This window comes from Tachysurus vachellii, chromosome 1 (genome assembly GCF_030014155.1).
Source record: "Tachysurus vachellii isolate PV-2020 chromosome 1, HZAU_Pvac_v1, whole genome shotgun sequence".
Lineage (NCBI taxonomy): Eukaryota > Metazoa > Chordata > Actinopteri > Siluriformes > Bagridae > Tachysurus > Tachysurus vachellii.
This window is the reverse complement of record NC_083460.1, coordinates 8437342-8581520: the sequence shown is the minus strand read 5'-3', so window position 1 is coordinate 8581520 and position 144179 is coordinate 8437342. Positions and strand designations below refer to the sequence as shown.

The 144179-nt window shown below is 38.3% G+C and overlaps 7 protein-coding genes across 15 annotated transcripts in view; 3 read left to right on the top strand and 4 right to left on the bottom strand.

Annotated features, from left to right (window-relative positions):
• The window catches only part of svilb (supervillin b), a 43163-nt gene extending 24568 nt beyond the window's left edge, over positions 1–18595 (bottom strand). For 2 of the 7 annotated variants that reach the window (XM_060871198.1, XM_060871238.1), the window contains exons 1-7: positions 11024–11148; positions 9041–9101; positions 6890–6975; positions 6751–6805; positions 6213–6367; positions 5234–5945; positions 1–2107 (exon numbers count right to left, since the gene is read on the bottom strand). The exon at positions 1–2107 is cut by the window's left edge and continues 161 nt beyond it. In XM_060871198.1, the coding sequence (XP_060727181.1) occupies positions 1–2107; positions 5234–5945; positions 6213–6367; positions 6751–6805; positions 6890–6975; positions 9041–9101; positions 11024–11081 (3234 nt within the window). In that variant the 5' untranslated portion in view covers positions 11082–11148. Of the gene's footprint in view, positions 2108–5233; positions 5946–6212; positions 6368–6750; positions 6806–6889; positions 6976–9040; positions 9102–11023; positions 11149–18221 lie in introns of those variants that run through there. The other 5 variants (XM_060871209.1, XM_060871229.1, XM_060871249.1 and 2 more) reach the window with 4 other exon arrangements.
• A 7179-nt stretch (positions 18596–25774) lies between these two features.
• LOC132843227 (uncharacterized) lies at positions 25775–38755 on the bottom strand. Its single transcript, XM_060866410.1, has 3 exons — positions 38397–38755; positions 32477–37944; positions 25775–28060 (listed from the first exon to the last, which is right to left on the bottom strand). Exons 1-3 carry the CDS (start codon positions 38753–38755, stop codon positions 28026–28028), a joined length of 5862 nt encoding a protein of 1953 aa, XP_060722393.1. The 3' UTR covers positions 25775–28025.
• Positions 38756–50434: 11679 nt separating this feature from the next.
• On the bottom strand, positions 50435–75046 carry kcnj9 (potassium inwardly rectifying channel subfamily J member 9). Of its 2 annotated transcripts, XM_060871170.1 has the most exons (9): positions 74725–75046; positions 68158–68590; positions 67461–67674; positions 61440–61641; positions 58794–58986; positions 57398–57595; positions 56223–56353; positions 55543–55834; positions 50435–50572 (listed from the first exon to the last, which is right to left on the bottom strand). In XM_060871170.1, exons 2-8 carry the CDS (start codon positions 68450–68452, stop codon positions 55553–55555), a joined length of 1515 nt encoding a protein of 504 aa, XP_060727153.1. In that variant the 5' UTR covers positions 68453–68590; positions 74725–75046; the 3' UTR covers positions 50435–50572; positions 55543–55552. The 2 variants fall into 2 exon arrangements, with proteins under 2 accessions (XP_060727153.1, XP_060727145.1); XM_060871162.1 differs by lacking the exon at positions 50435–50572 and having other exon boundaries at positions 50796–55834; positions 74725–75045.
• A 2024-nt stretch (positions 75047–77070) lies between these two features.
• Positions 77071–87544, top strand: LOC132846445 (mitochondrial adenyl nucleotide antiporter SLC25A24-like). Its single transcript, XM_060871184.1, has 10 exons — positions 77071–77254; positions 78386–78512; positions 78876–78963; positions 80004–80115; positions 81103–81261; positions 81535–81687; positions 84324–84431; positions 84679–84846; positions 85425–85575; positions 85956–87544. The coding sequence occupies exons 1-10, from the start codon at positions 77072–77074 to the stop codon at positions 86135–86137; spliced, it is 1431 nt and encodes a 476-aa protein (XP_060727167.1). The 5' UTR covers position 77071; the 3' UTR covers positions 86138–87544.
• Positions 87545–96259: 8715 nt separating this feature from the next.
• On the bottom strand, positions 96260–106988 carry cdc34b (cell division cycle 34 homolog (S. cerevisiae) b). 2 transcript variants are annotated; one of them, XM_060871149.1, is made up of 6 exons: positions 106838–106988; positions 106133–106320; positions 100691–100777; positions 99747–99844; positions 99341–99475; positions 96260–98018 (listed from the first exon to the last, which is right to left on the bottom strand). In XM_060871149.1, exons 2-6 carry the CDS (start codon positions 106316–106318, stop codon positions 97805–97807), a joined length of 720 nt encoding a protein of 239 aa, XP_060727132.1. In that variant the 5' UTR covers positions 106319–106320; positions 106838–106988; the 3' UTR covers positions 96260–97804. The 2 variants fall into 2 exon arrangements, with proteins under 2 accessions (XP_060727132.1, XP_060727123.1); XM_060871140.1 differs by having other exon boundaries at positions 106133–106890.
• A 2449-nt stretch (positions 106989–109437) lies between these two features.
• On the top strand, positions 109438–118615 carry abhd17aa (abhydrolase domain containing 17A, depalmitoylase a). The gene is made up of 5 exons (XM_060871131.1): positions 109438–109630; positions 112548–112942; positions 113543–113737; positions 114894–115073; positions 116520–118615. The coding sequence occupies exons 2-5, from the start codon at positions 112584–112586 to the stop codon at positions 116743–116745; spliced, it is 960 nt and encodes a 319-aa protein (XP_060727114.1). The 5' UTR covers positions 109438–109630; positions 112548–112583; the 3' UTR covers positions 116746–118615.
• Positions 118616–129811: 11196 nt separating this feature from the next.
• sema6ba (sema domain, transmembrane domain (TM), and cytoplasmic domain, (semaphorin) 6Ba) overlaps positions 129812–144179 on the top strand; it is a 132845-nt gene continuing 118477 nt past the window's right edge. Inside the window, exon 1 of the mRNA XM_060871121.1 lies at positions 129812–130488. The gene's annotated coding sequence lies outside the window, so the exon portion shown is untranslated. The remainder of the gene's footprint in view (positions 130489–144179) is intronic.

Genomic DNA, 144179 nt, shown 5'->3' with positions numbered 1-144179 from the left:
ATCAATACACCGAATTGCTGCAGACCGTTGAGCCACTCCAATATCAGACATTGAGCGAGTCCGGGATTTTGGCTTAAGATCATCTTTGCTTCTTCTGTGGCGGGCCTGAGGGATGGAGGAACCGCTTTGCAAGTAACAACCTTCAGCCAGTCTATGATGCAAAGATGGGTCAGTGCCCACTTGTTGTGTGTGTATGGTGTCCATAATTTCTGGCATGCCCCGATTTATCTTCTCATGTTTATCTTCCTCCATATGACCACCTGGTTGGCCAATGTGATCTTGGCTTTCCCAGTTACCTGACTGGCTGATCCTACGCACTCGACGTCCTTTCCCATCATCTTCGGTTTGGCTTATCCTTCTGTGTCTGAGATTTACTTCACCATCCTCTGGCTGGCAGACCCTTCTTCGTCTGCCCTGAACTTCTAACATCTCTTTCTGGACCATCTTTTGACCAACATTTTCTGCATCATAAGCCTTCATGTTGCACAATTCTTTCAACTCCAACTTATCTAATGTTGCAATTCTCCCTTCACTTTGTCCATCTTTTACCTCAAATTGAGTAAGCCGTTTATCAAGGCATTGTGCTACATCGGATTTGCTAGCCCAGCTTTCAACCTGCCTGGATGGATCTTCAACATGTTTAAAGATATATAACTGTTCCTCTGATTTCCTATTAATACAATCAGACTGTCCTTTACCATGATGCTGAACTTGACCTAACTTGCTAATTTTTCTATCATCCCACCTCTCTTTCCCTTCCATCTTTTCACATCCAACCTGCATTTCTCCCTGTATTCTCTTTTTGCTGCCCAGTCCAGCTTTTTCTTGAGACTCACTAATTTTCCCATCACCTTGGCCTGATCTGTTCTGCATGTGGCTGGTCCTGTATTCTCCTTTACTTCCTTCCTCCCCTAATGGGCTGACTCTCCTTTCATCTTGCCCTTCTCTCATCTCAAAGTTGCCATCCCTGATTCTTCCTGTATCTACTCTCTCATCTAATTGGCCAACACTCACTCTACCGCTTCGTTCAATCTCTTCTGACTGGCTGATTCTCCTGCTTCTCCTACCCTCCAAAACCTCCTCAGCATGTCTGTTCATGGTGTCATCTACACTTCTCTCCCTTCTGCGAATTTCAGAAGGCAATACAGCTTTTCTGCTCCTCAGCAATCTCTCTGATGGTGGATCAGTCCTTAAAGCTGATCTGCCTTCCCTTTGGTAAAGCGGAATATGATCAGCACTGGCCCTTCGCTTGGTTTCCACGCCTTCTCTACCAATTGGGGTCAACCTAGGTATGTCTGCATGGCCCTGAGAATCTGGCTCATGAACTGCAGAAGCACTGGGTGAGGAGCTTGCAATATTCCCATTCAATGGAGCAGATTGTTTGACAGGCCAGTAGGAAGAACCATGGTGAGGAGAATGGCCATAGATAGGATGCAGATCTACATTGGGACCATAAGGAAGAGGCTGACCAGGATTATATCCAGAAACAATTGGCTGAGTCTGTCCAAATGATTGAGACACATGTCCAACCTTATACAGAGGTTGGTGTTGAGAGGCATTGCCCACAAGCATTTGTTGATGGGTGTCTACATATTTAAGTTCAGGTTGTGGGGCATTTCTATTCTCAGGAAATAATTGTTGAAAGTCTCTGTCTCTAGAATGAATCTGTGGGGGAATTCTAGATATTTGAGTTGGCTGGATGTCTCTATAATAGGGTGAAAGTTGTGTATAGTCCGGCTGGCAACCCATAGCGTTTGGATGCCCCTGAAGCCTCTGATTATAGTTTATATGTTCTACATTTGGTGCACACTGAGGTTCACCTGAGAGTAAACGCTGATGTTGAGTCGATTCTGTACTCTGTGCACGTTGATATCTTGGTGGTTCGGCACTGTGTGCTCGAAAGTAATGGGAAGGTTCTGTATTCGAATTCTGTTGTTGGCCAAGGGGCTCTGCAGTCCATGTTTGTAGGTGAATTGTAGATTCAGAGTGAGGGGCTAAATGTGAAGGAGTATCAACAGGGAGACGTCGAACTGATAATGCATCTGATCCTGGATCAGATGTCCGTCCTAAGCTGCCATCCCTTGCCCGTCTCTCTCTCCCTCGTATTCTTCATAAGGGGATAAAAACAATATTAGCGCTGACCAAGAAAAGATGACTATCTAGAAAGACCTTCATGATAAAGTCAACACTAAATAATAAATACTAGATTCAATATTTTGCTTGTTTTTGATGTGTAATGTGACAATTGAACTTAAAGCCACTTTCCTATGAATACAACCTTTAACCAAGGGTAGTGTGTGTTTAACCAAATCACAGGAGCATATAGATACATTATCCACGTATTTTAGTAAAACAATGACTAGACTGTTAATGTTTTAATTAGAAGTTATTTGAAATTGCATGGGATATGGTTTATACATATTTAATCATTATTAACATCCCCACTTTAAGAAAATAAGGTTGGTAATTCTTTTGACACGCACGACAAAAAAAGCTGTACAAAACCGGTATAAATTAAAGCTCAGTCCAAAGCATTAGGCATCATAATCAACTGGTATATGTATTTTATTTAGTAATATTAAATATTATCTATTTTATTTATAACCAATCATGCGATATTGAATGGCAGGCCCCCAAAGGCCAAAGTAAGTGGAAAACCAAATAACATTTTCTATTATGCTATGTCCATAAGGTGCACCGCAAGATGAGAACTACTGGTAAGCCTAAAGAACCAAAGAAAGAAAGGAAGTGGGGAAAAGAAACAAGTAGTAAACTCCGACAACTCTAAAAATTGTAAGTTAGAAATATCCAGGCATTTTTTATCAACAGTTAAAATATGCTTTTACACTTCTGTCCCCATTTTCTAGACAAGTACAGAGCTTTTTCTGATTTGATAATCAAGGGTCAACAACCCTGATTAATCAAAATTCTATAGAAATACTCTCCCAAATATTCAACCCAGCTTTCCTAATTTACATAATTACTTGCAAAAAGCATGCACAAATTTACCAAATAAGAACATAAACTGGGATTTTTCCATCTAAATTAAGATGCATATCATTTAAAATAAAACTGCCATTAATATGTGTGGCAATAACCTCTGAGCCAATAAAATGGAATGTTTTAAATAATAGAACAAGAACAGAGCCACTGGTGCAAAATAACATTCTTACATAGCAACTGTGATGTGCTATTTTTCCCCCTCATTCTAGCTAGAAGTACATAAAACTATGAAAAAGAGCATATTCTAATTAATACTGTGATGCTGCATTGTGTGTACAGTAAATTTGGGTGAGAAACTGTCCTGTTCATTTATTTTAAATAATACGTTTGGTAAATCTTTCCTGTCACTATAACACAAGTATTATGTCAGGTTTTTGATAAAATTACACTAAATGCTGAATATTGCATGCGATACATTATATTTGACCTATTTAATAAATAAGAGCTCATAAAGATATTTTTAACTCCAACAGAATGAAAACATAATACCAATTGCTCCAAAGGGTAAAATGTTTTTTTTTTGTGGGATTTTTTTTGAAAATGTTAAAACAAGAAATAATACAGGCTTGGTGTTCCTGACAGGTGGGACAAACAAAATATTTTAAATAAATGGACAAACTGAATGACCATTGGGTTGCCTGCCTTGGAAGGTCAGTAAATGAGACTCAAAACAGATGAAACTAGAGAAATCCACAAGTTAGCAGGGAAGAATTTAGGTGGTTTCTCTCACCGTACACTATAGATAATGGAAAAGAATATTGAACTTAAACGAATATTGCATGCCCAGAAGGAATATTTTAAAAGGGCACAAGCAATCGTATACCTGGACAGCCAGTTGATATGCGAGTACGTTTCATCATCCAAGTCTTTGTGGAGAGACCACTCACTTTAAGACAAAGACACCATGCTAGAACATCGGCCAGGACATGGCAACTTATAATGATAATAAATAAACCAGAAAATGGTAAAAGGGTTTCGCTATGGCAATTTAACAACAGTGCACTTAACCTTAATTGTGAAGTTTAGAAGCATGGACAAGTACAATTCAACTATAACTTGAGCTGATCAATACAATAGCAGAACATTTTCTAAAGTTAGTTTGTCCTTTTAGCGTGTGATCGGTCTTTTATCGTGATGTTTTAGGATTACAAGATCGCTACAACAGAACCTCAAAAACAAAGAATGAGTAAGGTTGTTTAAAATCAGCACCCGGTTTGTTGTACGTCTTTAGACCTCTGCCTTTAGCACTTAATACAAATCATATTATATAATATTTACTATTTAAATTATATAATTTAAAGCATATACAGTACAATAGTTACATGGCTAGCTATTATACAAATACAACCCGTCTGTGCTTATTATAATGGTAACAATGTTTACTTTTACCTATTTAACAATATTTACTTGTCCTCTTGGACTTGGTTATAGCAAATTAAATGTCTTCCAAGAAGGTCAATGCTGGTCCTACCTTTATGGCTCTGGACTATTGACCAGAATTTGAAAGAAGCCCATTTTATCAAGTCAATTTGGATAAAAGCACCTACCAAATGTGTAAATGCAAATGCAAAGCCCCTAATGGTGAAATGTAATGCGGCTTTCTTGCATAAAAGCAAAAATGGCTGAAGAAGCAAGCATACAGCAGCATATCACTGTTGTCAAGACCAAAGCAGGTGAGAAAAGCTCCAGATAACCACATTGTTTTAAAAATAAATAAGTAAATAACTTTAAGTATTATAATTCCATAATCTAACTTTGTAGTTTGCTATTGTGTATTATTGGATATTGAGAAGTAATGCACCAAATTCTGAACCCCAATATTAATCTTGAACCAACTAAGCAACAAGAGGATTAAAATCTATGTTCTCCTATAGAGTTCCTCGGAATCATTCAAAAAAAAATAAAAGGGTGTATAATTACAACTATAGGAGGTGACTGGCCAAACACACTGCATAGGTTTTTGGGGTTAACAACAGAAACATAAATGATTCTCAGAAAACATTCCGCATTAGGCTGTCCACTTATCCATACTCAGAATAAAAGGTCAACATTCTTTCATCATAATGATCAATGTATATTAAGAAAGTTAGAAGCTGGGTGGCTTGCTGACATCCAGGGTTTTAATAAGCTTGTGTTTTAATCATGAAAGATAGATTAATCTTCAAAAAAATAATCATGAAAAACTACACTAATTAAAGGACATACAAAAAGCAGAAGCTCACAGACTCACCCCTGTCGGCTGAGAATGTTTTGTGCCTGCTGCTCAATGAACAGGTCTCCTGGTGAGATTCCCTGGCGTGTGGAGGGCAATGAGGCACGGCGTGCTGCCTGAGGGGATCTAGGCACTGCAGTAACACCTCTGGCCTGTTGGGCTGGCCCCTTTTCCACAGTGGTAGAAGCTTCTTGTAGATTTGACCGGCGGTTGCTGTCTGGTGTTCTCCGGTATTTCTCCAGGTTGACCCTTTCACTCTCTTGCTCTGCTTCCAATTTCTTGTCTCGAGAACTGAAAGTATTTCTTCTTTCCCGGTGTGCGAGAGAAGCAGAATCATTAGCGGGCATGGAAACCCGGCCAACACCTGAGCTGCTGTATCTTGGCCTGTTGGTGCTACGGTCACGGCCTTTCTCCTTGTCCTCCCTCCACTGTTCCTGTTTCTGACCTTGTCCCCCATCAGGCAAAGCTTGTTTGTCCAAGGACTCTCTGCGGGATCGTGTGTGTTGAGGTGTGTAATCTATATCCGGTTCTTGGTCAAGAAGGATCCCGTAACGTTCTGATAACTGGCGCCGACGCTCAGCTTTGTAGCGAGCTATTCGTTCTGCTTTAGAGCTCATGCTTTCAGGAATGGAATCCTGAACAGGATGGGCAGTAATTTGTAGACTGGGCTGTGCTTGAGCCCTGGATTGCATTTCTGTGTTGTCCTGCTCATCACAACTGTATCGCTTCACTTTGGGAAAACAAGTATGAACAAGGTGTAGAAATGAATCACAATACATTGTAAATTCTATAATTATATATCTTGTAAAGAGATTAATAACTTATTTTGCAAAGATCTAACAAACTATACACATTATTTACTTGCTTCAAGATTATTATAGGAAGTGGTGTTTTACTTTAATTTGGACATTTTCCTAATTGACTGTAATCTCTGTAGTCATGTGACAAATATTAAAGCAGTCTAGTTAACGTGAAATATTTTTCACAAGCACAATACCTGGCTCATTAGAGTCTGAAGCACGTGTATACCGTGGCGTGTCTTCCTCCAGGAGCCGATTGGTCACCATGCCAGGTGTGTATTGCATACTTGTAGCCAAGGCAGATGGCACATCTGTTTCTATTCCCTCCAACCTTCGTGCAATTCTTTCTTTTCTAGAGTGAAGGCCATCTTTTCATATTTTTCAGTTTCTTTATAATTGTGAAGTCAGTAAGTTTACTCTAGAACAAGGTTCTTAACCTTTTCCCCAGTGCAACCCCTTTAATCACCTAATGGGATGGCTGGGCCTGCACTGACGCACAGACAAATACAGATGCCTGATTCACAGAGAAACACTGATGTGAATTTTTTTTTTAACAAAAATTCATCTTTGATGGTGCCATCAGGCAAACCTTACAATCTATCTAAATGAATTACTTTTTCCTTTCTTAGTGTCACTCTCAGGACACCATCAGAACCTTCAGGAAGTCACAACCCTAGGTTAAGAACCTCTGCACTAGAATTGTAATATTTAATATATATATTTATACACACTCACCTTTTCATTTTATCACTTGTGATACCAGTTTCAAAATGCTTTCGTAACTCTGAAACTATAAACAGTGTGTGTGAGGGTCCCAAAAACCTTTTCAAACTTCTCTACAGTAGGTGAAGGTCAATGAGTTAGGAACACTTACCACGGGGCAGCACAGCAAGGACTTTGTCATCGATATCTGTAACAGTGTGTGAGTTTTTATATTCACTGGAAAAGTGTCTTGTACAGCTGTAAAGCACAGAAAAAGTAAAGATTTAAAGATTCTTATTTCAGGAAACAAATAATCAAAACATGACCTAGCCTTACCTACTGTAAATGTCTGAAAAACTGCAGGCTCAGCAAAATGTAAATACTGCAGTCAGACATTTCTTGAACAAAAACTGAATGCATTTTAAACACCACACTAAGTTTCCACTTTAAGAGTACTTTAACACCACTCAGTTTCTTAGTGCTAAAACGGCTCGACACTTTTAATATTCAACGGAAGCCTTTGTCGGTCCCATGCTCTTGTGACATTTTAAAATTAATTAGTAAACTCCTCATGGTTTGCCTACAGAAATAGATTAGAAGCTAAGCTATTAATATGTGGTTTCTACTTTAACAAGCCACCATGCTTGCCCAGTCTAAACAGGGTACTCCAATTACGTCTGCATTGAAGACATTCTGATACCCAACACTCGCCCACTTTTTCGTGACTAATGACAAATCCTGCTGCTATATTGAGATATATAAAAGGCAAAACGTGTACAATTAATGGGTTGAATCATAACTAATAGAAGAGTGGATTCAATCATAATAAACCTTCAATAATACTTTGATGAATGGTTCTCAGTGATAAGTGTCTGTAACAAAGCAAAGCTTTTTAATTATTTAAAGATTTTAAGTGTTAATATTTTCTATAGCATGTAATATTTATATTCCAAAATCATTGTGATAATAATAGACTATCCTAAAGAATATTTAAATAAAATGACAAAACAGGGTTTAATTGCATTGCTTTTTAAAAAATATCAAATTTAAAAAATATATATATATTCCTTGTCCCCATTCATTGCAGTTGTTTTATAGTATGGATTATTTTCATGAACGGTCGATAATTGTATTTGATTTTAAAGAAGATTAAGCAAAACTCTAGACAAGTTAAGACCCAGTTAAAAAAAAAGCCAGGAAGCTTAGCAGATGGACAGCTTTGTCCTGAAATCTCTACAAACCCAGATTCAAGAGTTAGAGAATTGAACACACAGATTCGCAACATAAGGTTCAACCAGATAAGGCAACAAAGGGAGCTGCTCTATTCAAAGGCTCTATCACTTTGATCACCCCATTCAGTAAACAATTCAAACAGCAATACACCTTCATCCCACTACCTAGAGGCTTGTGCACATGGATTTTTACATTACTGTCTCCTTAAATCTGCTCCAAGTTTTAAGTAGGTTTTTATGATTTTAAACATCTAAGCATGTTTTTTATGGGTTTATCCATTTATGGTTTTGAGCATCTGTGGGGGAAGTTGTATCTCTGTGCTTAAGATGTTGGACTACTGATTGGAAGGTTGTGAGCTCAAATCCCAACCAAGCTGCTCAGTCTTAATTTCACTGTTCTTTTTTTTGTCTTTGCTACTATACACTGAAGACATTTTGGACTGAGATCAAAAGAACAAGATGGTACATTAGAATTGCATCTTCCTGACATTTATAGCTAGATGATGTATAAATTCCTTGATATTTACAGCTAGATGTTTTAAACAGCTTATAAGGTGGCCTTTTACTTTGAAACCATACATTTTTAAGTGAGCAAAACATATTGTCTCTGAATAATCTTGACTTCTTCTGAATTAATTCTGATACCAGTATGAGTTACATCATCAATAAAGATTAGTAAGCCTGTTCCACAAAAAGCAATGCAAGCCAAAGCCAAAATACTACCCCAACATGGACATCCCATCCTTATTTGGGTGACACTGGACAGTAAATAATGTAAATGTACAACAGTTTATAATAGTGCAACCGAGAGCTCCTGAGGAACTAATGGGTCAGCGCAAAGAGTTCAGCACAGACCTGATTGCTGATAAAGACCAGACCATAAAATTGACTGACACAACATTGGTTCAAAGAAGGCATGACAGTCTCCAACAAGACTAGTAATTCTTGTTACTAATTTGTATGTGAAAAATACCTTTAAAATATATTAAAAACAGGAAGGAAATCAAGGAAGAAAAATATTAGACCTTGTTGGGTCACAGGGGGTTAAAACAAAACAGTGAATCTCGTAGTGGAGTGAAATAAAAGCACACCTGTGTGTTTCTTTCTGTAGTGTAGTGTTGCAGAGTTTAGCTGCTGATTCACCACCAAGTCCTGTAATAAAGAGACAAAATTTTTACTTGGATTAGAATTCCTCACACCAGAGAAGAAAATACAATGCCTTTATTAGGCTGTCTGCAAGGTCTAGGCACATACATCACCTTCAGATGAGGTGGGTTCAGACTAAAATGGCAGCAACTAAAATTCACTATCTTAAACAAAGCCATAAAGGTATTCCAGTAAATACTAGTGCAGCACTTACTTTATTGTCTTTATGAAGTTTTATCAGATATATGCCTCCTTAAAAACCTTAAAATAACCAACCTGGTCTGGGACCAAAATACTCTCTAAGCACTTTTCACACTTAAATGTGCAGTGTGTCATTTTTAAAGTCCTCTGCTGCCTGCAAAGCAAACTGCTATAACAAAAAAGGACTTTACTCACAACCCACTGCACTGCCTCTGGTAAAACTACATATGGTGCCTTTTTAGGAAAAAGTGCAGAGCTGAGTAGCGAATGATGCTTCTTTCTGGGACTGAAAAAAATGTAAACAGGCTCTTAAAAAAAGAAAAAGAAGAAACTAAGAAACCTATTTTACTGCAGGTAACAATTACAAAGCACAGGGTTGTTTTTTTTTTTTAGGTATTTCTTGAATTAATATTATCATAATAGTCTTACCTTTAAAAATAAATTTAAACTGCACTCATTTTGTGATTTTACCATATTTGTAATCATACAAATTAATCATACATCACATCAACCATTTTAACCCTTAAAATTTCTGGAGATCAAAGTAATATACAGTGGGGTTCGAAAGTTTAGGCACCCCAGGTAAAAATTAGGTATTGCAATTACAAATTATTTGTTAGTTACAAATTACTAACAATTAGGTTAGTACAAGGTATAACTCTGCAGGATGCCCAAACTTATGCAGACAGCATTTTTGTGTTTTCTATTATTTTGAAAGTGCAAATGATGGAAATAAAATCTAACTCTTTTTTTTGACAAATTATAAGAATGTTTAATCTGTAATTTGATGCCTTTTGGAGATTTTTCCATCTTTTCTTGGCTTCTTTATGCACATTAATACAAATTTTTACCTGAGGTGCCCAAACTTTCAAACCCCACTGTAATTATATATATATATATATATATATATATATATATATATATATATATATATATATATATATATACACATATACACACACACAGTGTAGCTTTAAGATAAAAGCGTAGGGGTTTGTGCTCTGTACAAATGCCAGAATGAAGCTTAAGGATGCTGACTGGCACAACCAACCTAAAGAGGGGAGGAATGGGGGATTTACTAAAAATACAGAAAGGGGAGGACAAAGTGAAAAATAGATCTCTCTCTAAAAAATGCCACCCCCTTCTTCATAACCACATACAGCCCTCGGAAGAGAGACTGTGATGGGAAAAAGTCATATATTGTATAACATGCCACAAGATATAAACAAGTAATTCTGCAGGAGTAATATTTGTTAGAAAGTCTTTGATTTTTTTTTGTGATCTCTGACTACACTGACTTGGTGTCAAAAAAAAAAAAAAAAACACAACTCCAGCATTATAAATAAGAGATAAAACTAAGGAGTAAACTCAAAGGAGTGAATACCTTTTATATCATAAAGTATCAAGTTTGTCAAAAACGAGAATAGAAAAATAAGTACTATATTACATAGCCATTTGGCACAAACAAAACACTGTATTGTTCCCTGGCCTCTACTTCCTAATTAGCTAGGTTGTCAGTGATTGATCAGACATGACAAACAAAATTTGACTTTTATGGTTACATTTAAAAGTAATTAAGATAAGGGAGCATCATGTACAAACTCAATTCCACAATTCATCACTGCTTCAAGTAGATATCTAGTAGATCTTACATCACAACAATCCTATACTTCACCCTATCCTGCTGCCAGGTAACAATATCCAGGTGAAAGGAACCGGAATCTTACCTTGGCTGTAGTGTGAGACATGGCCGAGGTAGTTAGTAATCCACGGGTTTTGAAACATTATGAAATGGAACAAGTACAAAAAAAATGGAGATTGGAGCAGACAGCAACAGGGAAAGGGAGAGACAGAGACAGGGCAAGACCTCAAAATAGTGATGGAAATGCAGACCCATGCACAGTCCTGGGGAGGGTATAAAAAAGATCATGTACACATCGAGAGAGAGAGAGAGAGAGAGAGAGAGAGGTTTAAAGTCAGCTCACAGGCTGTAATCTGACTGCAGGCAGAAATTAGTCTGGATGATATAAGTGGATTGTAAACACATGGCAGATTTCCAGACTTCTGGCACATCCACCAACACACATGCTAAGGTTTAAAGGTATTAATGTTTAAAGGTATTCCTCTAAAGATGTTAAACAAAATGTGAGTGAGTGAGTGAGTGAGTGATTGCTGTAAAGTGTATAGTCCAGGATTTGTGACTCCCACTTAGTCAAAAACACAGAAAGACAGGAAACATTTTCAGTAGTATACAATTGTATACACATATGTATAAATATACAATTATACACACATCACAATTCTCTCTCTCTCTCTGTGCCTCTCTCTCTCTCTTCCAAACCCCGCCCACCCAGTGCCTACCCCACATCCTCCCCCAACAATCACATACATGTGTACACACATGCACATCAGGTTTTGTTTATAGCAAGAAATATTTCTGTGAGTGACAGAGTTCTCTAGAGGGCACAAGAGTGTCAATTTTGTCCTGCAACGATTCATCAATGATATGTTTTGTTTTTTTCATTTGCCTTCTCATCACAACGAACAAGAAAAAGACCAGGACTGCAAAACAAAGACGCAGCAATGTTTATTTCATATTAGAAAAACAACCAATTTGTAAGTACCTCTTCCAGACCATGCAAGACGAAAGAATAAACTACTTTTCTGTAACTCAAATCCTCCATTATGTGATCTTTGCAACTTGAAAATAAATTAACGATATCAATAGACAGAGAGAACCTTCTTATTCCTATAAAAAAAAGGCTAAGCACATGTTTACATAAATGAAAATCATATGCATGCATGTTTGTACATGTACTCTGTCCTTGTCCCTGGCCTTTCATTGCCCTGCAAATCCACTTAATAAGGTAATGTGTGCTGTGATTGGTCAGGAGGCCAGTAAGTGGGGGGGCAAGCTTGTTTATCCTGCTGCTCTGTCCATGTGCTCTGGTGTGTCATGCTCTTAAGGATCATTTATTTGTATCATTTTTTGCACATTTGTCTTTTGGAAACCTTGTGTCGTTTTCTTGATATTGAAGCACATGCCCTTATTTGTCTTCAGCATTACAACTTTTCTCTCCCTTTTACAACCACACTCTCCCAAGTCAGTAGATGCAAATAAACAAACTTCTGTGTAATCCTGACACGCTCTTCGCTCACATGCACACTATTTATAAGCTGAGCTTAAGTGGTGTCCATTAAATCACATAAACCACAGAAACAGGTAGAAGCTGCTAGTTATACAGTTCCTTTATTACTGCAATAACCTGGAGCCAGAGATTGTGAATATGTTGTCTTTTATTCAAGGGTTTTCTTAAAGAACTATTGCAAACAGCAGTTTGACACACTAGCATAGCTATTTTCAAGGTAATCTGAAGATTTGGAAAGGAGATTTTGAGAATTTATAAGAATAAATTTACAAAAAAGTTTGAAAACAAAACACACTCAATATACGTACACCTGTGGCCACACCACAACAACTGAATTATGCATTAACGTGCAGGGATTTAAACCAATAAACCCGCTACCTTTAATCTGTCTGTTTCAATTGTTTGCTGATGTAGTGCCTGTATTTTTGTTATTTTGCTTGGTCACTAAATCTTACTGTTAAAATGCTAAACTCATGGCAGAAGATTTGATTTCAGCAAGTATTATTAATTATTTAAATAAAGACATTTATGGATTTTATATTGTTTTGCTGCTGTTTTATACAAGTCAAGATTTTATCATGAGTAAGGAGATTTTAGGTACTCTGCATTGTATCCTTCCTAAGAACAATGTTACCTGTGATAAAATCACTTTAACTCACAGCCACAGGTGGATTAGTGTTTGAATATAAAATGGTATATGGATATGAACACATGTGCTTTGCATACTTATTTTAAATTTCTTTTTAGATAACGTTTTATTAGAAGGGCTATAGATCCTACACTAGATCAAGCCCATTCAGGCCAAGCAGATTTTCAACTGTAAGAACAACAAATAGGGCTAATAACTTTCCATAAATTAATACAGTTAACACAAATTCAAAGTAGTCAATAATATTTGTACTGTAAAAAATAGACATACACATAGAGTCCCATTCTATCTCTGCTTCACTAACCCTACTTTGAGAGCCATGCTTATGAATAACATCTCTAAGACTGGGGAGAGTTACAAGAAGAGGCACATAGTCCCACAAATGGACTGCATTTCCTTTCAAACAGATCTGTTAATCAATGTAGCTATATGCATATGATCTAATATGGTAATCTTCAGATACATTCAATATTTGTACATGAAAAATTGCCATTGAGGTTTCTAAGCAGCAAACCTTTCATTAACAAAAACCAGAAGGCCCTATGAAAGCATTATGGCAAGTTTCTTTGTGAGGAAAGCAGAGTGTAAAGTTCAGCTTGCATCCTCAAACCACACATTAGGACCATACACACATGCATGTACACACACACACACCTGCTAATTTTTCATCATATAAGCATTTGGAATTACAGGAATCAGTAATGCCTAGTGATGGCAAGGGCTAAAATTCTATCAATAGCTCAGCAATGAAACTATTAGGGTTAAACAATGCAATAATATCACAAAATCTCACCAATTTATTTTTTTTTGACAATGTGTACACATCTATCTACTGATCGACTGAGATCTTTTGAGTTCATGATTTACTCCTGCTTTAGGGCATGTATTAAAAGCATATAACTTTGGCTGCAACAATGTAGATTCAGAACATTATCAAGAGCTTTTCCTAGGTCCTAACCACTGCATACTGCGAGCATCCAATAAGACCTGCCCAGTTGTTTAGCCATCAAATGTTGGCACAGTCACTTAGATCTTTAAGCTATTATAGTATTCTTTGTGCAGGGATATAAATATGAAGTTAGTAATATTTAAAAATGGAGAAAATCAGTTCATCTTTTATATTACATAGGCCAAAATAGAAGGTTGTGGCTTCATGACAAAGATATGTTTAAAAAAGAAAGATTGATAATTATTTATAGGTTTATTACATCTAAAAATACAACTGTTCTTACTCTCGTGCTAAATGGCATGGTATATTGTATATGCATATTGTTCCAGTAGGACATTCTGTAAAAAATTCTGTCCAAATTGCATGTGGTAACAGTTTGGGGAAGACACACATATTGGGCTGATGATCAGGTGTACTGTACACAAATGTTTGTCCATATATTGTACCTTTGGCCATAATGCTGACCAATTTTATAGTCATCAATTCACAGCATATTGTTTAACATAGATAAAAAGCTCCAATGTTGTGATGGACTCACAGATAACATTTCTCTCTCGTACACACATGCAGTTTTCTCGTTCTTTCAGATCATGCCTCGACCACTGCAGTTATGCAGTTATCCTTAACTTCCATTACTATGTGACATTTAAAAGTGGAAATTGTGAGCTTGAAGTACTCTATCTTTTTATCACCATCTGATTAGACTAGTCAGAGAATTTATTAGACTTTGGACCTTATACCTAATGACATTTCTTGTGGAGTCCAAATGAGTCAAATATGACCAAATAAGCTTATTCAGTTCTGAGGCTTTATACACACAAGTTTGACCGAACTATTTGTGTTTCCTCAAAATAAATAAGCTGGATAAATATTCACAGCTAAATGTTTTTAATAGTTTACTGCAGATGTTTACTTCTTTGCATTATTCCCTGCAAAAATAAATAAAATGGGTGCCAAAATGTGTGCATACAGTTATAACTAGTTAAGTTTTTTTTTTTTACTAAGATATTTAAGCCATTTTTGTGCCTTGAACCCACCATGAAATCACCTCAAGAACACTTTCTATTATTCAACCACTGCTGAAGGCCACTTCTAAATTCCTACTAAACAGATGGGGTAGTGATGAAAGACTCCCTTGCTCTTCTCTGCTCTCACTCATCTGCCTTTATTAGGAGAGCAAACGGCATGTTACAGTCTGTTTATGTAGTCACTGGACTGCAAATGACTGTGAAACAAACCAGTCATTTAGCACTTCTTTTTAGTCCAAACCCAGCACCAGAAGCGTTAAGCCCCTGCCTGAGGAACAAGGCTTGTTCACCGACGTCCATTCGATTTTTAATGTGTTTCAATATTGCAGAAGTAGAGAACATTTTGGGGATGAAAAAAATTACATCAACGAATGGCAACTTATCCCAAATCCCTGCTAAATATACTGAGAAGCTTTAAAGCTCCTATAATCAATTTACACCTGACTATGTAAGCTATTCATCATAGTAAGCTATCTTTTTTGTTTTGCTTGAAATTACAACTGCTGATTTAGCCGCACCTTCAGTTCACATGGTTTGATTTATCCTTCTAGTAAACAGCATAATTGGGATTGTAACCAACTCCAAGAAAGCACCTGGTTCATACTGTGCACCACTTCTGCGTCATTATTCTCCGATTCTCTAGATACAGGAGCAGGAACTTTACCTGGTCTGTGTTCATATACTGTATGGCTGAGCAAATGTGAAATCATTTACAGCAGCTGAGGCACTGGTTCTTAGTTGGTCTGGGGATATGCTTCTTGAGAAATATTCACCTAAAAATAAAAGAATGAAGCTATAAAAGCCTGCATCCCAAACCCAGTGCTCACCACAAAACAGGTGCATTAAAACTACAAAAACCTTTATCCATGTCCTTCTGTGTCCCTACAGACTTAAATCTGTGTAATTCACATATACACGGAATAAAACATGGCAGGTCATGCCGGTCCATGTAATCAGCCTTTTGCTAAGACTGTAGAGCTTTATTCCTCTTATAGCATAACAACTATTACTATTAATCATTTTCATTATCATATGTCCCTTGTAGATCCTGTGTACAGACCAACAGCCAAAAATATCTACACTATATATCAAAAGGTATACCAAGCAGCGAAAGAATTGCACTCAGAGCAAATGACTTCTCAAACCAGCCACATCAGTTCCCATATATTTTCACACAGATAACATTTTTATTTTAAAGATCCATATAAAGTGAGTATGACTGTTTAAAACACATCATGTGACATATTTCCCTATATATCTCTCATATCAAATAGGTAGATATGCAATCGGTAATGAAAGGAAAGGACTGAACCCAAAGGTTAACTATGGGCCATATGTATATATGTATACAGTATGTCTGTGTGTGTGAAAGAGAGTTTATTTTGACAAAGCGGGCAGGTGCATCTAAATGAACAGCTGCAATATTAGTGCTTGGCCAAAGGCCACCACACCAAAAAATAAAAAAAACATGGGGATAGTGTTTGTGCATAAGTGAGTTACTCTTATACACTCACGATAAACCGGCACTACTAAACTAAATAGTTATTTGTACAGATGGTAAAGGGACTCAGCTAAAAGTCACATAATATAAATTTAAGTGTTCAAAATCTATCCCAATAAGGAAACCAGGGATGAGGAAACTGAAAAACTTTGTGAGACAACATTAGAAAGAAACCTTGAAAGGAACCAGATTCAAAAGGGAATCCAACATCTTTAAACTCTACAGGTTCTATTTACATTTCTCAGCAGCTTCTTTTTTTAATTTAACATTCCATACTTGGTGGCATTTTAGCTAATCCAGGCATCAAAGGATTTGAGTCAGGGTTAGTGATTCAGTCTGACGTTTCAGAGCACTGTCTTATTCAGTAAATTACAGAATGAGCTGAATTATTTAACAAAATCCAACTTGTCTTGAAAAGGCATTATGTCTAGCTCAAGCAAAGCAATATCATACATCAGAGCTGGAGTTTTTCATACTCCATACCCAAGGAGAAAGCAAGAATGATTCTAGTTTTTCCTGTCAAGACCACCCAATAGTACAACAGTCAGTACAAATATCCTGTACAAATGATCATAGAATTTTTACTTTTTCATGAGCTAATTAGTCAAGGGAAGAGACATTTGGTGAAAATTAATACAGGTTGATTCATTTGACATCTTCGAAATTTTAATTCAACTTCAATTAAAATTATAATTTTAGACATATTAATCTCAATATATGCCTTTGAATCCACCATGTATGTAGGTCCTTTGGCCAAATTGGTCAAAAAGTCTGTATTTTAATCAGATACAAGCATTTATTGGTCTGATGACTTGCAATAGCTCTCTAAATTGTAAGGTATGCCAAACATAAACACACTGAGGATGCCAAGCATGGACATGCCAACAAAACTGAAGCTCTCTCCAGCTAGATCCAGTTACACTGCTGCCCATAACAGCTGATTTCAGAGAAGATCAGAGGTTTAAAGGGAACACAAAGTTCTAACCTCTGTATTTGTGAAACAGAAACTAGAGCTGAGTAAACAGGACATTGAGACACCATCATCTCACAAATTCAGTGCTAACCATTTAACATGTCCAGACTATGAAACATCCACCACAGCTTTTGCTCTTCGGGTTTAAAGAGCAAACATCTAGTCTGTATGGACTAACTGTACCAGTGCCACACTAAAAAAAATCTTATTTTTAAATGCTTTAAATTGTTAAAAGAGGTACAGTAGAACTGTGTGAGCTTTTTTATGGGAATGGACATGTTGAACATGTAACAGACACTGCGTGCATAAAATGACAATAGAATAATTTAAATAGGAGTCTGTTGCCCATTGGTCTGGATAAAATTAAGTCTGCTTAGCTGCAATTAATTGGGTATTGATGCTAGTATATGATGAGTGTATATATTTTGATTAAAAGAATGCTTCAATGACTTAGCTCCTCTCACAAATTTGTATCCAATTCTGTTAACAAAGATCATAAAGGCTAAAGGATTTGACATATGTATGGTATGTTATATATGTGACACGTTATGATGTATATATTTCCCATTCCTAGACATCTAACATAGTAAATAAATCCACCCATTGCTTTTAAATGCATACACACATCCATTAGCCACAAGTCCATTAAGCATGCCTAGATTAATAAAATGGATACCTGTGTTTCACCTATGGGCTCTGGTGTAATAATCCGAGATGACCACTTTTCCTGTCTGTCCAGCACACAGTAACTCTGGCAAATTTACATCATTACACAGAGAGTAGAGTGATCGATAATTAGGAATGTTAAGAAGACTGTAACAAAAAAAAGTCTGTACAAGAAAATATTCCAGTTGGATCTTCAGAAATATTACGCAATAAAATTCTTCAGATTGTCACAACGCAGGTGAAAAGTTCCTGTCGAGGTGGGAAAAACTGCAGGCGGAAAGTTGCTGAATTTCTCTCTCAGCTAACAGAACCGGAGATCCAGAATGACAGATCAAACTACACCGAAGAGACAGAGACGCTAACAGGGAAGAGTGAGAGGCAGGAGAGATAACCTAACACAGTAGGCTCCATGTATGGGCCTAAGAGAGGAGCACAGTGAGAAGGGAATCTGCCATAAATAGCCAAAGCAGTAGAGAGGGAGAGATAGAATCAGCTGTCTGCCATGCAGAATCACAAGGAGCATGCTTTCAATTCACTCTCTAAAACGAAGTCCATCACAATTAAAAATACATTTTTGGATCTGCAGGTTTAGATGTATTTTGATAGATTACAAGTGATTCTTAGGGGTGTTGGCCTTGGATTTTACAGCACATGGCTTCCTAGAGGATCTGTCACAGTCATGCTGGCTGGGCTGAGCAGCAGCCATGTTGAACATGACTCTGGGATTTCGTGGCAGCTGTTGATCGCTCGCCAGCATATGACCAGACCAGTGTGGTCTCTGTTACATTCTGTCACGGTCACAGATATGTGCACATTAACCTCCAGGATAAACATTTATAATATCCAAATGTTTTCCCTTAACCAAACACAGGCAAGAAGACGCACGAAAGACACTTATTTAGCATACATCCAAGCAGAGCACACAATAAACACCATGAATAAAATTCACTAGAATAAAATTTTACAGAAATCCTAGTATCACTAAAACTAGCAAGCAGGACACAGACTCCATATTAAAGGTATCTTGCATCCATTATTTTAACCACAGAGACACGTGTTTACATGAGCATATGTACTACCTTTAAAAGTTTCTGGGACCTTTCATCTATTGTGCTGTTTCAGAACATAAGATGATATCAATGCATGTGAAATAACACAGAATTCTGCAGTAAACAAGAAAACTTTTCCTGATGAAGCTTCACCACCTGCTTCACAAGGAAACCACCTATGGAAGCTTTTCTTACATTTCCCAAATGAACTAAGCACATCCTGGGTGTTTCTGCATATAAATAAAAATATATATTCTTTGACTTAATTTCTACATTTACGTTTGGCTTAGAGACACTTTATTCACTAGAATCAAATTGACTTATTTTGTAGTATATAGTTAAACATATACTGTATTTGGTCCACATTCATTTTGTTGCCTATCCAGAGCTTTATGCTTTACTTATTTTAGAGATAAGTATAAAACAAAATACAAAATTTAGAGACACTCGTTTCTTAGGAAGGCCTAATTAAGGACAGTTTAAAAAACAAAAAACAAAAAACAATCCCTATATGTTTGGAGAAACACATTTACCTTAGTGTTTACACGCCACCCTACTGCCCTGTTAAGCCCAGTTTGGGCCAGTAACAATGAATCAGAATTTATAAGGCTTAGCTTATTTGTAATCGTGCACTGAGCATTACAGAGTGGTTTATTTCCCACGTGATTGAACTACACATCATGGCTTTTAAAAACTTCTAACCTGACTTGTGACCAATCTCAACCAATCACAGCACAGCACGAGCCAACCCCCTATTCCCCCCCCCCACACACACACACACGCACGTCGCTGAGTATTTGCGGGCTTATTTGCATAAATATGGACACAGATAAATAGCGGATACTATTTTGTAATTACACCTTGATTTGTCAGACAAAGAGAAATGGAAAATGTAAATTCGATTTTTTTTTTTTTTACAATGAACTCAATACATTTTTTTTTCTTTTATTTCCTTTCAGAAACGGTAGCTCGTGCCTTACTGGGTTAAACAAAACGAAATCACTGCTCCTGCTGTCTGGATCAACTCCAAACGCATGTCAGAAAACCCGTACTGTGTATGTGTGTACTGTGTATATGTACTGTATGTATGTATGTATGTATGTATGTATTTAGTATTTTAAGAAAAAACGTTCAATTTTAGTATTTTTTTGAAGGTATCTGCTACATTTTGTATGTACATGCACATACAAAATGTAGCAGATACCTTCAAAAAATACTAAAATTGAACGTTTTTTCTTAAAATACTAAATACATACATACATACATACATACATACATACATACATACATACATACATACATACAGTACATATACACAGTACATACATACAGTACATACATACATACATACATACATACATACATACATACATACATACATACATACATACATACACACAGTACATACATAACAGTACATACACACAGTACATACATACATACAGTACAGTACATACACACAGTACATACATACATACAGTACATACACAGTACATACATACACACATACATACATACAGTACAATACATACAGTACATACATACAGTACAGTACATACATACATACATACATACAGTACAGTACATACACACAGTACATACATACATACATACATACAGTACATACACACAGTACATACATACAGTACAGTACATACATACATACACACATACATACATACAGTACATACATACATACAGTACAGTACATACACACAGTACATACATACAGTACAGTACATACACACAGTACATACACACAGTACATACATACATACATACAGTACAGTACATACACACAGTACATACATACATACATACATACATACAGTACATACATACAGTACAGTACATACACACAGTACATACATACATACATACATACACACATACATACATACAGTACATACATACATACAGTACAGTACATACATACAGTACAGTACATACATACATACATACATACATACATACATACATACATACATACATACATACAGTACAGTACATACACACAGTACATACATACATACATACATACATACATACATACATACATACAGTACATACATACAGTACAGTACATACACACAGTACATACATACATACAGTACAGTACATACACACAGTACATACATACATACATACATACATACATACATACATACAGTACATTACATACACACAGTACATACATACATACATACAGTACAGTACATACATACATACATACATACATACATACATACATACATACATACATACAGTACATTACATACACACAGTACATACATACATACATACATACATACATACATACATACATACATACAGTACATTACATACACACAGTACATACATACAGTACACATACATACATGCATACGTGTGTCTGAAAAGTGGTCTTTTATGTAATATGTTTCTTTCATTACTGATGTAAACACATTTTTAACATGTTTGACAAGTGATAAAATAACATCTAACAAGTTAATAAATAAATAAATAAATAAATACATTTTAGATTTAATTGAATAATGGAGCTTCTAGTTTACAGCTTGCAGAATTTATTGTCAAACTTCTTAGCGCAATGCAATATGATATATTCCAGGTTTTAACATAGTTTGCAACCAGAGACCTTCTTAACTGTTGGTAAAGATTTTTTTTTTGTACATAATCTAACCCTAACCCTATTATTGTGTACAATTTAGAAGCTGATTAAAACTATGATTATATTCAAGATGACATTATTTCTAGTTTTTCACTTATTCAGGTCAACCCAGTAAACTTCAATTCAACATACATACATACATACAGTACAGTACATACACACAGTACATACATACAGTACAGTACATACACACAGTACATACACACAGTACATACATACATACATACAGTACAGTACATACACACAGTACATACATACATACATACATACAGTACATACATACAGTACAGTACATACATACATACATACATACACACATACATACATACAGTACATACATACATACAGTACAGTACATACATACAGTACAGTACATACATACATACATACATACATACATACAGTACAGTACATACACACAGTACATACATACATACATACATACATACATACATACATACATACATACATACATACATACTACAGTACAGTACATACACACAGTACATACATACATACAGTACAGTACATACACACAGTACATACATACATACATACAGTACATTACATACACACAGTACATACATACATACATACAGTACAGTACATACATACATACATACATACATACATACATACATACATACATACAGTACATTACATACACACAGTACATACATACATACATACATACATACATACATACATACATACATACATACAGTACATTACATACACACAGTACATACATACAGTACACATACATACATGCATACGTGTGTCTGAAAAGTGGTCTTTTATGTAATATGTTTCTTTCATTACTGATGTAAACACATTTTTAACATGTTTGACAAGTGATAAAATAACATCTAACAAGTTAATAAATAAATAAATAAATAAATACATTTTAGATTTAATTGAATAATGGAGCTTCTAGTTTACAGCTTGCAGAATTTATTGTCAAACTTCTTAGCGCAATGCAATATGATATATTCCAGGTTTTAACATAGTTTGCAACCAGAGACCTTCTTAACTGTTGGTAAAGATTTTTTTTTTGTACATAATCTAACCCTAACCCTATTATTGTGTACAATTTAGAAGCTGATTAAAACTATGATTATATTCAAGATGACATTATTTCTAGTTTTTCACTTATTCAGGTCAACCCAGTAAACTTCAATTCAAGTAAGCAGTCATACAAAATATTAATTATAAGAACTCAATAACTAATATAATACATTCATAATAGGTGGTTTTAATTTCCACCACTGAACCAAAATAATAATAGTAATAATAAATAGTACAGAGCCTACAGGCTATGTTTTATTGACCACTGTGGAGCTCCACTATAAGTACTCTTCGTAGAAAATCACATCATCTGATGAAATTTGCACATTTAGCTTTTAACTCTTCATGTTATGTTATGTAGCGATTGTGTTGTTATTTCTCACAATTAATTTGTTTGTATACGTGATCACTTTATTCACATGAGGTCACGTGTTTACTTGAATTCACGTGTGGGCATAATTCAATGACAGGCACAAGTTTTTTGTGTATTGTTCACATGAGTGTATGTAAAATGTATGATCAGGTGAAATGTGTGTTAAGTTCTTTAAACATTATTTGGGCTTTTATTTCATCATCAATGATGAATAATGTAATTTTCTTTCAGTAAATATAAACTGATAGATCTTAGTATAAGACCATTTCTCCAGTCACACAACACCTTAGTCTCACCTTCCAGACAATCTCATTTCCAGAAGCGTTTGGGTCTTGAACATATCTGTGTTACTGTGTGTGAAACAGAAAAGGAGATCTGCCACTGATTTTGACACTTTTCCCTTGCCAGACTGAAATACTTATTTAGCCAGCAGGACCCAACTGTTGGCAAAACTCTTTTTTAATCGCTCATAGCTTTGGCACAGGATTTTATGAATTAATCAGAGCTGTGATGCACTTTGTGAATGAAGGCTAACATCATCTCAGCATGCTCTATGATATCTGGAGTACATCCACCCATCCAACCTGCTAAAACACTCTATGCCAAGTTCTCCCACTCATGCAATAATACACACAGAGACTAGTTCCAAACAGGGCTGTTTAAAAATAATGCTAGGATTTAGCACAAAAGGAAATGATGAATGGAATGGGGCAAAGATACACCATGTCTGTGCCCAAAAGAAAAATGTAGATGTGACATTATTGTTACACATTCCAAGAGTATTCAGATGTTTATATATTTAAGAAACATATCATAGCAGTGTCTACTATAAATTTCAGCATCTTTATTGTGTGTGTGTGTGTGTGTGTATAGATATACAGATAGATAGATAGATAGATAGATAGATAGATAGATAGATAGATAGATAGAGAGAGAGAGAGAGAGAGAGAGAGAGAGAGAGAGAGAATTAGATAAGTGAGCATGTGCTTTCATAAAATTGGGGAAAATATCATTTATCACAAGGCCTAAATATAAAAAAGATATTAGGTATACAATGTGTTGTATGGACCACTAAATAAATGGACCGCTAATAAAAAAAAACTTTGAAAAAAAATATTGAATTAAAATTCATTATACAGTGTTTATAAAGATGCAAAATAATTTAATTAATGTAATAAATTTCCCTTTAAATGACTCATCACATTTACTGCAAATATCAGCATATCACAGTTTCAGCATTTGTAATTCAAACATTTAACAACAGAGTTAAATTGTAGAAAATGTTTATTAAATTTCACTTTTTTAGCTTATTTAACATATGTACATTTCAATGCCTAACCGTTTACAAACATGGAACCAATAGTCTGTTGTGTTTTGTGACATGAATAATGATCCAGAGACCTCAAATATTATGGAAAAAAATTTGCATCAAAATGTTAAATCATGTCACTCTTTGCACCCCATAGCATGTAGCAAAATGTAAAGAGCAGTTTATGCTTTAAAGGTATACACTGCATTACGTTTGAGTTTCATCAAGTCACAACTTCCAAAAAAGAATGATGAATTTCATCTACTTTTCCCACAATGCGCATTCTCCAAGTGCTACAATGGCAATAATGCTACATCGTTCATGAAAATGCCATGAAATAATAACAGTTATGGGCCTGTGGAATGAGGGGTAGAACAGTTCCAGTCGATGTGCTACACATTTTCCTTTCAGCTTGACTTTAGCTTATAATACTTGCAAAGAAATAAAAAATATTTGGCTATATGACTGAAAGGTTCCTTTCGTTCTAGAAAAAAATTAGACATGACATGACGTGACACTGAATCAAAGACATACAAATGCTCAAATAAAATAAGGCCACATTTAGCTTAGAAACATAGGTACATAACATTTTCATTTACACTGTAGGCTACTGTATGAACTTTGGGCCAAGTTTTTTTATGTTAAAACTAGCTTTGGACAAGAAGAATATTTGAATTGGTAGAGAGGGTATTGAGGGTATTCATAACTATATTCAGTATGCACCTGGAAAGCTGGTCCTCTGTAAGTATCTAGGCTGTTGACTGGATTTTGCTAAACAACCACTTGAGTAAATGTTAACATAATACTGACTCTACAGAGTTCCAGGTATGGACAGAAGTTCTTACACATTTAACTACAGCAGTGTGATACATATTCCAAGCACAAGCTGAAATCCACATCGTTATCAATGTATACAATGACAACTCTTCTCATTCACAAATTTCTGAGCAAGAACAAGGCATACTGCAGGTGTTTTAACAGAGATATTTTTAGCTCAGCTAAATTTACCCTATTTTCTGTTGGTTTTTTTTTTTTAAAGCACTAGAAAATTATATATTTTCTTCCTGCACTATACAGCAATATGATACTGCCAACTGGATCGAAGAGCAAAGAAATAAACTATCATGGTAAATACAAAATATTTCAGAAAATATTTAAAATATACCTTTTTATTTTTTACATTATCCGGCCTGGTTAACAATTTTAATGATAACAAAAATAAATATTCAGTGAAATGCAATTCTTCTTTTCAAATACATGGATGGCACATGTAGAGAATGATGGGGGAGCAAGCGAAATTTCATGCACGCACACATGCACACACGCAGTCTGAAATGTTTCTTGTTGTACAACAGTTAGACAAATGACATTTTTATACATCCTGGCTTGCACATATTCTACAGCCACTGAGCTTTATGTTGGACAATACTGCTCTAGCTATCAAACACATATATCCTGTCATACCGTACACTATCTTTCCACCTTAAAACCCTGCTTTTCTTTTTTACCACTATTATCAAAATGGTATATGTCATTATGCTATATTATGTTTTTTATTGTATCTTCTCAAATCATGGCCTAACAACTCGTTCCCTACTAAATTCCTAAAATCTGTACACGTTTATATGCTTAATCACAAATAATTGTTAGCATTTATTGCTTCCTGCTGCACTTGGTGACATAGAGACACCGCAAAAAAAATTAGAGAATTAATTGTGTTCATATCTGGACCCTGTTTTTAAAAATTTACAGTGCGTGAAAAAAAACGTATCCCAAACCTGGGTTATTCAATGGAATTTTCAATATTACAAATATTTATAGTGATTTAGATATTGGACATATCGTATTTGTGTCTCTTGTGTAGGTGTATCATTAATAATGTCTTTGAAAAAGGCTATTCAAGAGCTTTTATTCTCTTAGTTTTAAGCAAAATAAAAAAAAAATTCTAACCTTCCATTCACAAGGTGCAATGTTGGTTCATCAAATACTAAAATGTTCATTCTATCCACACTTCTATTTCGTATAAAATACATCTATGGTTTCAGTCAATACAACATGAACTGTAGCGCTCTGTATTTCGGGACATTATGTTACAAAGTGTTGAAAAGTTTTTAAATGGGGATTATGGATCAAAATCAAATGCTTCGGATGTTTTTGAACAGTCTCTGCTTGACTGCTAAAGTAAAACAGTTCTTGAGCCACTAATCTTCAACTTGCTACAGCTGCCCATCTTAGATGGAGCTCTTAGTTTTTGAATAGCTCAGGTGACACTTTAACAACAAATGCAAACAAATGTATCCTCCACAATACTTGGTTAAAACATAAAATTGAACATAAAATGTAGAAATACAGACAACATCATGTCTGGACAAATGAATTACACTGGACTACAAGTAGACCACAGGTTCTGACAATTGACACAAGTTCCACAAGGTCATCAGAAGAGAAGCACTGGGTGGAGAGGAGGAGAAGGAACAGACTCTGCTACGATTTAACCCCATCTTAATTTGAAACAGGGTTTAACGGTGGGCAAGGAGGAAGGGTATGTTGTGGGGCACATAATAAAAATAAGGAAATTCTGATTTTAATCAAAGTATTTAAACACAAGATTTTGTTAGGGATCAGGGTTAGGTAAAGGTATAGATTTGTAGAGTTGCTTAAAGGGATACTTCAACCAAATAATGTTAATGCAGCTAATAATGAATGAAAGCTAATTCAGCAACCAGTATTTAGTTAGCCTATCTATTTAAAATGTTTGACCCATATTAAAATGGGATTATTTAGCTATTGGTTGTTAATATATATTATAAAATCCCCTAGGTATTGTAATATACTTCCAATACCTTACATTTTCTATAGGGAAAATTTGGAAAATTGGGCCATAGCAGTGCACAGACTCCCATGAGTAAATTGATTAAGGTTGGATGGGGAACAGGAGCGGTTGGTTGGGTCTTGCCTCCTTCTGGCAGTGGAGCAGCAACATTAAGAAACCCAGCAGGTAGGGTGGAGTTGATACACAATGCTCTTGTCGGAGAAGGCCATTTTTGATTTGTGTATGTGTGTGCATTTATTTTTGAATGCATGTCAGAATTCATGATGATGAACTGAGGTGCATGTGAGATCGTTTATATGTTCTATGTCTGCATATGCATTATGTAATTACGTAGTGCATAAATGCATGTCAGTGTGTGTATTTGTGTATATGTATATGTGTCTGAGTATACTTGTGCGAGTGCCATATGAAAATGAAGGCATTTAGCAGACAGCCAGGTCACAGTGTTGGAAGCTGGCTCTAAGTGGCAATGGATGTCCCTTCACCCCCTGATTTATGACTTCCCGGGGTTCAACTATGACTTCTCCACCTGGCTGGCCTCGTCCGACTCTGAAACACAAGTGGAGGGATTTAAGTACTATTTAAAGGGGAAGACGTTGCCATCCTAAAGTCACAGTGACTGGCAAAATCAGTAAGTGAACATTTTCTGTATAAGCCAAGACAGGGAAATATACATACACTTTAAACCACACAAACACACAATATAATGATTACCCAATTACAGTATACCATTGTGTTACATTACTGAATATCCAAACAAAACAAATCAGTTTGAAAACAAAGCAGTAAAGTTCACTACTTCAAAGGAAGTAGTGAACTTTACTGAAAAGCAACCTGAAAGCACTCTTTAAATTCATTAAATGTGATTGTATTAATTCACAATTGAAGGAGTGCTACTCCATCTAGTGGTTATTATGCATTATCTTAGAAGGAGCATTTAAGTTGTTTCAAAAGTCTTTATGTCTGAAACTGAAACTTCATAGATCCATATACAGTCGCTTATCTATTCTTATCTATTATCGCTAATCTGCTATTAACCTGACTTTTAATTAATCAATTGGTGTTAGAAATAGCTCATATGAAAAGCTAAAACCCTCCCAAATGATGTTTAATGCACTGAAATAAATTAGTTTCACTGAAAAAAGATTAATCATTTAATCAAGACATAAAGGTCAAATTTTGGCAAGACAAAAGTTTTGTCGCCTACACAGAAATTGAACAAATTTACTGCAAATACAAAAATATGTCAGCAAATTAAGTAGTGGTGCTGTGAGATCCAAATTTAATATCTTGTATGACTTCCATGAGCTTGAAGGACTGCATCCATGCGGTTTGGCAAGGCTTCATACAATTTATTGATGAAGTCATCAGGAATAGCAAAGAAAGGAGTCTTGCATGAATCCCAGAGTTCATCATTAAACTTTTTGTTTCGTCTTCCATGCTCGCTCTTTCATCCTACCCCACATATGCTCAATAATGTTCATGTCTGGTGACTGGGCTGGCCAATCCTGGAGCATCTTGATCTTCTTCACCTTGAGGAACTTTGATGTGGAGATGGAAGTATGCGATGGAGCACCATCCTGCTGCAGAATTTGGCCTCTTTTATGGTTGGGAATATAAAAGGTAGCTAAGATTTCTTGGTATTTTAGACAATTGATGTTACCTTCCACCCTGCAGATCTCTCGCACACCCCCATAGTGGATGTAACCCCAGACCATGATTTTTCCACCACCAAACTTCACTGTTTTCTGGGTGAATCTCGGATCCATGCGGGCTCCAGTAGGTCTCCTGCGATATTTGCGGCGACTGTGGTGTAATTCAACAGAAGATTCATCTGAAAAATCCACCTTCTGCCACTTTTCCACCGTCCATCCATTTAGCAGGCTGTGGGCCTTGGCAAATGCCACACGGTTTTTCAATTGTCTTTTGTTTAGTGCTGGCTTCTGGGCACTGATTTGACCATGGAGGCCATTTCGAGACAGAATCCGACAAACTGTTCTGGTTGACACAGGGACTTCAGGTGACCAGGTCTCGTGGAGCTCTGCTACAGTGGAAAATGGGCTGGCCTTGGATTTTTGAGCCAACAAACGGTCCTCTCGAGCAGTTGTCTCTTCAAATCTTTTTTTATCCTCTGTACTTGACGCTGAGACACATTGAAGGTCTCTGCCACATCAGCAGTGGATCTGGTCTTCAGCCTCTTGATAATCAAAACTTTAGTCTCAGGGTGAATCTTAGGCATGTTTGCAGAGGTCTAGTTGCAGTTGATGTGAAGGTCTAGTGTACTGGGGTTCTTTGTATACACACCTGAGACCTAATTGATCCATTATTAGTCACTGGTGAAGCTCATATGACAAGGCGACAACACTTATGTCTTTGCAAAAATTGACTCAATGGGCTTTACCAAGCTGTGAATATTAGAATACTTTTTGACAGTTTTGTTTTGCACTGAAACATTATTACAAAAGCTGTTGGGATTAAAATGAGCCATTTCTTGTAAAAAATCTTGACTAGAAATATATTTCAGCGGCACTTCAGGTCACTTTGTACACAAGCAACAAGACTTTTGTCAGGGACTGTACTATTATATCATACCATATATTATCACATATGATATTTTTTCATATAATATATGATTATAATCATATATTTTTTAATAACTTTTTTTCAACAGAGTCTCTGTATGCACATCAATACACTGAATGGCAAATGAAGGAGAGTTATTACCAGTTATTACATTTTGCATTTGTTGTATTTCTTCTCAGTACAAGGAACAGTTGTAAAACACATTTCACTTATGTCATTCTGTGTATGTGTATGTGACAAATAAAATTTAATTTGATTTACCAGATGTCTGAAGAAAGACATGATTTCAACATTTCATCACCTGGCATATACTGCCTATTAAAATGACATGCATATTGTTCACACCCAGTACTTATAAATAACTTAAAGGTATAGTCAGTGATTTTGATGAAATGTACAAATAGATGATAAAGTGTTGTGCATACTGACATGCCATTCTGCCTACCATGGGTGTAAAGAGGTTTTTTATTTGTCTGCTTGTTTGCTTTGCACCATTTGAAATAATCAAACCATTCCATTTGGCACCACCAACCACAACAAAGTAAGAAACATGGAGTTTATGTTTCTCACATACTGTTGTTTGATATGAACATTATCTAAGCTCTTAGATAGCTCTGGGCCATCTTTGGGCTTACTGAGTATCTGAAGCATCAGCATTTTTTGGGTTTGATAATTGAGTCAAAAGGGCCAGAAAAAAAGAATTTCTTGCTTAAACTTTTTAGCTTATTTCTTTTTCTAAGAAAGAACGGCTATTCAATGTGACAAACTGAAGATTTTATACAACATTGTGCAATATTCTCTTCAATACACAAAACAAACTGGCTCTAAGATAGAAAGAGAAGTGGGAGGCCCCAGTGCAAGAGAACAGCAGAGTCTCTAGAAGAGAACATCTCCTCAACTAACAACTTTATTGAATGGTACCCACAAAACACCAGCTTCAATGTCATCAGACAAGAGGTAACTCCAGGATGCTGGCCTAAGACTGCCCAAAAAAAAAACTGACTAAAATGGGCCAAAGAAGACAGTGGATTCGAAAAAGTGTTATTGTGTTATGGACAGGTGAATCTAAGTTTGGGATGTTTGGAACACAAAAGAACATTCGTGAAATTTACTACTTGAGAGAAGATGCAGTCAGTATTCTATATGTAACTAAAAGTCTTACACAATCATCAGATATCCTATTTACTGTTATACGAGCAGTCTGACTGCATGGCTTATAAAAAGTTCCCATCAAGCCAATCCAATGTGTGGGAGGTGATTCACGAATCATAGGGTAAAAGTTCCTAAGATTACTTCAACAAATTGACATCTAGAATGCCAAAGGTCTTTGACAATAGTAAAAATCATTATTAGATCCTTTAGGTCCGATAAGGTGTGAGGTTGGGCCTCCATGTATCAGAATTTTTTGTCTAGCACCTCCAAGAAATGCCTGATCAGACTGAGAACTGAGAAATTTGGAAGCAACATCAAGAACTCTATTTCATGTTCCAGATTGCATTATTCTGCTGAAAGAGCCCACTGTCATTAATTGTAATGTTACAATAAAGGGCTTGGCCTGCAATGACAATGTTTCAGTATGTGATGCATGTAAAGAAATATCCATATGAGTGCTAGAACCAAGGCTTCCCAGCAGAACATTGCCCAGAACATCACACTGCCTGTGTCAGATTTCCTTCTTCCCTTGGTGCATCCAGGTGCCATATTCTCCCCAGGTCAATGACACACATGCACACAGCCTTCTACATTATGTAAAAAAGAAACTGAATTCATCAGAGAAAGCCACCTTCTTCCATTGCTCCATGGTCCGGTTCTGATGCTCGCTTAACCATTATGAATGCTGTTGGTGGTAGACATGGTAGGAGCTTTTTGGTAGTGGTATGGGCACTCTGACTGTTCTGAAGCTCTGAAGCCCTGTACACAGGAAGCTGCAATGTACTGTGTCCTGATTTTTTCTATTATTACCAGCATTTACCTTTTCAGCAATCTGTGCTATAGTATCACTTGGTCTGAGGGATCAGAACGGATGGGATAGCCTTCACCCCAGGACACTGGTGTCCTTCCTTGAGCCGCTTTTTGTTGGTCCTTACCACTTCATACTGGAACCCCCCACAAGACCTGCTGTTCTGAAGAGGCTCTCAACCAGTCATAAACAATCACAATTTGGCTCTTTTTTGTCAGAATTACTCAAATCAACATTGAGAACTGACTCTTCACTGCCTAATATATCCCAACCTGCGACAGGTGCCACTTTAATTAGATACAGTATTCATCTGATTTGTGGAAATCTGGTTAATTCATTCCTGTTTTACCCATTTAATTAGCGTACCATTTCAAAACAAAGACTGATAAACAATTTTAAATAATGAAATAATAGCAAAGTACCTGCTGAAATTGGATGATCATCTTGTGTCTCACAAGGCTCGTTGCTGTCTGAGCAAGGCTCTCGGATTTCACTGTCCTCCTTCTCTGCTGCATTTGGAAGTTCCTGGGATGAAGGAAGGGACTGTCTATCATCCCTCACTAGCTCTTCAGCACTAGATACAAAGGCTACCCCATATAGTCCATCCCATGAGTCTGTGCTACGAAGGCTAAGGCGTCTCATGCGGGAAACAGTGTCCACCTCCCTCATACGGGCAAGTCTCTCTTCAGAACCATGACCAGGTGGGGCTATAAAACGATCATGCAGGGCCTCAATTCGTTGAGAAACTACTCTGCCCCGTTTTCCCGAACCTTGCAGCTCCTTGACCCTTGGACTCCCTTCAGCACCTTGTATCTGTTCATCTGCCAATTTATGTTTGTCCACCACTAAGTCTTTATTTGACATATTACTGCTTTGGTCTTCACTTTGTTCCAGCCCCTGCTTAGGATTCCATTTTTTTACATCTAAAACCCTTCCGTTATCCCTTATGTTGTGAGTATCAGAATCTAAATCCCAAACTGAATCATCTGAACCATGTCTATCTATCCCACATCCTCGCCAGCCACCTAGACCACGCTTTTCACCACTGGATTGTTGTCTATCACTTTCTAAGCCCCACCTATCCTCACCTAAGTCCTCCCTCTCCGCATCAAGGGACCGCCTTTCTCTTGCCCAACCCCCTCCAAGAATCCTGGCCCCTTCCCAGCCACTTCTCTCCCAGTCAAGCTCTAAAGATAATCTACGATTTGGATAAGCTAAAACAGACAGGGGAAGGTGATCTGGGGGAAACTCTGGCAGAAGCCCTGGGTCTACGCCTGAATGAGTCCACATTATAGCCTTGTTTGGCCTTAAAATCACACTTGGTTCCTTGTTGGGTTCATGCATTTGCCTTTCCTCTTTTGCTTGTTCCTCTGTATTTTTACACATGTCTTCCAGTTGGAAATTTTCTGGCTCCACCTTTGTCTCCTCTTCTTCTGTCCTACTGTAATCACCATCAGTTCTTATTTCTAGTATTAACTGACTTTCAGCCACTTGTGCTAGTTCAGTCTCTTGTTTCTCTACTTGGGTATCAATTTGTTCACATGTTTCAACATTGTCCCCTTCCATTACTTTGCTTGTTTCATCTTCTAAATTACTGGCATAGATGCCTTCATTCCTCTTAATGTCATTTATTTCATCTACAGCCTCATCTGACCCAAGCTTGCACCCTTCCCCAGTGATAAGTGTGGCAATATGTTTCTCAGCCAGTGACAGCTGCACTTGCCAGTCAGGTGGTACTTCTGGGTTCACCTCTAAAGCTGCTTTTTCTCCTATTGGCTTGACACATAATACATTTCTGTTACCAAGGAGTTTGTTACTCTGATTTGTTACCCTTCTAAAGCCAGAGGTTCTTTCTTCACTTAATAAAGTGAGCGGCTCCTGTCTCAAATTATTTTCATTATCTAATGCTAACGAGCAGCATGGCTGCTCTAAATCAACTGTAGATCCACTAGGCATGGCCGCATGCTGTTGATTATCAATGCTCATGGCACTACCTGGTTTGGATTTTACACAAGCCCCTCGGCTGATTGCCCCAGAATCACGGGCCATCTGGAGTGTCTGACAGATGTGCTCATAGTCTGGGGGGCTGGTTAGGGTTGAAGCATCCTGCATGGGCTGCCTGTCTCCCCATGGGATCTCAGCTGACATGGATGAAGTGGAGGAGGTATGTGCAGTCAAACTCTCATCTTTGATTAAGGTGTCCTTTGTAGTTGAGACATCCAGCTTCACTGATCTGCAGGCTTTTCGCTGTGTTATCTGAGCCATTACTGTTTTGTAATCTCTGAAACCTGTTTCTGGAGGAGGAGCTGCTGGACAAATCTCCTCCCTTAGCTGTTTGCTAAAGCTGACACTTTTCCCTGTTGATGGTCGGGAAAAGGCACTCTTAACTTCCCTGTATTCTGGGTCACTTCCTGGTACTAGGCTGGACCTAAGTGTGGTTGCAGGCATTCCCAATGGCTCAGAGGACAGTCTTGCTTTTATACGGTCAGGGATTTGCATGGAGGAACGGTTGGGAAGGTTATTACTGGCAGTAGTAAGCTCCAGGATATCTTTGTAGGCCTCATTAAGATCTTCAATGCACTGGTCCACACTAGGACGCTTACCTGCTTGCTCTTGCAATTCCTTATTAATGGACTCTAGCTCCTCAATGGCATCCCAAGACCTTCTTCTCACTGGTTTCAACAAGTATTGACTAAAATCCTCTGCGTTTGGGCCAGCAATTAAGTTAGCATCTTCAGCTTGATCCAAAGGGGGTGATTTGTGTGGAGGCTGTGTTGGAGGCGGTGGCGGTGGTTGGGAGGGTGGTTGGGTTGGAGGTGGTGGTGGTGGATGTGGAGGAGGATGTAAAGGAGCTCTGTGTGAACCTGTGCTCTTGAAGGTGCCTGTTCTTGAAAAGGCACTGTTGCTGGATGGTTTCAGACTTTTCTGACCCTTCATAGGATACCCATAGGGAGTACTTGGGTCTGAAGCCCCAGGGGCTCCTGCAGCCCCTGAAGTTCCTGTAGGCCCTGGATTTCCTGTAGCCCCTGTAGTTCCTAAAGGCCCTGGATTAGCTGTAGCCCCTGTGCCTCCTGTAGGCCCAGATGTACTTGGAACTACAGACCCACTTTCAGCAGTGGCTTCTGCTTCTGGGACAGCAGGCAGTGTTTGTGCTTCCATTTTATCAGGGCCTGGATGTTGAGCACTCTTTGCAAGTTCAGGACTAGTTTGGGTTTCCTGATCACGGTACTGGTCCCCTGGCCAAGCCCCAGAATATCGTCTCAGCTCATCATGAGGGTTTGGCTTAATTATTTTAGTGCGAGAGTTTCTCCTGCGATGAGCTCTTCTAGTGATTATGCTACTGGAAGCACTGCCAAGTGTAAGTGCCTGTAGTTCCAAATCAGTGGAGGTGGTGGATGTGCTTTTGAGGCTTTGGTTTGGCAGAGAACCAAGGGTGTTGCTGTTTTCACTTGAGGAGCTTGGTGGTGGAGGTGGAGGAATACGAGGGGATTCGGGGTCTTTTTCTTCATTGTTGTTTTGATCTCTTGACTTTCCACTTGATTGTGAAAGAGGGACAGACACCAGGCAGAAAATAGTCTCACTTAATTTCTTTTTCACACTCTTTTTCTCAGGTTCATGTGCCATTTCTGTCTTTGCTGTGGAAACACTTTCTGAGGAACCCTTTTCAATAGATTTGTCTGCCTTTGTCTGTTTGTCTGTGATTTTCTCTGCTTTTAACTGTTCAACGCTTATGTCTGCTTTTGTCTGTTTCTCAGACTTAACGAGCTTGTCTGTTAATTTATCTGATTTAATTTGCTTTTCTGACATTTTGTCTCCCTTAAACTTTTCTGTAATTTTGTCAGCTTTGACTTGCTTGTCCGGAACTCGCTCTGATTTTATGGGCTTTTCTAGAATTCTCTCAGTTTTAATTGTCTTTTCTGGAATCCTCTCTGCCAGTTTATCAAGTTTAGTTTGTTTTTCACAGTATCTATCTGTTTTACCCTGGTCTGGATTTTTATCTTGTTTTGTTTGGTCTGGCATTCTATCTGTTTTAATCTGTTTGTCAGTAAATCGGTCTGGCTTAACTTCTGCAACTTTTACTTGATCTGCACCTCGGTCTGGCTTGACTTGGTCTGTGATTTTCTCTACTTTGATCTGCTCTGCGGGTCTGTCAACTTTAACCTGTTCTGTTCTCTCTACCTTGGCTTGACCTTGGTCTGTAATTCTATCTACCTTAATCTGCTGCTCTGCACTCCGGTCAACTTTTAGAACTGTTTGTGAGGGTCTTGTCTGAAATGTTGTGGAGTATTTTGAAAAGCTCTGGTCTAGTGCTACACTTTCACTGCCTTTGTTCAACCCTCTATTCCATCTGGTAGCAGTCTCCTGTTCACTAGGAGCTGATTTATGAGTGTCCGTGCTCGGCCCCTGTGGAGGGAGGAAGGCACTATCATGTGTGGATTGTCCTAAAGCTGCAGTACAGGGAAGCTCTTTGTTGACATGTCGGATCTTGTCTGCATCCGTGAGTGAGTTTCCACTGGGCCCCCCTGAGATATGCCTAACACGTTGATCTTCAAATGGAACATAATGAACAGGTCGATTTGGTATGACTGGGCCTGGATGCACTGGCCGCCTGGGAACAACTGCCATACTCCTGTCTTCCTGACGTTCTGACCATGACATTCCTGCTGTTCTTGAAAACCACTCACCCATCTCAGCACTTACTGGTTCTCGTTTCCATCGGACAAGGGCTGAGTCAGCACGGTAAATCTGTCCACTCCTGGGAGGCAGAAATCTCCTGTAAGAAGGGGGTGGGATGTAACCAGGGGGCTCCATACCAGTCAATTCCTGATAAAACAGATCTGCTCTATATGCTTCTGGTCTCAAAAATTCTGCACTCTGTGAGTAACACATAGACCTGTCTCGAAGTAGTTCTGAGCTATAACAAAGTGATCTGTCCCTTAAAAGGTCAGCACTGTGAGAGTGGCTTAAAAAGCGGTCTCTTAACAGGTCTGCACTTTGTGAATGACTAACAAATCGTAGTGGTTCGGCACTTTGGGAATGGCTCACCATTCGATCTCTTAGTGGTTCTGCGCTCTGTGAAAAGCACAAGGACCGATCCCGTAATGGCTCTGCACTCTGAGAATAGCATCCAGATCTGTCTCTTAATGGTTCAAAGCTCTGTGAATAGCAAATTGACCGGTCTCTGGGTTTAGAAACTGGTTCAGAGGAAAGAGTTTCCCAACTACCCCTATTCTGCTGGTGAGTCTCATAAGATGGGGGCTTTATGGGACGACTGAAACGAGGCTTTGGCACAAGTGCAGTGGGACCTTGGCTCTGACCACTCCACCGTTCTCCTAATGGCCATTCATTATGGTAACGACTGTATGGCACAGAGTTGTTTCTTTGTGTAGGGGCCTGGCTTGAGGCACCCGTTTGGGGATGTTCTCCATACTGTGGATCTTCAGGAGAGAGAACTCTGGGCAGTGACTGAGACTTCATCCTGACTGTGGCAGACACACTGCCCTCTATGGGCCGCAAACGATTCTGCTGTTCCTGAGACCAGCGTTCAGCTTCTCCATCAGATAACTGCCGACCCAGACCTACTGCAGGACGCCACTCCTCTGTTCCCAGGCTTTGGCACTTCCTTTCTCCAGTAACTCGTAGTGTCTCTGGACCTGAGTCTATGGGCTCTCGCATCCACTGCACTTCTTCCCATCTCGTCAAAGGCCTTTCTGTCCTTAGCTCCTCAGGAGCCAGCACTGGCCCTCTCCAAGGTCCTCCAGACACACGCAACTCCCTAGGGTCAGCAAAGTCCAATAGGGCACTAAAGTCTTGCCCTCTCCTTCTCCAATAGGCGATATCTCGTTCGTCTGTGTGTTCAGAGAATGTCAAGCTTGGGGCATCATAAAACCTGAAAACAAAAATAATGCAAATTATGAAAGAACTTTTGAGCAGACAATACCTATTCTACATGCTAGCATGTATGATAAAAACATTGTGCTAAAAGAAAATGTAAACATCATTAAAATTGTGAGATCCAAGAGTGAATTATGCAGGCTCTTCATACCCAAGGTATATATATATATATATATATATATATATATATATATATATATATATATATATATATATATATATATATATATATATATATATATATATATATATATATATATATATATACGTGTGTGTGTGTGTGTGCATGTGTATATATATATATATATATATATATATATATATATATATATATATATATATATATATATATATATATATATATATCTTTATTAATATAAATATAAATATATTTGACAGTAAATAACCTCAAGAATATAATAGTTTCACTCTACATGACCCACTCACCCACTATCAGTAGCAAGTGAATCTCCTAGAGGCTGCAGATCACCAAGAAAACCAACAGGAACTTCCAGCCTCCTCTGGATTCTGTCAGGTCCTTCACTGATATTGTTGTTGTTTTCAGGATATGCTTTTACAGACTGCGTTGGTCTGTAGGCCCCTGTCCCTGTTTCTGTCCGGTTGTCTGCTCCACCTTCTGCTGTCCCAAACCCGTTTAAGGCCCCGCCACCACCAGAGGGACGGTTCTCCACATTGTCACGCCGACAGTCGGTGTTCCGATTCTCATAAGGTGCAGAGGATGAGGCAGGGCCACTCCGGGGCAGTTTGTATCCATGTGAGATCAGCAAGTCTTCCACACTGTACATGATGTCTGCTTGTGTCCGTGTGTATGGAGGTGAACCTGATACCAGGTGTGTGCCTGTATGTTTGGGTGTGTGTGTGTGTGTTTGTGTGTGTGTGTGTGTGTGTGTGTGTGTGTGTGTGTGTGTGTGTGTTTGGCCTAGGAGCAGTGCTGGAGAAAGCAGGAGCACAGCTGCTCAGCAGAGGCCATCACTGAAAAGAAGGGGGAGAAAGAACCATTTTATTGTTTAATATTGTGGTAATCAAAGTATTTTAAACTAGGACGTGGCCAAGAAATGCACCAAATAGTGTTTATTAAAAAGCTAATCATAAGAGGAAAGCACTAAAAAGATAAAACAAAAAAGTCCTTAAAAAGATGTTATATGCGCAATGCATAATTATCATGCAAGTACAGGTATAAGATGTAATCACATTAAAGATCAAAATGGATAAAAATCTTAACTAAATGACAGTGGCATGGTTGCTGGTATTAGTCTGTCTGGTTTGAATATTTCGAGAACTGATTTCTTCTGATTTCCGTGCATGACTGTCAAACCTGTGGTTTTACATCAATGGTGAGCAGAAAAGCATCTCAGAATGAAAGACATGACACTTTGAGTCAGATTAGCTAAAATGGCAGAATACCACATCGCTCCTGTGTGTGAAAATCCCACAAGATCTGCACTTTCTGAAATTTCTCAAATCTGCCTGCCTGCAACCAACAACCATGTCATGATCAAAGACATTCAGATCACAATTCTCTATTTTTTCAGGTGTTTGATGTAAACAATAAATAGAAATTTTGATACCTGCATGATACCATGGCATACTACCACAAAAATGGCTGATTAAATAATTTCATAAAATAAGTTCCTATTAAATTGTCCTGTGTGGGTGAGTGGGTGGGGGTGTCTAAGATTACTGTATTGTGTATTAAATGTACTTTGAGCTTTTTTTTTTTAAGAATAGAAAGATATACGTAAGTAGAAGCTATTTTATAATAAGCTATTTTAATAATGTGTTTATTTTCTTGAAAAAAAAAATAAACTACAGTAATTTTCCAATGTATGCTTATTTCACTAGCATTTTCACCTGGATTCCATCATCAAACTCTTGAAACCTCTTGAAGACACAGCTTCTTGCTATACCAGGAAGTCCTGCAATCCATCACAACATCACCTTCAGGATTGGATCCTCATCAATATAATTTGCAAGGTCTGCTAGGAACCTTTGAGTATTGACAACTTGCAGGCTTTCACAGACCACAATGCTGCAAGCTCCTTCTTATGCACGCTCACTTGGTATAACAGCAAAATCAGGCCTTATCTGTCAAAGTATGCTGTTCCATGCCTGATCAAATATGTTTTATTTGTGAGTGTTAAAATTTAGAGACACTAGATTGATTACTGATTGACTGCCTAGATATATTTTTGTATATCTTATGGACATTTTTATAAAGTCTTATTGATGAAATATGTTTCTAATTTTATGTACACACTAGTAAGCGTACAGTTTTTGACAGTGACATTTGAATTGAGATTTTCTCATAATAGAAGGTAGACTGGACCAATCCTATGCATACATATAGTCCAACATTAAATCAGCCCACCAATCACAACTTTAGTTCTGGTCTAATTTACTATTTCAGAGAGAATATTACGAAAATCATACAAACGTAATTTCATCTATTCTTGCCATGTACGATCTCATTAAATGGGTTTAGTGACATTATAAAGAAAAATAAAGCTTGGAAGGAAGTAGAAGAGGTCTGGTGAATGTACATATGCTTAATATTATATACTATTACAAACTATTATATAATAATCTAGTTTTTATAGTAGTATAGTTTGTTAAATTAACTAAACAAAATGCTGTAGAGTGCAAGTGATAACAGTAGTGGTTTCTGACAAGGTTAACAAGAGACAAACTACAAGCAACACAAGCCATGTGTTGTGTGCTAGTATAAATACAGGTTAAGAAAAATATAAATAGTGAAATTAATTTTCATGTATAAATATACCAATAAAGACATTACTTGAGTAATCGAACTTCAAAATAAACTGTTTCCTCAAAACAACAGTTTTCATATAGAACTTTGAAAAGTGCTCTCATAAAGATAGTAAAGTAGAAGTCACAAGTATGCAAAGCTTCTTCAGGAATAGTGCTATAAATTTTAAATCTTCATATTATCCTGCACACTGTTGTGGTGAATCTAAAACCAATTCCACGAATACTCTGAGTGAAGAAGAAGCCCACTCTGGATGATATGCCAGACCATCAAAGGACACCATGCACACAAATTCATACACATTCACACCTAGGTACAATTTACTTTTGTCAATCCATTTAACGACATGAGAAAACTGAACAACCTGGAGGAAACTTGTGCAGACACAGTGACAACATGCACAGAAACTCCACACAGACAGTAACCTGAACCTCAGCACTGAACCATGGACCCTGGAGGCTTGAGGTGCCAACACTTTCCACTACACCCAGTTTAAAATATAAAACAAAATAAGTCCACATTTGTTATTCCATATAGTTATTGCATTCATTAACAATCTAGAATAGTTTAATAAATATTCTCAATATTTCACATATTTATCAGTATACTCTGTTCCAGAAAAATACTAAAAACATACTAATACTATTTCATCATTCTGATTTTGTGAAGTTTATAGATGCACCTGTTTTTTTTTACCTGGGTTAGTCTTAACACACCGTGCATACTTTGAATGTTTGTTGTCAACTGGAATTTAAAGCAAGATGTCCTCTGACTCTTAGCCATATTTTCTCAACTGAACCTGGTATTTCAAACATCATGGACAAATAATCTCAACTGACTGCTCAGCAGCACATATTACTAATTGTATTTAGCTACCTCTGTATTTATAGTATGTACATGCTGCTAAAGTATGACCAGTGTTACATTTGGCTGCTTTTGTAAAAACTTTAGCAAATAGTTTAGACGGATTGTGATATAGACTGTGAAGTGTATCTTATTCAAGTTAAAATCTACTTACCTTAATTCCTGCTTTTATTTAAAAACTGAATATCAAATTCCTGCTTTACAGTTGTCATCTTGTTGCTTTCGGCACTATACTGGAGTTCAGCTAGTTCCCTTGCACTATTCTTGAAATGTCAAAAGCTTTTCCATCAAAGTTGTCATATCTGTATATTTGGATTGAATGTAATTATAGCAGCAATATTACAGAAATGATCACGGTATTATACAATTTGCACCCAGTATATGCAACAAATCTCCAAAATTCTCAGTTCTTTTTTTTTCTTTTGACACCAAACCTTGTAAGGTATGGTATAAAATGTGAATTTTGAAATATAGCAAACACAAGCTTGTCCTAAGGATGATTAAAAAGCATTCCTCTTATTAAAAAAAATGTGCTCTTTTGTTTCTGTATGCGATTATAAAAATAATCAAGGTGAAAAAAAGGATCGATGTATTAGCAATATTGCACACGCAGCCAACAAAATGAAGCAGTCAGCAGAAAGTGATTAAACACAAACAAACCCGGACAGTTAGTTCTATCTGATTCCACGGTTTCCATCAATAGTAAAGCCCTTCCACAATGTTGTTTGTCCAGGTGTTAACCTTTGACCCCAGCAGTGACCTTAATATGACCTTGAAGACAGTGTTAATTGCAATGACCTTGCTTCACACCCTACAGATACTCTCCCTGTACATGAATGTTTATAAGTGTCCATTTTGAACTACATATTGCCTTTTTTTCCCTAAGCTATTCTCCAAGATGATTTGATGACTGGTGTGCAGCGAGGCTGAAATTGCAGTGTAGAGTGAAATACTGGAAGCTATGCTGAAAGCTTCAGCTAGGACTTGCACTATCTGAGCAAAATCCAGCATAATGTCTGCACATTGCAGTCTTTAAGCAAATACACCAAAGCCTACACATATGACCTCTGTATGACCTTTGCATATCCCCATGCTGTCTTTGTGCACATCTGAGAAAAATGTGCAGTTTCAATCCATAGCACCAAATGTTTGGAAAAGATTGTTATGGAAATTTCATTGTACACTGCTAATAAAAACTAACTAACAGCAGCTACAATTAGACTAGTGGTAAAACTCAGCTAAATCTAGTTCCATCTAAATGTACACAAGCAAACATTATCTAAAAAAGTTTGCCTAATCTTAAATGTTATACCAGCATATAGTCCCTATAAAGTAAATAGGTAATTAATAGTGGTACCTAATAGTGATCTATATAAATTTTATCTTGCAGTATACTGTAACTTGCAACTATCTTATCTACAACTAGGCCAAAGTCTCAGAGATGCAGGCAATCAAAATAAATAAAAAAACAAATTTATGCACCCTTTCCTTACAGAAGCACATTAAATTGTCATGAGTGTGTGTAGGGAAATGATCATATACACAGAATGCATGTAAATAAAATTTAAAAAAAAAGATAATTAAATGTCTCAACTGCCATGACACTGCCCAAATCCAACTGCTTGTACAGCAACGCTTGAACATTTCCACTGAGAACTAGATGAGGCTCTACGGCATGCGGCTGGACCCCAACCTCTCTGTGGTGTTACCTTTTTAATGCTAACAGTCAGAGGGGAGAGACAGCCATAGTCCAAGTGTGATATGACCATGACAGCTGCTGTCAATTATATCACATCGGTGTTGCTAGGTAGAAAAAAGGGGTGCTGCTGCCTCATTTTGATGGGAGTATGAGAGTGCAACAGCATCGCCACTGAAATAAAATCTTGCGATTTCTCCTGAGTGAATGCAGCCCAGGGGGCTACTGAAGAAACATCTACTTCTCTGAATGACTTGGTTGCACAGGCTGTCAAATGCATATAATTATATTATTACATAACCAGCCAGTCATCTGTCCCTAAGTGGAACATTCAGTACATATTTGTGTATTTGTTTTTCGCTGTAAAAACTTTTAATCAAGGCTATGTAATAATCCAATTAACTGCATGTCAGGGTAACTTTAAAGGTGTGGCAATAGGACAAAATGTGTCATATGAATATGGAAAACTTTAACCACATGCAAACCCGTACCACAATAATCACCTTTGGTAGTTTTACAGACCAAATAGGTTTAACATGTAAAACTGTATAGCCTGTGCCCACTTGGCAACATGGCAACAGCTGCCCAGGCAGGCATTTTGAAACAAGCAGAGACACACACACACACACACACACACACACACACACACACACGAACGCCGGCTGAATACACAACCTCCTCTCAGCAGTTCTGGACAGGTACCTTGAAAAAAACTCGAGCAGGTGAGAAAACGGCGTCACTCCGGACCGACGAACAGCCGCGCGCAAAAAAAACGGGCTGCCGCGTGTCGCCATGGCAGCATCAGCGTGCAAGTTTGCAGCGCGAGAAACACCCAAAACCGATACGCCGCTCCCGCCTATGGAGTGTGGAGCTCTGTTATTAAAGAGCATGAAGCACGTGCTTCGCTGTTATTGACTCCCACAAGGTATCGCCTTAAAATCCGCAAAATCCCACCTCCCGCTCCATCCTGCCCAAAAGCCGATCAGCAGCGCCACAAAAACACGCGGCGCCTTTTCCGGCAAAAGCGCGCTGCAAAGATGCGCATGTGACCTACAGTAGCACGAAGAAGCGCGCTGAGCTGCCAGCCGTACCGCAGTATGCTGTGGTGTACATAAAATAGGCCGCTCCTGACGAGCTAGAAAGGAGGGAAAAAAGTCGCACGTACCAAATAGCGCTATACGCCACGCTGCAGGTGCAAGCAAATCCGCATGCTCGCGCAAAATCCGGCAAACGGTCGCTCGATCTGTCCGCCGGTCAGTCCAGATTCCCCGCTGCATTCTCGCATATTGCTCCTCTTCCAGGGGAACATAAACACGCGCTCGGCCTAAGTGCGCGTCTCGGACGCACGCCGCACGGCACCGAACCGAATCTTTCCTCCCTCTTTTCCTCACCGGTGGCCGCGAGTTAAAGGAGCCGTTCAGACATTTTTTTTTTTTTTTTTTTGCAGATGCGCCTCTCGCTGCTGCCGGAGGTACGTGAGCGCGGCGTGCGTGCGTGCGTGTGCGTGTGCCTGTGCGTGTGTGTTTATCGAAAAGAGCTGAAAATGCACTACCGCTCCCTATGCAAAAAAGAAGACGCGCGCACAGCAGCAGGCCGGCTGCGGAATCGGTGTAGTTCGTTTGCGCTTTCTGCAACAGCGGCCTGGTAGCATTATGTTATCATTTTTTTTATTATTTATTTAGGAATTTGTTAAAACGCCTACCTGGTTGTTCCGTCGCCCATCTTCAGAGGCGGAATTCAGTCCGCATTTCTAACAAACCGGCCGGGGAGCGGCGCGCCCGACAAGCGGGGCTCTCCGTACTGCGCTCCACACAGTAAAAAACACACACACACGCGCGCGCACGCACAGGGAGAGAGAGAAAGATAGAGAGAAACGAGGAAATTACAAAATGGTTTCTTCCGAAGTGCGCGGAGAAAAAAAAGTTGATATACTCACTTTGGCATCAGCTATCACTCAGGCTCTCTCATTCCTCTCATGCACATCATGCCAAGTCTAAAGTTTGTCCTTTAGTGACAATTAGTGCAGTTGAAGTAAGCATGGCTAACATGGGACTGAGCTAATCAGAATCGCTGACACCACTGAATCTACTGTGGGTGATTCTCTGCTAATGATTCCTGCTAGGGTGTAACTGGAAAAAAAAAAAAAACAGAGGAAAGTCAGTGCACTATGTTACATAATTTATACTATATAGGTGTTGCCTCCGCAGTTAAAATCACCGCAAAGTGATGCATCTAAATGTACATCCATTTTTACCTAGAATTTAAAAGGTAATATGTGTAGAATGCAGGTTTACATTAGTGAACTGTACAGAATGCTTGTGATCAGACTAAACAATGCTGCATGATGTGTATCACAGTGCTGAAACAAACTACAGTATATCACAGTGCTGAAATTCTATTCCAGCCATATGAATAAGATAGATACCAGCATCAGGAACTTTAGACAGTAACAGCTAAATAATTCTGCATAGGACAAAGTTGCATCTGCAGAATAATAAATGTTTTTTGGTGAGAAATGAAAGAGCATGTGACGTTAACGTATTGCTGACATGTAAAGCCTTAATAACCAGTGGGATTCATCAGGAGAACCATAATGCTACAATAAAATGATTAAGATACGATGATCTTAAACCCGCTTTGAGATGTGATTTGAGGTCAGATTTGGGTGGCCAGGTTTATTTCAAGGATGGCCACACCCCTCGATTTAGAGTGTTTGGAGTGTGAAAGCTTTATTTGAAGAAAGATTGTGATTAGTTCTCAGGAAACATGTATACAATGACATATGCACATCACAAAATAACATCCCATACATACACACATAAAGGGTACATGCAAAACAAAACATGTGCACGCAAACACACACAGAATTCATGGTACTACCAAGTGGACCACAATTGCACAAGACTGATCTACTGTGGCATCCTTTAGAGATGCACCAGGGAGAGGGAGAGAGAGGAAGGAAGAGAGAGAGAGAGAGAGAGAGAGAGAGAGAGAGACTTAAAACAATAAGAGCTCTTCTTGTACACCTAACATCAAAAAATACATACAGAAATACCAGTCTGTTCAATGGTGCAATGCATGAATCCATGCGTCACTGTAGTATTTCTGTCCACTAAGTGCACTTGACTTGATCACTCTTATTGAGCAAACACAGAGAATGTCAAAGCTTGGAAAAGACAAGCTGTGTTTTTCTGAGCTATGCACCTTCATTTTTCTTCAACAGTCCACAATCCTTGCTTCTACATAATGCTGTCTTTCTGTACATTTCACCAGGATTTGAAATGCAAGAGATCTTGTTCCTTTAAGTTGAGAGATACTCTGCTGATGAGTGGACCTGCAGAGCCCTATGACCTGTATCTGTTACTAGGTAAAACAGGCAAGCAGTGACTAAGCCAGAAAACACTGCCCTCTAGTGGCTGATAACAGTATTATTATATTAGTGCTGTATCAGTGATATAGAAGTATAGCATCCAGGAGGCATACGGTTTATCCATTTTGCACACAAAATAAAAAAGAGGTCATCTATGTAGGCACTTGAAGAAAAAAAAAAAACGTTCATATTGCTGACATGGAAAAAGCAACACCACAGTTTAAATATAAAATAGAAGACTATAAATATTGCATTCATTTATATCCTATGATGTACACGATACATTTTCTGTTACAGCGTAATTGTTTGCTGTCATACTTTGCCTTACACTCAACATGATTCTGTTGTGTGTTTTTCAGGATGTAACGTAAAATTTAATGAAAGGTTGAAGAATAATTAAAAAATGTTCAATGACAAAAGAGATAGATAGGATAATATAATGAAATAAGATACAATTAACATCTACTAAGCAGCACTTTTTTGGGAGGTAGCTTAAGCGTACTGCTAGTGCGACAGGCTCCAGATACTCAGGATAAAAACTTTAATGAATATAAAAGGATTAGAGCCTTATACATTAAATTAAAGCCCTTTTAATTAAATAATTGACTTATTTGAAGAAAAGATGGCAAGGGGGAACAAAGGATGATGTATTAAGGTCCTTTGAAAGAGAACCTTTTAACATACTATAAACCAAGCAAGGGATTGTATGAATAAATTGATAACTAAGTATCATGTTGTTCTTCATTATTACATATTATTATTATTATTACCTAATTATAATTATAAAATCTGCACCATCATTTCATGTTGGTAATTCTAATTATTTTGCTTATTACTATTGTTTTCATGGTAAAAAGGCAGGTGGGTTATTGTTTGCATCAGTGTGCAGCATGAGAGCCACTATGTACACAGAGATACTTAGAATTTCCAATTAATTGGTTGTTAAACCTTTATACCTTCTTGCATTCCAGGAGAAGGTAACATGCTGATTGTTCTGCTAGACCCAGATGGAGTTGCATGATTGACAATAATCAATGGCCAACTTCTTTGGAACCAGCACATCTTGGATAAGCACTCAGAGAATATTGCTATATCTGCAGTATAATGCTTATGTGATGTGTGAAACTTGCAGTCAATGAACGATTACTGATTACCTTGATTGTATGTATAAAGGTAAGCTCCTTTTCAACGACAAAAGTGTCTGGTTTTATGGGATTTTAAATATTGGTTATTTTCCATTACAGAGATACTGTTGTTCCTTGCCATTAAAGAGATAACTGTAAGTGCAGACACAGTCTGTACAGAAAATCAAGCAGTGAGAGATTCGTTTACATATATATATATATATATATACACCATCACTGGAGCTTTTTGCCAGCTGCCACTAGTACATGGTGTACTTTGTTAGCTCAATCTGAATAATCCTGAACTCCTGGACATTATACTCACCACCCATCAGATCAGAGCTGCTAGACCTAATCCTGCTGGTCACTGTAGCACAGCAGACCACACACCCTAAAATTCTGACATGCATGGAGTCAGATGTTCTATGCACTATGCAGATATTTTGCAAGCAAGTGGAAAATATCTTCAATGTACTAAAATACTGGGCATCATAAACAATGTTGTTTTTGCAGACTCAGCGAGTTGCATCTCTTTTTTGGGTCTAGTCTAAAGATGTATTTCAAGAGTTATCAATTAGAACTGGCATGAGGCCAAATTCTCTCAGAAAAATTGCTGTATGGGCCAGATGTCATCCTACAGCCCCCCTTAAACCCACCAACTAAAAACCTCTCACACAAAACTCTCTCATATATAATCCTAAACTCTCATCCTCATCAGAGAGTACCGACATTCAGTGGAAAATTATATTACGTTAATTTCAGTTGTAATTTTAAAATCAGGTCCATTATTTTGCTATATATTGCACTATGTACAGATCTCAGCATGTTATATTCATCCACAGAAATGAAGTGTAGTAAAATGCATTAATACATGAAGTACATTATATCATGCAGCGTATTCACATAATGTACACAAACAGCACAATATGCTATGTTTCAGCCTATTGACCGACAGTAGCTTTGTGAGGGTAGGACTGAATAAAAATACTCAACCATCCAAGATGAATATCACTTCTTAATAGTCGCTTCTCATAGAAAATGGGTTTAACAGCTCTCATCTCTTTCAATTTAAAGTAGTAGGCTTTCTGGACATGAAAAAAAAAATCTTCTAGTTCACTTGCATGTAACACTATGCAGTATGCAATAAATGGGATTTGCTTATGATAGCAGTAAATTCTGCATCCGCCTCCAGTTTCGCTTCAAATTCATTTTAATCCCATGAATCCATCAACCTTTGAAGTGTGGGCCAATCAAAAAACAGCAAGTGACTGGGGTCACATCAATCTTAAAGCTTCAACATGGAGAAAATGCTTGTTATTATTGTTTTGTTATGGCAATAAGCTTCATGCTCTAAAGGAGTATAAGGTTAGCTGTCAGTGGCTAAAAGTCAGTGAACCACTACTTTAATTTCTTTCAGTTACACTTCACACCAGGACCTTTCATAATCATCTGGTAATCTCTGTGGTGGAGGAATTTACACGGCAAAAAACTGGTTTTAGTCAAACCATCTAAAATAAACTTGCTGCAGATTACTGGAGGAGGAGGATGTGAGTGAAGCTGCTACCAGATGAAATCTCTGCAGTCTTTTGCTGTTGTCTGTTCACAGGGAAATGTTTTCTTTGTCATGATAATTTTATTGTGACTGTACAATATGTTGGAAGAGGGGTTGTGGCCAGAGATGTCTCCATCAGTTTGTGCCGCTTGATGGTCCCAGATATACAGTACAGTACAGTATCTATCAGCATTGTCTCTGCATGCGGTTCTGGTGAATGAACCGCTTCTGAAAAGTCCAAAGAACTTGTTAAAACTTTTCTTAAGAGCATGGAACATCTGCTCTCTCCACTCAAAATGATGCTCCTGCAGGAAGTGAACATAAAATGCTACAGGAAGCATTTTAGTACATGCTAAACTGAGCAATGACATGTTATCTGGATATTTTGTGGAAAAAATATATATATAAATATAAATAAAATATTACCACCTACAACCTATTACCACCTGTTTTCACCCACACAAACTCACATTTTTTTCCCTTTTAATTTGCTTAATTTGATCATATACTGTAGTCATATATGATGTGATTATTGTTTACATTTATTGTAGTGAAATCGAACCAAATAAATAAGCAAATTATGCAAAAGAATGAATTTGATTAAACAGGTTATGAAAACGTAACTCAGCATCATGAAGCTCACTAACTACCATCACCAGACTTTATGAAATTCTCATCCACGCTAGAGTATAGTATCATATTCTGAACAATATATAACATTTTGGAGGGATTTTAACCCTCAACGGAAAAAGTATCAGAGCCTCGAGCGATTCATATCCTCAGTAGAGAACATTATCACAAAACTCAATGTTTCTCATCCTTAGTAGAGAGCAGAATCAGCACTTTGAGCAATTGCCATCCTCAATAAAGACCGGTATCAGCACTATTTATGTCTGGTGGGGTGAGCGATCAAGATGTGTAACAAGACATTGTCATGACTTTGCATCAACAATCTGCTAAGTGAACTGCCTCAAAGTCTATTAAATTAATTAATTAAATAAAGTGGCCTCCAAAGAAAGAAAGATGATGTAATTGAAGTTAGAAGTATGCTGAAATAGCATGAAATGAGAGAAGCATGTATGGAGAAGAAGGGAGAGGAAAGTCATGGGGGATTGGCAGGGTAGTCAGAAGGTCAGTGAGCAGTCAATACCTTAACATTTACCCATAATCCCTCTTCAGAATCAGAGCAGGACACACTGGTGCATATGAAGCATCCAGGACTCCCTTGGCTTTTACACGATAGGTTGTTGAATATAAAATTATACACACACACATACACACACACATATTTTGATTTCAGTTATGTGAGCTTGCAGGCTGTTAACAGAGACCTGATATAAGCAGAATGAAAAGAAATTGTCACATTTTGTCAATGCCAACATGACTGCATTTTTATATATAAAGTATTTCACAAGACAATGTTAAATGTAATTTTTTATTATCTGTGTCATTTCTAATACAGGTCCTCATACAGATTAAAAACATAGATTAAAAAATGTCTAGAGCAGCGAAAGCAAGAAGGGGAAAAGTTTCAGGAACACAGGGTTTGTGCTTTACATACTTTACTGTATGTGCAAGAAATATTTGCGTGTGCTACTGACTGCTTACAAGACTTTATACAGCAAGATTTCAGAGAGAGCAAGAGAAAGAAAATGATGGGCTTTTCTTAATCAATACACTGTGTCTCTCTACATGATGTAAAGAAGTTGGCAAAAAGTCCAATTGGCACATGACATTAAAAGCCATATAGAAAGACTGTATTAAAAAGGCATGTATTGCGACTTCTACAGTTCATTGAACACAAAATCTCAGAGACTTTAAACGTCACCCAAAATGTTGCCTACAGACAACAAAAATGACACAAATAAAGAGCACTCATACTATTAAACTTTGCCCCTGGCTTTCTGATATAATATTTGGTTATTATGTAGTTACAAAATGAACTTTAGCCATCCTTTAATACTTTGAGATTTTTAATTATAAAGCAGTTAATACAGATCCACTAATTTGCTAATATACTGTAGTACAACCACTCTGGTACATTTCACTGTTTACTGTTTCACTCAATTCGCCACATAGAATTCCTCTTCCTAGTTTGTAGCAGTTACAGCAGTGAAGTTAGTGACATTATATGTGGACATGACAAACAATACCTTCGCTACCTTGAAATTTTTTATGCTCGTAGGATGAAGGTGAAAATTAAGAGGGGACGCCAATTAAACTCGAAGCAACTTTAACTGAAATGTACATATGTCGTTTTTTAGAATCGTTTTTTAGTACAAATTACTAGCAAGCTTGTTAACATGCTATAAAGTGTGTGTGGCTTATTTTATATCTGATAGTGAAGCAAAAACAAACAGACCATTTGGTGATATTGTGTGTGAAATATCAGTAACTCAATATTAATTTTTCTTGATTTTTGTTTACAGAATTGTTGTTTAAAAGCAATAAAACAGTGCCATGAAATTTAACATAGACTGTACATTCATGAAGCTCTTCATCAAATCACAAATCTAGACTCTAATCTACTGTAATCTGGAGTACTCACTGAAAGATCAAGATTAAAACAAGAATTTGCAAAACAGCACTGAACTGCCTCAGATTTCTCTTCGAGCTACAATTTACTCGTATTTAAGATATTGTTCTGAAGATTGTATTTAAACGTGCTGTATGTAATGTTTAAAACATTTAGGACCATAACATTTCTTACATACCCCATTCAAGTTTTTTGTTTCTGGTTTGGTCCTGTTCTAACTGCCACTCTAATTACTGGTCTGTTAGCTTATTGTGTTCACCTGTTCTGTTTAACTCTTTGGTTATTTTGTCTATATTCTGTATATCCTGTCGTTTCTTTGTAATACTGCAAAATTTTATCATGCATTATTGTCATTAAGTCCATTATTCTTTTGACCCTCAACTGTTTCCCTAGGTTTTGAATATGGATTTCTCAGACAATAGACAATTCATATAACTGTAGGATTTGCCCTAATAAAGCATATATCATGATTAAGCACTTGTTTTCTGCATCTCACAACACTGTACTGTAGAAAAACTCTGAAGAATTATGATTCATAATTTAACATTTTTGATTTCAGGCTGTCTTTCACATTTCTTTTGGCAAAGAAATAATCCTGCTCTTAATCAAAAAATAGTCGCTCATCCTTTTCCTTACAAGGCTATAGATGAGATGTTCATAGTTTTAACAGTGCCAATTGGGTCTCTCATAGAGAAGGTAAAATTCTTCATTGGAATTTGCTTCTTTAAACAATTCTTCTTTAAATATATGATCATGAATTACCAAAGTAGTGTAAAGAGCATCTCTAACAAAGGTTTATGTAGAAAACAGCTAATTAATCTTGCGCTAAAACAATGAATGTGGTAAATATTAAATGCCCCTACTTATTCTGATTACTCTAACTCACTCTATTTCAAGGCTCTATACCCAAATAACTTTAGCTTAGGACCATTTAGTGTTTTCAGTTTTTTCTTGGCTTTTCAGTTTTTAATGAACTGAAATCAGGTTCACTGGAGCAGGGAAACCTCTAAAACAGTGTCCATGGCTAGTAAGTGTTCTTACTACATTACTAAAAATCCCAACTGTCGGAACGTATACAATAAAGAGACCTCTTAACTGGTATTACTTTTGAGTGTTCATATGATTTAATATATATATATAAGAGAGAGGGAGAGAGAGAGAGAGAGAGAGAGAGAGAGAGAGAGAGAGAGAGAGATAGATAGATAGATAGATAGATAGATAGATAGATAGATAGATAGATAGATAGATAGATAGATAGATAGATAGATAGATAGATAGAAAGTGAGAGAGATGTATGGCATTGTATAAATGAAAGACAGACAGTCTATTGTCTATATGTTACGGTCACAGTACCTTAGAGACCAGGCATATTCCCATAATGCACTGTGAAATGGCTACATGCATCGAACTGGTCAATACTATAACAACTGTTCGCTATGATATGTGTAACATACGGCTAGGTGCCATTTGCTTTTGCTGTCCCATGACTATTGCCTGTTGCTTATCTAACAGTTTCCATGACATGTTTTCCCTTTATATTGACAACTGCTACTTTGTCAGTGTAACTCTACCACACTGCTACTACATTTTTCTCACTTGGAATAGACCCAGTGACAAGATATGGTCCACTATGTCTGGATTTTAAGTCTTTACTAAGCATTTAAACTAATATTATAGTCTGTTAAAGTTTAGTCAGGTTCATTCTCCTAAAAAAAAAAAAAAAAAAAAAAAAAAAGATTTTCTTGATCCGTGAAAGTCTGGCATTACAATATTTCCTGACAAAATGATTTCGTTAGAAATCAATAAACTGTACTTTAGGATGTCATTTTGTGAAACATGACATGCCCATATTGTCAGCCTACCTAATGCAAGTATAATGCATGTACCAAGATACCACAGATCCACCAGTATGTCAGTGTGTGTATAACTGGTCAAATTTTGGGCCATATTCAGATTTTGGTGCAACTTATTTTAAAAAGATATATTAATATTTATGCGGGGAAGATTTGCGTAACAGGCCGGTATCCAGTTGGTAAAATTCCGGTTACTAAAATGACCTGTGTATTTCTGAGGTTGCCAGATTTTCGGACAGGTCTGGACCATCACCTTTGAAGCGATCACTTCCTAGATGATAGATATAAATACAATACATTGTACCAGAATAGCAATAGGCAAAAATAAATACAGATTTGAAACATGATGTACAAGTAGACAAATTTGCAAATACTCTTCTAACACTAGCTTAACATATTATGAATATACTGAGTCTGATTGTCGTGAACTTTTTTGTGCTCTCAGTTTGCTATTTCACTATGTATTCATTTACCTCCGTCTCCATGTTACTGCGTAATAGAATTAATTCACTTATTTGAATGAAGGTTTTGTCATATTTTTCTTTCATAAATTGTCCATACATTCCCAACCCTATGTGCTATCACTGCGTTGTTACTGATATATCATGATTGGTATTTTTATGGCTATATAATAGTATTGCACAGAGATCCAATTCCTTGTAAGGTCTAGAAACATCAGAAAAGGCACCAGCAGGTTTCCCTCCCACAGGACATTACAGGAATAATTAAACTGTGCATTAGAAATGCTTTAGTTCTGGGCAGCTTCCAAGAATAGAATGGACTAGAATATTAGTGGAATATGTTCCATCAGAGTAGCCTGCACTCACCAATGTAATTCATCATAAATTTATTGGCAGCTCTGAAGACAAGAGAGCAGCCATGAAATGAATAGTAGGAGCAAAAATGCTGACATGGCATTGTATAAATGAAAGCCAGTAGCCATTAATTAACATGATGTGTGTGGCATATTGCCAACTGATAGCTACTAGCTCTCCGTACAGCTTTGCTACCATTTTTTGATTAGACTATTCTTTTAAAGTCATGAATCTCTGACCCTAGTTTAGCATTTCCTCTGAAATCTATAAAATGCATCATTCCTGGAACACGTACAGTATTTAAGAATTGTTTTAGAGAATAGTTAAGTAACAAATCCCCTGTTAAATTTAAAAAAAAAAAAAAAAAAGTTATCTCTGTGCAAGATATTTTTGTAAGGCTGACTGTGACTTTACAATAACAGACACACATACTGTAGGATTTATGGTTTTAAACAAAAAAAGGCATTTCATATGCCCATTAGAGCAATTTCCTGCATTGGAGAGACTGTACTGAAAAACAGGTAGAAATACCAATAAATTCCTGGTAGTCAAAATCCTGTTAAAAGCTGATAAAGAGAACCCCAGGGATTATAATGTTTTAGTTGCATGGCACTTCCATCAACTGTAATACAGCGTATCTAACGTATCTTCAATACACAAACAATCTGTCCTGTCTGCCATGTCTCAAAATGAAAACATTGTGTATAGTGAAAGCAAGTATACCCTGTGTTAGTTTTGAGAATTCTGTGAAATGGCTGGTCTCAGGAAACCTAATGTTAGCTGTGAAAACACCCTGCCACAATATAATGCAGGACAGTTTCAAATGTCTGCTTTTAAAACCAACAAACCAAGTGACTTCCCCGTTGGGGAAATGTATTCTATGCTATACATTAGAGGCTAAATGGTTAAGATTTGTAGAAGAAGGCATGGATTGTTTCACAATCAAATCTAATATAATATTAACTTTCTAAACCTAAAAATACTTGCATCCTTACTTTCTTTCTCTTAGGCCTCAGTTTCTGATTGGTCTGTAGTGACACTCCCATTCTGTTCCCCTACAACTTGCTGTTCCTGGGTTTCTGTAACTCCACCCACAATGAATGTTGGTCCGTCTCCGTCTTTTCCAACGACAGATTCAGAATCAACAGGGTTTTTTGACTGCTCTGTCAGGTTAGGCCCCTCCCACTTCTCTTCATCTAGCCGGCTGGAGATCGACCAGTAGAGGTGAGCTTCCAGACGAGCAGCAGCTAGCGCAAGCTCTCGGGCTGAAATAGAAGGAGTGTCCACCTATGGGCAAACGGTGGAATAGGGGCTCATGAGATCTTCAATTCAAATGAGAAAATTATTTCCTTAGTTTTTATATTTGCTGTGATGGTTGCCACATTACTCACCAAACAAAATGCAATTGGCTGAAATGTAACTGGCTTATTGGGCAATGTTGTTTTCTTTGTTACCTTTCTGTTTTTGACTATGTGCTTTTTCAGCATGATGTATCTATGCACCTGAAAATGCACCTTAAAAAAGACCAGCTATTTAACCTTTGCTGAATGTTTAACTACAGTAAATACTCTGTACAGAATCGTATACAGTCTAAAAGTCTTTCACCCCTGGCCAAAATATACCCTATGTAGGAAGTAAGTTTACACTAGTTCTTCAAATGTAAAACCTTTTGCACCTCAAAGGTATGATGAAATGCGCCATAGTCCACATCAAAGTATCCTTCGGCCAGGCACATCATCGGGCTGAACCTGTGACCCCAGAGCAGCTCCTCGGCCAAATAGGAGCTCCGGGCTTGACATGTCATACCTGTTTTTCACATAAGCAGACAGATAATATATATATAAATATACAATTTGTGCAAAAAAAAAAAAAAAAAAAGGTTTTAAAACCCTCAATTTAAGCATATGATTGATAACTTGCATAAATCAGGCAATGGATATAAAAGAATAAGCACAAATTATAATTAAAAGAGCATTAGCAAAATGTATTTTTGCATGTCTGAAGCACTTTTTGCAATCTTTTGGAAGCAGAACATTGAGAGCATCTGCTGAGAGCATCTCTCAAAATTCACTTCACCAAGAAACATTAGTTCAACTGATCAGATTTGACCAAAATAAAACGTTTTGCTCATGCACTGCCAGTATGTTTGGTGACAAATAAAATGCAGGACCTGACACCACTGTAAAATGCTATGATGGATCATGGATTGATTGAACATTGCACTCCCTTTGCGATTTTTGCACATTTCTTTTAGACTGTTGCTACAATGCTAAAACAAACTGCTGCATTTGATCCCCTAAAACTGGACACTGTGTTTACATACACAGAATTTTACTATTTCCCTTTATTCGTTACAAAAACTGTGTTGGTGCTCCGCTGTCCCTTGGCACTATTGCACTGTTTGCAAACATTTGACTTTTATCTAGTGTTTTGTAGGTAATATCTAGTGTACTTAGTTATGGGTGGTCTCCTGTTGTTCTGTGTTTATGTACTGTAGCACCATGGTACTGGTGGACCAGTGTTTCATTTTACTGTGAATTCTTCTTCTAGACTCTTGATACTTTGAGGCTGTTTTGTGGCAGGAAGAACTCTTGGGACGTCTGATAATATGAATTCAGCCAAAACCTGTTTGCCTCTGCCAAGAGGTTCAGACTTGGCCATAGATAGAGCTTAGAAAAAAAATGACGAGTCAAATATACTTTGCAGTTGTTGAAGAAATTAAAAATCAGTGTTTCACAATGACCATCTCATTGTGATACTGTATTTAAAACCTACAATGAAGAGGGAAGTTTATACGTATTGCCCGACTGTCACGGTCAAAGCGTTTTGATGTGATTGTGTCTGTCTCACCTGTAGCTTCCACCATGCCCTCAAGAATAACAACAATCTCAAAGTCTTCCTTCTCTAGCTGTGACTGGGACATGTCCCAGAATGGTGAGCGTGAGTCGATCTCATGAGAGATGACCAATGGAGACACAAGGAACAATCGGTCATCCCCTGTCTCAAAGCCCACACTGATATCTGTCTGATCCAGTGGAATAAATTCACCTAGAAAGGAAAAGATGACAATAGACAAAAATATAAGTAAAACATTAACTATCACTCAGATCTCAGACAGAACAACAAATAGAATTGCAAGCAGGTAAATATTACACATCAAAACTATAAAGTTTACCTTTAGATATTGAATTTTCAGTCAGAAATTGCACCAAAAGTGGACATTACAGACATGTTGCACTCATGTTTTTCTTGTTAATATTATGAATTTACGTACAACTATAAAATGTATGCAATATGCAGCTAATAAAACAAATATTAGGAGATATGCAATAAAAAAACAATTGTTGTGTGGTTTCAGATTATTACAGCATGTGCAATAACACGTTCCCCATGTCAGATTATGCAATGAAGATTCAGTATAGATATGTTTAGCTTACATCCATAAATAAAGCAGCAGCATAAACAGAAACAGTCTTCAAAGTTAGATTGAAAATTTTAAGGATAACATCAGCATATTTGTGAGTCATGTAAGATGATTCTGCAATTCTTTGCCCACTTCCTAAGCCTCCTAACAGCATACACGGTGACAAAAAATCTCACAACTGACACTGTGCACATCATATTATCGTCTCTACAACTGTGAATCTTAACTCATGACTTGTGATTTTTTCAGGATATATGATTATTATCCATGATAATTAGGCTCAGGATGAGAAAGTGTCAACCCTAATAATATGTTTTAAAAGCATTTAGTTTATGTAGTTATAAAAAGCATGATATTACATATGTAATCATTTTTATCATTTTATTTCTTAAATAAATTAAAAAAAAACATTTTTTAGGATTTATATGCTGGATTTCTAAAAAGAATATTTATGAATATGAAAGATTTTTTAAAAAAACTTTTGCTTTAACGAGGCTCAATTTAGATTTAACTGAGAATAACAACAGTTCTTATTAGTAGACTTATTAGTCTTCCGTTAATAACATTGCCATTTGAGAGTTCTGCCATTAAATACCGCTAACATTTCTGCAGTATTTTAAATGTGAAACACAGCAGTGGTGCATTTTTTCGAGATGCAGATCTAACCACTGCAGCTATTGATTATATTTGACAAGGAGATTTTTAACTTGTCCACCACCAGGAGGCACCCCTGCATTCATCCCTAACTTTGCTGATGTTGAGCTCTTTGATTTCCATATTTTACAGCCTTGATGATTTGAGAAGCTGCAGCTGGAGTCTCACCCTCTTGGGTCTGTTTGGATTTGATGAGCTTAGCTCTCATGTTTGCTCCCACGATGTGTGAGGATCTCAGATCGCCGACTCTAAACATCAGACACAGCTTATCGTCACGCAGAGAGATGACCGCGTTCCGGGAGAACACCAGCGTCTCTGCCCGCTTGTTTGGCTGAGAGATCTTCACAAACATACAGCCAACCTGAAAAAGTTGGAAAGTAGAAGAAGGTTATAGGATAACTACTGAAAAAACAAATTATGTCAAAAGCAGATTTCCCCAGTGAGATCTATTCCCAAAACAGGAAAATTAATGCTGGCAGAAGTGAGACAGTAAAAATGTCTAGTATTTTGATGTTTTATCTATGTATTCCTTTATAACAATGGCCTTCTTTAAATGTCACTGTAAAGTACAAGTTCAGGATTATTTTTAAAGACCCTGCTCTGGTTTTTTACCCATACGGTACCATCAAAATTGTGCACCACAGAACGCAAATAATTACCAATCTGTTTTTTTTAACACACAAAATGACAGCGCTACAGAGCCTTCTAGAATTATCGGCACCTTACATGAACACCCTACATAATAATTAAAATTGTACACTCAAACAATGTAAGAAATTATGTCACTTATATTATCTTTAATATATCATTCTTAAATAATTCGGTTTCACAAGCAAACGCATTATCATTATGGAATTTTTTAAATGCATTAATAAACGTAATAATTAGAAATTATAAATAATTATTTCAAGATCCTCACAAGCAAATGAAAACAAATTAAGACTGGTTTTATATTAACATTCTAACCAGGTGGTATTGGCAATGGAGATTGTGTGTGTGTATGTATGTATGTATGTGTGTGTGTGTGTGTGTGTGTGTGTGTGTGTGTGTGTGTGTGTGTACATGTGTATCCCCAAAATATATGGGTGAAATACAGCCTCAGGATGAGACTTTAAATTAGGACAATCAGAGCAAGACAAATTACACACACACACACACACACACACACACACACACACACACACACACACAAATCTTTTGAATCCCCATTGCCAATACCATCTTGTTAGAATGCTAATATAACATTAGTTTTTAATTTATAGTTTTTTATAGTTTTTCATTTGAATGATGAAAAGTAAATTAACTTCTCAGGACAGGGGGAACAAAACATAAATGAACAAGGACAGTACAATCAGGTGGAATAAAAACAGAGAGGAAGAACTCTTTAAAAAGCATGACTCATTTGGCTCTGTCGGAAATTACACACACACACACACACACTTTAGAAGAGCTGCAGAGGAACAAGTACTGAGTGCAGTGAAAGCCAGAATCCATTTTCACAATTCTGCTGCAGCAATGTGCTACAGATTTGGAGAAAAACACGAGAGAAAGATAAGAAGAGCAAAGAAAAAGAGTTATGTACAGACCTTGAAGGTTAAAAGCTAGCTGTCAAAATTACTAATATTCCTGAGTACTAAAATTAAGCCATTGAAATATCTAATGTTTTAATGCCTAATAATTAAACTACTAACCGTGCAAAATGGTTAAACAATGCTGTTAATTATGGCCAATCATGCATGTCTGAACCACACACAGGTTTCAACACTGAGGATCTGGGATGAGGACTATTGACCTGTACTGTAAATTTCTAAATGGATGTATCTCAACTGTGAAAAAATGTTATTACATTACCACAATTTTAGCCAGGCAAAATTACACAATTAACTAGATAAAAAAAATTATCTACTGTATATGTCAAATATTTGATGTAGCCTAAAAGTAGCCTATATACATATATATATGTATATATATATATATATATATATATATATATATATATATATATATATATATATATATATATATATATATACAGTAAAAGTAGCCTATATACACACACATATATATATATATATATATATATATATATATATATATATATATCTATATCTATACTGTGTATATATATATATATATATATATACACAGTATAGATATAGATATATAAAGGTGTCAATCATTGCAATTAACATTAACGGCAGTATATTCCTGCATTAATACACTGATATACAGTGGTGTGAGAAAGTGTTGGCCCCCTTCCTGCTTTTTTTATTTTTTTGCATGCTTGTCACACTTTAATATTTAAGACCATCAAACACATTTAAATATTAGTCAAAGATAACACAAGTAAACACAACATGTGCTCTTTAAATGAAGGTTTTTATTATTAAGAGGAAAAACTAATTCCAAACCTACATGGCCCTGTGTGAAAAAGTATTTGCCCCCTAAAGCTAATAACTGATTGGGTGTGGCTAGAGAAGTTGAACTCAGGTGTGATAAACCACAGTTAAGTTATGATTTTTTGGGGTTTTTTTTGGGGGGGGGCAATTTTTCACACAGGGCCATGTGGGTTTGGAGTTATCTTTGACTAATGTTTAAATTTGTTTGATGATCTGAAACAGTAACGTGTGACAAACATGCAAAAAATATAAAAATTCAGGAAGGGGGCCAACACTTTTTCACACCACTGTATATGACTTAAGCATCTGTATAACCAGATATGTCAGAGAAATAACATGTTTGTGTGATCAATATGTGAAAACGTGTATGAGTGCTTAAAAAGCTAAAAAAAAATGCATGTGAATGTGTCCTTACCATAAAAGCATTGACCATTGAGCCCAGTATGGCTTGTAAAAGTAGAAGCAGAGTGCCCACAGGACACTGGTCAGTGATGACACGATGGCCATATCCGATGGTGGTCTCAGTCTCAATGGAGAAAAGGAAAGCGGAGATAAATCCGTTAACATTATTCACACATGGAGTCCACGTCTCATCCTCCAAATGATCCAGATCTCCTCTAAAAAGAGAAAGACAGAAAGAAAGAGGGATAAATTGAAGACTTGTGTATAAGTGTGGCTTAGGCTGATTTATTTCTTGCCCAGTCTGTAGCTTCATGCAGCCTATCAGTGATGAAATCCACCTAGATTTTAAGAGCACTGGAGTAATATTTTCCTTACACATCTGTAACACCTCATCAACAGTGGCTGTGAAGGTGCAGATTAGATAACATTCCTATCCTTTAAAATGCTTTTGAAGGAGAAACTAAAAGTTAGCTAGACTAAACTATCTATAATATGACCAAATTATATACAAATGATATAACAGGATTAAAGACAGAACTGGAAGTTAAACAGTGTTAGAACAAACAGGTTAAAACCTTTATGTTCACAATGTTTGTCGTCCAGAGGAAAGAAGACAGGAAGCCAGTAGAGCAGTACAGACTTACAAAAAAAAATTAGAAATCATGACTGCAGCTGCCTATTTGTCTTCATGTGGATATCTGAGAGAATAAATCCTAATATTCTCATTGTTAAACTATAGACAGATATTAGATTTTAGCACTCAGATCTGATATCATGATCATCTGTTACTATAATAAATCTTTAAACCTAAAGCATTCATGATTTTACATGCCATTTAGAAATGTCCTCTCATTTGGTAAGCTGTACCTCCTTGGAGACGTCTCTTATGTCAACAGGAGTCACTAAAGCAGAGCCTGGACTAAATCATGCAGGATTTATTGTAGCAAACAGACTAATTTCATTTAAGAGTCCACGTAGACATCAGTGTACAGAACGGCTTAGCTGTACATAAATCTTGAGGGAAATTTATCCAGCCTAGGACTAAATATTTTAACATTATAGATAGGAGCAGAAATTAAGAGGAACTCTTCACTGTGACCTTGACACAGGGTGGGGTTGTAAATAGGGATATGTCTTCTGACTAATTTTTTATTTGGATTAACATATATTCAGCCAACTGCTAGCAGAGTGAAAAAGTGGATTTCTTTTTCTGTCTAAAATTATTTTAAAATTAAAAAAATTAATCAAACGATAAAATGAAATCATTAAAATCACTGAAATAATTACTTTATTTAGTAAGTGACTTTGATCTTGAAACGCAGTGGTGAAATCCAGATTTAGTCAGAAAGGTTAAGAGCAAGAGAGGGAGAGCGAGAGAGAGAGAGAGAGAGAGAGAGAGAGAGAGAGAGAGAGAGAGAGAGAGATATTGCTATTTGAGAGTAGGAGTTTGCTGTTTTTATGTTCTCTAGTACCCACCCACTCAGATGACTGCAGGTTAATCTCAGGTGGGTATGTGTGTATGCCTGTATTTGTGTACATTTGAGTGGGTGCCTGAAACAGTTCCTGAAGAATATAATCCTTTATAATATGTACGTTTTCTCTTTTTAGTGTATGTAAGCGCTAAAGGAATGCATTCTTTTTAAAAACGATACCAACATCAAAGCTCTTGAGATTCTCTGTTAGCATGAGTGAGGTATTTCACTGCAGAGTATGCCAATTTGCATAGCACTCTGAAACCTTGATTTCAATATGGCAGCTCTTGTTGGCTGACAGCTATGATGTATGCGTCAGAGGAGCCAGCTTCTCTCCAATATTAAGTCACCTCATCATGCAATAGAGCACACCTCTTCCTATCGTTCCTATCTGAGAACAGGCTTTACAGTCATAACCTAAAGTTCTCTTTATGACACATGGTGTCAGGAGAACCACCTCTCACTCAACATTGACAAGACCAAGGAGCTGGTGGTGGATTTCATCAGACAGAGGAGTGAATACAAACCCATCACCATCAACAAGACACCTGTGGAGCAGGTGAGCAGCTTTAAGTTTCTCGGTGTCAACATCAGCGAGGATCTCACCTGGGCCATACACACTGACACAGTACTGAAGAAGGCACATCAACGCCTCTTCTTCCTGAGACAACTGAGGAAGTTTGGAATGAGCCCTAGCATCCTCAGAACATTCTACACCTGCACTATAGAGAGCATCCTATATCCTAGTTTGGAAACAGCACCGCTGGCAACCGTAAAGCTCTGAAAAGGGTCGTGCGAACTGCCAGCCACATTGTTGGAGGTGAGCTTCCCTCCCTCCAGGATATCTACACAAGGCGGTGTATAAGAAAGGCCCAGAGGATCATCAGTGACTCCAGCCACCCGTCCCAAAGTCTGCTCTCTCTGCTTCCCTCAGGAAGACGTCTCCGCAGCATCCGATCCCGCACTAGCCGACTGAGGGACAGCTTTTTCCCTCAGGCTATCAGACTAATTAACAGTCACAACTAATACACCCTACAGCATACTTTCACAATACGGTATGCCACACACTGCACCTTAACTTCGGACTATCCACACTGGACTATACATTCACACTGCATTACACTCACTGGACTATACATACCCACTGCATTTAATGCCATAATCCATCTGTTACCACTAGATACTATCCAATGCACATCCATGTCACTTCTGTACCTGTACAATCTGTTTTGCACCTTATAGTATTTTATATACTGTATAATATATTTACATATATTTACACATATACATATATAAGTACATACTGCATATAATGTGTAGTGCTACTGTAAGGATGCCCAATAGTACACAGTGTGTACTGACACGTATGAGCATATTGCACATGTTCATTTGCTGATTCCATTATCTGTTTGTTAATTGTACATATTGTACACACATTGTACCGGCTAAATGTATGAGCATACTGCACATTTCACCTGTGGATTTCAATGTTTGTTAATTGTACATATTGTACGCACATTGTACCGGCTAAATGTATGAGCATACTGCACATTTCACCTGTGGATTTCATTCATTCATTCATTCATCTTCTACCGCTTATCCGAACTACCTCGGGTCACGGGGAGCCTGTGCCTATCTCAGGCGTCATCGGGCATCAAGGCAGGATACACCCTGGACGGAGTGCCAACCCATCGCAGGGCACACACACACTCTCATTCACTCATGCACTCACACACTACGGACAATTTTCCAGAGATGCCAATCAACCTACCATGCATGTCTTTGGACCGGGGGAGGAAACCGGAGTACCCGGAGGAAACCCCCGAGGCACGGGGAGAACATGCAAACTCCACACACACAAGGCGGAGGCGGGAATCGAACCCCGACCCTGGAGGTGTGAGGCGAACGTGCTAACCACTAAGCCACCGTGCCCCCCCCTGTGGATTTCAATGTTTGTTAATTGTACATATTGTACACACATATTGCACTAACTATATGTATGAGAAAATTGCACATTTTCACATGTCAACTCATTATCTATATGTTTACCTGTATATCTGTATAACTGTTTCTGGAGTTTGCTCCTAAGAATTTCACTCACCAAGGCACATGTGCTGTGGTGATGTGACAATAAAAGTGACTTGACTTGTATTCGTTTCAGTATTTTGCAAGACACACATTCTAAAGACCAGCTGACACAAACTTGAATGCCTATACCTCTGTCCTATGTGCAATTTAAAAACTGGCCAACACACCAAATTATTCAGTCATCGCTGCACTTAATATGATGCATGATATCCAGTCTGTAGAATCTTACAAAAGTGTTCAGTGAGGTCTATAAGGCCCTAAAAAAAACAAACACCCCAAATCATGGCCCAAAGTGGTTGCTTATTCCTTTAGTAATTTCCGCATAAATCATCAAGCATATTGCTTTGTGGCAAAAATAAATAAATAAATAAATTATAGCAAATTCCCACAAAGAGCATCCATAGCTGATCTAGCAACTGCTTGTGTGTAGTTTTCAATTATAATGAGGTCCATCCCTTAACATAGATTTTAAAGTCCCAGGCACATGATTTGATTCAGAGACAGAATTGCTCTATGCTGGTAGATTGTGTGCCAGCATCTGCAAGTGATAGGACCATATAACTCCTCGGGAGTTGATGCAGAACAACGCTGTGTTGTTGTCCATGTGGACAGCAATATGATGTCCTCTAAAGAAGGGTGGATAATGCTTTAGGGTTACGAATCATTAAGTGAGAATTCTGCATTCACTGCTTACTATCCTGCATCGATACATTGTCCGTACACTACTTTGACCATGGTGTTTGGTCTAAATTGAGGGAGGTCACCCATCGCTGGAATTCTCTCAGATCTCTCTGAACTCACCTACATTTGTAGATGCTAGTATGCTCAGATGCTCTACAAACATGCTGGTGTTTTGCAAGGTCTCTTAAGTGTCCTGACCAATGGCTGCGCCACAACCCCCTAAGAGCATTTCACAAATGCCTGAGGGCTCAGTGGGAAAGGAAAGACCAAATATTCGTACGTCACATTCTGAAAAGCAGATCAAATCTCAGAAACCTTCAATGGGGAGGATATATGAGGGAAATCAAAACATTTGTCTTGTAGATCAACTGTAGTTTGTGTGGTACAAAGTGAAAGAGGACTATATGTGCCAACAATCTGAGCTTTTCTGATGTGTTCGTTCCTCATGCACAGGTCTAGAATCAGCCTCCCTCTTTTGGGTCTAGGAAATACCTTGAGTAGAAACTGGACTTTGAATTAGAATAAAGCAACCTGGATACAGAGGGTATCTTTCACTCCTCACTGTAGTGTGTGGAAGTGGCTATGTGACATACCAATTTTTTTTCCTTTGCACGAGAGAAGTACTGAGCAAGCTGGCACTTCAGGATTGGGCATTTATATGGTGTTTTGTGATCCTAAAGGCTAAGGATTGGTGGCCTGTGCAAAAGTCAAGAGCAGGTGGACTACCTGGGGAGGCATAACTGCAGAAAATTAGCTGCTCTCTATTTGTTTTCCTCACAGTGCTGTTGCATTGAGGATACTGAACAAGCCCTAAGGATCTAGACTGAAACATCTAGCACCTGGACGTCCTCTTTGTGATAAAGTCTAAAGAGGTTGAGCCACTGTGCACACCACTGAGCCAGCTATGCACACCACTGAGCCAGCTGTACCTAGGGCTAGCTAGGGCTATATATCCCATAACTATATTGCAGTCTAAGACAAAAGAGTATCTGGTGTGAGTGTCCAGGCATGAAAACTTGTTGCCACATGGACAACCTGTAGCAGGTGGCTTTTCCATCTCTCTGGTGGGAGATGGATCTGCATCTGCGTTAAAGGGTTTTACATTCTCAGTGGGTTCTTGTAAAATAGCAAACAAGAACTAGATGTCATTTCTTCAAGACAATTGTCTGAGCAAGTACATTGTTTAAAGGCAGGCAGACTCTGTATTCCCACAAAAAGAAGGCATTTCTATGGTAAAGAAAACGGCTCACCGAGGCCTAAGTAGGTTATAACCCTGCGTTTGTGTTGTCAGTTCGAACCGTTGACTTTTTAGCCAAGCCTACCATCCTAGCCACAATAGTGTATTCTGAGTAAAGTGAGAAGAGGTGCGTCAGCCCTTCAAAACTGAAGAGGAACATATCCCCCTTGAACCAATACAGGCATCTAAATAGAGGACTTTTAGGTTAACGCACAGTGAGATGTCAAAACTAATGCTTGAAAGAAAGCAAATACCTTAGCTAATACCTGATACAGATTTGTTACCGACATTAGGTTATGGAAAACAACAAAGATGCATTGGCAGTGTCGTCTAAGACTATTTGTTTTCCTATGTCATATGCAAGATCTCACACCTTACAGTGTCTGTACATGCACGCAATTCATTCACCTTTTACTTGCTCTCAGGTTACTTGTAATGTAGGATGATGTTGTAGTACCTACTCAGGATATTTTTTACAGAAGATATTTTGTGGTCTGATACTAGTGTAGTGATAGATGAATCCCTGTTAATGTGTATGTATGTTTGGTGTAAATACCTGCAGTATGCAATAAGGTACCAAATAGCACCAAAGAAAAGCCAGGTGACGGCGTAGGCCATGACGAAAACAAAGAGCGAGCAGCGCCAGTTCAGATCCACCAGAGTGGTAAAGATGTCTGTCAAGTAACGGTAAGTTTCCCGCATGTTACCATGCTGTACATTGCATCGGCCATTTTTCTCCACATAACGTTGCCTCTTACGTTTACTGCGGGCTAGAAAGTAGAGAGTAGAGAGGGGGTCAAAGAGAGACAAAGAACAAAAAAGTGAATGAGGATGGATGCCATACAGTGAGAAACGAGGCAAGTAAGTGAGACAGATAGAGAAAAGACTGCTAAAAGATAAGAAAGAGACAGAACAGGAAGACAAGTGGGTCAGACAGACAGGAGAGTAAGATAAATTGGAAAGCAAAAAAATGAAAAATGAGCCAAGATAGTGTGGATAAATAAATAATGTGGACAAGGAAAAGCATAATGTAATATTATATAACTGTTCTTCTATGCTGAGGCCATGTGCACACATGCGTGCATGTACAAATTATCATTTAAGAATTAACAGTTCAACAAAAAAAAAACTAAAACTGTGTATCTGTTTTGCTGGTGAGAAAGCAAGCACCCTTTTACAGAAGAATGACAAAAGATAAAACAATGTTTAACATGTAGGAATATTAGTTTTTAAAAACTGGTGAAATCTCTTACCCCAGCCAAACCTTCCTCGTTCCTGCCCTGTCGCTTGCGGTTTCTTTCTGTGCTGATTGGCTTGTGCTTCCCGTGCAGCCATCTTGTCCTGGAATGACATGCTGTTATTAGCATTCACTTGTGGGGGTGATGATGTCTCTGTGGTTACAACATGCCCGAGTTCCTCAGATACATTAAATACTCCAGTGGCAGAAGCATCTTCTTTGGTCTCCTCAGCAGGCACCTCCCCTTTCTCTGGGACCGGCAGAGAGAGGGACTCTGGCCGAGAAGAGAATGTGGAGTTTTCTAGTGCCATCTGTGTGTATAGTGTGTGTGAATGTGTGTGTGTCAGTGGGTGGACAGCTATGTGTGTGTGTGTGTGTCCCAATGTGTTAATGATCTTTCTTGGTGTGTTATTCTCAGTTGCAGGAGCTCATCTGTGCCAACTTGCTTCCTGCACAGAAATAGGAGAGAGAAACAAAAGATAGCTGTGATTAATAAGTTATAAAGATTCTACAAAACATAATCTGTATTAAAAGGACAAAAATTATTCATCGCCTTGTCATCCCAAGTAAAGCAGGATATAAAATTGTATGTTTTAATATTCAGTCAAATAAATAACTAAGGACATAACATAACAAGGCATGCTGTTACAGGAAAATAATCCATGACATAGAGTTATGATGCAGCCCCATTGAAAGCTGAATAAATTATTTTCTCAGTATTTTATAAAGGGTTAAATTGCAGTGATATTCTAACAATTATTTTTCATTTTTCTCTTACATAACTACAACTTTTTCATCTGTTTATACATAGATTATGTGGAGCATCCCCAATTAAAATCCCTGTGAATGAGCTGTTAGTGTGTTACAATAGCGTGTTAGTATAAACACATCAATATAACCATGATTTGAGTTACAGTTAGCACCATTAATAGATCTTCTTTTATAGTAAAGTAATAAACACCTTCAGATCAGAACCAATAATTCAACAGCGTAGAAGTATAGACATGTGACATATATTTCCTCTAGATACACTATATTGCCAAAGGTTTGTGAATACTAGGGCATCACACCAGTATTGTTGAACATCCTTGCCCAGTTAAATGCCCCGTTGGCTCTTATAATATCTTAGCTCTTATAAACTACCGTTCTCCAGGGAAGGCTTTCCACTTAATTGTGGACCATGCCTCTGGGGATTTTTTTTATCATTCAGCCATAAGGGGCATTAATGATGCTAAAGACTGATATCCAGGGAAGACTTCTGGCACACAGTTAGTGTAATTAATAACATGCTAACATTGATAAACCATGTCTTCATGGACCATGCTTTGTGCACAGGGGCCTTGTCATGCTGGACAAGGGTTGAGCTAGGTTCAAGACCACATATGTGTATGAAGGGATGTAAAAAGATGGTCATCATGTAGAATTTTATCCCAAATTGGCATCTATACCTGCATTCTTGACTCAACTATTCTCATAGTTGACTTTGTATGTTTTATCTGTCAACACAACTACATCACTCCTTTCAGTGTCCATTCAAAAGCCAAACACGCAAATCCACAGCCTAAGCAATTCAGCCCGTATGCTAGTTTAATAACATATATAGTACATTATAACATAACCTTGTAATAGTGCCTTCAGAAAAGAACAAGCATTAAGTCAAGAGCGGTTGCTGCCTCAAAGCGTTGCCAATCTAGGCACCTAACTCTGAATAGAATATAGCTGGAGTGATTAAGAGTGCAACAATTGTTATTACGATCCCAAGATGTTATTATTGCTGCATTTCACAGTATTAACAGATTATTACATAGTGTGTATGTATGATGTATGTATAGGGCAGTTCTGATTCGGATAAGTTATCATTTCTATAGTAGCAACTACTGTGGATACAAAAAAAGATTGGTATTTGAAGCTAACTATGATTTCCTCTGTCTTGATTAAAGCCCCAATCCCAGCTATAGAAAAGTAGTTCCATAGCATGATGCTGCCACCACCATGTTTCAGTATGGGGATGGTGTGCTAATCATACTGTATCTTGTAGAGTTATACCTAAAAATGTCTACAATTCTAGCACATTTTTTGCCACATGATATGGGGTGATTTACTGCAGATTAAAGTGTTTTTCATGATAATGGTCTTCTGTCTAGCCGTTCTACACCACAGCTCAGACATGGCTGTGATGAATAGGAGAAATTTCTGTCGAATGCAGAGTTGCCAGTACTTGCCAGATACTCCTTCCGCCTCCTTTAATCTTACTGCAGTTCTATACACGACATGAGTTTTATTATTGTCCTTTTGTCAATTTTTCAGGGACATCCTGTTCTTGGTAATGTCACTCTCCAATTTTCTCTATTTGTTGATGAACTTCACAGTGCTGTATATTTTAATAAAATATTTAATGTTGTTCAAAATTATTTTATACCTCTCTCTTGCCATATACCTTTACAACAATAATGTACGTTCTTTGTATGCGGTTTGCAGACCATGGCTTCAGCGGTTGGAGGAAACCAAGAAAATCCTACAGAAAGAACTGATCATAATTTGGTGTTAATAAAATTGTGGTGTATAATGACTTAAGATCATGGGTTTGTGTGTTAATTCAAAGCACAGCCAGAAGCTATTGTCAGTTTTAACTTCTTATTTTCCCCTTAGAAGGTTTCTGTTTATTCTATTTATTCATCTTGGTCTCATATTTTACATGACAAAAACCTGTTATTTTAACAGAGGTATGTAGACTTAGACTTATATCCATTATATGTCGTTCACAGAGACTTGTACGGTGGGCGAATAATCTAAAACAACACTTAACAGATTTAAGCGTTATTTAATATGATGAAGCTTTTTGAAGGAGGGGTTTATTTAACTTTTATGGTGGAAGCTTAGTAACAGTCAGTAGTACAAAAAAGAGATTGGTGAGACTATTTATAGCTGTTATAATCTAAGTGATGACATGAACTAAATTGCTTCAAGGACATTCTGCAACTTTTAAAGTAACCATAAATAAATTCCGCATTACAACAACCCCATCACTGATTAGTATCCTGTAACAACAGTACATATTGTGCTTTATTTCTTATTTCTTATTTCTGCATAAGTCTAATATGTAAATGTCTGAAAATGATATATTGTGGCTCAATGCAAATTCTTTCCATACAAATCCGTAAACAGTCGGATGCTGGTGCATAACTATTCGACTTGAAATAAATGAAATGGAAACATAACCGCATGTGTATGGCGCATACACGTACACACACACTACACCTCTTCTAGTCCACTTCTCTGCAAGCCGAATTAAGACCATAATATTCATTCAAAAAGGATGAAGAGACAGAAACGGCCTGTTGCTACTTCTTTCTTGTGCTCCCACTCACCAGCTCTTTGCTGAGATTCTGCTATTATGTCACTATTGATTATTCCTCAAACAGTACAAGAATCCCTATAGAAGCAGAGCAGTCTGTGAGTTACACCCAGTGTCTCTGTGTGGTTATCCTGTGGCATGGTCAAGCATAACCTTTCCCCTTAGTGTCTCTTTCTCAGACTCTGTATGGTAATTGTGTCTGTGTGCGTGTTTGTGTGTGTGATATGATCCCGATCGGAGCACCAACATGGCTCTATATTTAGTTCAGATGCTTAAGCTTGAGTAATTGCGCCTCATCATTGACATCTCGCTTCAGCTTGCCCATGTATAGACAAATAGTTCTTGTGTGCACAGACGTTATCAGTATGCAGGTTGTGTTTAAACCCCAGGTTCGTGAAAAATAATAAACAGAGACCGCACACGTTGGGATGAGAATGCAGACTCCACTCTGGCTATTTCTAATTTTGGGTCATCAACTGATAAGCACATGCGTGTGCACACACATACACACACAGACACAGACACACAGGAAAAAACTCATCACCAAGAGATTCTGAATGTGGAATATTTTTAAATGCGCCAAATTAGACCTGCTCCAATTAAAGTATCAGGGTTAGACAATTCTGGTAATCGTGTGAGAGTGTATGTGCGTGTATGTGCATGTTTATGAGCAGGAAGGGTCATGTGCTCTCTAAATGTGGCCTTCTGAGAGCAGAGAATGTCAGATTCGCACACAGATGCAAATATACACTGACATTTTGAGAGAAACTCTGCTATGTTACACACACACATACACTCACACACAAGAAATGGCCTTTGGGCTATATGTGTGCGGAGGCATGTTTTTACCTCTTTATGGGGACCAAATATCCCCAACCACATTTGCCATTTTTTACTTGTGGGATAAATAAAAAAACTCAAAATATGTTCTTGGTCAATAGGATATAGACATAATTGTATAGCATGCAGGTCTGTGAAAATAAGCAGTGTTAAGTAATCCAAAGGAACTGCTTCCTATATCATCTCCGCTGCTCTCTATAGTGGATGTTGCTTCTGAACAATTTAATCTCACAAATTCCCAGAGGGATTTAAGTCATTTAATGTCCTGGCAGTTTCTCAACCGCAATTCCCACCTCCGCAAGCCACTTTTGGCACCTTGTTGGAATATCCAATCACTATAGGCATTGAATGAAAGCAGACAGCTGAGATCAGAGAATCCAGCATTAAGTCAATTCAAATACCCCATGGAGGTATCCACATTTGTCAAAATAAAAAACACTTTTGCTATGATGCATCCGAAAATCTTAATCCCAACCCAAACATGCTTTAAAGGAGCATGAACTCTAATAAACTAGAGTTTACTAAATGGTGACAACACATACACTTTAATACTTAACCATTTTACATGTGACGTGATTATATATTATTTTATAGCTGTGCCTCACATTACTTTTGCAGAAGAATGCACCTCAGATTGCAAACATATGGAATACGTCAGTTTTCCAATCAGAACAGAAAGAGTGAATAATAAGAAAAAAAATAGAGTCTGTGAAAACTCTTCTTTTTGTAAATTGCCCGCTCTAACTCTGTAGCTATGTAACGTAGTCTATGTTACACCGCTTTGTGTTTAGAGCTGATGAACTTTGGACATTTGGTAAAATATATCAAAAAGTTCAGATACATGATTTTCTTTTGGTCCACTGAAACACTTCCCTTCCCATCTGCTGCCTCATATGGATTATAGAGCTGTCTATCACTTCTCTCGAGAAGAAATCTGGAAGCATTACTCAACATCACCTCTGCTGTTTCAGCCAGTTACCAGCCAAAAATCTTGTTGAGCCCATTTGTGTTTAATTTTAGAAGCTTTGGTTATCTTCTTGACTTTCAAGCGAGAATCCAGCCTCTCTCATACTTCTACATACTCAAGTGTCATTTCTGCTTTACTCTGAGCAGCTTGCTCTCTCTGATAATAATGCTGTTTCCTCTTATTGTCTTTCTCCCAGCAATCTATTTGTCCTTCACTGAACCACTCTCTCTTTGTTTCTTCAGTATGCCACTCACAGTCGTATGACTGTCGACAACTTTAACTGCAATTTGTCTATGTGTAAATCCAACACGATTTTCTATGCTTATAACCGGTGTTTTACCAAGTTTCTCACTTCTTTTTTTTCTGTTAACACTATTTGTTTATGAATACCTTACAGCTGTAGTTTAAGACCTGAGTTTGGACTCTATATTAAGAACACCTGCTTTCAATGGTCTGGAAATAATCACTTTACTGCTACCGAGCATGAGAGTATACTTCCTATGCGACCAATACAAAGACACTAATAACTACCTGACAACCACACAGCACTTAGCAACCAAACAGATGAAGCGGTCTCGTTCGTTCTGGTTTTCCTCTTTTAGGAAAAGCCTGGTGCTAATTAGTTTTTCTGCTGTAGAACTTTGCAGCTGTCGGCCGTGCTAAAGTCGCGTTACTACGCAGTTAAAATGATCTCAAACATAAGCGATAAAGGTCAGTTTTCACTGTTAACACGATGGATGAAGATATGAAACCCGACCTGTTTGATACAGGGAATACAGATGAGGAGGTGAGAGAGATGGACAGAGTAATGGATTACAGTGCTGCTGCATCTATCTTTTTAAGTAGAGATAAAGGTAAGGCTATTTTGCCACCGTCAATAGGTAACCATAAGTAAAACCCCAACGTTAACCTGAGTGGGTTGTTCGATATCATTAAACAAATAGGGATGAGTTCTGCACATACACCCAAACCCACACACACACACTCGTGTTAATAATTAAAATATATACGTAAGCTGGTGTGTTTTTTTTTCTTGTTTTTTTTTTTTTTGTTTTTTTTTTAAATGAACAAAGGATATAGATACATGTAACAAACACAGTGCATAAATATCAGCTTATGACAATTGTAACCGAGCCATTCTTTATTTATATACGGCTTTTGACGTATATATAAAACTTAATGATGAAATATCTACATTTCTATACAATAATGTGTCGGTTGAATTGAAAGAGCAGGTGTGTAGGCAGGAAAGCTGTCACCTGTGAACACACACAATCAACACGATACAAACAAAGGCCAGCTCAGCCTCCAATACATTATTATCTCATTCCAGTGGAGACGTTTTCTTTATATAATCATTAAAAAAAAACGATAGAATCACGACCCATATGTCTCTTAAGGAAGGTAAATCCTACCCTTACCTGCTTTCAGGCTTCTTTCAGTCTTGTAACTTCACCAAGGATTTTTGTTTTTAATATTGTTTCTTGGTTTTAATTTCAGTTGGATGTTTGAATAGCCTAAGCGTATACATTTTGGGTTATACAGCAGTTATATAGCGGATGTTGCTCTGCATCCCTTCGTGTTCTTTATGTCCTCCAGGAAACAACAGCGTATCTCTGGTCCAATCTTGGCGAGCAAAGAGACGGGGAGGGGAAATGTTTGCGAATTTAATCTAAACGCGGAATCCAGGCGATTTTTTTTTTTTTTTTTTTTTAACCGTGTTACGGTTAAAAATGGAGGCGGATCCGGAGACTGAACATCTGAAAGGCTCGAGCACGACTGAGCAGCGAGAGCATCTGCGCAGGTGACGAACAGCGGCGGCGCGCGAGGAACATAAACAGGAGGGAGGCGGTGTTTCACAAATTCGACTCTTTCCCGTTTTAGTTACCACAAGAACCGCCTTTTATTCATTATTATTTGAAACTAAAACGGTTTGTAATTCAGTTTTTTGGAGATATTGTAGAGGACGGTATTTTTTTATTTCTTTATTTATTTTAAGAAATGGATGTATTTTGAAGAATAGAAATGAAATACATCCATTGACTAAAAACACAACAAATAAATTCCAGTTATATATGAGAAGTACCAGCTTCTATACACTCAAACCATATATATATATATATATATATATATATATATATATATATATATATATATATATATATATATATATATATAGATTCTATATACACTATAGACTCCCACCTATAAACAGCCCCAAGCTGTTAGATGGCTTTAAACCATATATATATATGTTATATATAACCACTCAAACATATATATATATATATATATATATATATATATATATATATATATATATATATATATATATATATATATATATATATATATAGCTTCTATATACACTATAGACTCCCACCTATAAACAGCCCCAAGCTGTTAGATGGCTTTAACTGGTAACCAGTCTCAACTGGCCAAGTTGGTGAGATGAAGTTTTTAGAGAACATAGTCAAGTCAGTCTGGTTCTTATTTAATTTGCTTTGTTCGATGTTTTTAGGGCGTTTGGACACTTACTGTAGTTGTTTTGCTTGATCTAATTTTGAGAGGTTTTGAATAGTGTGCTTGTTCTAGCTGGTTGGGTCGATGATACTGGTAGTTCAGGTTGGTTGTAGTTTGGGAGATTGGATGGAGCTGGTCAGAAAGGTCCATTTGGTTAGGACACTTACAGATTGGGTTTAGCTGGCTGGGTTGATTAACCTTTTTGTTAGACCTGGTTGTAGATTGTAGGCCTGATTTGTACATTTTAGAAGGGGTTTGGACATCTACATGCTGGTTCTAGCTGGTCAGATTGGTTTGTTTTGATACATTTTTGGATGCTTACAGGGTGGATGAATTTAGTTAGATGGTTAAAATGTTTAGTTTGGTGGTGTTGAGTGAGATTTAGACACTGTAATAATGGTTCTAACTGATTGTGTTGAATACACTGATTTGTCAAGCTTGTTCTAGCTTACCAGACTGGTTTTAGCTGGTTGTAATAGTCTGGTTTGGTGGTCTGGCATTAAAGCACTGTTTAAGCTGTTTAAAGGTTAAAAACTTACTGAAGCATTACAATCTGTGTCATTTGTCACTTATGAAACACTCAGTTTGAAATCAAATAAACAAATTATGATGAAATATAATTTGTAGTATAGCCAGTGAGAATGAAGTGAATGAGCCCTGGGCATTGTGAACTCAAAAGCTTGATCTGCACAATACTGAAATTATGGATCCATGTATTTGGGAAGTGTGTGAAAACCAGAGAACCCAGAGAAAACCTTAGGGAGAACAAGCACAACTCTGCACATATAGTTTCCTGAGCTGAGGATCAAACTAGAGAGCCTGAAGGTATGAGGCAACAACACAACCTTCTGCTAGAGCAAATCATATTTTAAGATAAAATGCATCAGTTGTATTTGTTTTATAACTTCTCATATAAATTGGATATAAACTCACAGTTTCCTCAAGTTTCTCATTTATAATCTACCCATAAACATCTCACTACTATTTAACTTCTAAAGCTTATGAGATCTGATTTGGGTGATTTCTCACTAGATCAGCATGGCTAGGTCAGCTTGGCTTGTATTGTTTTGTTAATAGAATACACTAAAAAGGAACACTAAGATTACGAAAATGAAAGAACAATAAGGGATTTTTCCCTATGAAATTCAGTGGAGTTGCCCTTTAACGCATGCAACGTGGTACCATGTAAACTGACATACACAAACGGGGCGTGGCTTAACCATAGCCCCGCCTCTAACCGCAGGGATGCTTGCGCTTCTACGAGGATTTATCATGAAGGACTGCTGGTGCTGGGATGCGAACAGCAGCAAAAACTACGAGGAGCTATTTGACAAACTAGACACTAATAAAGATGGGAAAGTTGACGTGGCGGAGCTTCGGTCGGGTCTCATAGCGATGGGGATAGCCTTGCGTACTGCAGAAGCCCAGGTAGAACAATAAGCACCCAGAATGCATTAGCGCCCGAGACCTAGCTACAGTAGTGAATAATCCTAGCTGTGACCATAGATATCTATCTATGAGCTGTGACAAGCAATTTGCTGCTAGTACAAGGCGTGATTCTACATGCACGTGCTCCCATGTTACCATTTTGCACTTGTAAATAAGATGCACGTGCGATGCGCTCTAATGCTTGGTATACGTCACTGTATCTTCCTAACATATTAATGTTTTCTAATCACACACGCCTGCCATTCACCTTTAAATTCACATTTTGAGTCGTGAAGGCATCGCGATTTTATGCTTTGCCAAACCTAAATGATCATAATCTGATTTTTTTCTCAAGTCTGTTTCAAACTGCATGAATCTACCAGTGTTTTCCCGTTTGCTGTCCTGTTTAATCGTCCAGTTTTTAAATCTGCATAAAATGGCCAGTGAATATACAGTAGAAACCATTTTGGCAGCATGTCTGTGGTATGATTTGTGGTCAGATCTCATCTCTTAACACCCCCACCCCCCCACACACAAAATTCAAGTAGGACATAAAACTGTCAATCAATATTTTGTGTGAATCATTGTTCATTATTCATTAAAATAAATATTATAATCTTTTATATTCATAAAGAATTTATTGCTTATGTATAATTGTTACACTTATTTTAAATGGTTGAATGTTATGCACGTTAAGCTTAATCATATATTAATCTCAAAAGGCGGAAGAACATTGTATGGCTATGAAAACATTATTTTATATTTTATACCTTAGTGTGCATGTAAAAGTTAGTTTCTTAAAGATAAAAAGCAACGCACGTGAACGTAAACGTGTGTATTTTACATAATTATTCACAATTCAGAGACTGAAACTGCATTGCAGTTCGGGAATCTACACTAGTCTATAGGCCTTAATCTTGAATATCAGCCTGAAACTATCAAACTTTTTTTTTCAAGTCTCTACAAGATCTTATGTTTTATGCCTTACACAACCTACGCATCTTAGAACCATGTTAAGTCAATCACGGCTATTTTCCAGCGTCATATAAGGTCAATCAGGATTCTGTGTTCCATGCTTGACAACTTCCCTTCAACCATTGTTTGGCTTTAACCATTAACATGTCTTGACAGAAGATAGTGGCCACCGGTGACAAGAACAGGGACGGTGTGCTTGACTTCAATGAGTTCACCAGATACCTGAAAGAGCATGAGAAGAAACTGCGGCTTACATTCAAGAGCTTAGACAAGAATAATGATGGTAATAGTTTTGTCATTCCTCATTTACAGTCATGCTGAGCTTGTAAATGATATGTGATCATAATATAGTGTTAATGCAGCACCTTGAAATGGTTGAAATCAAATTATATTGAATGCACCCCATTACCTATTTAGATAAATCTGACCATGTTCAGTTCACGCTATACGGTATATAACATCAGAGTGCAACTATACAGTATCTATGTTTAAAACCAATATTATAACAGATATGTGAAGTCATAGTTAGATTAGGCCCATGTTTTTATTGCTTTAGAGCTTTTATTGCATTAGGCTCTGCAACTCTTAATTAAAGTGGATTATTGAAGGGTTTGGAGCTGCTGTAATTCTCTTAATTGGCTGTTAGGTCGTCTGGATGCCTGTGAGATCAAACAATCTCTGGCTGAACTGGGAATGGACATATCCACAGAAGCAGCACTGAAAATTCTACAGAGGTTAGACATTCACTAGATCTCTAGTATTCTAGTATTGTAATAAATACATTTGAACATATATATATATATATATATATATATATATATATATATATATATATATATATATATATATATATATATACTTTTTTTAATTGAGATTTAGACACTTAAATAATGGTTCTAACTGATTATGTTGAATACACTGATTTGTCAAGCTTGTTCTAGCTTACCAGACTGGCTCTAGTTGGTTGTAATAGTCTGGTTTGGTGGTCTGGCATTAAAGCACTGTTTAAGCTTACAGGCTGGAAGACCAATTATCCATGTTAGGCTGAGAGGCAATCTGACCAGTTAGCTCCGGCTGGGTTAGTAGCTAACCCTACACACACACACACACACACACACACACACTTCACATTATTTGAAATAAAACATCTTTTTTAATAAAAAGGGTTTCTCAAGAATTTCTTTGAACAGGTTTGAACATTATTATTATTTAAAAGGTTTCACTTGAACATCTCTCTAAAAGCGGTAAGCTTTCTGTTTCGGATTTAAAACGAATAAAAAATCAGAGAAAACAAAGCTATGATATTTCACATTCTAATATCTAATCAACAAGAAAAAATGAGCACTTTTTTAATCACAATATCAGTATTATCATCATATCACCACAACCCTTCATAACGACAAAATAATTCTATGTGTTTAGATTACTAGTTACTGTTGTGGTAGCATAATTGACACCTTCCCCAAACACTTAGCTGATTAATCAAGGTTAAAATATAGTTGAAACGCATCTGTATATCAATAACTTGAGTGGATGCAAAGAATCAGTTAATGATCTATGTGCCTAACTTTCTAGCTCTTCATTAATCACGTATCTAATACACTAAAGAAACAGCCTATCATTACATTAGCTTTGATTAATTAGGTGTCTTGGATCCTAAACCCACACATTAGAGTCTTTATGAATACAAATATTGATGATATTCTGGATCCAAGCCGCTTCTTACGTTATGATTTGAGAATATGAGACTTATATGATCGCTTTTGTTTTGCAGCATTGACGTTGACGGCACCATGACGGTGGACTGGAACGAGTGGAGGGAGCACTTCATGTTCATGCCTGCAACTGACCTAGAAGAAATTATTAGATACTGGAAACACTCCTCGGTCAGATATTGTTCCGGTTCGAATTAATGTTTTTTGTGCTGTTGTAGTTCTAAAATACACCGAAACAATTTTTAAAGTGACCAGAGAAATGACATGGTTCAGCTGTAAGTAAAAAAATTATTTTTATACTGTAGAGATTGTTGTTGTTAAGTTAATTGTATGAGCTGAAGTTCATTTTGTGTAGCTTTACAATATGGACCATCTTGTTGTACCTTGTTGGATCATGCAAATACTAAATGAATACTATTAAATATAGTAATAACATGGCATGTGGGGGCACGGTGGCTTAGTGGTTAGCACGTTCGCCTTACACCTCCAGGGTTGGGGGTTCGATTCCCGCCTACGCCTTGTGTGTGTGGAGTTTGCATGTTCTCCCCGTGCCTCGGGGGTTTCCTCCGGGTACTCCGGTTTCCTCTCCCGGTCCAAAGACATGCATGGTAGGTTGATTGGCATCTCTGGAAAATTGTCCGTAGTGTGTGATTGCGTGAGTGAATGAGAGTGTGTGTGTGCCCTGTGATGGGTTGGCACTCCGTCCAGGGTGTATCCTGCCTTGATGCCAAAAGACGCCTGAGATAGGCACAGGCTCCCCGTGACCCGAGGTAGTTGGGATAAGTGGTAGAAAATGAATGAATGAATGAATGAATGAATGAACATGGCATGTGCCTTACTTTTATTTGTGCATGATGTATAACTAGGACTCCATTATGATCCTATATGCCATTTAATGACTAGTTTTATTTCCAGAGGAATAAACTTGCATTATTATTATCGTATATGTGGTATACATATTATATGACAGCTAAAAGTGCAAGATTTAGTTTTAGAAAGTATTTTAGACCTATAATAATACTTTCATTTCAAAGATACCTTTGAAATGATACATGTACCATGCATTGAATCCCAATAGTCTCCATCTTTTCCCTAAATGTCAACCCATAAGCTGATTATCAAATTATTAGCATTATACTCTATGCCTCTCCAAGTTAGCAGCTGGACATTGGCGATAATCTTGTCGTTCCCGATGAGTTCACTAAGGAGGAGAAGATCTCTGGTGTTTGGTGGCGACAGCTAGTTGCCGGGGCAACAGCAGGGGCAGTTTCTCGAACAGGCACCGCACCTTTGGATAGAATAAAGGTTTTTATGCAGGTACGAAAGGTACAGTTTTCTCATATATATTTTACTTTATGAAGTTTTAATGTATGAATTTAAATGCCAATGGATTTTTAAGTAGTTCCTGGATGTTCTGAATAGAAAATGAGCAATGCTGTTTATTTTAATGTTGCTTTATTTACCTCTCATCGTGTACAGAGTAGTTCAAAAATAGAGCACTGTAAGTGAAGGGTCACTGCTGAGGGCAGTAGATACTATAGTATTGCTCTGAATTGTGTTTTGATGTTTCACAGATTTGTCTTGTTGTAGGTTCCTGCGTCCAGGTCAAACCAGATCAGTCTGGTGGGGGGGTTCAAACGGATGCTTGCTGAAGGAGGAGTGATATCTCTGTGGAGAGGAAATGGCCTCAATGTGTTAAAAATTGCCCCTGAGACCGCTATCAAATTCATGGCCTATGAACAGGTGGGCTGTCATAAAGTCTTGTGACCCTGTATTTTCATGGCACTAACCCACACTACCTAATTAATCTCATCAGATAATTACAGAGTTCATTATGAGATTCAATATCTGGAAATGGAAAAAGATTTGACTGGATTTTATAATGACTACTGCTCCTTTGTTTCTTTGGTATTGCGGTTCTTACTTTCACTTCTTTCTCATGGCTCAAACCATTAGTAAAAAGACAGAACAATGGTTGTTTCTGGCAGAATATCCTATTAACACATGGTAATATAGTGTGTCAAATGTGCTGCAGTGACATCCGAATCCGAAAATGAATTCAACTGGTGAAGCAACCTGACCCATAGCCTTTGTCTGCTCCTTTTCTCTGATCCTCTTACTTTGTACATCGTCTTGAAATCAATTTCCTATTCCTTCTATCTGACTGAATTGGTTTAATAGGTAGACAGCTCTTAAAACAGGTGTTCACTTGTCCACTTCTAGAGCTTTCTTGCCCAGCTTCACCATTTTTATGATTTTCTGCACCCTTCGTTGTTGACGGAAAACACCACCAGGTTGTGGTAGTACTAGTGAGTCTGACCCAATTAGGGGTTACACATAGGAACATAGATTCCATTTCAGGAGTTTAATATGAGGGGGGGCACGGTGGCTTAGTGGTTAGCACGTTTGCCTCACACCTCCAGGGTTGGGGGTTCGATTCACGCCTCCGCCTTGTGTGTGTGGAGTTTGCATGTTCTCCCCGTGCCTCGGGGGTTTCCTCCGGGTACTCCGGTTTCCTCCCCCGGTCCAAAGACATGCATGGTAGGTTGATTGGCATCTCTGGAAAATTGTCCGTAGTGTGTGATTGCATGAGTGAAGGAGAGAGTGTGTGTGTGCCCTGCGATAGGTTGGCACTCCGTACAGGGTGTATCCTGCCTTGATGCCCGAGATAGGCACAGGCTCCCCGTGACCCGAGGTAGTTCAGATAAGCGATAGAAAATGAGTGAGTGAGTGAGAGAGTTTAATATGCTGACGCGGAATACTCATTTTTCTTTTATTTTCAAGTTTTGCCACTCAACTTTCATTAGGCATCTGCAACATACCCAGTTTAAATACTGGAGTTGCTAATACTTATGTCCAAAGTTATACAAATGTGTGATGTGTGACCATTCAGTTTCATGATTATATCCATAAATGAGATGTTTCTATCCTCTGTCAAGAAGTCTTGCATGTGAGTCCAGCTTCATGCCACTGAACAGATTGAAAAGGAGTTAAGTGACACTTGGTTATTAACTCTTAATCCTAGCACATCCACATGCAAAGCTAAAAACATGTTGTTCTAGCTCACATGCACTTGAACGCAGTGGGTGACATAGCTGAAATATGTGTGAAGCGAAGGAGAAATTCCCTGTATGCGACAGCTACTGAAAAGTGGAATCGCCTCTTTCAAATCCATGGCCATTCTTATTACATCTGATTTGCACAGTAGTGTGATGGTTTTTGAGTGAGTCACTAAGGTTAGTGATTGCATGAAGCCCTGCAGTTGATCTGCTGTTCTCTTCACTGCTGCGCACAGCAGTAAGTGATGCAGTATTTCCAGAACCCAGGAGGCTTGCTTCCTGCATCACTAAAGCATTATGTTTTCAGTTATGCCAGGGCTCTCTATGCATGTGTTCAGATCCCAAACAATTTAGGCAGTGTTCAAGTCTAAATCCCTCCAGGTCTGGCAGAACAAACAACTCATCACCCTGCCATGACATACACAAGAGCTTCATACAAGTTAGGAGTTATGAACTGTCCACAGTGTCCAAGCTGCCAAACAATAACACAAAGAACAGGCCATGTATTATGTTCACCAATACAGTCAATAATGGTGAAAATCATAATAATAGACTAGCCTTCTCCCATGGTACAAGCAAAAAAATGTCCTCAAATAGAAGAGAATAGGAAAGAGGATGAGTGTGATGTAGTGATGAAATTTTTATAGGGAGCTCTCCTTGATTCATGGTCAGAAGGTGATGTAAATTTTTTTTCGTGGTATTTAGCAAGGAATTGAGCAAAATTCCCCCAGCCCCTGTACATGACATGATGCTTTTCAGTAATGAGCAACCTTACTTAAGTTTCAATGTGTCACACTCGTGTCACCTGTTATTGTGGCATGTTGTTTGTTGCTCTACATCCGTAGCCTTCGTTCACTATTTCTGCGTGGTGTTCTTTTGGTTTGTGCTTTGCTCTGTGGTTATTCCTTGTACACTTTGCATCCACTTCCTCAAAAGAGTTTCTGAAGAATCCAAATCTGTCTGTACAGAACTGAAGAAAGTTGATCTGTGCTATGCAGCATATTTTAAATAAATACCCCTATTAAATACGCTTTAAAAGCTTGTCATCTTCCGTATTATTTCTTTCAAGCATTCTTAAATCCTCCATGAATTTCAAACTAAGAAATAAAAAGTGGAGTAATTCATGATTACTTCTAGTCTTTCACCTAAGAAAAACATTATATATTTCTAACAGTGACCATGTTTGTATATGAAAAGCTTTGGTGTATGTAGACGTGTAAGTTTATGTTAAATTGCTTTTAAATTTAACTTTCATGACCCCCACTCTTTAATGCTGTGTATCTGTACATGGTCATTGCCGATACATATTATACCTTTCAGTATAAGAAGTACCTGTCATCCGATGGTGATAAAATAGAGACAGCACAGAGATTCATGGCTGGCTCTTTAGCCGGTGCCACAGCACAAACGTCCATTTACCCTATGGAGGTGAGCCTTTAAAATGTTTATTGATCTTCTTTACTTTTTCCACTTTCAGGCATAAATCTAAGGATGTAAAGATGCCAATGTCTTAGTCAGTTAACTTATTTTTTTCTTGAGCATTAAAATTGAATCCAGCTATAGTTTAGTAAGACGTTTATAAATAAAGTCAACATTGTTCCCATAATTTCTAAACAGTAATTATAATCTCATATGTAGATAAACAGAAATATGTCCTATTTTCTCTTTTCACCAGGTAGTGAAGACTAGACTGACCCTGAGGAGTACCGGACAGTATTCTGGGATGATCGACTGTGCCAGGTCAATTCTGAAAAGAGAGGGCATTAAGGCTTTCTATAAAGGTTACGTCCCCAACACGCTGGGCATTATCCCTTACGCTGGCATTGACCTTGCTGTTTATGAGGTACATGCAGTTATAGCCACACACTGATTGTCATTATAGAGCCTATTAATTTTGAATACAGTGGGATTGTATACCTGTCTACCTATTAAACCAATTAATTACCCCCACAGTGCTTAATCTACCTGTCATGAATCAGGGTAGTCATCCATCCATATACGTACAGCAGTGCACTGTGATTACAAAGAGGTTTTACTCTTTAACCTGGTACTCACTTACTGTGATAGTCATATGTAATGCTGCTCCCTGTTTGGGGTCATCACAGCGGATCATCTAGTCCGCGTATTTGATTTGGTACAGGTTTTACACCAGATGACCTTCCTGGCGCAACCCTCCCATTTTATCCGAGCTTGAGACCGACAATAAGAGTTAACTCTTCATTGGCTGGGTTAGCTCACTACCCGGGAGAGTGCATGATTTGCTGCTGGGCCACTTTCTCTTTTTTTAAATTATTTTATTAATGCTTATGTGATATAATACCGAAATTGGATAAATTAATTAAGACAAATTAAACACTTGGGCAGCATCCAAAATTGCATACTACAATTTCTAATCCAGTTCTTGCATTCTGCCACTTTTAGAGCCTAAAGAATGCCTGGCTCTCACACTACGCAAAAGACACAGCAAACCCCGGTGTTCTGGTCCTGCTGGGCTGTGGTACTGTCTCCAGCACATGTGGGCAGCTGGCCAGCTACCCTCTGGCTTTGGTACGCACTCGTATGCAGGCACAAGGTAGGTACTGTGTTAATTAAAAAGCCCCAAAGAGCTCAGAGAGCCCCACTTGAATGCTTGATGGACACCAGATGTGTCCCTATGCTGTTTGTGCAGGAGTGAGAGCTGAAGGGAATACAGAGATGGCTGGCATTTTAGGAGGCATTTAGAGAGCTGTTAGTTGGCAATAAAGGAAAGGGGCACATTAGTTACAAAAGTCCATGATGGCTTAAGGGTTCGTATTAATTAAGCTTCATGTAGGAGTGTGTTCATATTTATTTAGAGAAACAAATAGAACTAAATACATTTGTTTGTAAAGTGCTTTAGTAAACCCAATTCAGGCTAATACACTATATAAGAATGTGTTAATAGCTGGTGTCATTTCTATGTTGAACTTTCAGCATCGTTTGGAAACACGGAGCAGCCTTCTATGCGCTCACTGATTAAGAGCATTGTGGCGAACGAAGGCATTTTCGGTCTCTATCGGGGGATCCTACCCAACTTCATGAAGGTCATTCCAGCTGTCAGCATCAGCTATGTAGTGTACGAGTACACAAAATCTTCGCTGGGTATCTCAAAGTGAATGTCACTGGGCTGGGTTCCCAAACCCCCATATAGGAGTGCTGTTCCAGATCATTTATCTTCTTGGACACTAGGAAAAAACATCAATTAAGAGAATCAGCTATAATCTGATCCCAGATCAGGTTTGCTGTTTAAAATGCCTTGTGTTTCTTTCATGGATGTCCTGTCTGCTCTAAACACCGCTGATTTTTAAAACTCTTCACAAGAATAAAGTGGACTCTTATCCTGTAGATTTAACTACATGATTAAGTCTTATAAGTGTGTCATTTGGTTATTTAAATTTCTAGCAATAGGAATGTCTGATCACTGCACTGAATAATATGGTAGGTACGATTTGCCTTACGATTTGCATGCTATGACTTCTTTATCGTGTCTATGCATGTGAATGCCTGATGTCTGTGAATGTTGGTTTTATTTCTATTACATTATTTTTTTTTATATTTTTATATTTTAGCAGAAAGAAATATACAATGTAAGTATACAATCTACTGTATTATAATGAAGGCCCCAAAACACAAGTGCATAGCCCACAGGATAACACCAATGCACCACGGAGAAAGGTACTACAACGGGCATTTTAACCATATTAATAATCCAAAATCTGTGCACTTACTTGCTTTCCAAATCTCCAAATGGGAGGAGGAATTTCCATCGTTCGTCAGAAGTGTCCCTGCTTTATTATTATTATTATTATTGTGAAAATTGTCTGAGGGATTGATTTAACCAGAATTTGCAAAGAAGGCTGATGTAATTTCCTTTTCAAAATGGCAAATAAAATGCATGATGTAATAAAACACAGAACATACTGAAAAAGAATTATATTTGATTTGTTGTGTACACATAGGGCTTTAGTTCATAGCAAGCTGCCTAATTAGCAAGCTGTACACAAGTAATACGTACACTTGTATCACCAAAAGAAATTGATTTCATTTTATTTGCACACTTTTCTTGAAATTAAAGTATATTTTTCTAGTTGGCTATTCATGTAGTACACTAGTTTATTAGCAAGGCAGTGCAACAGTTCAGAGAAAATACAACCAGTTAAATCCAAGGATGTTTCTTTAATGTCCCATATGACAGACAGTATTTCTCAGAGGGATTTTTGTGATGGTTGTGGCTAAAAATGCTTGATTTTCCTGCTTTCTGCTTGTGGAGTATTTCTGTGCTTTTATTTGTGGAAACCATCTTGAATTGGTGAAATTACAAGCACATGATTTTTCTGATAAACTCCTACCAGTGAGGACATGTATGTAATGCTGAATACATGCTGTGATGATGCCACATATCATGTCCCAATTTTGAAAAATTGCAAGCTCCCAAAAACAAGAAATCCTGAAGGGACTGATATGAAACAGCTCAATTTGTTATACTTTATTGTGTAAGTTGTGTTAGCTGATTCAAATGTTTGAGTTACAAGGGAACGTCAATGTATAGTTGTACTGTTTTTGGTTAGGACAACCATCTCTGACACAAATCACATTCTGTGATCAAATATATTCAGGATATTTGATGTGTGATAATCGTTCTTTCTTTTAAGCATGTGTTACAGTTAAGGTGAAAGTTAAACAAACCATTTGTATGTACATAAAGAGAATGCAATAAATATTTTTCTCTTATATGGACAAAACTGCACAATTGTGTTGAGCTATACACTATATGTTAGCTAATAAACAGAACAAAAATATATGCACTGTCATTTTAATATACAGTTCATTAAGATGTTAAAGAGCAAGACAGAAGGTGGTCAAAGCAGGTTTTTATCATATTGGTTCAGATGTAAACTCTGGGAAAAATTCATATCTTATGAGAGTTCCTAACAACCTGGATTTATTAAATACGCATTTCTTTTACAAATGCTCCTGCTAGAACTCTAAAGAGAATACCTTGGTAATACATTATCACTGAACTATAACTGTATCTATCACTATTACTATCACTACTACATATAGTGATATACTATCACTATCACAGTAAGTGCATCCCAAATAACAGCCAAAACCTACGCACTGTTTTACACCATTCATTCATTTTCTACCGCTTATCCGAACTACCTCGGGTCACGGGGAGCCTGTGCCTATCTCAGGCGTCATCGGGCATCAAGGCAGGATACACCCTGGACAGAGTGCCAACCCATCGCAGGGCACACACACACACACTCATTCACTCACGCAATCACACACTACGGACAATTTTCCAGAGATGCCAATCAACCTACCGTGCATGTCTTTGGACCGGGGGAGGAAACCGGAGTACCCGGAGGAAACCCCCGAGGCACGGGGAGAACATGCAAACTCCACACACACAAGGTGGAGGCGGGAATCGAACTCCCAACCCTGGAGGTGTGAGGCGAATGTGCTAACATAACCCACCGTGACCCACTGTTTTACACCATGTAGTATAAATAGTGTGATTCCTGTGTTCACACTAAAAAGTAGATGAGTATTTCACGTATATGGATGATACACTTGTTAAACTGAAAAAATGGTAGTGTGAAATCTCGAAGGCTCGCAGTTTTGCTTACGCAGTACGCTGACACAATGAGAAAAAAAAATTCTTTTAAATTAGTACACTTTTTTTAACATTTCAAAAATTCATTGTACTCTGCTAAAGCTAGTAATGTGAAATTCTGTGCGTTTGCCGTCACTTGATGTTGGCCGGGGTAACAGCTTATACTTCTGGTTAGAAAAAAAAAAAAAAACAGTTAACAAGTTCCATTTGAGACAATATTTGTAACGAAGGTAGAGTAGGATCCATGTGCAGTAACCAGAAGTGAATTTATTGAGAAACTCAGCTAATAAACCTATATCAGGAGCAAGAGCCATAAACAATGCGCAGGCAAAACATTCGTCAACGATAATATCTAAAACTCTCTGCTAAGTGTTGGGTCCAAAATGTCATGTGTGTTGACCCAAGAGCATTCCTCAGGTCCGTATCTTTCCCAATCCACCAGATATTGTATACAGCACTTGATTTAGTCTATTGGCTTGCCCACTGGATTGGTGATGGTAGCTAGACATTAGGCTGACGTTTATCCTGATTTTTTTGCAGAATGCTCCCCATACTTGTGATGTTATCTGGACCCCCCCGTCAGAGACGATGTCCTCTGGAACTCCATAGCATCAATCAAGTGTTTAAAGAGGGTTGTAGCTGTCTCTATTGTGGTGCTTTTTAACAGGATTAGCCTACAAGCTTCAGATCATCAATCTTCGGCCACCAGAATGGTGGTGAAGCCATGGGTATAGGGCAGATCAGCGACAAAGCCCTCCCAGATGTAAGTCCATGGAAGGGGGAAGGGGTGTGCACTTGTACTCAGATGAAGCAGGCCTCGTAAGCTCAGATGTCCTGGGCCAGTGTGGGTAACCAAAAGTCATTAAGCAGGAGTGTGGTACGTTGGACGTCTGGGTGTCCTGTGCTAATGGACGTGCGAACCCCATTCCATAACCTGGATTCGCAGAGAGGCCTGGAGGAATTTCCGCATGGGTGGGCATTCCAGTGGTGGTGCCTCATTCTGTTGGTTACTCGGAGGATTTCCTCCATAATGTCCCATCGTATGGGTGCCACAATGTTGGTCAAAGGAAGAATGGGTTCGGGCTTGGTTCAGAGTTCATTGGGTCATGATGATGGGAGCTTTGCTGTTCTTGGTCCCTGGTTGGTAGGAAACAGAGTAGTTGAATCTTGTAAAGTATAAGGCCCAATGTGCCTGCCTGGGGCTAAGTCATTTGGCATTCTTTATATATTTCAGGTTCTTGTGGCCCATCAGAACTTGAGCCAGTGTCTCTACTAGCTGAGCACCTCCTTGATGGAGAGGAGTTCCCGATTCTCCAAGACGTAGTTTGCTTCTGCTGGGTTTTCAGGAGAAGAATGCACATGGGAAAAGTCTCCCTGGGGTTCCATGTCTTTGTGATAAAACAGCTCCTATCCGGTAACATATTCTTCCATTGCCTTGGCTTCTGGTGCTGAGAGGGGGTAAATCCGTCTCTTGGGCAGAGTGGTGTTTGGAAGGAGATCAATGGTGCAGTCCCACTGATGATGAGGTGATAGTTTGGATGCAAGGTCTTTTCTGAAAACCTCTCTGAGATCCAGATATTCCTTGGGATTCCGAATTTAAATTAGGTTGTCCAGCAGTGTTGTATGTTATACGGCAGTGATGAGCATGGTTTAAATTTCCTTGATCTGGAAGTAGAATCTGAAAATGGCTAAAATTTGGGAGAGGGTTCCCTCTGGTGGCTGCGGGTTTGTGTTCACGTTACAATATTACTAATATTACTAAAATTCATACATTATACAGCAGAGTAGCATACTGTATGTGCATAATGTATATTATGTCATTTGGGATACAGCTGACACAACTGTTTGGCTTTGCATTTGAATCGATGCTAATGCTTGAATAAAGACTATATTCATTTATCATGTAAATATTAAAAATGCAGTTGTTTTAGGGGTAAAAGCCTCCCTGCATGGACATATAGCCTACTACATATTGTCTGAAAGCCATGATTTCTTATTCTGTGTAGTGTGCTTCTCCAGGGAAAAGAGAGTCAACTGGGATTACCTGCTCTGTTACCATAGTAGTGTTGCTATGGTAACAGAGCAACCTAGACTGGCCTTTGGACCTCCTAAATGCGGGGATGTCGACAGAACAAGTTTGTTATTGTCAGCACTTCTTGTCCTGAAGTCCAAGATAACAATGCTGCTTGTTTTACCCCCCACTCCCCCTTTTTTAAATAAATCACTTTAGATTCCTTTTTTTTTTTGCTGTGATGTCATTTTTGCTAACACAGCATAAGAGTCCTTGAAAGGACACAAGTACATGTTTCAGGCTCCACAATTAATGATGTCAAAGCAGTATTTTTAACCGAATGAGATGACCCAGTCCATGAAGGCCTATGAATCATGCATATTTTAAAGGCTTGGAACAGGAACCATGAATTGAATGCATCAGTTAAACATCAAATATAAACATAATCAGACTTGAAAATATTTCAATTATTTAATCTTATTGATGATTTAAGGATTATGATCCATCTCAGCTTAGCAGTATTAGGGCTAGTTATTACAATAAACTATAACTATTCATTCATTCATCTTCTACCGCTTATCCGAGCTACCTTGGGTCACGGGGAGCCTGTGCCTATCTCAGGCGTCATTGGGCATCAAGGCAGGATACACCCTGGACGGAGTGCCAACCCATCACAGGGCACATGCACACACTCTCATTCACTCATGCAATCACACACTAGGGACAATTTTCCAGAGATGCCAATCAACCTACCATGCATGTCTTTGGACCGGGGGAGGAAACCGGAGTACCCGGAGGAAACCCCCGGGGCACGGGGAGAACATGCAAACTCCACACACACAAGGTGGAGGCGGGAATCGAACCCCGACCCTTTAGGTGTGAGGCGAACGTGCTAACCGGTAAGCCACCGTGCCCCCTAAACTACAACTATAACTAAACTAAATAATTCTTGCTCCAATAAACAGTTCTGAACTGTATAATACAGTTACCAGGCAAACTATTAAAAAACTTTCATCGCTATGATGCTTATTTGCTCTTAAACATCTTCACTATGTTTAAACATGTTCCCCTGACCAAATTTATGAATGGCTGTGTATTACATTGTACAAAGGATGAAATGATGAAGGAAAATTAAAATGTAAGTTGTTGGGTTTTTTTTGCACTTTACTGTTTTAACATTCATGATGGACCAGTTCATATTGGCCGTCTTTACCTTTAAATCTGTAAATATGCTTTACTTGAACGTCTTACGTACATTTTAACCCTGTAAGGTAAAGGTTCTCTCTGTTTTGACTCAAACACAGATCAGATTCTCGCCACCCAATATTCAATATTCAGCTGGGTGAAATTTTCTGAATGATTTTTCCTACACTGTGTTGCAGGGAGCCTGGGGCCTGTCCCAGGGGACTCTGGGCACAAGGCAGGGTAATCCCTAGAAAGGTAGCCAGTCTGTAGCAGAGCAGATTCACACACATTCCACACAATTTAGAATAAAATTTTAATACATTTCTGAGAGTCAAATAAAATTTGAAATGAAATTGGGACATAGAAACATTTATCACTACCACATATACACTACAGCACAGTGGAATTCGTTACTTCACAACTGAGGAGGTTGGTGTCGGAGCACAGGGGCAGCTATGATACAGAACCCCTGGAGCAGTGAGGGTTAAGGTCCTTGCTCAATTACCCAAAATATGGCAGCTTGGCAGTGCTGGGGCTTGACATACCAATCATCAACCCAGAGCCTTAACCACTTGAGCCACCACTGCCCCCATACATATATGGTAGTTTGGAGTGGAGAAGATATCAGAATACTGAGGATATTCCCAAGCAAACTCTACAAATACAGGGTGAAAAATGAATTTGAACACACATCCCTGGAGGTGGGAGTCACTAACCACTAAGCCACCCTGCCTCCTGCTGGCTAAAGTAAGATATCCAAATATAGCAGTATACTAATATCTCTGGGCATGAGAATGTACAGACCATCTTCATACATCTTAAAAACACAAATGGCACAAGAGATATATAGGCTATAATTTATGCATTATAAGTGCACGTACAGTACTTACTAAGGTACTTGTACTTCTTACTGCAGGATATATATATATATATATATATATAGCAGCCATAAGTTTGGATAGCTGACCATCACCAATAACCTCTACTCTTCTGAAAAGGCATTCCACTAGATTTTGGTGTGTGTCATGTGAGGGGGGTGCAGTCGAATTTTATCTTCATCCCAAACGTGTTCAGTGGACTTCAAATTATGGCTCTGTGCAGGTCAATTGACTTTCCAACTACAACTTTGACAAAACATGTCTCCATGGGTCTCATTTTGTGTCATGCTGGATCAAGTTAGTTTTCTTTAGTTCCAATGAAGGGAAACTGTGATGCTACAGCAACAAAACATCCTATGCTTTATAATTGTGTGCTACCAACAGTTTGGGGAAGAACCACCTATGGGTGTGTCAAGGTGTCCAAAAACCTTTACCCATAAAACCAAACTCTAGATAGTGTGCATGTGCTCCAAAATGTGTACGAGTAAGAAGAATGGTTAGACATGGCAGTATGAATGCAATATTACATCATAAATAACACCGTGACATTGTTGGAAGGTCTTGAAATGCACAGACACACAGAAGTTCACTAAGTGATTACTCATGGCCTACCTATGTGTCTTATGGTGAGTTGCTTCTCAAGCAGGATTCCTTTATACTTTTCCTTTATTACTTTTTAGAGAATTCCAGTTCTATAATGTGAATTCCCTCCGTCCAGGGTGTATCCTGCCTCGATGCCCGATGACGCCTGAGACGACTGAGAAGGCACAGGCTCCACGTGACCCGAGGTAGTTCGGATAAGCGGTAGAAAATGAATGAATGAATGAATGAATGAATGAATGAATAATGTGAATTCCTAACACATCTGTAACTTGCATGAATTGAGTGAAAATGAGTCGTTTCTACATCAAACAGGCCAAAAGCTTGATAGGACTAATACAATAGATTGTTTAATGTATGTACAGAGAGGGAAATAATTATCTGATCCTCTGCTGATTTTATAAGTTTACCCCCGTACAAAAAATATTTATGGTAGGTCTATTTTAGCGGAGAGACAAACAAAAAAAATCAAAAGTAAAGTAAAAGTAAAGGTTATAAATTAATTTGTATTTGATTTAGTGAAATAAGTATTTGATACTCAAGCAAAACGTGACTTAGTACTTGGTGGCAAAGCCCTAATTGGCAAGCACAGAGATCAGATGTTTTTTGTAGTTGATCACCAGGTTTACGCACATCTCACGAGGAATTTTGGTCCATTTTTGCTCCTTCCGAAGACTGGCTAGGCCACTCCATGATTTTATTTGTTTCTTCTTTAACCACTTCTTTTTTGCCTTGGCAGTATTTTTGGGTCATTGCCGTGCTGAAAGACCCATCGATGACCCATCCTGTTTTCTGGCTTAGGCCAAAAGGTTCTCACCCATGATTCTACGATACATGTCCCCGTTCACCAGCCCCCTCAATGTGGTGAAGTCTTCCTGTACCCTTAGCAGAGAAACAACCCTAGAATGTAGAATGTTTCCACCTCCATGTTTGATAGTGGGGATGGTGCTCTTGGGGTCATATTCGGCATTTCTCTGCGAACACGAGACGAGTTGACACGGAAGAGCTCAATTTTGATCTCATCTGACCACATCACATTCTCCCAAGCCTTCCCTGAACTTCACACAGGCCTGTACATGTGCATTCTTGAGCAGGGGGACCATGCAGGCACTGTAGGATCTCAATCCATTATGGAGAAGTGTGTTATCAATGGTTTTAAGAGTCTGAGGGGGCAGTCGTGGTCTAATGGTTAGACAGTGTGACTCGTAACCCGAAGGTTGTGGGTTCGAGTCTCGGGCCGGCCATGACTGAGGTGCCCTTGAGCAAGTCACCGATTCCCCCCCTAACTGCTCCCCGGGCGCCGCAGCATAAAATGGCTGCCCACTGCTCCGGGTGTGTGTTCACGGTGTGTGTGTTCACTGCTGTGTGTGTACTTTAGACGGGTTAAATGCAGAGAACGAATTCTGAGTATGGGTCACCGTACTTAGCCGTATGTCACTTCACTTCAAGAAGGTACAGGAGTTTAAGTACTTGAGGTCAACAGTCCAGAGTAATGGAAAGAGAGGGAAAGACGTAAAGAAGCGAGTGCAGGCAGGTTGGAATGGGTGGAGAAAGGTGTCAGGAGTTCTGTGTGATAGGAAAATATCAGTGAGAATCAAGGGGAAGGTGTACAGGACAGTGGTGAGACCGGCCGTGCTGTATGGTTTAGAGACAGTGTCACTGAAGAAGAGACAGGAGTCAGAGCTAGAGGTAGCCGAGCTGAAGATGTTGAGGTTCTTTTGGGGAGTGACAAGATTGGACAGGATTAGGAACGAGTACATCAGAGGGACAGCTCATGTTGGATGTTTGGGGGACAAAGTTAGGCAGGCCAGATTAAGATGGTTTGGACATGTTCAGAGGAGGGAGAGTGAGTATATTGGTAGGAGAATGTTGGACATGGAGCTGCCAGGCAGGAGGCAAAGAGGGAGGCCAAAGAGGAGGTATATGGATGTAATTAACGGATATGAAGCTAGTGGGTGCAAGTGTTGAGGATGCAGAAGATAGGGATAGGTGGAGAGAGATGATTCGCTGTGGCGACCCCTGAAGGGAAAAGCCGAAAGAAGTGTTATCAATGGTTTTCTCTGGTTTTCCTAGCTCCCTTGAGATCATTAACAAGCTCCTCCCATGTAATTTTGGGATGATCCCTCACCTTTCTCAGAATCATCCTTACTCCACAAGTTGAGATCTTACATGGAGCTCCAGAGCGAGGGCGATTGACCCTTATCTTGTATTTCTTCCATTTTCGAATCATCATGCCAACAGTTTCTCACCAAGCTTCTTACAGATGGGCTTGTAGCCCATTCCAGCCTTGTGCAGGTCTACAGACTTGTCGCTGACATCCATTGACAGCTATTTGGTCTCTCATGGTGGAGGTTTGAATGGAAGAGATTGATTTTGTGACCGGTGTCTTTTATACACATAAGGAATTGAGATTAGGAGTACTTCCCTAAAGGGACAGGACTAATTTGTGTGCCTCATGGTCTTTGGACCGCAGAATTCTTGCTGGTTGTTAGGGGATCAAAAACTTATTTCACTCGCTCAAATACAAATTAATTTCTAACCTTTATTTCTTCATTGAGATTTTCTCTCTCTGTTAAACCTACCTTTCTTTCTTTATTTATTTATTTAAAAGAGGACAATGTACATTAATCAACATTACAATAATGTAAATGTACCCGAGTTAGCTCAAAAGTGCTAATTTTCATCAGCAGTCCTCCAGCCAGATGTAAAAAGGGCCTTAAAAATAATCCCAATTCTAAAATAAATAAAAAAAAAAAACATAAAACCATAAAATTTCTAGATCGTTCATTTCTTTGTAAGTTCAAAATCAGCAGGGGATTAAATAAATAAATAAATAAATAAATATTTCCCCCACTGTATATCATATATGTATTTTTAAAACACAAGGCACATCCTCCATGCTAGAAATGACAAGCGCGACTGCAAAAGACTAAATACTCCGTTGTTCTAATAAAGATTTTTATTTTTCAGTTTTAAATAGGCCAACAAACCATAAAAATACATACAGGTCAGTAAAATGATCAGCCACATACTCACATGTGCACATCAGCATCAAGGTTTAAGATTGTAAACCGCCTTCAAAAACAGAATTGACAGACTGGTTAAACTGCATGTTCACAAGAAGGTTGGTGGTGCTGTGGGATTCTTTTTCCTGTTTGCATTATCCTGAGAGTCAATTAAAATGAGCTCATGTTGAATTAATTTAATTGGTCAATGCTGATGTAGTTAAAAAGCCCTCTCCACCTTGCAAATGCTCAAAGGCATGAAATTAAATTAATGCTGACAGGAATATCATTTTACTGAAAAAAGATTTCAAAATCAAAACACATGACCATTCAGAAGTCCAGGAAGAAGAAGGAGGAGAGAAAAAAAAACAACAAACAACATATCACCCCATAGCCCCAAATTAAGGAATTTACACTGCTGTCTTGGAAAAAAAATACATTCTCTATTAATAAAAACCTAGTTACAGATTAAATGTCATTTGTGAGGGAGCGATACAATATTGGCATCACAAAAACATTTCAGCTCAACAAGAGGGAAGAAGACAAAAAAAAAACCCTACCATTTTAACAGCATGATTCACATCCTTGTTGATCGAATGCATACTATCACAAGACATAAGGGAATATGTGATTATGATTTGAGGTTAAAGCACCACCATCTTAAAAATAATGCACAAAATCTCTCAGTGGTAGTAGGGGTTTAGTCCCCTGCAGGGCACACATCAAGTGTTTCTCCCTCAAAGCAAAAGATTACTCATTCCCTTAACACTGATCAATATCTCTACAAGCATTCAAACCAGATGTAGATCAACCCACAGCAACACACAGTTGTGTTTTTCCTGTTCGAGCACATTAGAGCATAATATCAGATGCGTTAGATCAGGAAAACAGTCATCTAACACAACTGTCGAGATAAAAGACAATTCTGTTATATTCAGCTCCCACGTCTTGCCTCTAGAGCACGTAAGTATGCAAAATGCATTTTATTGCTGAACTGGTTGGACTTGTAGATGATTCTTAATTAGAGATCTTTCAGGAAAAAAAAACAACTAATGGTGGATGAAGGGAACAGCACTGTGCAATTAAAAAAATACGCCACAATGCCAACATGCACAATACAGCGCAAAAAAAATAAAAAATAAGGGATAAGAAACAAAAAAATATCCTTTTCACCCACTCAAAGTTGTTCTTTTATTTAGCTGTTTGACAAAGCGGAAATGTTTGGATTTCTATAGCGCAAAAAAATGGTAAAAAGAAGGGGTTAAGATACATGAAAAAACGTAACAAAAGGAAAAGTCAATTCAACAAAGACCAGCGAGAAAACAAAATGCTTACATTTTCCAACTAGAAAAAAAAAGAACCTAAAATATATTTTATAGGATTTTCAAAAGAAAAGTGAATACAAGGTGCATGCGACAGCTTTTCAACGTTTCAGGGTACAGATGACGGTGATGATGAGGATAATGATGGGGATAGCGGGGTCACGATTCCTCGTTTCCTGAGTCATCTTCATCATAGCAACAGTCCTCATCGTTATTGTCCTCCAAGTCCTCGTCATCATAGTAATCGTCATAAAACAAGTCAGAGCCCTCGTCTGTGGCGGGGGCACGTGTGCGCACACAGTACTCAGCCAGCGTGGTGGGAACTTTAACACCATCTCGCTCTGCCTCTGCTTTAGTGGCCAAAACCTGCTTTCTGTAACACACACACACACACACACACATACATAAAAAAAACTCTCGCATGTCTTTCCAATATATTCTTCTTCCACCTCCAATTTCAGGACCTTCTTGAATCCAACATGTTCTTCCACGTATAAGGAAAACATTCTGCCAATGAGCTGTGCTTTTGTCTCAATTAATCCACTGTAGCAAATATCACACCACATTATTTAAAGCCACTTTGTATGAGTATTTTTTACATATCAAACTTGCTTAAATGACCGAGAAGCCTATTGATGTTTAGTTTGCTCCTGTTGTGTGTAAACAGACACAGTTGACAGATTTGTGTCTTTTTATCCTCTACACCATTTCATGTAGCACGCCATTGTACAGTAACTTGGTGTTGCTTTTTTGTGCCATTATGGTTAAAAAAATAAAGCCAGAAATAGGGGGATATTGGACAAGGTTTGTTCCCAAATGACACACTTTACTGGGTATATACACTGCAGTCTTATTATAGCCATAGTACCACTTTCACCAAAAAACAACAATGCAGTACTGCAACTTGGACCAACATGATAAACTGTCTGAGCTTTTCAGTAAGCTACTGAATCTTACCACAAGAGGGCAGCCTCATTCAAAACCACTGTAGCAGACTTATGACTGAAATTTAAATGCCTTGAAAAGCTGACTTTGCGTTTTCGTAGGAAATCATTTTAGATCCCCTGTTTACACTACATAAATGAACATATTCAGATGTTTTATAGAACAGCAAACGTTTCAGATGTTTTAAAGCAAGCAGCAGATTAGTCATCCTTCACAATATTCCCAACCAGTGGGCGAGTGTGTGTGTGTGCTATATGCCAAGAGCTCACTACAATCCTGCATGCCTGACCCCTACTGAGGCTCTGTAATGCTGTGGGAGGTGTTTTGCTGGCATGGTTCACGTATGAGGGCCACTGCATATCAGTACAAAGTTCATCTGACTGATCAGCTTTATCCTATGCTGAGTCTTTAGAAACTGATAGAGGACTGGTCACATCCAGAATAAAGTTTGAGACCTCTCTGAATGGTTTGATGAGAATAAAAAAAACATAAATCACATTCTATGGCCTTCTCGGGTACTGGCTCGCATACTAACTAAACATCTTTGGGAGATTTTGGGCCAGCATCATCATTATCATCATCCAAACACCATTTCAGGGATTCTCTTGTAGCAATGTTCACACCACCTATGTACACGATGTATAAAGCCTATGCCGTAGTTACGGATGATGCCTTTTCCTTTCATTTGTTCTGGTCATAAGGTGTCACTGGCAAAGTGACTTGGTGAAAATGCAGAGAGGAGCATCTTACCGAATAATCTCTGCGTACTCTCTGTCCTTTGCTTTGCTGTCTCTCCACTTGCGGTACATCACAGAGGCGTCCACGTTAGCGGGAGAAAAAGTGTTGGGCTCGTTCAACAGGGATATGACGCTCAGCAGGATGGTTCTGAAACACACAAATACCACAGCGAGGTTACCAAAAGGCTTTACAGAATGTTAAAATAGATCTACCCTTTATGGGCTCTTAGGATCACACAATCCTACAGGCCACTTGACACACAACAGAATTGAAGGGTTTCTACAAAATCAGAGAAACTGAAATCTCTGCATAGACAAATAAACTATTAGATTAAAAAAGTAGCATCACAAAATAAATGCTATCATATGACATACATAAACAGAGTACAGCATGATGAGGTGTGTGTGTGTGTATTCACCTGACGTTCTGCGTTGGATTCCACCTCTCTGAGGGCAGCTCTCCGCTCTGTGGGTCATCTACAGGAGGGTGGAGGATAGAGATACACACGTCCCCGTTCTGAAAGACACACACCATTCATTTCCAAGGTTAAAACTTCTATCTTTATATCTGTATGTAACAAAACACGTCTGCTTCTACTGCTAGGTTTGCAAATTCCTCATACTCATTGGATATCAAACACTGTATTGCTGACTGAAGCTAAACAGTACAATAAATGTTTGGCTACGCAGCATTTCACACTAGCGCTCTAGGTGAATCAGTGTGCTACCTTTCTGAAAGAAAAAAAACATGAAAAATACTGACAAGAGAAGCGCCACTCATAATACCTGTTGAAGAATAATTAGATTAGTCGACATCGATAATGAAACAAATCATCATTGGTGCTGTGTTCAGTACTGGCCGTAAACACTCCTTCCTTGTTTTACTGTTATAGCTTGAAACTTTCTCCTCTTCTGCGTTGCTGCAAGGCTGGTTTGCTTTAGAATTGCCAGGAGGATTGTAGAAGGTTTTGAAAGGCTTTGATTGTGTTTGTGTGCCTTGGGCTCTCTCTGTTCAGAACTTTGTTTTGGTTAAGCCCATTCTTGGGAGTGAAGGATGGCTTCAGCAGAAATGCACAAACATGTTTTGTTTTTTTCTCCCTCTGGAAGGCACAGCCACATACTTCAGAGCCTAGAAATGCTACCAAGTAAGCTGCTCTACTGAGATGTACTGATAAACCCTTACCTCAACCGAAAAATCATTTTGTTTTTTTAAACACAGCGTATCTATACAGAAAGTGTATTCTCTGAGCTGGCCATTAACAAGCCGAGAAAAGGCTGAGAATGTTTTAATAGCCTTGTAAGTTTTCCCAACACTGACCACATGACTGAGAAAAAAAAACAAAAAACAAAGGCGTACGCTTACCTCATAAATGTTAGGGTGCCACATTTTCGTGAGGAATCTGAAGGCTGGGGGGGAGTAGGGGTAGTCGATGGGGAACTTGATACGTGCCTAGGGTAGGAAGAGAAAAAATAAATCAATAGAGATCAGCAAACATACTGTGAATTATATACACATGTAATGCGGGTGAACAGGCTCCAATTCCCTATGAAGCCTCGCATGCAAATAAGTCTGAATTTATGCTTCACACTTACAAACATCTAGGCATGATTATACTATAAAGTGCAGGACAATTCTGTAGTCAGTCACTTGGCCTCCCAAAAGACACTAAGCAGGACCATAAGGAGACTCTGGGACGGCTGCTTGATAATTGGATTGGAGATGAATTACGACTCAAGGATACGGTACAGGTTTGCCAACGGGAAGCGCAACAAACCAAAACATGAATGAATCAAATTTCAGGAATTGCACGTTTAATCTACTAAAAAAAACTGGGATACTGATTACACCTGAAATGTGCACTCTGCTGAACTCAGTCCTGCTCCTTTACAAAAAACAAAGCTAAGATCAGGTTCCTGACACTGAAACACAACACGCATGTCGCTCCACGCCAGGGACATACGAGCAGTCAGGGATCAGAGAAGTGTGTGTAAAATATTGAAAATGTCTTCGTGGAAGCAAAGGTGAGTGTTACATAAAACATCCAGCTGGAATTCAAATTTGAACGAGATTGAGGTGCACTGTGGAATTTACTGATCAGCCCGATTAGCGCTCTAATGAGTCACATTAGCTCTGTGATCAGTGTCTGGTAAACATTAAGTAGTCACCCGTTATTCTTTGCGCTGCATATTATGTGCCTGCAGGACTGACATTAACCTACTTTAAAAAGCAATCAGTGATTTCAATTCCCTGGGCCTTACAAATTGTGCATGCTATATTTTCCAAATGATCTTAAGGATCTGAAATGTAATTTATTTCAAGACAAAAGAGCAAAAAAAAAAAAAAAAAAAAAAAGAGACAATGCAATTGTTACTATCGTTTAACCAAGCATTCAGCATGTGTAGAAACTTCAGGTTGCAGGGAAACGATTACAGCTGGCTTGATCGTGAAGCCGCTGAGAGAAAACCACAAGTGCACAAAGCTGTCAAAGCTCTGAAGGATCTAAAAATATAAGAAAATCTTTGCCTCCCCCAAACACCCCTCCCCCCACCCATACACTCAGGTTTATATCCTTTTAATATTCAGATAGTAAAGATACACAAAACCTTCCTATATGCACAGGAGTTAAACAAGTGTTTTTCATATACACCTAGGGAATTTGGTGATAGAGAAATACTGGTGATAGAGTATTGTTTTCCATTTCCAATATGTTTAATAATTACAGTATTTTGTGGAATTTAACATTTCTATACTCGTGGCTTAGTAAAGGTTATGGCCGACAATATAGATCACAGAATATCTGATCACCACCACATCAGAGTATTCAACAAAATATGATCTGCATGAAAGGAAAACATTTTGACTAATATTTGGTCATTCTTTCAGTTATCACATCATGATTACATTCCTTCAGTGACTCTCTTTAAAAAAAATGGTATAAAACGCTAATAAATAATAATAATAATAATAAATGAATATTATTGTTATTAATGAGTATTATAATTATTATTATTGGTATTATTATTATTGGTATTATTAACCTTACCAATAATAATAACAGACAATGACAATTATTATTATTATTTTTATTATTAATAATAATAATAATAATAATAATAATAATAATAATAATAATAATAACAACAACAGTCTCTTACTGGCCTTCAGTGCAAAAAAACACCGAGCACAGACTACGCATTTATTCTCCTATCAATACAAATACATTTACATAATAGTTTTTGTTTCTGTAAGATTTCACCATGTTGATTACTGACTGAACAGTCACAGCACTTTGGGTGTCACAGCACTTTGGGTGTAAGAGCAGAAGAATGTGATCTTTTGAAAATTAGGAACATGGAAAAGAGGAATAGGTTAGTGGAAGCACTGACAAACACGAATAATTTATAGTGTATTCAAGGCTTCTCATTGCACCTTGCATTTAAAAACCTCGACAGAAGTTCAAGACAGTATCCAGTTGAAGTTAAATAATGTGTTTTATGATTCATTGAGATACAAGGTGCAAGGCCTAAGCTAGCAACTTGATGTGTCCATCCCTACTGCGTAACGTACCGTTGCCCACAAAGGGTTTATAATTAGGAAGACTTATTTTCCCCCAATAAGAGTTAACTAGATTTACTAAGGCCTAGTTAGTGCTACAGTACTTAAGTAATTTCCTTCACTGTGACACTGTTGCTTAATTCTTTTCAGCTTTTCAGCTTATTTCTTTACAGACAAATGACAAATCGTCCAAACAGGGAGCCCCATTACCAGGGGGTCAGGGTAGTTGTGTTTTATTTCATCTGAGAGAAACACACCTGGAATGAAACATTTGTTCACAAGTCAACAAAAAACTATGTTTGGCTTAACTGCGATAAAAAAAAATAATAAAAAAAAATAAAAAATTTTTTTTTAGCAAAACAATGCTGATCAGTTCATTTGCAATCTTCATAATTTAATTTGTAAAATCTGTCAAGATCGTTTAGACAACAATTGTAATTTTCATAAAAACCCAGTTTGTTTGTACCCCATGAGAGCACCAGAGTGGGTTATGAGAGCACCAGAGTGGGCACCAGAGTGGGTTACTTATGTGAACCAAATAACTAGACAAAGTTACACATGTATATTCACATATATAGACAACGCCAAGCAAAGTTTAAATTGTTTATTTCAATTGCATACAAGATTTTTTTTTAAATGTAAAACTTCAACCAAAAAACTTGTAAAACCAAATATACATAAATTAAGGGTATAAAAAGCCTGGCCATTCAAATAGGACAAAAATAAATAGCACCCTATAAAGAGAAGAAAAGTGGGAGGCTGCAATGGTGAGGATCACAAACTACATAAACCTCCACCTGCATCATAAGAGTGTTGAGTTCATGTTTTGTTTTTTTGACTAAATATTGTTTGTGGAGTTGTAAGCTGTGAAGATCATCTGTTCTGCATAAAGGACTGGAGGTACAGTGCAAAACAGAAAACTGCTACTTTACTGTGTGCTCCCAGGAATTATACTATATTTGCTTTTAGTTTTGCTATGGATACCAGCCATGTGGGTACATCATGTACTAACATATTGCTCTCACCCTTCAACACAAATAGACAGATAGCAGATGTGGATTGAGAGCTCTCCCAAGGTGAGAAATTTGATTTCCTCTGGGACTCTGACAGTTTCTCATTGCTGTATTTGCAACCAGTCTCACGGTAAATGATTTAAAAGAGATAATATTCAAATGTTTAAAGTACACTATATGCACTTTAATTATGTGGCCATGTCATCACATCTACATTTGCTTTTGGAGCAGATTTAGACATCTCTTTAAAGTTGTAATAAACTTGAAACTTCTTCGAAATCATTGTGTGGCTGTTTTTTTATTTTTTTTTATTTGCCAATTCTTCCATAAGAGCGTTAGTGTCTTATTGTAAGGTCAGGCACTATTGTAGGTTGAGGAGGTGTGTGAGGCAATCAGTGCTCCAATTCATCCCAAAAATGTTTAGTGAGGTTCAGGTTGGATCTCTGTGCAGGACACTCAAGTTTCCATATCGTTATGGCACTTGTTTTGTGAACAGGGAGCATTGTCCTGCTAGAACATGTTTAGGCCCCTTAGCTCCAGAGAAAAGGTTTAATTCTATAGCATGCAAGGACAGTTGTATGCCTTTAACTTGATCATATTGGTGTGATGTTCAAGTGTCCACAAACTTTCATCCATATAGCTTAGCTGAGCTTTGTGGACAAATGCTGACTAAGCCGTTTCCTTCCACACAAGTGGTCAATATGGAAGCATGCAGTGAATAGTCCAACAGTGGGGGGAGGAATAGGTTGCGTGAGAGCCCCAGAATCGAGGCTTAAATCATGTAGCGTGCAGTAGGATTTAGTACTCATTTTGTTGTTTTCAGCTCTCTGAGTTTTGCCATGTTTGGAGTTTTATGGGCATCATTAAATGTAATTCAGCTGTGTTGTAAACAAGCAATTTACAGCTACTCCACAACACACAATTATACTGAAATATTGAGAAAAATGAGGGCCACTCAAGTTAACGCTAAAATTCTTTGATAATGCAGAACTCTCTCAAACTGGTTACACATGGATTTTCCTGTCAATTTGGTCCCTTCGTTGTCTTAAGTGTAGTGGCTTGTAGTGTAGTGAACAGTTGTGAAGCAGAACTACTGGTTTTGGCATTGCACACCAGGAGCCCTGCAGGTTCACACTCACTCACACACACGCACACATAGGGAGCAGCTCTCACACAGCTCTGGCAGTGCTCAAGTCTGAACACAGCCTCTAAAGGCAATGACGCCAGAGTATCGGCCAAACCCACAGCGCTTCACCAGTGTAAACAAAGACAATAGATGAATGTGTGTCAGTGTGAACCAGTTTAAAGATTCCTTCAGAACACTTTGCTCACCTCTTTCAAAATGAACCTGGCACATCTAACCGTATTTACATGTCCATTAAACAGACAATGAATGCAGTCATCTTTATTGTGTGTAAGATCAGGAACTGAAACTTGGCTCATTTCCTATTTGTGCACAGTTAAGCTTGACTGTTATACTACGTAACACACCACCACCACCAAAAGAAAGAAAGAAAGAAAAAAAAGAAAAGAAAAAAAGAGAAAAATCCCTGAGTTACAAACTTCGTGTTTAATACATAAACTGTAACACACACAATAATTAATGCTGAAATGATTTCATAAGGCAAAGCTTCCTCAAAAACCTCAGACATGGACAATCTGCTCTTTTGTCTAATCATGTTATTAAAAGAAGAAAGAATTGATCCGGCATTTTGTTTAAAGATTTATAGATCTTTATGGCATCACAAAGCCGATTATTTTGTTTTTAATCATTTTAAATATATATCGTTTCTCTCAATCGTTACCAGTACATCTTGAGAATAAAGACGTTGTTCTCACAGAAAATGTTCCGGTCAGAAATTAGTATCATATCTGCTCCTGCTTGATAGTCGCATTGTTGACAAGAGGAACAAAGAAAAAAAAAAGCTATTCTACTAACGTCCTAACTATAATGTATTACTAACTCACAAAAACCACAGAACTTCTTTCTAACCAGACAAATAAACGTCGCGATAGAAAGTTCAGAGCAGATAAGCTGTTGATTGTGAAGAAATGTCAATTCCGGTATATAAACTGTAAGAGCGCTGTAGCTAAATAAGCACAAATCTAGCATTAGCTAACTAGCAATGGGGATAAATATAGAGCTAGGGCATTGCTATATATAGCCGGAGCAACGGTCGGCGACACAAAACATATTACAAGACACGTATAATAGAGAAAAATAAACTAATCTTACCTTAAAGTAACCCCCTTCGTATAGTGTATTAGGAGGTCCAAAAATGGCCACTTCCCAGTTATAGAGGTCTGCTTCGTCCACCAGGGTAATTTTAAAACCTTCCACTGGCTCTTCTTGAAGGCTTTTCATTTCAAGCATTAACGCTTTCTGTGAGCTCGCTACGTGAGAAGTGCTGTTCTGAGCCATTTCTGAAGAAAAAAGTAACGAAATGAACGGATTTGCGACTACGCCTGGGTACTGTCTTCTTCTCTCTGGCTAACTCTAGCTAAGCTAAGCTAAGCTAGCAGGTTGTGCTAGCTGGCTTTGTGTGATAGCTCGCGAGCTCTGCCAGCTACACAAAAACGCCTATTGTTTGGAGTTGCCTGACGAGTCGCTTATTGTGACATACAAGTTAATTCCCGTTTAAAAACGACCCTCCTTCCACAAAAACGAACGATTCGTATATTTTATTTAACCATCTATCATTATAAAAGATTTACCGTGTAAATATCGCCTTCTAAATGTAAACCATACCACTTATTTAACCCAGCCACACAGCTAAACTATCCAATTGGCAACCATTTATATCTCTAAACTCTTTTCTTCTTCTTCTTTTTTTATTTTAAAGTTGTAAACTTTTGCTAGGGAAAAATAACTCTACAAGGTGTTTAAAATGACTTGCTTAAAAAGAAAAAACGGAGTAAACAACTGAGATAGTTGACTGACTGTTTGTCGCAGCTGGTGGAATCTCCAGTATGGCTCTGATGTGTTTTTTTTTTTTTTCTTCTATCAGTTCCACTCGTCAATAAGTTCGCAATGCAGCATGGGTAATGTAGTTCACAAGGCCAACCAACCCCTTTACCGCCACATTTTAGGGGTTAACAAATGTTTTTCCTCCATGGACCGAGCTTCTTGTGATCACAGCACAAATCTACACATTTTTAAGTAATACTATGTCTATGAGCATATGGGCTGTTTAATCAAGAAGCTCAAAAACTATAAAAACGAAATACCAACAATCATGAGTTAAGTATGGGGCAATTCAAATATGGAGTCGTTGGCCATTTATGAACACCATTCCTGCGCACTTATTACGCAAAGACATTTTTTCTCCGCATCATATGCGCAGTGAGTGTAAGCTAAGCGACACGAATAAGCGTTTGGAACTGAAATAAAGTACTTCAGAGGACTTTCAAACTGAGAACGTTTAATATTAAAGAAAACGTATTTATTTCTTTATAAATTAATAAATGTATATCGCAGTTCCACTATCTGTATTTGGTTAGTGCTCCAAATATTTCGCAATATTTTATCAAAAACAAAACAACACCACTCAAGTTTATAATTCTATAAACTCGATTTTTAATTATTCTTTATAATTCTATAAACTCGAGTAATTCTATAAACTAATATAAGATGCTATGCAAAACTTTGTCAAATAATTCTTTAGAAACAAAAAACAAGTATTTTTTACCTTAATCATCTGAACCGTCTGACTTTCGTCGGCCAAAGTTTAAGCAGATGCCAAACTATCAATTATGAGGTTGCTATATGTTTAATCTGTGTTCATACATTCTGTTGGGTTAGAGTTAAAGTAGAATAGAATTAAAATTAGAACAGAACATAGAATTTAACACAAAATATCAAATTCGAATAGAACAGAATTACATTCAAATATAACTTTAGGTAGGAAAACAAAAATTACCTAGAAATATAAAAAGATAATAAATGAATACCGTTCAGTGGCAGAAATATTACAACTGTATAAACAAAGTGCAGATGTGTGCAACTTTTACTGAAATAATGTAAAACATGCTAATTCACAGTCAGCGCTGTCAGACACATCATTGTCCCTGAATGTAGTATAATAGTATAAACCCCCCACCCAACACACACACACACACACACACACACACACACACACACACACACACACACACACACACACACACATTTGTGCTAGAAAAGCTTTTCCCCTTCATCTGTAGTTGAGTCAGCTATTTCATGGTAATCAGCCTCAAGGACACAGCTTTAGCTTAGCAGGATAATATGATACTAATGGCTTTGTACTGTTTTACTGTGATAATATGTAGAAAATACAAGTTATACCAGACACAACACAATGCTAAAGGATAACCGCATTGCACACAACAGCTAACACCTACTAATGTTAGCTTTTTTAGTTCCTTTTTCACCTAGTACTAAACTGTTTTATTGAGGATCCTTCAGAAGAGAAGGACCCATGTTACAAAAATGTTTTTATGCCAGTAGCTCACACCGGTATTCTTCTACCAGGGAAAGCAAAAATATATATCCCATTGCTTTTCCTGAAGTGTGATGTACATTAAAAGTACTGCTTACAATGTGCATGTGTTTACTATTCATGGACATAGAAACTGGGAATATTCCTCTTCGTCAGAGCCTAATATTTGGTTAATGTCATCATTGACAAGACTTTTCAGATAAAAGTTGTGGGTTGGTGATTTTCTTAACACAATTTACGTGATCATTGGAGATGTCCTCGACATATTCTAGCAAGCTGGCAATAAAATATGTTCCAAGATAAAGAAAAAAAACCCATCTGTTTTCTGTGGATACCTCAGAAAAAAACAAAACAAAAAAAAAAAAACAGGAAAAATAAATAATTTGGACCACATTCATCCACACAGTCAGGATAAAGCCCCGTCTCTACTTGCTTGTCAGAAAGCTCTCCTTTCTGTACTATCATTTAGATAATCTAGTCTAGACGTGTTGTGGGTTCTGTGGAAGGATTTCACTCGTTGGTGATCAAATAAGCTCCTATTTGTCATGCTTTTGCCTCAAGCTGCTTTAAATCCCGTAATAATATGTCTTTATATCATAGTGTTGTTGAATTCAGAAGGTGTTTTGTCAGAAGGTGTTGATTAATGTTTTGAAGGAACAAGATTTAATGTAATCGATATAACACCCTATCTGCTAGAAGTCAAAGATTTAAATTATAACTTTTCTTGATTTTTCTGTATAAAACCCCAGACCTTTGGAGGCGTGAGGCATGAACTATTGCATTACTCTAGTGTCTGAACAGGTTTGGCTTATGAAACAAAAATATTTTAGTCTGTGGCAACCTTCAGTACAACCTTAGCCAATTACAGCTCATTCACGTAACCATTTAATAACGTTTCTCTGGGATATTTTAACCACTACTCCAGCTTCTAACCTTTCTTGACTGACTTTCAGGTATGAGCTATTTTTAAAAATTAAAAAAAGGACCTTTTTTTGAGTAAGTACATACAAAATGGCATACGACTTTTATTGTGAAAGAAAGGCTAGTTGGAAAGACCTTATACGTGAAATCTCAGCTTTCACACTATACGGTAGCTTGTCATTACGGTTAGCAAAACAGCTATTTAAACCGGATGACTCTTTGCAGTTAAATTCCTAAAATGATTTTAGTTACACGGGAAAAAGGTTGGCAACCGTGTTTAATATAATGTCATGTCTAGATACATAAAGACCTTTCAGAGAATCTGCTAGTTTTTGGTAAGTTTTTTTTTTTTCGGATGTATATCTTTTGCTATCGCAAAATTAGCCGAACTAGCCAAGTTTTAGCCAAACTCCTTGTGGTTGAATTCCAAATAGTTTTTTTTAAATCACATAGTGCAAAACATTAGCTTGTAGCCGCTATCATGACACAGCCTATGTAGTGCACTTGTACGAGAAGTGACAAGCAATTCGGTATTCAGCCTGTAGCTTGCCGAGCTACAATAGCTAGCGTTATCGTGAACGTTATGTATTTGAACAGTTAAATAGCTAGACATTGAGGTAACACTTGTATGGCCACTTTAAACAATCTTAACTTAACGTAACCATGTGTGGAATACACTTGGTTTTCCTTTTATATCGAAAACACTTCGAGAGAAAAGGGCTAGTGCTTCTAGGGGGACAGGAAGCTCGGCAGCTAGCTAGCTAGCTAGCTAGCTAACCGTACTGCTGACTTGTCAGAAATAAGAATGATTTAAACACATAACGTTGCTATGACATCGTTGTTTAGTTCTGTTTAACACGACACGTAAGTTTGCAGCTGTTTTTTTGTGTGTGTAAACACAAACAAAACAACATCCGAAGGTTAACTATAATTATTTGCACCCTTTGAGATAATCGTGTAAAATAAACAGCGCCCACAATGATTCACATTTTCCGGTCACAACAGTTAGAAGCCCTGAACGCCTAGTTGTGGGGAAAAAATGTGAACAAGCTGTTAGTATCTGCTTCACTTCAGATTCTTAAATTAGAATTAAGTCGGGTTTATTTATCTTAATACTATTTTTATTCTTAATCTGATTAAAAACACACAGATACACAACAACAAAAAACAAAACACACAGATTTAGCCATTATAGTTGTGATACCTGTTTGGAAAACTGGAATTTTTGAGCTTCCTGTCAATCATTTTGTAGACCTGCTACTGTTCGATTCTTGGGGCGAAACCTTGTAAACATGGACTTTTTTTTAAAACATGGACTTTTTTTTTTTTGCATTGCAATGTTTATTGGAAGTAATCCAGATGTCTAATGTCTTGGTGTCTAATTCCTGAATATCTTTCAGAATCAGAAGGAACTTTATTAAGTGTGCTTGTGCATACAAGGGATTTGGTTTAGTGTCATATGCTTCCAGTACACGGAGATGACAATAACACACGGACCATGGACCATAAAAATAAGATGATAATTAAAAAAAGGAAATAAAAATACACGGATGTAAATACAAATAGACGACAAAGTTCGAAAAGAAATATAAAAAGAAAAAAAATTGTACGTACGGTTGTGCTATAGATGATAGAATGGAATAGAATGAGATGCAGGGATGTACTAGGATGGAGGTGGTTACAAATAAATATAAGATGATTGCATGTGGTTATTGCGTAATGGAGGAACATTTAACTGAGGTAGATTGCATGGGGGAAGAAATGCTGGTTTTTGGGACTCTGTATCGCCGGCCAGATGGTAAAAGTTTATGGTAAAAGATGGTAAAAAAGCGGATGACTTGGATGTGAGGGATCCAGAGTGATTTTCCGAGCCCTTTTCCTCACTCTGGATATACAGTTTTTGGAGGGTGGGAAGGGGAGCACCAATAATCCTTTCGGCAGTCCGAACCGTTCTCTGTAGTTTTCTGATGTTTCATTTTGTAGCTGAGCCAAACCAGACAGTTATTGAAGTGCACAGAACAGACTCGATGATGGCTGAATAGAACTGTTTCAGCAGTTCCTGTGGCAGGTTAAACTTCCACAACATGCTAAGGAAGTGCATCCTTTGTTGGGCCTTTTTAACAGTGGTATCAATGTGAGTGTCCCACCTCAGGTCCTGGGAGATGGTAGAGCACAGGGAATTGAATGCCTTCACTGCAGCCACAGTGCTGTCCATGATGGTGAGTGGGGGGTGCAGGGGAGTTTTGTCCTGAAGTCCACTATCGTCTCCACTGTTTTGAGCGTATTGAGCTCCAAGTTGTTGTGACTGCACCAGACAGCCAACTCTTTTTAACCTCCTGTCTGTAGGCAGACTCGTCTCCGTCCTCGATGAGGCAGATGACTGTAGTGTTGTCCGCAAACTTCATGAGCTTGACAGAGGGGTCATTAGGAGAAAACACAACCCTGAGGGGTGCCAGTGTTTATGAAGCAGCTGTTTGACTTGAATTTCCCCAGTCTCACTAGCTCACTACCTTTCTATCAGAAAGCTGGTGATCCACTGACCGATAGAGAGAGGAAGAGAGAGCTGGGTTTGTTGGTCCGGAGTAGTGTTGGAATGATGGTGTTAAAGACCGAACTGAAGTCTACAAACAGGATCCTCACATATGTCCCTGATTTTGACCATTTCAATGTTAGATGCCTATTTCTACATTAAGACAGAATAAATACACAGCACTTAAACAAGTCAAGTCATATTGTCATCAATATATGTCTGAAGCAGTACATTGTAGAATAAAGCAAAGTTTCTCCAGGACTGAGCTAATTACTAAAGAGAAAGTTGTCCTAGACACACAAAGCACATAGTGTGCAACCTAGCGCAAGACAAAAGACGGTGCAGTCCGAGAATATGCTACAGGACAGATACACAAAATAGATGCATACAAACATGCTTTTACTTGTGGGGCTGAAAACAATCGGCACCTCCAAACAATATTTCAAATAAAATGCAAACAAACGATCATTTATGTTCATTTATTTATATATATTTTTTTAATTGCCCTCAGTCAAGGAAGATATGAAATTTTCTTCGCTTATTAGGTATTTATTTGAATATTTGCAGTGAATTTGAACATAGGTTTTATCACAAAATAGAACTAATTGTGTGTGGTATTTCTATATTTATTCTGAGTATTTTTTATGGAAGGTAAAGCTGTGTATCTGATCAGCTGAACATTGTTTCAACAGTTTTAGATCTGTATATTGTCTTGTTTTCAGGTTCTTCCAGCTTTTCTGTAACTCTGTGCTGGAACGATGAACGGATTGTCGGTCAGTGAGCTGTGCGGCCTTTTCTGTTGCCCTCCTTGCCCAAGCCGGATTGCAGCAAAATTGGCCTTCCTACCCCCAGAGCCCACTTATACTTTACTGCCTGAACTGGACTCACCCCCGACCATAACTTCAAACCAGAGTGAGACGGGTCTGCGTTCTCGGCTGGGTCGGAGAGGCGGAGGAGGAGACAGGGGTGGAGAGGGCAGGTGGAAGCTCCATCTGTCAGAGCGAGCTGAGTTCCAGTACTCCCAAAGAGAGCTGGACAGGACAGAAGTCTTCCTGACATGCTCTAGTCGTGGGAACAAAGTGGGATGCATGTACATCCGATGTGCCCCCACAGCCAGGTAGAAATGCTACAATCAGTAATATATGTGCTGGCTATTATTTCCATCTAAAAGTAAAAAAAAAAAATGTTCTTTTTTTATTTACACCAATCAGCCATAACCACGTGCTTAATATTGCGTTGTGCCACCAAAACCGCTCTGATCTGTCGAGGCATTGACTCCACAAGACCTCTGAAGTTGTGCTGTTGTATCTGGCACCAAGACGTTAGCAGCAGATCCTGTTTTGGAGACACTCTGACCCAGTCATCTAGCCGTCAGTATTCGGCTCTGGTCTCTCAGATCTCGCAGATCCTTACACCTGCCCATTTTTCTTGCCTCCAACATTGAGAACTGACTGTTCACTGCCTAATATATCCCACCACCAGCGTAACAAGATAATCAGTGTTATTCACTTCACCTCTCAGTGGTTTTCATGCTGTGGCTGATTGGACTTTATAGGCTTTCCATAACAACATGCATAAACATAATTTAGCTTTTGTTAACACATGTGGGGTCAAAAGAGTAATGCGTTTTTACAGTGATTGATTTATGTTTTTTGTGAATGGATGTTCCGCTGCTGTACGGTTGCACAATAATGCTATTTAAACATTTTCTCTGTAGGTACACAGTGCTGTTTTCACATGGTAACGCTGTGGATCTGGGTCAGATGAGTAGCTTCTACATCGGCCTGGGCACACGCATTAACTGCAACATCTTCTCCTACGATTACTCTGGTTATGGTGCCAGTACAGGGAAACCGTCTGAGAAGAACCTCTACGCCGATATCGATGCCGCCTGGCACGCACTGCGCACCCGGTGAGCAAAAGCCTTCCAGAGTAGGAAGATTTGGTTATTTAATAATATTTCCTGCTGCAGCTCAGTGTACTCTTTTACTACTTTCATCCATTGGTGCTTAGACCTTGACCTTCAAATTGCTCTAAATGATGTGAAGTGCTTATACAGTGATAGTGGGAACCGTACAGAATAGTGTCAAGTGTCCTTGTGTAGGGAAGCGTGTCTGGAGGACAGCCGAACCTGTGACAAACTTTAAACAGCATGGGACATGAGATAAACAAATTGTGCAAAATGTTTATATGGTTGAGTGCAAAAGTTTCCTTAGGGGAGAAAAAAAAAATAGCAAAGAAAATGTATGTATGGTAACAAAAAATCCTGGATGAGTGCGTTTGTATTATTAGGTATTTATTTACGTATTTAAGTCACAGACATTTCTAGACTGGAAGTTTCTGTGGCTGAATTATTTTATACATTATTCCACACCGCTGTTGAGTCGAATTGGTGAAAAAACTGTCGATTTAATGTTCTGTAACAGCAGTTCGGACAGTGCTGCATGCTTTAAATGTTATTACAGGTTTATGCTAATGCGCTCATTCTAAAGCATTACCGCCAGTATGGCAACAGCTCTATCACAGGGACCTGTATGTTTAATGCTCTACATGCACTAAGAAGCACTAATCATTGATGCGTGACTTTTAAACCATTGAAGCTTTCGGGAAAGTCTATCAGTAAAGATCGTGCGTGAATGCTCTTTGTTGTTCTGGCTTACTTCACTAAGGTTTGGCTCACAGATGTTTCACAGATGTCGAGTTTCTGATCAAATATTCTTTGTGTATAAATCAGATTTATATCAGGTTAAAAGTTTGCATCACCTGTTGTGAAAGTGATCAATCTTGTCTTATAACTTGTATGCTCACCTTTCGCCTTCATAGCCGCCCTTAAACTCTTCATCCTGCCTGTTCTAATTGTTCCAGATGTTGTATTTAACTGCCAGATGCCATTCTCTGCCTTTTATCAGTTCAGGTCTGGAATCTAGACAGTTCAAAAAGTTGTATAAGAGAAGTTTTTTCCTAGTAACAGGGAAATGATTATCCTCCAGTTGGCTTTGTGTTCTTCTTCTTCTTCTTCTTCTTCTTCTTCTTATTATGTCTTAACCTTTCCTTGAATTTATCTCTAGATATGGAATCAGTCCAGAGAACATCATCCTTTATGGTCAGAGTATCGGCACGGTACCCACTGTGGACCTGGCATCGCGGTATGAATGTGCTGCCGTGGTCCTGCACTCCCCCCTCACCTCGGGGATGAGAGTAGCCTTCCCAGACACCAAGAAGACCTATTGCTTTGACGCCTTCCCAAAGTAGGTGTTTCCGCTACCTAGTCAACCACTGAGACCGTGAATCCGCAGCAGTTCTTCATAATTAGTTTGTAAATAACAGACTGGTTAGAGACGATAAACACAACAATCCAAAGCGGAGCATTATTTCCTGTGCTGAAGTCCCACAGGATCGGCCTTAACACTCTTAGGGCCTTTACTTACTAATCACAGGGTTTGTGTCTAATTTGTTATATTCATATTAGATTTTTATTTAAATACTTTCCTAGATACTAAGAGCTGTGCAAGTTATCAGCCATAGCCGATGAGGGAGATTCTCAACTAAACTTACAGTATGTACTATACCAGGATATGTGCAGGACTTAGGCACACAATATTTAGTCTAAATTTGATTTGAGTTGTTTATTTTTTTTTTTTTGACCGCTGCGTTAATGATTCAATAGGAAAACCTCTACATCTCTACATATCACTTTACTAAGAACAAAGAAGTTGCATTTACAGAAATGTTTGATTGTCAGTGATGAAAGCGATATATTATGTAACAGACCACAATTCACACACAAATTGGCTTTACATCATTTTTGGCACGTGACGGATTCAGATTCTTGTTCTTGGGTAGCAGGAGTAGAACCTGATGTAGCTCTGACAGTGTAGCTCATCCTCTTCAAGGTTCACTGTGTTGTGGCTGCTGAGGTGCTTTAGTTCTCCCCAACATTGTAAAGTGATTATCTGAGTTCATTTATTCTTCTTGGAGCTCAAATCCGGCGACTTTTCCTCTGACCTTTTTGTCCAAAAGGTATTTCCCATCCGCAGAACTATCACTCACGCAATCAGCCCCTGTTCTGGATCTGCATGAATGTATGCTTTGTGCTGTGGCCCTAATAAACCAGGCAATGAGAATATATAAGGATAGAGGGGTGATCATACAGAGCTCTTTCACATCGCTTTGGAAAACACGATGATGTAATTGTGGAGAAAAGGGCCGTGCAGACGCTCGAGCACTTCGAATCACTGACACGGTCACAAAGCAGCTTTCCAGAAATCCAGCTGTTTAGATGCCTAATGACTAGAGAACAGAGTGACAGAAAATCTCTCGAGACTACAAGAGGACAATTTAGAGGAGCATAATTCAGTAAATCAAATCTGTGTTAAGTGCCTTAAAGGGATTTCAGTATAAGCATGTTTAAAAATAAGTGTTACAGCAGCATTTCTTACGTACAAGTGTACGGCATTCAGGCAAAATCATCCACTGAAGCAAGAGTCTTTGGCAATAAACCGTTTGCGAGCTACATGACAATGCCTGTGGATTGGAGCACTTCATCAAAACTAATCAACAGAGGACCTGTACTGTAAATCTTGTCGGTTTGTGAAGGTGGTTTCCCAGCCCATGCAAACCTCGTTTTGTGATGTAATCTACATACTGTTCATCAGTTTATCTGCACTGTATTAACCATCAGCCTCTTCTTTCAGCATCGAGAAGGTGTCCAAGATCACGTCTCCAGTGCTGATCATCCACGGCACAGAGGACGAGGTGATCGATTTCTCGCACGGCCTTGCGCTATTCGAGCGCTGCCCCAAGGCCGTAGAGCCGCTGTGGGTGGAGGGAGCCGGCCACAACGACATCGAGCTCTACAGCCAGTACCTGGAGCGCCTGCGTCGCTTCATCAGCCAGGAGCTGACCGCCCAGTATGCCTGAAAATCCAGCAGTTCAAAGCTCAGTCCAGGTAAAACGAACACTCTAGTGTCAATTCAAGGGCCTGCTTCAACATTTTCTACTCTGTAGAATCTGGTAAATATTAACATGTAGACCTGGATGGTTCAACATCTTTGAAGCAGGGCCTTGTGGGTCCAGTATAGCAGGGCAAATCACCACAAACTGTATTTCATTATTTCTTCATATTATTGTATTATTATTATGATATTATTATTTCCTTTGCTCAAGGCATCTACAAGGAGACTGCCATAAGTGCAATTTCTTAGATTAGTTCTTGTTTCGTTCAATATTTTGGGCTGGAGGAATCAATTTTCTGCTCCTTCCTGTATGTATGTGCTCTCTGCTGGACAGATTGGGTGTTTTGTCTGACCTTGTGGAGACCATTATATGGGTCAAGTGTGTATGTACTGATTTATTACTGACTCTTTAAAATGCTATTCGATCTCAAGCTCCTCTTTTGCCCCAGTTCAGTTTTCTTTCTCTTCTCTCTAATGCATTTGGATCGCCAGCCAGCAGCATCTTGTGTGTTGCCTGTTTGTGTTTAAAAGGACACGAACTGAGCGATAAATTTAGGCAGCCATCAATATAACTTGGGTTACTGTGAATCCACAATAAGCAACCTTGATCTCGTACAAAAAAAAAAAAAAATTGTGAAAAAATTTACACCCCCCCCCCCACACACACACACGTCTGTGAACGTTCTTGTGAACAAAATTAAAGTTCACAAGAACATAGCTGTCATCTTTCTCCACAACGACACATAGGTTAAGAGTAACTAGTGCTTTCTGTCACTCCATCCAAGCTTCTTTGTCAATGTGCTTTCCCCTGACTCTCATTCTCGCCTTTCCCGAACGCTTTAAATCTTGTATATATTTCCTGAAGCTATATCTCTCTCTCTCTCTCTCTCTCTCTCTCTCTCTCAAACACAAACCATTAGTACATCGTCTCAGCACCTCACCTCGTAATTCACTACAACTCCAGCGAATCAAGAACTTCTGTTTTCTCTTCCGATCTCTCCGACGTCGTTACGCTCTTCCTCTTCCTCATAGCGACAGCATCTGTAAAGCTTAAGGTGTCGAGGTTTTGAATATAAACGCATAAAACAAAAAAGAACATTGCTAATTTCTACGATATCCTCCTCTTTTAGGTATTTCTTATTGCCGACAGTTTTTTTTTTAAGTACTCTTGACATGAACATTTCTCCCAGTTTAGCTATACTTTTAAGACATTTAAACACATTTTAAGAACATTACGAAGAACTCGCAGATCTATTTTTCTAAGAGTAAGTTTTTGCTCTAGTTCTCTAGTTTTGTCTAAATCACAGCCATTCTTAAGGGACTAGACAATACATTTATTGCTATTTGGTTGAAGTAAAAAGAAGCTAAGTCAGCCAGATCCCTCAGCTAATTCTGTTTGACTTCAAAACTAAAGTGGCTTTTCGTTTGTGAACACGATTACCCGAACGACGAGAGCGTCAAATTTGACAAAATCAGTTAATATTCGTAACATTTTGGGGTATCAAAGTGCAGTAAGATCAAAATTCTGCATGTTTTAAGCAAAAGCTGCAGAATAACCGTGTGTATTTCACCCTTTTCACCCCAAATGGCAATAAACTTCAACTTTATGATGCAGATGTTTAGACAAAACATTTTAGAGACCCTCAGATTTAAAATGATTAATGTATTATTCTTTTTTTTCCAGCTGCAAACATGTATAAATGTGTGGTCATGTTTCCATTGGTGAAAGAACTTTTTTTTCTTTTCTTTTTTTTTTTTTCTTGGTGTATCCTTTTCTTAGCTAAAGAATGTATGTGCTGTAATGTAACTGATTAATAAAAGTGATGACGACTATGTTACAAGTGTTCTTAATTGTCGTAATCCGATTCATTAGAAGGTGTCGATTCATTTTCAGCCCCGTAATCGAAATCACCGCTTTTTGTTAACGTCATCCATCAAATACTTTAATCCACGTAGTTTAAACCGAAACCTAAATAAATAGAATTTTTATATAACGGAAACTAACTTGCTCGAGCTTCGTAAGTTCTTAAGGTTTAACTTAATATGTAAAGAATTGAAAACTGCTTATGATGTGCTGTTGTAGGAAAAGAATCAACGACCTTGTAGAAATGAAGCGGCCCAGTGTGAAGCAGAGAAACCGGAAAGCACAAGCAAAGTTTGTCTCCTTTGTCGCCTTCAGTTATTACTAAACACTTAGATGTTAAATAACAGCACTTTATTTCAACTGTCCGAATTTATTATTAGATTACGTGGCATATCTAAGATGTACTGTATGTTGTTACTATAGCAACGAAAACATGTTAGAAGGAGCGTTTTAATATGACACTATAAATATGTTTGTATTACAGCCCCCACGTCTGTCAGAGCAGCTTTCTAGCTGTTGAAACACCTTCTGAGCAGAGATTAGGTTAGGGGGGTCCGATCTTATCCGGAAAGAGCCGGCGTGAGGTCCAGGTTTTCTTTAGAACGAAGCAGGAGCCACACCTGAGTCTATTGAAAATAAATAAATCAAGATGGACCGATTAAACTGGTGGAATCAGATGTGATTAGAATTACATCCTGCACCCACACAAGCCCTTTCTGGAAAAGATCAAACCCCTGGATTAGATATTGTATAAACACTGCTTTCACCGTTCACCGTAACCACTAGATGGCAGTATGTTTGTTTCGATTCTCACAAAACCATCAAGTACCATTGTGCAGTGTGTACACTAAAGAGAAGTTTCTCTTGTTAGATAGAAATTAGACTTTGGATTAGCATGAAGCCTTGTCTAAAATCTCATCTTGCAACTTTGCGGTTTTTAAGAGCGGTACTAATCACATAAACACAAGAAGTAAACGATTCGCTTGATTAGCCGATGAAATGTTCTTTTGACTTTGAAACTGTTAAGAGTGTGTGTGATCGGTGTAGTTTAGGAAAGCAGTAAATCTAGTGCATGTTTCTAATTTGATTAAAAATGTCATTTTAAAGAGGAACGTTGTAAAATTGTTCACACCTAAAACAAGACACACACCTCCCCTTTATATTGTTTCACCTGTCTAGCATGATCTTACATTTCAGAACAATAACTACAATATTCTGTAAACAATACAGAATTGTTTACTTTCGTTTATTTTAGCCTGTTCAGGGTCGCAGTGGATCCGGAGTCTATCCCGGGAACGGTGGGTATGAAGTGATAATACGCTCTGGATGGAAGGCCAGTAGATCTCAAGAGCATAACACACACATTCACACCTTGGGGCAATTAAGAATGTGATGTATTTTTTGAGAGTTAGTGTGAGAACCCAGGGAGAACATGAAAAGTCTCAACAAGGACAGTAACCCAAGCTCAGGATTGCACCTGGATCGACCCTGGAGCTATGAGACGGCATCACAAACCATCCATCCATCCATCCATCCATTATGGGGTCACAGGGAAACTGGTGCTTTGGTCCCATGGGGCTCAAGGCATGGGACACCCTAGACTGGGTGCCAATCACAAACTACAGACAATTTAGAGATGTCTTTAGGCTGAAACACAATGATACCATTAGGCTCCGCCCACAGGGTGGAGGCAGGAATCGCACCCCCAAACCTGGAGCAAACATGCTAAACTCTACACCAGCGACACCCACCAGTTATGAAAATCGGTTTCTGAAGCAATTTACACACCGCTTTCATCAACTCATCTGGGATTACCGAAGCTAAAAAAGCACATGAACTGTTATGAGTGAAATTCCATTCAGTGCTTTGATACCTACTGAGAAGCAAAACCACTCGATGGTAATTGCGGTCTGTAAGCTTTCACTTCATATTAGAAGTCGTATTGTATTTAGCTCATTCTAAAGTGTGCTTTCAACCATGCAGCAGCTACGTTAGCGGGAACCGCCTTACACATCCCGCCGCTCGTCCACACGCCACCCGTCGAATGAAAGACTTGATAATTGCTTGATGAGTTGTATCGAGTGTGTTAGAAGCAGAGGAAAGACAATAAACCTGCTGTGTATGTGGTTGTCACCCCTGGGAGCGACAATCCCATCGAATCAATCCCTGTACTCCAGAGTCTTTTCATTTGTGGCTGTGTAATGGTGGAATGCATTTAGCCAGCTTGGTACAGATTCCCTCACATCCTCCAAGATGTATGCATCAGACTTCTATGCAGAAATATCCTGAGCTCTCTTTGTGATTGTCTGTGACTAGGTGCATGTCTTCTCTTTCACAGTGTTTCTCTCTTATTGCGAGAAACGCACCAAAATTTGGGCTGCAAAAATAAAGGCAAACATTTGAGACTTTACTGAAATCACAGAATTCTTATCTGTTTCTGAACCATGTGCTTATAGTTTATATTATTTGCTGTAGTTAATGGCAGCTTGGTTTGTTGGACTGTATTGTAATAAATGATTTTCAGTTTTAAAAAACAATCATCCGTCCATCATCCATCCATCATCCATCCGTCATTCATCCATCCAGCCTCTACACTGTTTATGTCACTGGGTTGTGTTGTTCATCACTGGAGATTTGGGGCATAAGGCAGGCTACACTTCAGACAGGATGCACAATCTCTCTCTCTCTCTCTCTCTCTCTCTCTCTCTCTCTCTCTCTCTCTCTCTCTCTCTCTCTCTCTCTCTGTCTCTTCTTTCCTCCCCCTCTCTCTTCTTTCTTCCCTCTGTCTCTCTCCTTTCTTTTTCCCCTCTCTCTCTCTCTCTCTCTCTCTCTCTCTCTCTCTCTCTCTCTTCTTTCTTCCCCCTCTCTCTTCTTTCTTCCCTCTGTCTCTCTCCTTTCTTTTTTCCTCTCTCTCTCTCTCTCTCTCTCTCTCTCTCTCTCTCTCTCTCTCTCTCTCTCTGTCTCTTCTTTCTTCCCCCTCTCTCTTCTTTCTTCCCTCTGTCTCTCTCCTTTCTTTTTTCCTCTCTCTCTCTCTCTCTCTCTCTCTCTCTCTCTCTCTCTCTCTCTCTCTTTCTTTCTTCCCTCTGTCTCTCTCCTTTCTTTTTTCCTCTCTTTCTCTCTCTCTCTCTCTCTCTCTCTCTCTCTCTCTCTCTCTCTCTCTCTTCTTTATTCCCCCTCTCTCTTCTTTCTTCCCTCTGTCTCTCTCCTTTCTTTTTTCCTCTCTCTCTCTCTCTCTCTCTCTCTCTCTCTCTCTCTCTCTCTCTCTCTCTCTCTCTCTCTCTCTCTGTCTCTTCTTTCTTCCCCCTCTCTCTTCTTTATTCCCTCTGTCTCTCTCCTTTCTTTTTTCCTCTCTCTCTCTCTCTCTCTCTCTCTCTCTCTCTCTCTCTCTCTCACTCTCTCTCTCTCTCTCTTCTTTCCTCCCCCTCTCTCTTCTTTCTTCCCTCTGTCTCTCTCCTTTCTTTTTCCCCTCTCTCTCTCTCTCTCTCTCTCTCTCTCTCTCTCTCTCTCTCTCTCTCTCTCTCTCTCTCTCTCTCTGTCTCTTATTTCTTCCCCCTCTCTCTTCTTTCTTCCCTCTGTCTCTCTCCTTTCTTTTTTCCTCTCTCTCTATCTCCCTCTCTCTCTCTCTCTCTCTCTCTCTGTCTCTTCTTTCTTCCCCCTCTCTCTTCTTTCTTCCCTCTGTCTCTCTCCTTTTGTTTTTTCCTCTCTCTCTCTCTCTCTCTCTCTCTCTCTCTCTCTCTCTCTCTCTCTCTCTCTCTGTCTCTTCTTTCTTCCCCCTCTCTCTTCTTTATTCCCTCTGTCTCTCTCCTTTCTTTTTTCCTCTCTCTCTCTCTCTCTCTCTCTCTCTCTGTCTCTTCTTTCCTCCCCCTCTCTCTTCTTTCTTCCCTCTGTCTCTCTCCTTTCTTTTTCCCCTCTCTCTCTCTCTCTCTCTCTCTCTCTCTCTCTCTCTCTCTCTCTCTCTGTCTCTTATTTCTTCCCCCTCTCTCTTCTTTCTTCCCTCTGTCTCTCTCCTTTCTTTTTTCCTCTCTCTCTATCTCCCTCTCTCTCTCTCTCTCTCTCTCTCTGTCTCTTCTTTCTTCCCCCTCTCTCTTCTTTATTCCCTCTGTCTCTCTCTCTCTCTCTTTTCCTCTCTCTCTCTCTCTCTCTCTCTCTCTCTCTCTCTCTCTCTCTCTCTCTCTCTCTCTCTCTCTCTCTTCTTTCTTCTCCCTCTCTCTTCTTTATTCCCTCTGTCTCTCTCCTTTCTTTTTTCCTCTCTCTCTCTCTCTGTCTCTTCTTTCTTCTCCCTCTCTCTTCTTTATTCCCTCTGTCTCTCTCCTTTCTTTTTTCCTCTCTCTCTCTCTCTCTCGTGTAAATGTAATGAAGCCAATCAGCCTACCCCACATGTCTTTGCACTTGTAGAGGAAACCCCTGAAGAAGCCTCCACAAAACACACACAGCAGAGCCATGAATCAAACCCCCAACCCTGTTGGTGGGTGTCAAACATGCTAACCACCAAGCCACTGTCATCTGAGTGCAAGTGCAAACATGATAAGTCAGCTCTTACGTAGTACAAAAAAGTAGCAAACTGTAAACATTGAACAAAAGACTGTACAAGATTATTAATGTGCTTGAAGCAAGTAAAACAATAAACTACAAACAATGCATGCAGTCATAAAGTGACACAGTGGGAGATGTTGCACAAACAGTACTCTAAATTAAATAATGTATTCTTATGTGTAAAATATAATGATATTCATTAAACAATGTAAACACTGTACGGAGTCAGGAAGTGTCATAGGGGAAGATTTTACATCATTTCTAATTATCACTATTTGTATTGTTGTATTATATTGTTGTATTAGCACATACTCTAACCTGTGTGTGTGTGTGTGTGTGTGTGTGTGTGAGCGTTAAGCTGCATATTTCACAGTAAGACCTTTAACAAATCTTTAACAGATGTTTTTCTTATTTTGTTTTGTGTCCAATATTTCGAGCACTTACCAGAACCGCTGTGTGTGTGTTTGCGTGTGTATGTGTGTGTGTGTGTGTGTTGTATTTTTCACAGTTAGCGCTGTAACAAATCTTTCATTAGAATGTATTCTGTCTCATGTGTGAGACACTGTAAATAGAAGCATTCAGTAAATAATAACTTTGGGGTTGTAATCCTGCTTCACATCAGAACTCATTACATCATCCTGGCGTTGATTATTTTTCTTCTTGTCATATTTTTTCAATCGTTTATTTCACATTTAATGTACATTTTGGAAGCATGAGCGAACACTTAATGACTGCCTAAAGTCTGATGCTGGAGACTCCTTAGCGAAAACGGCACCATATCACACATCGCTTATCTTTGTTAAATTACATGTTTTTTTGTGTGTTTTTTTTAAAAATCACAGCATGGATCTGACAGGAGTCCTGGCTGTAACATAAACAATGGATGTATCGTTCCTATAGTAACAGCTCAAACATAAGGGCTTGAACGGTGGGCGCTTCTAACCATGGCCCGCTGTGTGTTATTTCTTACTTGTGAATCAGCTGTTACTATAGAAACAATAACAGTATTAGGATGAGCGCAGGAATGGAAATGTTTTGAATCGCCACCATCAGAGATGCTACTATAGGAAATAAACAAAACCCTTTTGACCAGTTAGATTTGAATAGAATTCAATAGCATTGTGGCATGAACGGTACAATAAAATGCACCCAAGAATATACGGCATGTCATTCATGCCTTAAGCACTTTACTGTAACTCGCTATACATATGATTGACACATTCCACCCTGTCTCGTCGGCCCAGAGCGGCGTAGCTAGATTTCACACTGAACTGTCAGCGTATCAGACTTGTATTGGCTTCTCTTCGCTGGTTACCAGTGAAATTTAGAATCGATTTGCAGATTTTATTATTCATTATTAAAGCTTGTGCTCCATAATATATCTGATCTCCTTCATCCTTATTATGCTCCCTGATCACTCAAACGTCAAATCAGTTACTTCCTAAGGACCCACATGAGATAAAGCTTTCTCAAGCTTTGGAACATTCTCCTTCCACATTAAGTCTGCCTCATCTATTACCACTTTTAAATCCAGTTTAAAAGCTTATTTTTATTCTATAGCGGTTAAATAAGCCTAATAGTCACACTGAAGGTTTTTACTGTACGTTGAACTAACATTGATGCAATTTTAACCCCATTATAGTATGTAAACAGATAAAATAATGACTTTGTTTAAATCTCAGAAATGACTGTATTTCCCTACATCACTTAGATGCTGTAAGCACCAAAGATATGATGCTATAGCAGCAGTGTGTAAGGGTAAGAAGCAGAGAACAGCAGTATGGCAAGGGATAGGAGTAGGAGTGATAGGAGTGAATAGGAGGGATAGGAGTAGTGACAGATATGTGTTACAAAGGGGTCTCAGGGACCAAATAAGGATCCATACACCTGAGGTTTACTAAGGCATGAACCTAAAACAGTCAGCGTAGTAAGAAAAACGTGGCATGCAAATCCAAAACCTGATCAATACTGTAGACAAAAAAAAATATTACAGCCGTAGCCAAAAAATGGGCTGCCATCAGTCAGGATCTGGCCCAGATGTTGATTGACAGCATGCCAGGATGAATTGCAGAGGTCTTAAAAAAGAATGGCCTTTGCATAAACTCATGACATCTGACAAAAAGATCTAAATACATTGAAGCAGCAGACTTGTGAAAATTAATATTTGCATCATCATCTCAACATCTCTCAGAGTCAGCATCTGCCTAGGGGTTATGCAAAGTCTCAGAACAACTTTACTATTCAAAGCTCACTATCATTATTATCCATAATGAGAACCTTGAGCTTATCCCAGGAGATTCTGGGCACAAAGCAAGGTACACTCTGGTCAGGATGCTGGTCTAATCCAGGGCACAATCACTCAGAGACTCACACACTATTATTATTATTGTTATTTTACTTTCACCATTAGCATGAACTGTGTTTGATTCCTTTATTTCTATTTTGGTATTTAGTCTGCCACTACGGCAGAGCACTTTGGTCAACTCCTGTTTGTTTAAATATGCTTTACAGTTGTAATATTTAATCCTTGTGATTTTGACACACACACACATTATACACATACATATCAAATCCAATCCTGGGACCCTGTACTTTTCACATGCTACTGTTTCCATTGCTCTAACACACCTGAATCATGAATCAATAACTAGTGAATCGATAACTAGTCAGAATAATATGTGGTGTCCAGGACTGGTCTAGACAAATATCCATTAGTACAACTGAGTCCTTTTTTTTTCTTTTTGGTTTCTAAATATATATTTTATATGATATATAATATAGATGAACAGTCAAAATAACATATCATATCAGGCTCAATACAAAGAAAACGCAAGAAGTAATGCACAACAAGATGGGTAAGTTGGAAGACAATAAAAACAAAGGGAGATTATTATCGGTAAAAAGCTTAATAAGGTTTTCCCAAATGTCTGTATGTGTGTGATTTCTGTTCATTTTTGCACATTTTTTCTTATGAAACATTCTCAGTCAGAAGCAGTCTTTATCTCTGTCTTTATCTTTCAGCATTTACGTATTTGTCGCGCCACTATACCTACAGTAACACTGTAAAAGTCACCTGAGGAATCACAGACTTGTCTGCTAAATCATATCCCAACCATCACCTAAGGTTTTTTAACACAATTTCCCAACAAAGCCATACCCCATTTTCCTCCACCAGTCCAAAGAAATGTGTTGTAGCTGATTAGCATCTCTAAATTGGCGAGTGTGTGAGTATGTGTGCGATTTTGCCCTGCGATAGACTGGCATCCTGTCCAGAGTTTACTCTGCCAGTCGACTCAGTGGGATAAGTAATGTAGAGAATGGATGGATGGATAGATGGATGGATAACAGACGTGTAAGCTCTAATACTGGTACAATGTACCTCTTGCTTCCTTTATAGTCTTTCCATTGTTCCATCAGTGTCACTATTACAGTAAGTCGCTGGTGTTATCCTTTAACACCTTTGATAAAAACTCTAAATTAGAGGCCTTGGAAAACAACAACAAGAACAACAACAAAATATATTCTTTTCATGCCCAATGCTAACCAAAACCTCCAAACAAATTCTAATCTACATATTTCCTAAAATCATCCCTGCCTTCTAAATGCCATTTTTCCAATTTACTGTAAACTATCCTGTCACTATTAAATGATTCCTTTAGAGTATATTTTCCATTTCAAAGCCATTTTCCCCAACACAGACGCTTTCCCCCTACTTTAATACAAAGATTATTCCATCCTATGTTGACATGTGCCCAGTATTTCATTTCAGCAATTTTCTAACCAATAACAAGGCTAACAAAGTCATGTGAGCTGAATGGCTTTATAAAAACTGTATCGTGGGGGTGTCAGCTGGATTGCACAATTTCTGCTCACTTTAGCCTTGGGTGATTTTATTATTTGATACTGTCCTTGCTCACATTCATAGATGTCACTTGAATGTGCCATTTTTCCTCGGTTTTAAATCAGAGCACTGCTGCTAAACCTCTGAGCTGTAAAAATATAAGCTGCGGCATAAATAAACAGGAATTTTAACATATTTTCTTTGGCTTTTTGTTTCTTTATCCTCAGATCATGAATTGAAACTTTCAGGAGTTTCAAAGCTTGAAAATGTTAGTCTTTGTTCCTGCCAGAACATTGTATTCATTCCATATTCTTTCAAGTAGCTACTCAAATTTCTTGAATGGCTTCGATACGCCTGTGCAGAATTTGATTTGGAAAATCATATTATATATTAATATAATGCCTTTTTTAATCCGTCTCACGGCTGTTCCGATTCATTTGCTTCGAGTGTCTCTTGGGGTGGGGTGAGTTTGACTTGGACCATATGGAGGCTATATTTTACAAGGTTGTGTATCAGTTTTGACAAAAAATTTCACGCTACGCAGGTGGAAACCGTATCACAAGGCATACCGTCTGCAAGATCTGTGTTGAATTAACTCTGAATTCAGCATGCTGTGTGTATGCATGTGCGTGAGTAGGGGAGAGAGAGAGAGAGAGAGAGAGCGAGCGAGAGAGAGGGAAGGAGAGACAAAGAGTTTAATCAGAAAAAGCCTGATCATAAATCATATGAGGTGCTGTTTCACTGAAAACAAGAACCGCAACAAAAATTCCACGTAAAACTATTTAAACAGTGTAAATAATGGCCTGTGTACTTGTTGATCATATATCACCAAAGCAGTGATTTTTCAGCAAAACAACATGGATCGAGAGGAACAGCGAAATAGACAACCTAATACAGCAAGACCTGCAGACGGAATCATTTGAAAAATCTAATGAAACCATTAAAGCTAAAGAATTTCCACAAATTGTAATAATAAAATCAAGGTGACACTGGAGACTGATACTGATCAGTCATGACATTAAAAAACACTGATAGGTGAAGTGAATAACATTGATTTATCTCGTAACACTGGTACCTGTCGAGGGGTGGGATATATTAGGCAGCAAGTGAACAGCCAGTCTTGAAATTGATGTTTTGGAAGAAGGAAACATGGGCAAGCGTAAAAAAAGATCTGAAAGGCCAAATTGTGAAGGCTAGAAGACAGGATGAAAGAATGGCATGTCTCCAAAATGACAGTTCTTGTGGACTGTTCCCAGTATGCACCTGTTAGTACCTAACAAATGTGCTCCAAGAAAGGACAACCAGTCAACCAGTGAAAGGGTCATGGCCGGCCAGGGCTCAATGATGCACGGCTAGGCCGTCTGGTCCGATCCCACACAAACAACAGTGCAACACAGTTTGCTGTATATGGGTACCCATGCTGACTCCTGTCCACTGCTGAAAGCACCTACAACTAGTATGTGGACATCAGAGCAAAGGAAGAAGGTGGCCTGGTCTAATGAAATCGTGTCTTTTGCATATCATGTCAGAAATCATGTCTGGGCAATGTTCTGCTGAAAACCTTGGGTCCTGGCATTCATGTGGATGTTGCTTTGACACGTTCCACCTACCTACAGATTTTCTGCAGAAAAATACACCCCTTCGTGTCAGTGCTATTCCATAATGGCAGCGGGTTTTTTTTAGCAGGATAATGTACCCTGCCACACTGCAAGAACTGATCAGGAAGCAGGAGAAACATGACAAGTTCAAGGTGATGTCCTCATAATTTCCCAAAGTTCAGTCTGCACCGGCTCTCAATCAGCAAGCATTTGTTACATGTTCTAGAATCTAGATTAAGTCAGATCCATGGAAACCCTGGCTCACAGTATACCTTCAGAGGTCTTGTGGAATCCATGCCTCAGTGGGACAGCGCTGCTTTTGTGGCACAAGAAGGACATACCCAATATTAGGCAGGTGCCTTTAATGTTATGCCTGATCAGTGTAAATGTCTTCACATAAACTTCACCTTTAGCACCTTATAAACACGTTCGTAGAGGCCATGCAACATACAACTTCCTGTGAATCGGTTGTTACTATAGAAACAATACCCTACAGGAATGAATGCATTAATATAAACCAGACTACTGTCGATGCCTTATACGGATATGGCTGGGTATAGTGGTGGGGTTGGTGTTTATACATTATATGTATAATGAATCTCCATGTATATGAATTTGAACAAAATTGAATTTCAAAGGATTTCAAAGAACATGAACTGTGATAAATTGTTGTGTACACACTTTTGTTTGTGTAGGCTCTATAGTTAATGTTCAGGTGAATTAATGCTCTACAGTAATAAATTGTGTTGTATTAATGATAGTAAGCTTTGAATCTCCTGAGCGTTCAGGATCATTTTCCCCAGTTCATATAATGGTCATATAACATGATCATGCTCATATAATCTATGAATGCCTAATTGGTTCTGCATTGTTTTGATGGTATTTACTGGATAATGAGTCTGAAAATGTAAACGAGCACAATGAACTAGAGCTGCCCAGTTATTTTGTATAGGACTAGTGTGTGTGTCTATGTGTGTGTGTGTGAGTGTATGTGCATGTGTCTACGTGTGTATGTCTGTGTGTGTGTCTATGTGTATATCTATGTGTGTGCGTGTCTATGTGTGTGTGTGTCTATGTGTGTGAAAGACATAGAAAGAAAGCTTCATTCTCATCGTTCTAGCAATCCCAAAGCAACAAACCATCGCGTTCCCGTGTGTGTGTCTATGTGTGTGTAGGTGTGCAAGGCTGACACGAACTATTCCTGATGCACTACCTGCCCGGTGGTGTGTGTTAAAGCTAAAATACGCACGCATTCGGAAATGCGCTTAAGGCAGCAAGCGGACTGACGCGCTGATCTGGAGAGGAGCCAAAGCACACGCCGCATCGATCCGCTTTCTGTGACGCCCGCTGTTCATAACCGGCTCGTGAGTCTACACAGAAGCTCTCTAAAGACCGAAAGAAAGAAAACAAGGTGTGTTTCTCTCTCTTTTTGTTGTGCACAATGACAACGGCGTACGCTTTAACCGATTTTGCGCAATTGCGCCGCTTCTTCACCACGCCGTGTTTCTGACTGCTCCGGTTTCTCCGCCACACCTACCGTTCTGTCTCTTTTCCGATCTGTCCGTACAGCACGTGCAGCGCGGGGACACAAGAGCAACGAGCGTCTCGCGCTCACATACTGTGCACAAAGCGGGGAAAAAGGAACGGCTTCTGTGGTGTGGTGTGCAGGACAAGAAAGAGAAGGATGCCGCCGCATCCGTCTGTGTGATCTGAACACGACGCAGGTGTCAAAAGGGAGAAAATCGGACTACTCGCTTTGAATCCCTTCACACAGGAGTCGCACAACGTTGTTCGCGCGCGCTAGAGCTCCGGGGTTTTATCCCCGCCGCATCCTGTAGCAGAAGATCTAATCGGCGACGTAGAAGTTAGCAGGTGAGCAAAAAGAAGCCGATTTGTGCACACGGTGTTAAAAAAAAAATAAAGTGCATGCTTGTTTATGTAAAGCCGCAACATGGACGCGTAATGTGCGCATTTTGAGTGTCCGATTCTGTGCATGACTAATGTTTAAGATCCACAGTTCTCTCTCTGTCCCGCAGTGGTATGGAGCAAGTGCACAACGATACTGACTCTCAGTTTATTGCTCAATATATATTTCCTAGTTTTGAGGTCTTGTTAGATGTAATATTCAAGCCTCAGTTCCTCAGGCAGCAGGGTGTTAACACAGATAGGTGAAATCATAGCCTACACACGGGCCCCTGTGAAGATCTGAGCATTAGATCAAGATCAAGGGTCTCTTAGCAGATTTCATTTTTTAATCCTTTTTCCTGGGCATTCTGAACCTCTGATAAGAGAAAGATTCATCAGCTTTTTTAATCTACCAGATCACCCTTTGGAAGGGAAATAAGAACTAGATAAATATTGCTCCAAAAAGCAGCCCAGTGTCTAAACACCCAATCAGTCTCACATTGCCTAATAAGTATACATGTCATCAGATCTTCACATTTACATCCTGCTCTGCAGCAGCGACTGCTCTGTTGATGTTGATGGCTTTTTCATTTGAGACTGGCACATTATCTGCTTCAATCTTACCTAAGGTGTTGTGTCAACTCGAACAGGCCTGTAATGTTGTGTTTTACGCTGACGCCCTGCCTTCAATTCTCTTTTCATCAGCACTCAGTCTCTTTGTTCCCTCTCTCTTTCTCATTCTCTGGCACTCTGTCGCTCCTTCTCTGGCTTGTAGGATTCATGGGCATAAAGCTGTAAGTCAGCAAAGTTAATAAAGAGTCCACGAGTTTCATTAAACAGCTGAGGACTTGATGAGAGAAATAAGTATGGATAGAAATCCTTTTCCTCAGAAGAAAGCCACTGATCTAGTGTAAAGCACGGGAGAAAAAAAACACATGCTGACTTATTGATGCCGTCCATCAGACTCGTTAGTCTGGAGCTGAAGCTAAGTGTAACCCTGTCATCATACAGCCTTTAAGCATCATTTTGATATTTTAATTTGTATTGCAAATTAACCAGGGAGTATACTGTTCATTGTATACAGATATGAACTTTCTGATATCAACTACTGTCTGTTCATTTTTACACTATTGTGAATGGTAATTGCACCATTTTTAATTGGCTTTGCACTCTCTCCCAAAGAGCGGTGAAGGCCTGATTCCTGTTATTCACTGATTGAAAGGAGTTTGGAGTGGCATCAGGTAGAGAAGGTGAAAACCATGTTTAATAATAGATCAGAAAGAAAAGCTGAATGCTTAAAGGTTAGTTTGAAAAATTCACGCCTCTGAATGGAACTCTTAATAACTTTAGATGGGATTTTATTGGATAAGACATGTATCTGATTTTTCAAGATCGAGACTAACTGATTTGAAATGCAGACCACATCCTTGCAAGGTAATCGCTTTATTGCTAAGTGAATATGCTCTTATTTTAACTCCTTAAATTCCTAGCTATTATTAATTATTTATTATTCATCTGAAAGCACATTATGTGGTGACTACTAAAATGTTTCAATGATAAAAACTTAACCAGTGGTTAGTGATTTATCAGTTTTCTTACAGTCATGAAAATATTTTGTTACAGTAATGGAAACAGCCTGGAAACATTATCAAAAGTTGACGGGTAAAATGAACCTGACAGATTTTGTCTAAGTCAATAAAATGTCAATAAAAACAAACAGCCTAATAATAATGCCTACTGAAAGGAGTAGGAAACACTATGAGTAGTTAGATTATGTAGTCTGTGGGATTTATTTTACAATTTAAAGAGACACTGGCTTGAAATAATTATGAGTAGCACTACCCAAACAGGTCTACGGACTTACAAGCAGTTAGCATACACCTGGCCTTTTCATTTTAAACCATAAAAAACAATCTATTTAAATGAGAGATTTTTATGATGTTTTCGGGAGGTACTGTGATGACCAAGCAATGTCATATTTAATTTAATCCCAAAAGCTATGGATTAACATCTAGCTACTGCGAACTGTAAACAATTTATATTAATTCATGTCATGTCAAATAGCTAGCATTTAGCAGTTAGTTAGTAGCTGTTAAATTTCTATTTGTCACAGGTAGACATGAGTAAGATTTCAGTATCTCAGTCCTGATCTTAATAATTTATATAATGGTAGCTAAATCTAACGAAATACGTAATAACAAGCAAAGCTTTGCTTATTACTAGCCTTAGGTAAGTTAGCTAGCTAAACTAGCACAGGTCCTCTAATTTGAACCAAATAGGATCACAGACAAGTGTTTTTCCTGAAATCACACTCAATCTTAACCAGAAACTTTTAATTTAGTGCAGTAACAAGAAATTCAACATCAATAACAATTTACATAATCAGAAAGATCCATCAAATATGAGTTGAATTTTTAATATCATGTTTGAGACGCTTTTTCATTCAGGTTCAGTAATTGATAGTTGAAGGTTTTAGTTTACCTCAAACCCAGCTTGCATTGTGTGTATGTGTGTTAGAAGAGAGAGAGGAAAGGAAAGTTAATGTGGTGATGGCATGTCTGTGTGTCTGGGATTGAGGGAGACTGTGTGTGTCTTAACCTGAGAAAGTGAAAGAGTGTGAGCAGTGTGTGTTGGAGGCTGAGGAAGTACTGTGTGTATATGTGTGAGGTGGAGAATACACTGTTTGGCATGTGTGTGAGAGATGGAGTGTAGTGTGTGTTAGGAGGGAGAAAGAGAAGGGCTGGCTCAGAGGCGCTGCTCATGAATGGCCTCCCTGTTATCGCCGCTCTGCACGCGGGCATCAGCACAACAGGCCGCTCATGCAGGTGCTGCCTCTACTGCACAAAAATAGCAGGTGTCTCACTGGGATAATACACACACATACACACACACACTTCTCCTTCAGCAGTCACTCTCCTCCCTCTACCTCCTCCCCAAGCTCCGGTGACCATGTGTGACGTCTCGGCTGTTGTCTGCTGTTTGTTGTGCGTGGAGGCGCTTCTTGTTGTTTTCACGGGATGCCGAATGAGGGATTGCCCTCTGCTTTTGTCCACGGTGTGAGAACTGTGTGAGGATTTCATGGGAAATCCTCATGGGAGTATTTTTTGACCATGCAGCTGACCATGTTTAAGTGTGTAACTGTGTTTTATTGCCATATTTTGTGTTATGAATGTGTGTGAGTGTATGCGTGTGTGTGCCACATGGACCATAATAGTTGACCAAGATTGCTTAGACAAACAGTTGACATCACTGGATATACTTAGTTAAAAAACTCAGTTATGTCACTGGTTATAGCTGTTACTATATATATAGACGGTTGATTCACTGGTTATAGTTGGTATAGTCACTGTTATTGTCACTGGTTTTAGATGTTACTTTTTATTACAGATTAATTCACTGGTTTTCATTGCTGAGGTCACTGTTAGTGTCACTAGTTATATCGTTTATTCTTTATAACTGGTTATAAGAGGTGCTACTTACTTACTTGACATCAAACCCGCAAACCACTGGCTGTACGTATGATGTAAATATTTATGGCCCACAAAATAAGAAACGCTACGGGAGTTTTGAAGTTGTCATCTGATTGGTTGGATTCTTCTGACTGGATGATCTTCCTCACAGAAGAAGGAAGCCATCGTGTTTACAACTGTGACGATGAGAGCTTATGATCAGCTAAACTGGATTTTATAAATTATGTAAAGTTCACGTTATACAGTCATTAATTTGCAGAACTTTTTGAACAATTGATGGTTGAATGGTTGACTCTGTGTTTTGTAGAGACAAGTCTGAGGTCTGGCTAAGCGACACAATAGTTGCTGTTGTCACTGATAGCATTAATGGTTATAGCTGTTACACTTTATTACTGGTTATTCCACTGATTATAGTTGCTGAAGTGTCTGATAGTGTCACTGGATGTGGTTGTTTATCATCAAAACTTATGTTACTGGTTATAGCCTTCACACTCTTAATGTCGTCTATTTTTTTATGAATGGCAAATTAGTGACACTTTGAAAAGTGTTGTTGATGTGTAGTACAGTGGTCATTCATTCATTTTCAGTAGCTGCTTTATCCAGGTCAGTGAATCCAGAGTTTATTTTAGGATCCTTGAATGGGATTTTTGTCCATCACAAAGCACCAGGAACAAACTCATTTACATAGTCATTCACACCTACTATCCACTGGTATGTTATGGGAGTTAGGAGGAAACCAGGGAACTCTGTGGAAACTCACTTGCCCATGGTGAAGAACATGATCAGAAACTCCAAATAATAGTAGTGAGAAAATCTCAGGATCACAAGCAGGCACATTGGAACTGTTAGGAGTGTGATGGAATCATTTCAGTGTTATAAATGCAAATTTTAGCACTTTAGTTTGAGTGTATTAAAATCATTCATTTGTATGGCATTTTGCATATAAGTAAGCTGTATTGGAGTGGTGCTTCATAGTAGTTTTAAATGCTAATTGACCTGTATGCCAGTTGAGTAACATTTACTTGGACACTTCTTTTAGAAACGGATATAATCATTAGACCGCTCAGCGACATGATAGTGCCGAAGGTGTGACTACAATATCACATGTCTTAACCCTCACCTGTGTCACATTTTCCCCAATAAGCACCAGTCATTTTCTGTGTTTCAGGGTTTTATTGACTGTGTCTCAATCAGCTCTCTAGTTCCCTAGGTCATGAATCAGCATATTGTGTACAATCGAATTTCACTCACTCAGTCACAGTCAAAAATCAGTCACTGCAAAAACCTAAAGATATAAATTATTTATGTTTTAAAAGTGATATAAATTTGTTTTGGTTTTTAATCTCATGTTTCCATCATGGTACTTCAAATAGCGTCTTTTAAAAATTACAAACTGAATATAGAAAGCCGACTAAAGTTCTCGACCACTAACACGAGCAACGATAACAATATATTTACATTTGTAGACAATTTGTAAGCTGAGATTTCATCTGCCATCTTATTCAAGCTGAAAGCCTTCAGAAAATATGATGTCATTTCCAGTCAGGGAACATAGTGAGCATTGAGCACGCTCCCTGGTTTTTATGGTGCATTTTTAGATTTTTAAGGAGTGAAGGTTCCAGTGCACTGATAGGATTTTAGCGATTGGGAGACTTAAAAATGGTCTCTCTTATCAGTGCCCTGACTGAGCTACTGATTGAGACGCAGCCATTGTGAAGCTTGTTTGTTTTTGCTGTGAACTCAATAGTTGTGCTCATAGCCTGTATATTTTTTTCTGTTTTTTTTTTTCTTCTACTCACACACAATACACAATAAAAGTTTGCACCTACAATTGTCGCCTTTCTATTTATCTACTTACTGAAGATTTACTATTTTTATTTGTTTACACTATTTTTCTGACACCCAGAATGAAAAATTGAATTTTAAAGATGGGCCCATAATAATTTCTTATATTTCTATTAAGGGATGTGGTAGCGTAGTGGGTAAGGTGTTGGACTACTGATCGGAAGGTCATGAATTCAAATCCCAAATTTACTTAAACTGCCAATGCTGGGCTCCTGAGCAAGGCCCTTAACCCTCAGTTGCTCATTTGTATAAATTGAAATAAATTGTAAGTCACTCTGGAAAATTTTGTTTGCTAAATGCCAGAAATGTAAATGTATTAACATAAACATTACATATATCCATTAGTATGGCTTCCTAAAATATTTATGCAGTGTCTGTGATAGCCAGTATAGCCCCAAACACTATCCAATCAATGTAGTTAGTTATTTATAGTTTCTGATGGTGATCTTTATCAATCAATGTTTTTGGTGTCAGTAGCTTGTATCAGTTTCAGTATCAGTATCAGTAACGGGATCAGCAAGCTGTCGTCTAAGGAAATTCAACCCTTTAAGAGAACTCGAGGGTATGTTTTACCAGCATGCCTGATTATCCAGCCTAGACCCCCACCCTACCACACACACACACTCACACATACAAACACACACATGCACACACATATATAGAGGCAATATGGTACACAATAATCATCCGCAGTACATTAATGTCTGACACTGTTTCCCATGTACATTAAAAAAGGAATGCTCACTGGATTTACTTAATTTTTGGGGGGCTCAAGGTACTGGTCTACCAATTGGCAGGTCGTGAGTTCAAATCCCAGGTCCACCAAGCTGCCACTGCTGGGCCCCTGAGCAAGGCCCTTAACCATCAATTGCTCAGTTGTATAAACGAGATAAATGTAGGTCGCTCTGTATAAGGGTGTCTGCCAAATGCTATAAATGTGTGTAATTAAAATGTGTACATCAGTTCCATGTGAAATGAATAATTTTATTGCAATTAGTTTTCATACATCCAACTTGATTTGAGAGTTTATTTTTAAAGCCTGGATTAGAGTCAAACGCGAGCTCGCAGTCAAACCCATAAGACTGGCGTGGTGCAACAGATACATTACCACTGCAATGTTCTACCATGCATGTTTTAAATAAATAAATTGAACTCTATAGATATAATTCCCATCAGTGCCAACATCCTTGTGAGGTTTCACAATGTAACCGCTTTAAATGATACTACATGATCACGCTCACTCTACATCATTCAGTCTAGTCATTAGTAACTTGCTTAAAATAAAATCAGGTTTTGCTGAGAATTGTAGTATTTTATGTCAAATATACTTCATATTTCTTTTAACCCTTATTACCAGTACATTTCAATTTTATATCATATTTAATCAGTATAAGCAAATGTATTATTTTATCACCGCAACTCTGATGTTCAGTGTGAGATGTTTTTCTGTCTGTTGGGATAACGTCACACAGCGGTTTAAAGGCTGAAGATAACACCTTCAAAATGTTAGATTCTTATGAACAAGCACTTGGGGGTCTCAGAGAGCAGAAATGGGTTTAATATAAAAATTTATTTTGAAGATATAAACTTTCACTTATACTTATACTTATGAAAAATTACAAACTTAAAGGTGGGGTCTCCGTTGTTTGAAAGCCAATGTTGACATTTGAAATCACCAAAACAAACACGCCCCTAACCCAAATGGGTCCCACCCCTGTTTTGATAGCTCCGCCCACACATACACCAGACAAGTATAACCCAAAGTATAACCCAGACTTAAGAATTATGGCGGAACCTGTTGGGGCAGCTGGCCGAGGGGATATTTTTATCAGTAAATGAACTCAATGAGCAATACTATGGTAATACAAATGTGTTTTTGTAGTACCGTGTGTTGTACCGTGAAAGGTTTATCTCCGTTTCACGCGGAAGACGTTCAGTTCTCTCCAGCCCTGGAAAGCTGATCGTATATTAACACGGGTCCTGCTTCTTGCCTTATCGTTAGCCTTTCTTCGCTTTCTTTGTTTTTATCCGCCATGTCAATGTTAAAAGCGCTTTCTGCTAATGTCACACATGCACACCCATATTGACAAGACACGCCCCTTTCTGCTCATTGGCTACACGTTAGTTTTGTTTTTGTTTTGTTTGGCGGATCAACGCAGTTTTCTGAAGCATTTCAAGCATTTCTGAAGCAAACAGAGACCCCACCTTTAAAGCTCTGTTAAGTGTGATATGATGAAGGAATTTTGATCATGGACACCACAACATTGATGCAAATTCCATTTTCTGGGCTCTTGGGAAAAGGAGTTAAATCTGACCACATATTTTTTTTTTCAGTGAAGCATACTGCGAGGTCTGATAGCAGCTTCATTTTATCCTCTCACATCGCAGAGCTTGTCTCTTTGTTGGTAATAAAAATCCAGTGATTTAAGCAGTGAAATCTAAATGTAGCTACACATATGCTTTGTCCCTTCTTAATTGCGCATCATGCAGATTATCTTTAATACAATTACAAGCTCATTATTTGTTAGTAATGAGATAAAGCCAGTAAAAGAATAATAATAATAAGTCTAATTAATTTTTATTCTTAGATACTTTAGTACGCATCATCGCAACAAAAAATCCAAGCTTTCAGGTGTTAACTCCTTTTTTTGTTTCTTATATAAAATCTCCCCTTTCTGAGATAAGAGTTTATTTATGACAGTGGCAAAAAGAATTAAGATTTTTAGTCCTGTTTTTATCAAACAATCCATATAGCATGTGCTTTACACCACCCAGAGTTATCAGTGCCACACAGCTTTTACCTACTCTCACAAGATCTACTGCACTGCAGTCTCACCTGTAAATAAAACCCCTCGACAATCCACTGTTTACTATTCAGTCTCACAGCTCAAGGCTAAAGAAGATTGTAAGTGTAGATTAGACAAATGACAGAATGCCGAGATCTTTGTGTGGTGTTTTTTCGAAATTCATATGTTCGCAAAGCAGTACTTTTAAAAGAAGACCCGTAGGCTGCGGTTCGGTCATGTCTCACATCCTTCAGATCCATATCCATTTATATGTGGGAGCTGGAAGCTGTTGGTTCCGGAGGCATCCTGAGAAAATTGAGTAAAAATTCATATTTCATCATACGAGCTGAAGTCCTGTGACTTGTAGATAACAGCACTGCCCGGACACGAGCACGATGATGGTGCGAATTCTCCGGTCGGTTCTGTGGTAATCTTTATTTCAAAGAAGATTATTTCTTTTAATGAATCTTAATCATATCATGTTCCAGTTTTTCCCCCCCCAATGATTCCATGCATGTGGTTTAGTAGTAATGGGCGATATAAACTATATGCGATATAAACGATACAAAATTGGCCTATGATAGAGATTTTAATTCTATTGCACTATCGCGATAATGCATGTTGATGACTCAATCTACCCGCGAAATTTAGAGCCACGAGCTGCAGCCGGCTGCAACGAATCATCATATTCGTCATCTTGAATAAACATGGCTGAAAGCGTCAGCGAAACAGAGGAGCTCGTGAAAAAGACCGGCGAAACATCTATTATTTGGACTTGGTTTGGATTTAAGCCGTCCGACGAGCAGCAGAAAAATAAACTCTGTAGAGTGTTTGGGGCAAAAGTTCCAGCTAAGAGCTAATTCACAGTGTCCGTTCCTTTATTAACAAGACACCAGTTTTAATTTCATTAGGAGAACAAAATGTTTAAAACCAAATGCGTTACCTCCCCCGGTCCAAAGACATGCATGGTAGGTTGATTGGCATCTCTGGAAAATTGTCCGTAGTGTGTGAGTGCGTGAGTGAATGAGAGTGTGTGTGTGTGCCCTGCGATGGGTTGGCACTCCGTCCAGGGTGTATCCTGCCTTGATGCCCGATGACGCCTGAGATAGGCACAGGCTCCCTGTGACCCGAGGTAGTTTGGATAAGCGGTAGAAAATGAATGAATGAATGAATTTTCTTTGCCTAATTAATACTGGAAGTATTTTCAGTACAGTGTATGTTCCTTAACTAAAAAGACACCAGTTTTTCTGTTCTCTGCAAATTGGGTGGCATTTAAGAACCAAGGACTTAAACTAAGTATAGTGCCTTTTAGAAGGAAAGACTTTTATTTATCTGCAACATTTTGTTGTATAATCACAGTTTTGCTTTTGCACAATAAATGTTCTCAAAACGACATACGTTTCTTTATGTATTTCTTAAAAAAAAAATACATTTAGCAGTTTGGCTTTCCTAAGGGTCTGTGTAACCTGTTCTGAAATGGTTCTATTATAATTTATATATCGCAATATATATCGTTGTCGCAAGAGGCTGCAATGTATATCGCAATATGGATTTTAGGCCATATCGCCCATCCCTATGGTTTAGTATTTTTTTTTTCATTAAAAAAGAGGCTAAAATTAGTGCCTTAAGTTGTTTGTTCTTCTAAGAGATTCCTGAAAACACTCTTTCTCTTTTAGAAAAGCTTCCAAGTAGAAAGTTAGAACTATCCAGAGAAAGCATGAGAAATCCTTTTAGAATGTATATCATGTTCCGACATCTGTGCAAAACAGAGGCACCGAGGCTTATCCTTGCCTGGAAAGAATGTTCACTGGCTTTACATTTAAGTGGTTCATCTATATCTCCAGCTATAGCTCCTGTGGTTGAAAAGCAATCTTAAAAGCCAAACCGAATGAACACAAGACAAGTCGTAGTTGAATCATGCAATAATATGTAAGAACTCACAAACAAGCTCTAGGGAAACACACTGACATTTAAGATGGTAACTAGCAAATCAGACACTTCACCACAGGGAAGTTGGCCACCCTGTCTGCATGTGTGGGTGTCCGTGTGGATAGATAATTCTAATTCCATCTCAGCAGACGTTGTCTTGTGGAGGTTTGCTTCTTGCCCAATGCTGTGCAAAACAGATCAGGCCATTCTTCACTGTGACCACGGCAGAAATTTACCCCCATCCTGGGTCACTCTGAATACCCGGTCAATTTTCTTTCTCAGTCTCTCTCTTCACTTATTGTTTCTACTCTTTATAACCTTTCTTTATATCAGCGGTCATCAGCTTGCAGATTGCGGGCTAGCAAAAACGCTTCACTTGACCGTACTGACCATTTAAAAAAGAAACAAAAAAGCAGAACAGATTGGTGTATAAAAGTTCAGAGACCCTAAACATCTTTTTTAAACATCTTGGCTTCTGTTGCAGATCCTGTGTGGCAGTTCAACCAATCACTTGGTTTCCAAAGCCAGAAATCACCTATAAACATAGTTACAAAAAAAAAAAATACTTTAATATTTTTTTAAATGAATATCAATGCCTTGAGTGTCAGCTGTCCGATTTTTGTTTTCTTTAAAAACTTCATTCTCTCTCTTTCTCTCTTTCTACCGTTTATCCGAACTACCTCGGGTCACGTGGAGCCTGTGCCTATCTCAGGCGTCATCGCACATCAAGGCAGGATAAGCCCTGGACGGAGTGCCAACCCATCACAGGGCACACACACACTCTCATTCACTCACGCAATCACACACTACGGACAATTTTCCATAGATGCCAATCAACCTACCATGCATGTCTTTGGCCCGGGGGAGGAAACCGGAGTACACGGAGGAAACCCCCGAGGCACGGGGAGAACATGCAAACTCCACACACACAAGGCGGAGGCGGGAATCGAACCCCCAACCCTGGAGGTGTGAGGCGAACGTGCTAACCACTAAGCCACCGTGCACCCCTTAAAAACTACTAAGTTTGAAAATCATTTTATAGCTGAAGCTTGACACATACTGTAACACTGCGGCTTTCACCTACAAATCTTACACTGCAATAACAAAAATGACTATAATAAATTATAAATCGAATAAAAATCAGTCCTAACAAAAAATACGGGTTTGAAAACAAACAAACAAACAAAACAAAAAAAAACGTTTCTACCTCAATTTGTTACAGGATTTATTTCTCATGGTTTGTATCATTCTTGTTTCCCTGAAATCAGATCCACCATTTTATTGATTATATGCTGATATCGCTCATGGATATCGGATCAGTAGCACCTCTGTTTTATTCCCTCTAGTTTAGATGTTCCTTGGATGAAATATGCAGTCGGTCAGATATGAAACAATGAACCATGGGGATGTACAGTTTGTTCACATGGATCTGCATTTGTTCATTCATTCACCCATCCTTAATCGCTACTTTATCCTGGTAGGAGTCGTGGCGCTTTAAACTACTGATCTCTTTATATTTTGTAAACCAAGTAAATTTATCAGTAAATATCTCAAGTAACTAAGATTAGTTAAACATTCCTAGTGATCTCGCTTGTCATATATAAATCTATATATTCCATGGCGCTACGAAGGTAAACTGAAATTCCAGGATAAATAACAACATAAAATCACTTTGTATTGTCTTAATTATAGCAATAAAATAAACCCGATATGAAACTGCAGATCGTTTTATTTAATATATCTAATTAATATTATGTTTATTAAATCTGGTTACATTATGCTGGGAAATATAATCTTCATCTGATTAATTTGATCGGATCCAGATACACGGGCAATCGTTACTTAATTGATTAAATGAACTACATCTTGATTCATTATGCTAACTGCTATTTGTTGAGGCTTCAATTACCGGTCACTGTATGGTCAGTACATCGTTATGTTCTGTTCTACATCTATTTCTTTATTTAGTACTAATGCTTATTCATTGTAATAATTTTTTCTGTGAACATGTTTTGTTTTTTATGCATGTTAAGTGTTAAAAGCGTACCCGAAAATACAGTGTGCTTGCGGAGAGGGCACTGTGACCCTATTACATTAGGCTGGAAACAGAACAACTCTGCTTGCTTCACGTTCACCTTCCTCTTATCGATTTGCAAGCACACGGCGTGTGGCTGCCGGCGACTGGGCAGAATGATTATGTGCTGTGGAATGGAACCAAGTGATATCATCAACGGGAGACGAGATATCCCCCTTCTCGACACGGCTAACGTCGCTATATTTATGAAAAACAGGAGAGGTGACAGTTGGTTTTACATTAATAGATAAAAAGAAAACACCTCCAGACAGTCTTAGAAAAAAAAACATAAACTGAAAAATCTGACTCCTAAAACCATTAAGCTTTACGCGTCAGCCATTGAGGGGTTTCCCTAAAACCTCTAACAATCTGTAATCATTTTATAGATACAAAGTGCTGTGTTGAGAAGAGATTTCTTTGCTTAACTGCTTAGGTTAGAAAGCTGTCATAGCATTTTACAGCTTTGTTTATGTACATGGGTCTTTCAGGAGAATGAGACATGCGCAATACACACTGCAGATGAGGAAATGGTGTTAGCACACGGATCATCAATTAATAAGCCGGATTTGGCAATTTTTTTCTTTAGATGTATTTGTAACTCTAAGATGCTAGTTAGATCTCCTCAGCTGCACGATCTCGAGGTTACTGTAATTACGGTCTAATTTGAATTCAATTAAATTTGAATTTGAATTCATTTGAATTTAGTTTTAGTCTTAGACTTTCGATGAAAGTACATCTGTTTAGTCATTTAATTATTGTTAGTTTTAGTCTTGATTAAAGCCCCGTTCACACTGCAGGGAAAAGTGGCAAAATCGGATTTTTTTGGGGTCAAGTGACCAGGTCAGACTTCTTCAGGAGTAGTGTGAACACTCAAATCTAGCCCAGATCTGATTTTTTCAAATCAGATTCATACCACTTCCATATGTTGGTCTGAATCAGACCCAAATCTAATTTTTTCCAATGTGGCCGCAGTGTGAACAACCAAGGCGGATTTGATGCGACTTTTACGTCAATCTACATCGACATTCGTCACAATTATGCGCCGGCGAGTACGCACACAAACGTGACTACGCCTACAAAATGGATCAAATAATCAAAAGTTGCCCACGACATCCGAAAATTTTCAAAACACTGCGTCTTTGTGCTGCTATTACACAAACATTTAGAAAGAAAAGCGAAAATGCTTATTTCGCTTATTTATTATAAGCATTAATGCTTATAATGCTTACTTTAGCGCAACGGCATGCTGCGTGTGATGTCATTGTTATTGTTCGTTTGTGCAAGCGGGTCAGTTCGAAACAGCAAACAGTTCACACTGGTATCTGATATAGGTCACATTTTAAAAGGTAATGTGAACAGCCAAACAAAAAAATCAGATCTGAGCAAAATATCCGAATTGAGCATTAAGACTTGCAGTGTGAACAGGGCTATAGTTTCATTTGAAGCAACAAAAGCACAAATATATAACTTCCCAAATTTGAATTTCTTAAATGGAAAAGCAGATGATTTTTTCACTTTTTTGTTTTTTTTATGTGTGTTTTCTGTATCTAAGTC

Bases quoted from the DNA above. Each gene is read 5' to 3' on its own strand.
- LOC132843227 (XM_060866410.1), bottom strand. From the start codon at position 38,755: ATGTACAGTGTGGAAGACTTGCTGATCTCACATGGATACAAACTGCCC. The intron at 37,945-38,396 runs GTGAGTGGGTCA...TTTTGTTTTCAG, and splicing joins TCACTTGCTACTGATAGTGG to GTTTTATGATGCCCCAAGCT. The intron at 28,061-32,476 runs GTACTTTGCTAT...CTTGTGTTTCAG, and splicing joins TGATCATCCAATTTCAGCAG to AGTCGGACGAGGCCAGCCAG.
- kcnj9 (XM_060871170.1), bottom strand. From the start codon at position 68,452: ATGGCACTAGAAAACTCCACATTCTCTTCTCGGCCAGAGTCCCTCTCT. The intron at 67,675-68,157 runs GTAAGAGATTTC...TCTACTTTCTAG, and splicing joins ACGAGGAAGGTTTGGCTGGG to CCCGCAGTAAACGTAAGAGG. The intron at 58,987-61,439 runs GTAAGGACACAT...CAACTTTTTCAG, and splicing joins CAATGGTCAATGCTTTTATG to GTTGGCTGTATGTTTGTGAA.
- LOC132846445 (XM_060871184.1), top strand. From the start codon at position 77,072: ATGCTTGCGCTTCTACGAGGATTTATCATGAAGGACTGCTGGTGCTGG. The intron at 80,116-81,102 runs GTCAGATATTGT...TCTCCAAGTTAG, and splicing joins GATACTGGAAACACTCCTCG to CAGCTGGACATTGGCGATAA. The intron at 81,688-84,323 runs GTGGGCTGTCAT...TATACCTTTCAG, and splicing joins AATTCATGGCCTATGAACAG to TATAAGAAGTACCTGTCATC.
- cdc34b (XM_060871149.1), bottom strand. From the start codon at position 106,318: ATGGCTCAGAACAGCACTTCTCACGTAGCGAGCTCACAGAAAGCGTTA. The intron at 99,476-99,746 runs GTGAATACACAC...TGTGTGTTTCAG, and splicing joins AATCCAACGCAGAACGTCAG to AACCATCCTGCTGAGCGTCA. The intron at 98,019-99,340 runs GTAAGATGCTCC...TGTGTGTTACAG, and splicing joins GAGTACGCAGAGATTATTCG to AAAGCAGGTTTTGGCCACTA.
- abhd17aa (XM_060871131.1), top strand. From the start codon at position 112,584: ATGAACGGATTGTCGGTCAGTGAGCTGTGCGGCCTTTTCTGTTGCCCT. The intron at 112,943-113,542 runs GTAGAAATGCTA...TTTTCTCTGTAG, and splicing joins CGATGTGCCCCCACAGCCAG to GTACACAGTGCTGTTTTCAC. The intron at 113,738-114,893 runs GTGAGCAAAAGC...ATTTATCTCTAG, and splicing joins TGGCACGCACTGCGCACCCG to ATATGGAATCAGTCCAGAGA.